This window comes from Aythya fuligula, chromosome 2, assembly GCF_009819795.1.
Source record: "Aythya fuligula isolate bAytFul2 chromosome 2, bAytFul2.pri, whole genome shotgun sequence".
Classification (NCBI taxonomy): domain Eukaryota; kingdom Metazoa; phylum Chordata; class Aves; order Anseriformes; family Anatidae; genus Aythya; species Aythya fuligula.
The window spans coordinates 85,791,297-85,914,730 of NC_045560.1; the positions used below are offsets into that span (position 1 = coordinate 85,791,297).

Genomic DNA, 123,434 nt, shown 5'->3' on the forward strand with positions numbered 1-123,434 from the left:
ATCATGCGTTTCCTCAAGTCATATGTTGCAAGTCTTTGGTCACCCATATCTCTAACTGTTGTCATATGCAGCTAGCTATGTTATGATATAATAAATGCTATGCCTAGGGTTACTGAAGGGGCTGGACACCTTTCATCTTTGTCATCACTTGACAGGGCCAGATTACAACTGAGGTAGTTGTTTATTGTATCTACAACATATAACAGGGAAATGGCCTTTGTAGTCCTGTCTTGGCCCCTCTTCCAAAGCCAGCTATGTCTCAGCTCCAGTCAAAAACAGGATAAGAAGTTTGACTTCTTGAAATGGTGGCTGAGGAAAGATAGCTACCTCCACCAAGTGTGTGTGAGCACCCTAATCTTATATGGCATTTTCCTCTAAAGATGCCTTGTGCTGTAAGAGGACTGAAGAGGACTATAAGGATGTTACGAGGCTGTGCAGGGACAAAATTAGAAAGGCCAAAGCTCATCTGGAGCTCAATCTGGCTACTGCCATTAAAGACAACAAAAAATATTTTTACAAATACGTCAATGCAAAATGGAGGACTAAGGAGAATCTCTATCCTTTACTGGATGCAGGGGGAAACCTTGTTACAAAAGATGAGGAAAAGGTGGAGGTACTTAATGCCTTCTTTGCCTCAGTCTTCAGCACCAAAACCAGTTGCTCTCTGGATACCCAGTACCCTGAGCTGGCGGAAGGGGATGGGGAGCAGAATGTGGCCCTCACTATCCACGAAGAAATGGTTGGTGACCTGGTACAGCACTTGGATGTATGCAAGTCGATGGGGCCAGATGGGATCTACCCGAGGGTACTGAGAGAACTGGCAGAGGAGCTGGCCAAGCCACTAACCATCATTTATCAGCAGTCCTGGCTATCGGGGGAGGTCCCAGTTGACTGGTGGCTAGCAAACGTGACGCCCATCTACAAGAAGGGCCGGAGGGCAGACCTGGGAAACTATAGGCCTGTCAGTTTGACCTCAGTGCCAGGGAAGCTCATGGAGCAGATTATCTTGAGATCATCACATGGCATTTGCAGGGCAAGCAGGCGATCAGGCCCAGTCAGCATGCGTTTATGAAAGGCAGGTCCTGCTTGACAAACCTGATCTCCTTCTATGACAAAGTGACATGCTTGGTGGATGAGGGAAAGGCTGTGGATGTGGTCTACCTTGACTTCAGAAAGGCTTTTGACACCGTCTCCCACAGCATTCTCCTCAAGAAACTGGCTGCTCTTGGCTTGGACTGGTGTACGCTTCGTTGGGTTAGAAACTGGCTGGATAGCCGGGCCCAAAGAGTCGTGGTGAATGGAGTCAAGTCCAGTTGGAGGCCAGTCACTAGTGGCAATCCCCAGGGCTCAGTGCTGGGGCCGGTCTTCTTTAATATCTTCACTGATGATCTGGACAAGGGCATTGAGTGCCCCCTCAGTAAGTTCGCAGATGACACCAAGTTAGGTGCGTGTGTCGGTCTGCTTGAGGGTAGGAAGGCTCTGCAGGAGGATCTGGATAGGCTGCACCAATGGGCTGAGGTCAATTGCATGAAGTTCAACAAGGCCAAGAGCAGGGTTCTGCACCTGGGGCACAATAACCCCAAGCAGAGCTACAGGCTGGGAGAGGATTGGTTGGAAAGCTGCCAGGCAGAGAAGGACCTGGGAGTATTGGTTGATAGTCGGCTGAATATGAGCCAGCAGTGTGCTCAGGTGGCCAAGAAGGCCAACAGCATCCTGGCTTGTATAAGAAGCAGTGTGAGCAGCAGGGCTAGGGAAGTGATCGTCCCCCTGTACTCGGCTCTGGTGAGGCCGCACCTCGAGTACTGTGTTCAGTTTTGGGCCCCTCACTACAAGAAGGACATCGAGGTGCTTGAGCGAGTCCAGAGAAGGGCGGCAAAGCTGGTGAGGGGTCTGGAGAACAAGTCCTACGAGGAGCGGCTGAGGGAGCTGGGCTTGTTCAGCCTGGAGAAAAGGAGGCTCAGGGGCAACCTTATCGCTCTCTACAGGTACCTTAAAGGAGGCTGTAGCGAGGTGGGGATTGGTCTGTTCTCCCACGTGCCTGGTGACAGGACGAGGGGGAATGGGCTAAAGTTGTGCCAGGGGAGTTTTAGGTTGGAAGTTAGGAAGAACTTCTTTACCGAAAGGGTTGTTAGACATTGGAACGGGCTGCCCAGAGAAGTGGTGGAGTCACTGTCCCTGGAGGTCTTTAAAAGACGTTTAGATGGAGAGCTTAGGGATATGGTTTAGTGGGGACTGTTAGTGTTAGGTCAGAGGTTGGACTTGATGATCTTGAGGTCTCTTCCAACCTAGACAATTCTGTGATTCTGTGATTCTGTAAGGTCAGTACAACATTCAATCTTGGTTTGGAGGCTAACATGAAAGAAGAATGCAAAGTGGCCTTCTTGGCAGAGATTTGCAATGATTGCAGTCAAATACTTTGGCACAAGTTGTTCAGGAGTTTCTCTGGTGGAGAATGGCCAGAGGGTTTTCTAATAGGGAGAAGCTTGTATCTTCTGTTTTCCTCCAGATGCTTCTTTTCTTTTTTCCACGCAAGAACAATCTGACCTCTGATTTCTTGAAAAGGTCAACACTGGATTTGAAATGTCCAAACCCTTTCATCTTAGACCCATCTTCCAGAGAGGAGAAACTCCTCATAGAAAGCTGACTTTTAGCTAAACCTCAGAGAAAACTCTAGCTGACTGCAAGAAAATTAGGATTTCACTAATAACTCTGTTTCAGAATCTCTGATCCTTCCAGCATAATAACCTATAAAATTTGGTCTGACAGGAGGCAAAACCTTTAATGGCATTAAGCATATTAGACTCATTCAAAAGCAAAAGTAATACTGTGATTAGTGTATATTGTATGCATTAAGACCGTAATGAATAAGAATACAATCTGTTGCCAGAAGCAGCTGGTAACTTGTCTCATGCTGTAGAGTCATCATTCCAAATTATTCACTGAATGGTAGAACACTTTAAAATATGCTGGTATTGTTTTGGATGAGAAATTACACAGAAATAAGATTCTGATAGTAAAGATAAAGATAACAGTTAACAGTACATAGATACTGAATGCACATATAGATTCCCTTATCTTTCCACTGCATCTTTCCCTCCTATATACCATGCATCCTTCATTTATACTATCTAGTAAGAAACTATTAAAACCATGCTCAGTCAGCCAAAGAAAATGCTCACAGATTATTTTAAATAAATAAGCATTCAGCAGAACTCAGCTTTAATGGTGCAAGAAGCATTTTTTCAGAGCTAAAGAGCAACATGGGGATTGTATATCTTTTATACAAAATATGCCATACAGTTTCTTGGTGTTCCACTTCATAGAAATTTTGAATAAGTTGTTCTTTTTGAGAAAACCAAAATATTGCAAAATAGTTTACTTTTTAATTAAGTTAAGGCAAATACAAATATGTCATCTTTATGCATTCTGTGGGTACATGTTATTTCTGCTATAAATAAAACAGGCCCAAATCCTGAAAAGACACATGCACATCTCAACTAAACCTACAAAAATTTTAAGGGGCTGTTGCCATAAGATTCATTTGCAATTCATCTACATCTTGCCGTTTTGTTCTTCGTCTGTATGATACTTATAGAGCCATAGAATCACAGAATGGTTTGGGTTGGAAGGGACCTTAAAGATCACCCAGTTCCAACCCCCTGACATGGGTCAGGACACCTCCCACCAGACCAGGTTGCCCAAAGCCCCATCCAGCCTGGCCTTGAGCACTTCCAGAGATGGGGCATCCACAGCTTCTCCGGGCAACCTGTTCTAGTGCCTCACCACCCTCATCTTGAATAACTTCCTCCTTATATCTAAGCTAAAACTGCCCTCTTTTAGTTTAAAACCTTCACCTGTTGTCCTTCTAAATACTCCCTTCTAAAGAGTCCCTCCCCATCTTTCTTGTAGGCCTCTTTTAAATATTTAGAGACTACTGTAAGCAGTCTGTAAGCTCCCTGGAGCTTTCTCTAGGCTCAATAACCCAAACTTTCTCAGCTTTTCTTCACAGAAGAGATTTTCCACCTCTTCTGTGTTTCCCCTCCAGGACATTGCTCGAGTGATACATTGCAACACTACAGTCAGCTGAGCACTGATCAGAAAGCTGCACATGGGTTAGATGATTCAAAAAAATCTGGAGTCTTTGGCTGGGTATTCCTTACCAAATGTGAAATTTGCTCTTACCTTCTTATATCATGTTACCATAACTCAAGGATGTTGATAAGAGGAGTCTGGTATTAAGCAGTATATTCTCTGATACATATGTTCCAAGTGAGCTTAGATTGGCTGGTAAAGACCACTTTGAAACTGATTTAAAATGAGTATAAAGGGTTCTCTAGAGGTCTCACAGAATAAGTAAAAATTAGATTTCCCATTAGAAGTCGTGGCTATCACATTGCACATTGAATGCATCCGTGAACAGTTTATTGGAAGTGGGGGCAGGCTGACTTTTAAATTTTTCATGCTTATAAATAAGTAACAAAAGGGAAAATTTAGCATGTATTTCAGATGAGCTAACATTTTTTGTTATAAATCTTGTTTTCTCCTTATTACAACTTTGTGAATCTTAAGCTGTTTGGGCTTGAGTTCTCTCACCTATGTGCTTGCTTCAATCAACGTTTATCTTTTTCAATTTTTAACTAGTGCAATAGAGTCTTTTCTGTGACATGTGCCAAAATACAATCTCCCCCATGCTGAAAATAATAAGAAAAAGAAGAAGAAGAAAAAGAAAGAGAAAAAAAAAAAAAAAAAAAAAACTTTATAAATATTTCTATGAAAAGCTTTAGTACTTCTGCAGATGAAGAAGTTACTACATATGTAACAGGGAGGCTCTTTTGGCTCTTGATATTTCCTAATTACATTCAAATAATAATCCTTTGTAAATGAGAAATCAAAAGTTCAAATACACTTAAAAAGCTTCAAAACTCTCTAAAGATGTGGCCTTCACAATATACATGTAGCCCACCCCTTCACCATTTTACTTATCAAGCAAACAGCATGCGCTCTGTGAACCACAGAGTGGGTCTGAATGTATCTCACTTCAGTGCTGGGCTGCAGGGACTTTTCCTGCTGATCCTTCTCCCATCTGACAAAAGAGAAGGGCTCTCTTTGAGTTTCCCAGTGCTTCCTCTGATGGCAAAGAGCATGGGGCGACAGGGGGAGAGGCAGACTCCTCCTCTGCTGGTCCTTCTTATAATGGGAGTCCTAGAAATGGAGAGGTGCAGAACATGTGTGTACATGTAGTGACAGAAGGGTCTTTGCATTTCTCTGCAACCATATGGCAATGCCACTAGCCAAATATATTTTTGGTTTGGTTTGGTTTTGTTCGGTTGCTTTTTTTTTGTTTTTTTAGGGGGGGAAGGGGGCGAGGAAGGCAAGTTCATATGCAAGCATCCCTTTTAACAAAGAGATGGAGGACTGTGCTGTGGCTCCTCAGGCCCCAGCCAGCTGATGACTCATGCTTTAAGGAGGGCTGAATTCTTTTTAAGTATTTCCCACTAAATTCTAAGGGAAGAAGTCTAATTACACTTTATGCTTTAGCGCACTTAGAAGAACAGCATGATTTGGAAATGGCTCTTTTCATAGAATGGCTTTGTAGAGCACATTTGAAAGTGACTGCTTCCCTAAATGCAAATGTATGAATTCCTCTAATTATGTAACTGGGGGAAAAGAGGCTTTTTTTAGACTGCCAATATCTGAAGAAACCATGAAAGGACAGGACAGCTTCTCTCATCATTCCTTTTTAGTGTGTTTTCTATTCTAGTTCTAAATAGTAATAACCAGTGAGACTTCCAGCACTTTCTTTTGTTATTTAGTAATTAGATGTCACTCTTAAAAACACTTTTTTATTATTTTTATTTATTTATTTGTTTGTTTGTTTTAATTTTAAGTTTCAGCTTGTTAATCCCAATTACACAACACTGTCACACTGATGTCAGGGAGCTCCTAATCACAGTCACATGGAGTTCAGAGAAGTAGAAGGAATGTGTCTGGGATTTCCTATTACAAGTCTTAACTTGTCTTTATCCTGGCAGGTAAATAACATCCCTGTAGTAAGTACAACATCTGATTGCATGAAAAAGCAGTCATAGAAAGTATATTTTTAGTTTCTTTTAATGCAATTTCACAGCAGGAAAGTGGAAAAACAAGCATCCAAGCTGCATCTGAGCTCCTTTATAATGTGATTTAGAGGCTAAAACAGCTTCTCACCCTCACCGCTTAGAGGTGGGAGCATCCTCAGGACTGAATCCACACACACCTCTGCTAGGTTTTCCAGGGGTGGGGGGGCAGGTTCCACTAAAACATCGATTTAGCATTTTCAAGGGGAAAGATTTAGCTGCATTCAGTTTGCCCCCCACTTATCTCACTGACCGTTCTGTTGACAGTATCAGGCAGAAAAAAGATGGTCTGCCAGTTTTGCTAGCTGCAGGAGCAGATATGGTCCGTCAGTATTAGAACTCATACTCAACGTATACCCAGTACATGCGTGTCAGAAGGAGATGTATCTGTTCTTTCCATGATTTGTACTAGAGAGGAAGCCCTGGTCTCTTGGCAAGTTCCCAAAATGGCTGCAGTGGGAAGATCAGGTACAGAAGGGGCCTGAACAGCCCCTAAAGAAGCTCTCAGTCCTGTTCCTACTTCCTCATCTTCCAGCTGCTTCTCTTCTTCCTGTCACATTCTTCACTGTCATCTATACAACAGAACTATAAGCATTCATCAAGATTTTCTCAGCTAGAAACAAAGTCTCTCCAGGTGCCCCTGTTAACCTTCTCTTGATTCTGCTACTTCATTACTTTGTAAGCAATAGGACAGAAGGCAGAATAGTGAGGGGTTTGCTCTGCATCTTACCAGACCTGTGCTTCCATGGTAGATGGGATAGGATTTGTTGTGAGGATTTCTCTTCATATAAGAGGTCACCTGGTAAAGCAATTGGCTTGGATAGAGGAAAATGATGTCTACATCACTGTGTATAGACTAAGATTTTATTTTTTTTTCAAGACCACCCTGAGCAGATGAACTGACAGTGTAGCAGCACTGGGAGCACTGGGGAATACTGGTGAGTCCCAGAGGAGCTGTGGCATGGGCAGTGCTGAGGCAGACGCAACTCCACCCCCCAGACCAGCACTGGTGTCATGGTTAGGTTCAGAGCAGAGCAGAAGCTCATCCAGAGACTGCTGTGACTCCACCAACTTCTACTTAGAATAAATTATTAAAAAAAAAAAAAGACTTAGTGGCTTGGTAGGAAACCTTTTTTTGTTCTACAGCAGCACCCTTCAACTATTAAATTTTAATCTCAATTTACAACTCAGTAGATGTGCCCATACTTACCAAGAAAGGTGTATTTATAACATGGATAGGTATACCCTGCTTTGCTGCAGCAGTAGGTTGAGAGATTGTTGCTCTGACTCTGTATCCTGACTTTAGCTTATTCTTTTCCTCTCCCTGCCAGTTAACTGGACACAATATGCTATATTGCATATGTTCCAATTCACAAGACTTTGATTCTTTCTTGCTGTTCTGTCAATTACAACCATATGAACATGGTGAGTACAAATGTGAACTCTGAAGGACTTGCCTCTAAGAGAACATCCCCCTTTGGTGGCAGAGTGCTAGAACAGATAAGGCACTTAGAAAAAGACCATTTCGCTCTGATGAACCCTGATTTCAATGGTGATAGGAGTATTAGCAGGTTAGGTTGCAGCTGAGTAGAGGGCACGTTTATTAGCAGTGTAGGAGGAGGTTCGAAACCAGGTCTACAGGATTGCATCTGTTTTCATATGAACAAGTAGAATGTTTGTTGCTAGAATAATCCTTTGGGCAATAATTAAAATAATATTACTGTTTTGTGAACTCACGCTGTTTTACTCACTTGGACTTACCTTGGTGTTCCCAATATCTATTTTAAAATTGTGCACAGATTTCCATGTAGCTGTAACAACATGTTCCTTACGCTGATAATAATTTAGGGAAAAGCACTATTAGGACAGTAAAGGCATTGTATTAAAGTCTTTGTTCTCAAAATGATTCCTCTATTAAAATAAGATTTAAATTAACATTTATAAATACAAAATAGGAACAATTCAGTTCACAAATAACTTCACAAGCAGCTGAACTCCAAATATAGTCAGAAATGATGAATATTTCAGAAATAATTACATGCTTGTTTGAGAAAAAAAAAACACTAGATAATATAACTGTGATGAACTCTCCTTTTCTGGGGAATGGAAGAGAAGCTTCCAACACATTTCCACAAGTGAATAGATTTCTTACTAACATTGGGACAGTTTCTGTCCTATATATTCTTCAGAACCATCTACAATATTGTATGGATTTGACACATAATTAGTCCTTCTTGTTATAGGGTCTTGAAGTCTCTAGGTAGGGTCAAACAACTACAACTGCATTCTTGGAGCAATGAATGCTATCAGACAGCAGGTGCTCCATGCAGGTCTGCACAAACAGAAGATACCACAGGGAGCTGCCTTTCAGTTCTCCTTGTGGTAACTTCCTACTCTTTTCTTATTCATTTAAATGAGTGAAGATACTACTGAGGAACGGGAAGGTGGTAAAAAAATATCTTAGTAAATAGACCACCTTTGAAGAAAAAGATACAAAATCAGTTCAGTCAAAACGAACATAGTGTAAATCTAAACCGGTGTAAATCTAGTGAAAGTCTTCACTGCCAAATATTGGAACTTGCCATCTTGAGGTGTTAAAAACATTGTTCACACCAGGATGGCCTTAATACAGACAGTAAAAGACGTAAGATCTGCCACTGATTGGTTCAGACGCTAAGTTGTTTTTCTTGCAGGGAAATTAAGGTGTACTGACCCACAGTTTCTTTCCCTCAGAAAAATAAGTTGCTCACTGGCCTATCTTAAACAACTCAAATTAACACTTGTAGTAGATCCCAGCATGGCTCTAGAAACAAAGCTTTTGAAGTTCTGAATCATGAACCATATTAGCTTAAATAAGTGAGGCTGTCACAGCTCCATCTCCCCAGGTCCACCAGTAGCAGGGCTGAGCATTTATTCCCTGGAGGTACACATTCATACATGCAAATAGTACAAGCATCCATATACATATGTGGCCCCAGACCTGCCTCCACGATGGATCTGCCTGATCCTGACTGTGACCTACAAACTGAGGTCCTGTCTTGACTTTGGGCCCACCACATCGCCGTCAGCTTGCCTGATGATCTGGAGTCTTGGTTGGACCTGGCTCGTTAGCTCGTCTCTGCTGGAGATGATCACTGGGCTTTCTTTGGGACTTGCTTTCACCACCCTGCTTGCCTGCCTCTGATGTGGAGGGATAGGCCCTGGCTGGTGAGGCCCCTGACATGTTACCACACTCAGTTCCCCAGCCCCTGGAGAGCAGCCAGCCATTGCTGCTCCCCGACACTCTGGGTCATCCTGCAGACTGAGGAGGGCTACTGCCTACAGAAGAATGGGTTTCATATGGGATACTTGTTATGGGATATTTAGGGGAGAAGGTAAAGATGGGGAAAGGAGAGGAACCAGGTGGTTTGGGGAGAAACAAGTATGGGAAAATAGAAGGAAAGGGGATAAAATATACCAGTCATGTGATCAGGTAAGCTTGCCTGACTGATACCTGAATGTGATGACTGCAGTCTGTCCTGTCTTACTACAGCATGTGTGTGTGTGTGTGTGTTTGTCACCATAGCAGCCTCCAATCTATAGGGTTGGGCCAGGACTGCCCCAGGACTCAAGGCATGCTGGATTTAGCAGTCTTCTGAAAGCAAGGATGGCATGCCCAGAACACCCTGTTTTGGTGGCTAGGTATCAGGCTCAAAAAAATTATTTCATTGCAGTTTTCATGGAAACCTGGACTGTCCTTGATGACTTGTTCTATCTTTTTGTCTCCCCAGATCTAATACAAATAAATCAATCAGTAAACAAGCGGCATGCAAAAGAAAGTGGTGAGTAGGTACATTTTTCCATTTATTACTAGTAGAATTGATGGGACCAAAGATTCTGGGAAGTACTGTGTATTTGCAAAGAAATTGTGCAAAGGCTTTGGGTTTCAAGAGACAGAAGAAACAGTTTCAAGAGACAGAAGAGACAGTATTAATAGTGGAAAATGATCCATACAGACACTGCTTTTGACGTATTTTACTGAAGACAGAGGAAGCTATTAAGGGAAAGAATTGCATAAAAACTGCAGACAGATAATTGATACTGTTTGTGAGCTTGAAATCCTTGCTCTCTTTATCTGCATACCTGAAGTCAAAATACTGATCTAAAGCACATTTCTGTTTCAATGAAAAAGTCTTTGACCTATGTTGAGTCATGTTAAAAACAGTGAACTTCTGCACACACTGAATATTTTGTTTGTTTTTCACAGAGAGACTTAAGGGACACATGAACACCTTTTGTGCTGTAGTTACTTCTGCATTTTAAGACACTCAAATAATAATGTTTTGTATGAAATAGCCCCTGATTACTTTGATTTATCACTGGTATTTTATAGCAAGAAATACTTCCATTTCATCCAGGATGGACCTTAATCAGCCCTGTTTCTGCTATTCCAAAGTCTCAGATAGCCAAGAAGAAGAAAGTATTGAGGTGTAATTGTTGAGAATAGGAGGTGAAATGTGTCAGCAACATGCCAACATTACCTTACTTCATAGCAACATAAACCCCTACATGGAAGACTACCACACATATCATCTAAACACACACACCCTACAATCCTTAATCAAGCAAAAATTACTACTGAAGATGATTGAGCTAGCTCAGGATTTAATGTACTCCATTGACTCACGTTCTTTAGTTTCAAAAAGCTTAATTCCCTGTGAAAAAAAAAAAAAAAAAAAAAAAAATCATTATTCATCATGACATTCAAGCACACCACAATTTTCTTTCATTCTGGATAAATAAGCTATAGAAATGAGGAGATTTAGTGGAAAGGGAAAAATTTTTGCATGCTATTTTAGTCATTCAGATTTCTAACATTACGACTTGGTTTCAGTTTTTATTTTACTCGTATTTGAACAGGTCACAAAGAATAAACAACAATTGCATTTGGTTGTGAAAATAAATATGTGCATTTGTCAACACAGGGTTTTGTTTTTTCATCAGGACAAGGATGTCGTTTTAGAAAGCTCCCAGGCTTCTGTTGCAATAAAATTTCTATCTGTCTTCCCAAAGGAAGATATGTGCACACTTGAAGAGAAACATAGATTTAGAGTATGATATAACCAAGTAAAGGGGAAATAACTAAATGAAATTTACTAAATGTTAATAATAGCTCTTTCTCCATCTCTTCCTCGGTGTTAAAAGATGATACTACTGACAAAAACTGTAGATTTGCTGAAGCAAATGAAGGTTTGGGAGAGAGATGTGGGAAAAGAAAATGAACAGGAAGAAAAATATGGGAGAAAAAATGTTATCTTCCATATGTTCTTCCATGCAAAGAACTTCTATAAATTCTTAAGATATGTAAGGTACCATCACTTTGAGTCTTTTGGTGGCAATGTAGCAGGCTGGAAAGGATGTAGAGAAAGAGGTCTCTTCTCCCCTGTGTGGTAGTTATGCCCACCCATCAATATAATTATGGAGAAAATAATTACAGCAATAATAGCTGTAAAGCAGGAAGAATGGCTTTATATCTGCCAGTTTCCTTCATGAAGAATTTCACATTGTATAGAATTAAAAAGTCTTGTTAGTATCATGTTTACATGTTGAAAGATCCCTGTGATGGTGCAGGCATCACTAGTGCATCTAACTTGTTGTTCAGACTCTGCACATGTGTCCAGACATTTGAGATACACTTTTGAATGCCCTTCCTTTGGAACAGGAACGTGAAAAGTTCTCCTTGTTACTTTCTCCCATGTGTACTTCCTCCACATGCACTACTCCCTCCCTTGTGTCTTGTTTGAGGTCCCCATCCTTGAGTATAGTTCAAGATTTCCTCACTATACTGCCGCATCTATACACAGGGATTTTCTCTTTATTGTCAGGTGGTTGCCATCTTCTACTAGTAGATTTTCACCTTCATCAAATGATGCACCATGATCAAAGAAACCAAAGCTTGAAGACAGTCAACCCTGCAGTACAGTGAGGCAGCTGCAAAAGAAACACTTTTGCAGAAAAGACCTGGTGGTCCTGGTGGACAGGTTGAGCACAAGTTAGTTAGCAGCACACCCTTTCAGCAAAGAAGGCCAATCACAGCCTGGATTGTATTAGCAAAAAATGTAACCAGCAGGCCCAAGGAAGTGATTCTTCCCTTCTACTCAGCATTTGTGAGATCACATCTGAAATGTTTCCTCTTATTTTAAGCTCTACATTACATGAAAGGTATGGACATAGTTCAAAATAACTGAAGGCCATGAACATGGTGAAGCAGCTGGAGAGCATGACATACGAATAGTTGAGATAACCTGGCCTGTTCAGGCTTAAAAAGAGAAAGTTAAAGAGAGACCTTATTGTTGTCTATAACTACTTGATCACGGGATAAAAAGAAGACAGATGTAGAATCTTCTTGAAGGTGTACACTAACAAGATGAGAGGCAACAAACACAAGCTGGAACATGAAAAATTCAAGTTAGATGAGTTTTTTTTATTATTATTTTATTTTTTAACCATAAGAGTGGCCAATTGCAGGAACGGGTTGCTCAGCAAGGTTGTGAAATCTCCATCCTTGGAGATTTTCAAGACTTGACTAGACAAGTCCCTAAGCAGCCTGAAAAAATGAGGCCTGCTTTGAGCCAGGCATTGGACTAGGTGACTTTTGGAGATCCCTTTCAACTTACCTCACTTGACTCAAGGTTCTGCTGTGCTAGATGTGCTTTCTCTTACCCAAGTCCCTCTAGATCTAAAGGATTGAGAAGGAGGCAACATTGCCCTCTCCCTTGACCCAGGGTCAATCTTGACCTGCTCCTGTCTTCTCTGGCTCTGTGGCTGGTGCCCAAATGGATTAGAAACACAGTAGGTTGAAATGACTGGAAAATTTCAAACAGAAGCCTAAGAAACAGCAAAAATTGAAATGACATAGAGACCATCTTGCTTATTCAGTGAATATTTTTATTCATGCTTAGCTCTTACAGACTCCACAGTATTTGCAAAGGTATCACTTAAAACACCAGCTCCTGTCTCTGTGAACAACAGTAGGGCATGCTGCTTTTACTTACAAAAATATTTCCAGCTCTGGGAGGAAAGTGTGTTGTGATTTGGGTCAGGGGTATGATTAAGAAGAAAGATACCAAAAGTGGAGGTGCAGTTCAGGAACACCAGCCATTACGTACTAATTTCCCCCAAATGTTTAGTAAGGAATGGAGTCAAGGATCTGAATTTGTTTACCTCAGCCCCGGATAACTATGTGTATCACCTACATGCAGCCTAGAAGAGATACACAGACCACTTCAGTTTACCTGGCACAGAGACAAATAGGTTGCCGCTGCTGTATGTACTGCCAGAGAAGGAACAACCATCTCCCTTTTACCTAATAATTAAAACCTGACACCAGGATTTAGGCCTGTCTCACCCACCCTCACAGTGACTTTCTAATCGCTTGTCTACAGAGTTTTCTGAGATCATCATGGGAAGATATATTTTTCTAAGTGCCTTCTTACTGCCTCTGTTAATAAATCATTCTCTGTTCCCAAAATCTACATGACCCAGCTCTTGTTCTTTTTGCAAAATGAATGTACTTAATCGTTTCCACAACTTCCTGTACAATCTTCTATTCATTTTTTATTAGTTTCCTTTTTTCATTTTCCATCTGCTTTAGCAGTGCTTTGTAATGCTATTACTTACAACTTTCTCCTTTACAGACATTTTAATACATATTTGGAACTTAAAATAATTCAATTTATGAGAGTATGAGTGAAAGTTTTCCAGTCTCCTCCTATGACTAACATCAAAACTGTAGCTATAACATGATTTACAATTTGGGTGCAATTTAGAGGACATATTGCTTGTAATATTTCATTTCAGCAAGCAATATTTTACACAGAACTGAAATAAATTATTAGTACTTTTTAATGAAGTTAATTCATAATAAAATGAATTTGAATAAAAATCCCCAAATTGTCACTAAATCTTTCTGCTACTGTGACTGCATTATAAAATACATGTTAATTGAATGCTCATGAAAGACCATGAAAAGATAAACTATCAGACTGTCCCCTTGTATTCCTTCCCCAGGTGGATAAAGTGCATTGCCAGGAATCAATGCACCTTTTCACTGTTCCACTGCAAAGTTAGACAAGCCATTCAGGTGAAGAAAGAAAAATAACATTCTGTTTACATACATATTGAGTTTCCTGCCTTTATACTAAACTGTGAAGAATGTCCACTAAAAAGAAGATACAGAACTATAGCAACATCCTCTCGTTCTTAATATTAACTGAGTTTAATATTGCAGCTGGGAAGTGAAAAAAACATAATCTCATTTTTCATTTGAAGAATCAGATTTTTCAGTCAAAGGTTGTTTTCATCATTCTGCAGTGACTGAGGTTGTGTCAGTCAGAAAGTGTAAGAAAAGGGAATGGAACACTTTGCTTGGCTGAAAAGCCCTTTCTCGACTCCAAATGTACCTAGTTTTACAGATGATTTTGCCTTGCTGATAGTTTTTTAATTCTAATCGCAAACATGGCCTGGATGTATGTTAATGGTATAAATTAAAAGCACAGCTATTTAGGAAATTGTAGTCTTTTAAAAGATCACAATCCAAAGGAATAACAATCTATATTAAAAATTAGCATCAAATTGATATTAAAACTAAGTAATCAAAACACAGAATTCAGACTTTTGATTGGGTCCATTCCTTTGTGTTGCCATGCTTTAAAACACTTGCTGAGCCAAAAACAGGATTTAAATGCTTCAGTATCCAAGTTGTTAGGATACTAACTTGGGAGAAGGAATGGAAAAACAGAAGCATGATTTTAAATTATCAGATAACACACCATCAGAAGAACAAAACAGAACATTTCAGTTCAGTAGAGTGCACATTCAATTGCAATGTCAATTACGAAGCCTTCAGATTGACAGTAGTGGAATCTGAAAACAAACAAAGCATTGGATTTCGAGTCATAAGTTTAATTTCTCCCCTGTGCACATCCACCACATTCCCTGTTGTGGTCTGTAATTTGGGAATGCCTCATTATTTTCTTCCCCTAAAGTCAACACCTAACATTTCTGTGAATCAACAGAGCTATCACAATGCTGCATGTAAACTCTACTGACCCTGTGAGTACATTGACAATTCATCCCCCCAAAAAACTCATCCCAAACAAGGGGAGAGAAGAAAAGCCCATGTTACTATACAAGCTACTTTGTAAATCAATTTCGAGAAATGGTAGAAGATGATGTCTTCCTGTCATATATGATATGAACTCTATTGTAAGATATCTGACAGGAAAAGATTATGGAGGAGATACAGGAGAGAATTCATCTGTCCTAGAGCTGGAGAAGTCTGATCATCAATAATTACACCTCATACACAGTTAATAGATTTCTCTGCACATAAGCTAAACTGATTGTATGATTAATGTATGTAGTGATCGTGTGTTGGTAGACTTGTCTATGCCACAGCTTCTGTTAGAAGACTTTTACTGTTCTCCATGGAAGACATGAAACTATCACCTCTTTGAAGCAGCTAAAAGGAAAATTCCCTCTCTGGACAGAAGCTAAGTGGCAAAGTGGCTTGCAAACCAAGAAACTTAAAACTTACATAAGGTATCAAGAAAGCACTGCGAAAGGAACAAGGTGATTGTGGTGGAGGTGAATGCACAAAGACAGCCACATGTGGTGGATGTTCAACAGTTTCCCAAACACAATGGTAGTGTTAAGTAATCTTCATGGTGGTAGGTGAAGCATGCCTGCTGCTGGCCTAAAGCAGAAAATGGGTTCTGAAATGGCCAGAACTTTATGAGCCCTTTTTAATACTGGCACACAACCTCAGAAATTACTGACCAGGGAAAAGATTTTTTTAAACCATCCTTTAAAAAGGTTTTTATAGCTTTATAACAATCACCACTTTGCTACTAATAATGAAGTAAAAGCCTCCATTGTAGAACACTTTAACAGGACACTCAAAAACAAGATGTGGAGATGTTTTAGAGCACACAATCCTTTTTGCTACACTGATATATTATCACAATTTATAAAGAGTTTATAACCACAGAACTATCACAGCCACAGAGTCTGTTGAAGTGAAACCTTTAAAACTGGGGGGAGGGGAGGAACTGACATTAAAATTTACAATTAAAATTTTAAATTAAATGTAAATTACGGAATCTGCACCTTTCCTAAAAATAATGGAGACAATGTAAGTGTGTCTGGAAGAAAAGAGAGATTTGATAAAGGTTATAAAGCATTCATGGATGAAATTTTCAAAGTAGCTAAAATTGTGAAAAGGGAGAGATACCCATGTGCTGCTCAATAGACCAAAGTCACAAAGGAATCAAAGAACCATTGTACCTATAGAACCTCTAAAAGTGAATCTGGATAAGGGCAGAGTCTACAAAATTGAGAAAATCATTACTACAAAAGGGACAAGAAGGAAAAAGTAGGTGCTGAGGATATGCTATGATTCACCCCCAGACATTCAACAGCTACACAGAAGCCTCCCAACACCAGGACATCTAATGATCAGGCTGGCGTGACGGAAAAATAAAGATGGTGGACAGTTGTTTCTACCTCTCAATACTCAGCAACACCAATGCCAGAATTTTCCCAGAGAACACAATCCTAGACCTCGCTGTACATCTGGAGAGGCCCACAGAGCTCACTGAGTGGTAGGTGGGGCTAAAGGAAATATAGTACCTATACACCTGGAATAACACCACTGATATCATGAAATAGCTCTCCCGTGGAGTAAACACAGAAGTGTACTTCGTGGAAAGAAAAAAAGAAATCACGTTTTGGCAGACATCATCAGGGGGTTTATCTTGTTCTACATCCACATGTATCTTGTAGAGTACCAGCGTGCTGGGGACTTTTTGGTTGCATTATCGCACCGTGTTCCAACCAGCAGTACTAACAATGAGATCATTTCTGCCATGGATAAGCTGTGACAGCAAAGTGCCCACACATTAGCACAATGTTGAAATGAAGACTGACCAGAACAAGTACATCTTATTTTACTTTGGAAAGGCAATGTAAAGTATCATCTGCAGCCCTGCAAGTTCCCGATATTTCAATAAACACCACAAACACAGTAGAAATACCTTGTTACTAGGACTCAGCCTTGCAAATGAATTACACAGGCCAGGCTAGCAGTGGTCTCCTGGGTTTTCAGGGCATTGCTATTATGTACGCCACAGGCATAGGATGTGTATTTGGTAGCCTGCCATTTATTCTGTGCATGCAGGAGGTACATTACATATACTCTAGCTGCAGACAGGGTGTATCATTTTCACAAAGGGGACTGGAAATTTTTTAAGTCACATGTTGAAAGCACCACTCAAAACATTGAAAAAAAAAAAAAAAAAGCATTTGGACACATTTCCAGACCATGCTGTTAACACCATCAAATCAGGAAGAGCTTGTGGCCTGTTTATATTTGAAGAAAAAGATTTAATGAGAGAGACAGACAGAGAGAAATTTGTCAAACCTTCACAGAGATGGCCTGTGCCAGCCCTTCAAAAGGGAAAGGACAGGAAGAACCAGGTAACCACCTGTCTGGGAAAGAAAGGAAGAAAGGAAGGAAGGAAGGAAGGAAGGAAGGAAGGAAGGAAGGAAGGAAGGAAGGAAGGAAGGAAGGAAGGAAGGAAGGAAGGAAGGAAGGAAGGAAGGAAGGAAGGAAGGAAGGAAGGAAGGAAGGAAAGAAAAGAAAGAAGGAAGGAAAGAAGGAAAGAAGGAAAGAAGGAAGGAAAGAAGGAAGGAAAGAAGGAAAGAAAGAAGGAAAGAAAGAAGGAAAGAAGGAAAGAAGGAAAGAAGGAAAGAAAGAAAGAAAGAAAGAAAGAAAGAAAGAAAGAAAGAAAGAAAGAAAGAAAGAAAGAAAGAAAGAAAGAAAGAAAGAAAGAAAGAAAGAAAGAAAGAACAGAAACAAAGAAAGAAAAGAAAGACATAGGCCAAATTGTGCAAAAGGAACTGAAAGCCGAGAAAAATGGGGCCTGCTCTGCCACTAGAGAAGGAGCTATATTTTAACAGGGTTGGCTTGTGTTTACAGCTGCTCAAAAGAATTTACCAAATCCAAGCTGGATTTGTCTGAAGTGCCCCCAGCACAGACGGGCATTGATAAAATCTTCTTTACTGAGGTGCCTGCTCTTTCCACTGTTGGGCCCTGCAACTGTGGACTTTGCCACGGCTGGGAATGGGGAAGGCTCCAGTGATCTGAACAACTCTTCAATGCCTTTGCTGCAAAACTGTGACTGCCAATGGGTCCACCCTCAGCACCAGCGAGGCCCTAGGCCTTGCTGCCCTCTGTTTACCATCAGTTAGGTTGGGAAACCGACTTATTAAGCAGAGCAGCTGCTGCTGCCCCTCCTGCACACTACTTGTGTCGCTGGACACTTACAGCAGCGACACTGCCCACACATTTCTCCATGGGGCTGCTCTGGAAAGTCCCAGCAGGGAGCAGAAAGCAGAAAGCGGTTTAGGCATCTCTGGTGGCCCAGAGCAGGAGGACCGAATGCCTGGGACCGCCCCACAGCAACCTGTTCTTTCAAGACACGATTTTGTTGAACAGTGCAGATGTAGAAATTAAGCTGATGCACAGCAAAGACAGCATTTGTTTGATGAGCTCCCTGGCAACAGGGGCCTGCAGGCCGCTTATTGCCCATGTCTTGCTGTTTGTGAGGAGTGTGTGGATGGCACACAGTGCTTTTGGGACAGGCTGAGCCTTTATACATGGACCAGTGCTTAATACCTGGTTGACCAGGAGGTCATGAAAGCATTCAACATAACAGGCAGGCAGCCGTGTCAGCAACCAGGAAAATTTGTTTCTGGGACAGCTGCCCAAGCTTGTTGTTATTGTGTTCATGGATAATGATTCTTTTAGCAGCAATTATGCTTAGAAGCCTTTCAACTTTAAACACTAAGATATAAATTTTATGGCTCTATATGTGGATGATGAACAAAACCTAATGAAACCACTGCAGCTTGATTTTTAAGATCAGCTGCTGTGTAAGAAAACACCTGCAGCTTGTACAGAGGATCAGCAGCCATATCAAAGATCACATACACTGTCAACTAATGGGGAAGAGTTCATCCATGTCTATACCCAGTTTGTCTTTGACCTGTCTCCAGATCAGGAACGTACTGATCACTATTAATTGACTAAAATAGCACACATTAGAGCAAAAATACACTTTGCAGGGCCTTTGACCACCACTGTTAATATGATCCTGAACAGCATATTTTAAATGTGGTGGAAATAAGCCAGAGAAGATATTTAACTTTTTGACTAAAAGTGAGGACACACAGCTCTCCTGTATCGCTTGTCGTTTTGTTGTTTTTGTTGTTTTGTTTTTCAGCGGGCACCTATGCCAGAGAAACATTTCTAGGCACATACCCAACTGACTGATGATGGCACAGCCCTGAGTGCACTCACAGACCAACAGCTCTCAGAGGGACAGGTCACTCTTCAGAAGAGGATGATACATCGTGGACCTAAGCTTGCCCAGACAGAAAGGCAGGATGTTGATCTGGGTCCTTCCTATTTAGCAATGAATGCGGGTGGCTTTTTTCAATATGCAAATGGCCAGCTGCACTGGTGGAAAAACATCTAGTCCTTAGCCTAAAAGCCACTGGAAGCATTTAAGCTGCCAACCAGGTATACATATAGTGCCTAAGTAGCGCCTAAGTAGCAATTTCAGGTCCTTCTAAAATGAAGTGCACCAGGGACACATCTGCCTGACTAAGGACACAACATGGAGCTTATCACAGGTGTTCTCAAATACTACAAAATGTTTTGTGCTGAGGGCCAAGAACAACTCTTTTTGTCCTTGCAAAGTTAATATTCTGGACAATGTAGAAGATTATAAATTCCTGTAATAGTAAGAGCTTTTTTTATTTTCATTTCTTTCACCAGTTTAGTTGAATCATCAGCCACAAGCATGTTTACTTTTCTAGGAGGAACTAATCTCTTATCCCAGAACCACAGAGTAACAGAAGTTGGAAGGGACCTCTGGATATTGTTTAGTCCAGCCTGCCCTGATCAGCCCCCAGGGTCAACTACAGCAGGTTGCTAAGAACTTTGTCCAGATAGATTTTGAATAGCCCTACAGATGGAAACTCCACAACCTTTCAGGGGAACCTGTTTTAGTTTTTGTCCACCCTCCCTGGGGAATAAAATAAAATAAAATAAAATAAAATAAAATAAAATAAAATAAAATAAAATAAAATAAAATAAAATAAAATAAAATAAAATAAAATAAAATAAAATAAAATAAAATAAAATAAAATAAAATAAAATAAGGTTTAAATGGAATTTAAATTGATTTTTTTTTTTTGTATTTCACTATGTGTCCACCATTACCTCTTGTGATTTTTCCCATAGTTGCTGTGACTTGTCAGAATAGCACAGAAGAGGGATGTTCCTAACAGTAGTTAACTGACCAGTGGTTCAAAACTGGCTGTTTAAATGTTTATGTCAGAGAGCATCTCCACCTCTTCCGGAAGGGCCTTGCTTCTGTCATGCCCTTCTCTTTGTTCTGGCAACGGAGCACGGCTCTGCCATGATCTTTTCAGGTACATCATTGTCTGGATTTATCTTGTAGATCAAGATGAGGCCCCTTAGCATCTCAGAATTGGTGTTTGCTGCTTGTTGCAATTACAGTATTGCCTTCAACTTTTGTACACACTGCAGGTAGCCATAGGATTTGGATCCTGACAATGCAAATTCAGTAATGTGCTCACTTGTCAGGTTGCCTAAATAGTCACTGAGCAGGGATGTTCCAGTCCCCTGAACAACTCATGAAATCTGAGTATGTGTTGTGATTAAGTCAATGGTATTATAGGGCACATAAGAGACCATAAAGCTTCAGGTATACATATGCAGTGGTGAAGCAAGCTATAAAATGTTAGTGCTGTGTTCCAGTATCACACCTCCTTTGGTGTGCTTCCATGAGACAGTGGCCACATGCCCATTGACAGAAACACGGGGACACATCACAAGTCAGGAAAAAGAGGTAGCCATACAACTCCTCTGCTTCTCTCACATTAGTAGTGTTGGGAGCATTTGCTGAGACCAGTGCAGAGTAGGACATCAGGCTGTCAGAGCTCTCAGTTTTGGGAAGTCCAAGACAATATTGTTTTGTTATTGAAGTAATAACAATTAGTAAAGCCACAGTAATGTATCTTTTCATCGGCTCTGTAATACAGGCAAAAGGCATTTGTCCTGCTGCCCAAAAGCACACCTGTGGCAATCAGCAGTGCTTGCTCCTACAGCAGCTCACTCTTACCCCCACACAGATCCGATGCAAAAGATCTCTTCGGATGGTCTACCTTTTGTTGTGTTGTGTAGTCAAGGGTGGCCCCCATCAGGGGGTGTCACTCATTTCCATGGCATCATTTGAGACAATTGTGGGAAAAGCACCCGTTAAATTCCAAAGCTGTCAGCACCTGGCTGTTGACTACATAGCCATCCAAGACATTAGGCAACCACTTTATATTTTCTTCTTTGTAATGTATGATGGATTTTAGTATTTTGGCCATGTACATAAGTCACTGAATGGAAAGTGTGGAATATTTCTTTCTCCTCTGATGACCTCTGGATGGAAGAGCATTACTCTCTTAAGTTTGAGGAGCATAAACCAGTGTGTGGACATGCATTACAAGCCACTGTGGTACACTGTGGTACACTGAGAGGCAGTGTACCACTTCCCCTTTTCACTCTTTCTGATAGAAGATGTGACAGATCAGTACCACAATCTCTTTCCTCTGTGATCCACAAGCCCCCCTCAAAATTTTGACATCTTGTTAGCAATAACAACTCAGCTTTTTACAGGTCAGACATATCCTCCTGATTATCTGCATGCCATTCCAAGATTTGATCAGGGACCTGAGAGCACTATTAGGCCATAATCACCACAGCTTCATCTGGGGCCTCCACTCACACCTGTGGCTCAGGATCTCCATTTAAGCTCAGGACTGGGAGATCAGTCCCTGCCTGAGCTATGTGGTGGATTTGCCTGTCCCAAGTCCTATTCCTGGAATGTTGTTTGGATTTCCTGGCTTGATCTTGGACCTGTCTTGTTGCCTTCCCTCTGCCTGCTGGTCACAGCACAGCCAGTGCCTGTTGAGGTCAATGGGTCTGAAGATCACTAATTTCTTGATGGACAATAGTTTCTGGTTAGGTCCACTACACTTACCTTAACCTGTATACAAAGCATGAAAGAGAAATATATATATATACTATATATATATATATAAAAAAAAAAAAAGAAAAGCTAAGGCTAATTGTCAACCACAACAAAGCTCCACTACTTATGGTACGTAGCATGATAGATGTTGCTTGGAATTGGTGAGGCACAAGGCACACAAGTATTTTTAGCCACTCTGCAATGAAATAATCTATGGAACAAGTATGATTTGTGGCTGTTGGAGAATCATGATTTCAGGGGATTTCCATTAAAATAAAACCAAGAAAGGACTTCACATGCCATCCTGAAACAGTGTGAAGATCGATACCCTATAAAAAACAAGCTTGGAGGCAAGGATCAGAGGCAAGTGTGAAAGCTGTCATAATTTGCATTTAATGACTTTGGGATAGCAATTTAGGAAAAGATTGTGGGAATATGGGAGCCTGCTAACTGATACAATTTTAAGTCATATTGGGTGTAATGACAGCTAACATGATGTCCAAGGTTTAGGTAAGACTAAAATCACTTTCTGTACAGGCTCTTTGATAGCAATATACACACTTACCAGTCACCTGAAATGAGAGAGGCCACAGTAACCTTGCTGAATACATTTCACCTCAAATTTTATTTTGAAATCTCACTATGACCTTTTAGTGTCAGTCTTAGACTTCAGGAACACAAACTGAACACGAGCATGCAGAGGCCAACATCATGTGCTCAAAAGGGATCCATACAGCAGTCCACTTGCACATTTTTATCACCATCTTTCATAGCATGGAAGATGATCATCACCATATTCTCATTCCTGTAGCCTATCAAAATTTTCACCTCTTACTGGCAATAACTCAGTACTTCCTTCAAGTCAAAAGTTTTCTCTCTAGCTGCTTTGTGCCATTCCAAGAACTCTTTTTTCTCTTTCACTTTTTCTCTTCAGGCATTGATCAGTGGGCTCTTGCTTCTTGACCCAAATGCCATCCTGAAACCCTAACCCTATAATAATGCAAAACAAAGAAATGGGTCCTGGGATATTAGAGATTGTCATCTGACAATGTTGAGAGCCCAAAGCCATTTTTCCCTGCACACATCATCTGGATATATACGAACGCATAGCAGATTCTCAAACAATAGAATATCTCTTAGCATGGTTTTCCAATTCATGGAGCACCCCCATTGGTGTGAAACTTTGTTAAAAGTTTAAATTTCAAAACTTCTACATCTTTCAGTTCTGTCACTGCTTAGGGCTCTGTGAGACTACCATCAAAACTGAGATTACTGTCTCTGATACTTAGATTACATAGTACTGTTTCTTGACAGTAATCTTATAACTGAGGATAGACTGTGCAGCATCCCCATCTGCTTCTAGAACAGCAGTAGTCAAAAAAAAAAAAAAAAGTGGATTAAAAAAAAATGTTTACTGACCCATTTTAAAAATGTCCCTGCATTCAGATTGCTTAAATTGATTGTGGGGGAATATAACAAATCATGCATGCTGACAGCTTCAGGTCAGAACTGCTCAGAAATTCCAGGTTCAAAAAAATCGCATAAGCAGTTGGATATTTTATATATTACCCACCCACCCACCCACCATCACTTCATAAGTATTGTGAAACAATACCTGACCGAAATTACCAAATCTGTATTTGTCTATATGTTCTCTAACCATAATAACCGTAACTGTAATAATAATTATAATAAACAACAATTGTGGTGTTTTTTATGAGTTTCTTAATTATGGCAAGAATACAGATGACTTCCTTTTTGTCTATAACTATACCTCTAGTGGAACAACAAGAGGTGGGAAGGATCCATCAACCCATGTTGTGAGAATGTCCTCATCAGAAGGGTACTTCTCTCCATGTAAGGGGAGGGGGCTGGATCAAGCATCTGGTGAGGCTGCTGCAGCTCACTGTTTGATTCTGCAAATCCTGAGCCCTACCCTGCAAGAGGATCTGAGAAATGTCTGTCTTGTACTAGTGATGCAAACCTCCACACACAGCATGTGAGAATCATATGCAGACGTCTGAGCCTAGTTGGCAGAGCAAAGGTGGTGAAGGGCAGCAGGTGTCTGAGGGACATGCAGGAGGAAGGAGCAGGTGAAAACAGGTGAGGCTGCTGCCCAAGGCTGCTTTGAGACTATGCTGAAACTGTAGGTTGTGTCTGCACGGGGTTTTGAGAAGAGAGAGAGGGACGGAGATTTGCCACGTTAGTTCTTCCACTGAGTTGGGGTACGTCTATAAATCAGCCACAGAAGTTGCTTCAATGAGCATGGTGGTGAAACTTTGTTCTATGGCCAAGATACAAAACACTCGTTTTGGTGTTTTAGTGTTTATGTGCTCTAGTGAGGAAGGAGATTGCTGGAGTGCACAAACATGGGTAGCTTTGTGAGTCTGGATAGGAAGACAGGTGCCTGAGCATGTTTCTAGCCACTGCATTATTGTTTCTCAGGAGACAGCACTCCAGTCTGTGAAGTATCTGGTTCCTATTCAGCCCAAATCCCTGGCAGCTGCTGCATCATCTGCTGTAGTTGCCAAGGGAGACTGTGATTTGAGGAGATGGTAGCTCTCCACCATCTCCGAAGGCCTGTGCTGTGTTTCAGCACAGGTTGCCCATTCTCACCAAGCATCTGATGTTAGAAAGGGTCCATGTTCCTCCACCCCCCATCCCTCCCCCCCCAAAAAAAAAAGTGTAGAAACTTCACTTACACTCCATGCAGTTCTATTGCAGCCCACAGTTCACTGATGGCTGGGGCAGCAACAGCAGTGGTTATCTCCAGCATCATCTTTCCTAAGAGTTTTGTCAGCTGGGATACTATATCTGGAAGACGTTTCATATTCATACTGCCCCATCGCATATGCTTAGGAAGATTCATCTGATGCTACATGTACCTTCACCCCCCACATACACACACTCCTTGTCCACCTTCCCACACAGGGCCACCAAAATTGGGGCCTTCATTTCTCCATGATACCAGGTGGCTCTGAGCCGTTTCTCTTATCAAAAGCTCAACAACACAGCCACTTCTGGCAATAGAGCTTTAACAACAAGATGCTAGGGGTGCTTTCTCATGATGCGTTGGTCTATGTGGGTGCACAAGACCAAATGGAAAAGATCTGGAGGACTGAACCAAAAGGAGTGTGCCACGGTAGCATGACCTTTTTTATCTTGGACACTAGGAACTTTCCGTGGCTCAAACTGTGCCTGGGGACGTTTGTAGGTGCAGTTTAATTCACTAATACAGTCATAGCCTAAGTGCCTGTACCCCAGACTTACATTTAAATTCCCAGCAGGGATCAGTACAGGGACATCAGCAGTTTAGAGAAGGAAATGCACAGCGAAGTCTTCAAGGTTCTGAATGATACTTCTTCAGAAGACCAGAGACCGGTTTAAATGTGGGGATTGTTTGTGAAAATGGCCATCATTTGCTTCCTGTTTTTTAACCAGCTTTAAAACTTTAAGACAGTCTTTCCTTCAAACCTGTGCCAACTTCATTTGTATCCATATGGCTGTCTCATACTCCATTTATCCAATATAGACACCTAAAAAGGATCCTGAAGGCAAAAGAGCAGAATAATGTTAGCTGTTAGGTGCTAACACACACCCCACTGCACAATCCTACCATCTTGCCCCTGAGTCGTGCCAATCAGCTCTCAGCTTCTTTCCAGTTTATGTAGCTTTTTCAGACAAAACTATTCTCCTTAAATTTTTGGTTGTTTACTTCTCTCAAACAGGCATGTTTTAGCAAGTAAGATATGTAAAACTGTCTTCAAAACTGATAAGTTCTGCCCTAAATACGGACTCGACCTTTTGATGATGCTAGATTTGCCACAAAATTACCTTGTTCTAATTCAGTGAATTTTGACCACAACTCTTTAGAAGCAGAAAACTGTCAGTGAGTGCTTCTCCTTCCCTTGTATTTCAAGCTTGCCTCTTTTGAGAAGAGGTTATATGTACTTGTTTGTGAAATCTTTTCCATGAGGCTCCAGGTTGGAGGTCATTGTCTGAAGCCCAGTCCTAACTGCTTGAAAATTGAAGTATTAATTTTCCATTCTCTAGAGCCTCACAGACAGCAACTGGATCATGAAAAAAACAACTGTTGCTTCTTACTTAATTTTCCAGGCATACGTATCACCCACAAGGAAGCTTGGGGCTAAGTGCTGTGAGACTAAGTTATTTTTCTTACTTCTAGGACATATAAACAAATCCACTGTGATTTATTCCTACTGACAAACTAAATGAAATAGATAGGGAATTTCCATCTATGAGGTACTAAAAAGTGCAGGAGCAAGGCACCAATGTGTGAATAATAAAAATGATCTATCAAGGTAGACTGTGTGATGTAAAGGCAATTTGTTATTCAGTACAGTTAAAAAATCCAAATATTTGCTTTCATATTTTTTCCCAGATACCTTTGCAGGGTAAAAGATTCAAAAATCAACAAAGAAATTGGTCTTTATCTTGATTATCAACTTTATTATAATCCATTATCAATGGATTCTGTTCTGCTGAACAATCCCATTCTTAGCTCAAAAATAAGGTTTACTTTCTTAAGAGAGTTTGCTAGCAAGATGGCATTGAACAATTTCTTGCCTAGTTCATCACTGTCAATATACTGTATTTCCTCCGGTATTCTATGTCTGTTCATATTTTTCATCTCTATTATTGCCTTCTCTTTCTTCTGTGTATAGATGCTTTGAAAAATCCTCAAGCCTTGGACTACACTTTCAATCCTGGCATCTATGTGTTTTTACCATTAGTTTAAAATTAAAAATATTTGCTAAGGTTTATTTGTTTCTTCATCTTTCCTGTTTATATGCAAATCCATTACAAAGTGTGATTCTTTTTGGAATACATTTCAACTTTTTGCCAGGTGTATTTAGTAACTTTTACCCCTTTAAACATCCATTTTTCCTTTTCTATCAGAATCTAGCTGACATGTTCACCGAAAAAAGTTGTCTTCTCAACCTTTTCCATGAGAAGGTGGTGACAGAGCAAAGGCACACAGCTAAAGAATTTGGAACTATGAACTTAACTGTTGTCTCAAAGGGTGCTTCCAGTCAACCCACCCATCCACAGATTGTTTAGATGACACCAGAAGACACTAGAGATAATGCTACATGTAATGAAGGGTATGTAGAGTTTGACTATAGAAACTGGATGTGTGTTACATGCTGGCACAAAGAGCCATTTGGGCATGGGCCTACCACTGATCTGTTATCTTTAATCCCTTTTATTTCTTCCTCTAACTATGTTACATCCACTAATACCAGACTGCAATTCCAAATTTTCTGAGCCTGTCTGTGATGCTTAACTCTTAGTCTGACTGCACTCCTGTTATAGATGACAAGAGGAGAGATTTCCAGGAGGCATAACTCAGACATCCAGACTAGGAACAATGAATTGCAGAGAAAAGATTGAAAATCGAAACACTTGTGCAAAATCAAAAACTACACCAAAATCACCAAACTACAAAATGCATAATGAATTTTTCATCTCTTTAGACCCTTCTGCACTCAAAGTGATGGGTTTGTGTGTGTGTGTGTGAAGCTTTGAATACTGTTAAGGAGATCAGAGGCCTGAAACACAAAATCCTAATGCTTCACATTCACATTGGCTGGCTGGATTTTGTGGGCCATGGCAATTCCCTTACTCCCCAAGTCCTAATGCTTCACATTCACAATTGGTTGGCTGGATTTTGTGGACCACAGCAACTCCCTTATTCGCCTCCCTCTTCCCCCCTTAAAGGACAAGAGAGTTCTATCTCCAGTAGAGCTTGTGGGGTAAGTATCACTGCTGCTCATCTCCTCCTCAGTCACTGGTTGCAGTGCTAGTGAATTCACATGTACTGACTACCTGTTGTAAACCAGAGTGTGTAGAGCCCTGACCCAACTGTAGGTGCTGCACAGCACCTATGTGACTGCACCACCCAAGGAGCAGCAGGAGTTCAAGCCCTATCACAACAGGGCATAAATACCAGTCTCACCCTATGCCCCATGTCCATACAAACAGCAGCAGGGCTCAGGACAGTTTTACAGTTCTTTTTACCTTGAAGGCAAGGGGCGCTGAGAGAATGTGTGTGCATTTGTGCATCATGTGCTCAGACAATTGAATCTTTACACTGCCATAAATTATCATTCTTTGTGTTACAGAGCATTTTAGTTGTACCAATGTATAACTGCTGTCACTTTAAACTCCTTGTTTTGTCTTAATGAGATGTTCAAAAGAGGTACTGACTATACTGCAATGACAGATACCCAGGCAGACTATGGCATGTAGGTATTTCCATCAAACAGAAATTTCAGGCTGTTAGATTGGTTACATTCCAACAAGTTAAAAAAAAAAAAAAAAAAAAAAAGGAAAAGGAAAAAAATTTTGTTCTCTCTGTTCTAACAGAAAGAGGTTGTTTTTGTACAGACAGCACAGCTGGAAGGCAACATATTCCACCCTGCCAAGGGATACCATCATCAGCATCATCTTATACAACAGGAAACACCATGCTGGCTGGGGTTATTACAAGAACAAAATATCCTACTACCTGGTAACTCCTTACTTGTAAGGCATTGTTTTAACTAACACCTACCTGTAGCTGGAGTCGCAAGCATTCACTAGAGACACTGCTGTTGAGGAAGAGGCGCAGTTCAGGGCTTGACGAGGACTCCAGGTAAGTAGACAACCTATGAGTGGGAAAGAGTTTTCGGTCAGCAAGGGGACTGCATGTGTCAGGCCTCACTTAAATCACAGTTATAAAACAGTTCAGAGCTTATTTGATAGGATATTGAGGGAGTTTGCTGGAAGAAATGTCCGTCAGGATGCATAATCAGTAAATCCCTGGATAAACTACTAATTCCCAAGGCTTACATGTGGCTAGTTCTGTAGATTCAGTTTTTATGATTTTTTTCTTTTTTTTTTTTTGTCTGAATGTATATATGAACAACAAAAAATGCAGCATTACATTAAAATCTCTCTTAGTAATAAATACACAAATGTAAGCTTAACTCTGATTAATACCACTCTTCAGCTTGTCATAACAAATGAAACTGTTAGGTCACATGCAGTCACAGGAGTTGAAAATTAGTCATGGAAGTTGAAAATTAGTTGTGGATATGTAGATGTCTGGCACTTATGCTAGTGAGTAACTGAAGTAACTGAATGCTTCTTTATGTTGCTCCTAGTCATCTTTCCTCACTAAAGAGTAAAAAGAAGAGGTTGTTGTGGTCCTTAACAAGTAGAACATTTTGTTTTAATATTGAATAATACAGTTTTTCATTATTCTGCTATTTTAAATGTTTATTAATTCACAGTTTTTCATTTCCCTCTGAATTAAAAAGGAATCTCTCAACTGACCATTAAAAACTTATTTTCTTGCCAGTTTATTATATATAATCTCTTCCATCTATGTCATCTTCATAACTAACAGCATACATTTGGAATCCCTAAGGACATTTAGGGAGAGTGTCGGAGTAGACACTGTTTAGCATTGTCCTAGAAATGAACCATAGCTTTTGCATCAGACGTACAGAATAATTCATCCCTTGCGGATAAATAATAAAGACAGATAGGCAAAGTCAATTTCTGAGCATTTCTGTTTGTGAGCTGAACAGTTGGACTACTTCAACCTAATAAAGTCATAGCTTAATAAAGTCATACCAGCTGTAGTAACTTATTTGAGAGATACACAGAACAACAAATGGAACAGTAATGGAAACATACTCTACATTTGAACTCCTCCACTTTGAACTGCTATAAGCACAAAAGTTCATTTCTATTTTGCATTCACATAAAACTTCAAGTTTAACCTGGGGTCTAGTTCCAATTCACTACAGGTATTTTTACCAGCATTGCAGACAGTGTGCGAAGTATTAATGTTGTAATTTCCCATCTTATTTCCCTAAATCCAACTGCAAATTATCTGTATGTATTCAATTTTAGGAGGGGAAAAAAGGTGATTTCTCTTTTGCTTCCTGATGGATTGCCTTCATGATAGCAAATGCAATTGGGCTCTATTTTAATGCAGCTGTATTAACTATCAAGACTAAAGACATTTCCTCTTTGTCCTCCCTAAGGTCAGCAGTTTAAGAATCTCCATTTTATAAGCAGCATTTATCAAGCTGATCATTTATAGACAGACAAACACTTGGTAGAGGAAACAGAGGAAGGAGAGAGTTTTGTACTGCCAAATTGCAGTCAGCTATGTACAAGGTTCTGGCTGTATGCACAGAAGAGAGCAGTGTGCACGGCACTGTTTCAGATGTACATCAGCATATGTGGAGGTGACAGACAAATCAGAAATCATGTTCTTTTCCCTACCCAACTCTATAAAATTTCCAGCTGCTGTCCAGCAACATCCTAGTCTGTTTGCAGGTTAATCAGAGGGTTACAGTAGCTGCCGGCAGGGGACAGAGGAAGTCAATGGGTGTATTTTGGGATGACATGGACACTGCTCAATTCCTCATATATAGAGAGAAAGAAACAGTCTGGAAAATCACATCAGAGAATTGCCACACCACACACACTCTGCAGTCTGCCTTCTGCAGGTGATTAGTGTGACACCACTCTCTGCCCCTAGGTCAGATATCACTGACACCAGCATTTTGTAGGTCATTCTATGTGGAGTCCTCCTCCAGGAAGTCCTCCTGGGACATGCTCTATTAAAGAGTCATGTGAAAGAGAAAAATAGAAGACTGGACCCTGGTAGTTACACCTAAGTGTGCCAGGAGCAGCGGTCATCCTACGGCAATACTTCCCAGCTCGAGGTTACAGAAATTATAACCTGGCAAAAGGGCAGCAGATTGGCTTTGAAGTCTGCTGTAATCTGTAAAATAATTACAAATTGTTATGCAGGCTACAGTTACAGTAGTTAAGACTGAGACCTTTGCTATGATTAGGAGACAAAATAATTTGTGTTCAAGCATTTCCTTTTTGAAGCACCATAGACACTCTAATTAGGTGCTGAAATAACAAAAATGTCAGCAAAGCTTCAGTGTTAGCTAGAGTAGCAAGCAGAGCAAGAAGCAGGTGTGACTAGCAGAGCAAGCAATGAAGCAAAACAGGAGCTAAACAAAGAGAGCAGAAGCTGCTCACAGCACAGTCTCCATAGCAGATCTTCAAGCCATGACTGTAAATCTGTAAACATAATTGTTGCACAAAGAACATCCTTCCCTTCATTTTGAACTGGATTCCTACTAGCTTTAGTAGTTTAGGCCTCTAGTTTTTGTACTGCAGGGCACTGAACAGTCAATCCCTATCCATTTTTCCTTGTTACTCAGGTAACACAAGGAAAAACAGACAGGGATTGACCCTTGTTATATCCCCCCAGCTTGCATGGTAGGTGAATACATTTGTATTAAGAAATAATGATTTTTTTTCCTAAAAAAAAAATCACATTTGATGTGCTTTTTAGACAGTTACTGAGCACTGAACCAATATCTTCATGCATAATCCCACCATTTTATCCTTGAGTTGCACTGATCAGCTCTGAGCCCATCATTTTACAATTAAGCTATGTATATCTTTCCCTATGCACATCAGTTTACGCCTACCTCTATTGAATTTCATCTGTATAAGTTTATTACAAAACAGAGTGGCTTGGAAATGTCTTTCAATTCTTCACAGCATGCTCTAAAATTTGCTATTATGAATACTGTTATGAATTTACTATCTGCAATTTTCTTACTTTGTTGCTCCTCTCCTTTTCTGGTGAGCAGCACAAGTCTTCACAGATCCACTGGTGCTCTCTCTCTCTCTTTTGCCAGCCCTAATGATTTACATTCTATTTCTTACCTTTTTAACCAACTATGTATTGTTGCATAGGCCTTCCGTCTTACTTCACAACTAGCTAGTTTTCTTTTAAGGTTTGTTGAGGGACTTTCTGCAAAGATACTGATCTGTTCCACATGTTTGATGCTCTGGAAGGACCACATCCACCTGGACATACAGCTCCTGGCTGATGACAGGCCTTATATGCTGAAGACTACTCCAACACAAACAACAAACCACTTAAGAAGCACCAACAGCAGAATCAGATGCAAAAGAAAACAGAGAACTGCAGGCTGTTGCAAAGTGAGGTAAACAAATGTTTAGCATGCAATACATGTTATCCTTATGTGGCATGTGAATAGGTATGTGCAAAATTTGTAGGGCATACTGAGACAAGGAGTTCTCTAAGTTCATATTATGCTATATGAACAAAGTTCGTCATTCATAGTGGGGAGCACTGGGGATAGACCCAAATTATTGTGACACAAGCCAGTCTTTGGTAAATGGTCAGGGATCACTCTGTAGTGTGATGCAATAACTCTACATATGTGTGCATACACATAGAATTATAACAACATGTAAGTATGCCCAATATGTACTTTAAATATTACTTTTTGAAAGAAATATCTAATCACTTGATAGTTATTACTTATTAATTGATCAATAAGTAATAGTGTAATATTAGTAAATATTTGTGTATTAAATTATTCATTAAAAAAAATAATTGAAAAAATAATCTGTCAGGAACCTCCATACCTTCTTGTATCCAGCTTTCACACCATACAGAAACTGTCAAGACTCATACTGTCATATAAAGATTGCAGATGCCAATGCAGAAAGGATACTTGGAACCAAAGAGCAGCTTCTCATCAGGTATGAATGAATTTAGAAAACCCAGGAATTTAATTTCTGTTTTTATCCTTCTCAATCCAACTGCTTCAAAGTTCCCAATTTTTTGAGTTCATGGCAGCCACTGTTGCCACTGTGAGGAGTGTGATAAAGAAAACAGAAAAGAAAAACTTTTCATTTGTCGTGGATTACCCAGATCCTCACATATTTTATAACAAACAAAATGACAGAAACAACAACAAAAAAAGATTCTTTTTTTCTTTCTTCTTGAAAGAAAAACAGTGCGTTGAAAGAAACTTAGAAACTTTTTTTAAAAAAAAAAAAACAATGTAATTCAAGTTATGTGGTTGTTCCAAACAAGAGTTTGGAAGCAAATTCTCCTCCAACTTACATTTTGCAAACTACATTTTAGGTCTGCTTTCCCAAAGTATAGCAATATGCTGTATGTAATTGCATAAGACTGACAGATGCTGTATAGAAACAGACCAGGCAAGATTTAAAATAGATCCTTGAGAATATGTGAGGAGGGAAATACCATATTGTCACAAATACTGAGTCAATACTCCTCAGAGTCAGAAATGTAAAATAAATTATAAAAAAAAAAAAAAAAAAAGAGAGAGAGAGAGAGAAACTTGGCCTTTGTTCTCAGCATATTATTGCAACAGAAGATCTGTAGCCTTGCTAGCAAAGGGCTTTGTGTAAGATTTTTCATTTCTCTTTCTCTCTTTTTTGAAAGGCTGAAGAAAATTTTGGAAAAACTTTTTGTCACTATCACTGCTATGAAAAAGCAGCAAGTAAGCTTTGTCTTCAGCTTCAACATGATCAGTGTGTATCATAGTACACTAAGACAGAACAAAACTGTTCTGGTTTTATAACCACAGAGCCAGTGTTGTGTTAAATTTTCTTTCTACAGACAGTTCTGGGAATTGGGATACTTTGCTTGGGTATGCCTACATAAATTGCTGGTGTGATAAAGCATTAGAGGAAAAAAGAAAAAAAAAAAAAAAAAGAATAAAATCATAAAATCTGTCAGCAGAGGTATTCCCAGTAGATAGGAAATTGCTCTGATCATCCATCATCTCAGTGGTGGGTCTGAGTTTGATGACCTGTACTCAAGAAAGAAGAATCTTACAAGGTATATGGAGAAGGCCTACCTGAGAGATGAAAGAGTGGGGAGTCTGTTTTAAGAGAAATTCTGGGAAAACGTTTGCTGTTTGTTTCCAAGCAATCTTCCTCTAAAAGGCAAAAATTATTCAATGCATGTTTACCTATACATATAATAGCAGATATGCGAGTTAACATCAGAGAAGAAAATGAACAGTTATGTATGAGGACAAATGACTATTAATGAGCCATGAATAAATAACCATTTGAAATGAGAAGAGGATATCTAGACCATTAAGGCAATCATGTTCCGAAATTGGCTTTTGAGAAGAAGAGTAGGATCAAAAACCTCAAACAGTTTAAAAATGGATCTTAGTAAGTTCATGCTTGCTATACATTTGGGCAATGAGACATTACGAGCACTATGACACCATGGTATCAAAAGCAGTAAGGCAAGAAGCCTCCCTCAGTAGATAGATAGATAGATGATGAATTATTCAGCCTATACTGAAGGAGGATGGGCTGAACTAAAAGCAAGTCAGGGTGTTTATATAGTATAAGTACAGGAAGTACCTCTACAACCCAAGAACTATGCTATTTGCTTCTTAAAGAGTTCATGCTATGTGTGGCATTTTTTGCAGGCTGGCATCGTGGCCATTAAACTGACAAGGTCAGTTCACTGCGATAGAAGTAGTGCAGCACCCAACATGTGATGATGCTAGCAGCCAACAAGACACCATCCTTAGGGACTACTGGTTTTTTTATGCATAACTCTTGGGAGGAACAACAGATCTGAAGAAAGATAACCAAATCCCAACTTACTGACTGAAACAAATCTAGATGATCTGGAATTAAATTATTAATAGCTTGACCACATAGCTCTGTAATACAATATTGCCATTGGCCATAAGCTTTGTATCAAGTTTAAAAGGCAGCAGGCACCCCCTCAAAAAGAATATACATGTCAGCTACGATTTAAATTCTAGGCCAGAGGTATGAGTGATAACAGTTCATCACACACTAACCTAATATGTAATAAGTAATCAGGGAAAAAAAAAATCCTTACTGATATTAGCAGAAATAATTACCACAGTGTGTGTGCTCTCCTATTTCCTTTAAATCTGACTCTGAATGGCACCGATAATATTTAATTAGCTTCTTGTTTTATCAATTATTGTTCCTTTCAGAAAGAAAGTGCATTTTTCAACCATTCAAAACCTGTATGTGTTCTGGCTAGCTAAATACATTATGAGCAGTTAAAGCTGACCTTTCGGTACATTCTCTCAGCTAAGTCAAATTTAAAACATGCATTTTCCACTTGTTAGAAGGAAACCTTTTGTTTAGCCTAAACCTCAAAAATATTATGGGCTGGTTCCCTCCCCCGCCTCTTTTCCCTGAAATTCTTTTGATGACTACATATTGTCCAAACTAATAATCTTGCTTGTTTGGCTGCTCTTTTGGCTTATCTGACACTGCAGTAGAGGTTCTTATCAATGACAGAGAGCTGCTTCTTTTCTGACCCTGTTTAAGCTCTTCACTTCATACCATGGCTTGGGGGGGAGAATTCTACCCATTAATGATGCAAATGAAATATTTCAATCATATCACAGATGTAACAAGCTGTCTTCAGAAACAGCCTGGATTTCAAAAAAATAAAAACCCATCTTTTTTTTTTTTTGTCTAAAATAACTATATGAGGATATGAAAAAAAAAAAAATCACAGAAGTGCATAAAATGGGATACAACAGTCACCATATCTCAGAACATTTGAGACATATAGCAGATTCATACACAAAAAGGTAATCTCAAGTAGAAATCCAGAGACAATCTCCCAGGCTTTTCATAATTAAGTGAAGTATTTTAGCAAGAAATAGGGTGATTATTCCTGATTACCTAGGCTGTTTCCTTACTTTCACAATTTGGGAAAAACTTTCAAGAATGGCTGTAAGAGAAAACAAGGCTATTTAAAATGTCAGTCTACAACGCAGCAAACGCTCCTACTAAGAGAATTAGTTATGATGAGAGAATCAAACTTTAAACCAATAACTCATTTATAAATAGTAGTATTAGGAAACTAATGGCAAATTATATTAATAAATATTAAAAACGTTGATGAGGTAGGATGCTTAAGTTCCTTGAAAGCCCTTGCAAGAGAAACTGAAATACCAAAGCACAAACAGCTTTCTTCTGTTCATCTTGCACAGTGGTCCTGTTTTAACAGGAGAGTCTTCCTCACTTCCCTTGATCTGCTGTGAGTGTCTGATGGGAAGTAGGAATAGCTTCCCCCACAAATCTTTCCAGTCTGCTGCGATGGAGCAAAACAAAATCTGTACCTACTTTTATTATAAACAAAATGCAGCATTGTTTTTAGGGGAGCAGGAGGGACAAAAATGTAAAAGTAATTTCTGTTTTATATATCCTTGTGTAATATTTCATGAAGGTATGAGGCCAGCCAAACTGGACAGAAGAACAGGATTATAGGGTAGCTCAGACCAGCAGGGACATTGGAAGGTCACCTAATACAACCTGCTCTGAGCAGGGTCAGCTAGGCAGCAGACCACATTACTTAAGGCTTTATCCATCCTGGTCTTGAAAACTCCTAACAATGGCGACTGTGCAAGCTCTCTGGGCACCCTGATCAATTGTCAGCTGTCCTCATGGTTAATAAGCTTCTCCTTACACCCAGCCAGAACCTCCCACATTTCAATTTATACCTGTTGTCTGTTATCCCACTAGCCACAGCTGTAAAGAGCCTGGTTCCCCCTCCTTGATGGGTCCCAGCAGCTGCTGTGAGGTGGTCATATCACAGGAGATGCATGAGGAGCTGGGATCGAGGGCAGGAGACAGAAACAACACAGCCAGAAGAGACACAAACTCATTAGTTCTGTCGATCATGAAACAGCCTGCTTCTATTGGGTTTTGTTTTCTTCAGATACAAAATTCGATCAAATTATGTAAGATTTGTATTTGTAGTAGCCCTTTGAGCATATTGCTTCTGCATGGATATTATGATTATAGATCTATTCATTGTTCTCCTCTTTATAGTTAAAAATGGAGCATGAAGCGAGCAGGTCTGCTTGAACAATTTTATTCTGCATTGTTCAACTGAATCCAAAGGTGACTTTTTCAGAATGATAACTGCTTTTCGGTTTGAGAACAAAAGTAACTTTTGCAAACTGAAAAGAATTAGAAAAAAAAAAAAAAAAAAGTGAAAATGGCTTCAATTGTTTCCGCTGAATGGATATACAGTAGTTATTCCTGGTAAATTACAATCCTGTGCATGGACATTTTTACTTTCTGGGACTCCCTGAGGTGAGCTGTATTTTTTTAAGGCTATCATCTCAAATAGCGAACAACTTAATTAGCAGCAGGATTTACGTTCCAAGAATACACAGAATGTACCTGCAGCAACAAAGGAGACAAATTTAATCAAAATGTTCTCTGCTTACAAATCTCGATATGTCACACATGAAAAACTGTGGTTCAGTGGGATGCAAGATTGATGAATGTGTCTAGAAGACCATATTTTTAGCTGGGTTTCCTAAGAAAATAAAGCTTATGCAATTCCATTTTCCGGCCATCCATCTACACATCTTCTATTACAAGATTTGACTCTGTTGGCCGGCTTTAATCAGGCTTGAAAGGGGTGAATATCACAAAGATGACTAAGTTACACAAACGTTAGCAGTTTGGTATAAGACAATGAATCACAGCAGTGTACTTGAGGGAAAAATGCAGAATTCAGTTCCTGCACACTCCATTTGTCAACCACTGAAGATGCAGGCATTCAATTCTTCAACAGTATTGCCCTCTCAGATTTTTATAAGCATTTGTTAGTTAAATACTTTGTTATTTTACGCTTCTCAAGACATTTTATGAACATTAAATCCTGCATTATATTAAAACTCTTGGGAGTGATTTCTTAGCTGCTGTAACTCAGCTAATGCCACAGGAGTATTCTGATATATGCTAACAGAGGAAGTATCCTCACAGGAAGTAAAGTGCTACTGAATTGCAGATAAGGACACAAGAACTGGGGTGATACGTTCATTATACAGTCTATGCAACCTGTCTTCTTTCCATACAGGAGCATACTGAATGCTTTTATGAAGAAGTAATAAAAGGCAACCGGATTCCACCTCCCAAAGTTAATGTGTAAGTGAAATAATTTCTAATCCTCACATGTGAAATCATAGGATTTTCATGAAGGAAGGTGGTTAGGGTTAGACATAAAGTACAAGGATGTGTGTACTTCCAGTACATACCGTGTAGTGCAAACTGCATACACACTGAGGTCAAATTTAAATAAAAAGTCTTCTTTAAAAGCATAACTGGGAGATCCCAAGACAAGTTACCGCAGCTGTCAGGCTGCCCTAACCTGTGCCCAACCAGAACCTCCAAACTGGAGGGCAGAAATTCAGTGTGATTAAAATAATCAGTAGAGTTTTGAATTAACAAGGCACAAATTACATGCAAATGACAAAATAGGCTTCTACACACTGAAGAAGGCTTGAATTCAGATATATAAATACATAAGCCTTATTAATATTTACCACAGAAGCCATTGGCCTGAATCCCATGCACAGATAGGAGCAAAGCAATACTAGAAATCGCATCAGCCACACCACAGAAAGGTGATAGTGACTGGCAAAGGTACATCAGAGCAGTGGTGAGTTGTAAGAAATACAACAGTAACTGGAGGCTCTAGTACCGCAGTATTACATGGCAGATGGCTAAGTGATACAAGCGAGCACAATGGACCAAAAAAAAATTAAGGCCCCATAAATGTCTGCAAATTAACTCTTGTTTTATTCTTCCTCTTTTTCCTCACCTGCCACGAGTCCCTCTGATCTTTCCCTCCATTCCTCCATCTCCAGTGCCCATGTGCCCATGTGTCCAAGAGCCTACTCTTCATTTTTTCCTCACTCTAAAGCCCATTACCTCTCTCCAGAATTCTGTGCAGCTGGAGAAGCCATGTCACCAGCCCCTTTTAATGCAATTTTCTTTAATTTCATCTTTTTATGCCTTTTACCAGATCCTTTTTATTGCAGAAACCCTTTTTCTCTTCTGTCCCTTTCCTTCTCAACTCAAACCACTTGCAGCTTATCTGGAGACTGCTTACCTCACCCTCAGGCCAGCCAAAGCTCTGGAAATGGCTGCCTGCCTCTGAGGGGAAGGAAAACCAATGTAGCAGGAGAGAGATCCCTCCATCTGGAGCACACAGCTGCCCCTTGCAAACCAGCAGCTCAGGCGGATGCATCCAGAGGCGTTATCTTGCATTTAATAGCCCTGAACGGTTTTTCTCCTCTTGGTATTTGTCCAACTGCTTTTCAAGCTCAAATAAGATTTCACATATAAAATCTTCTGGGAAGAAATTCTGCAGCTTAACCAGGAGTTACAAAAATTGTTCCATTTCTTTGCTTTTAAACTGCACCTACATGCTTTGCTTGGTGCTGTTTAACTGTTATTAGAAGAGACTGGCAACTATTCCCTAGCTATTTTAGACCCTTGTCATATCCACATTTACTTACCGCTTACTAAAGGTGAAAAATCCTAACGCGTGTATTTCGTGTAGTCTTAAACATATATTAACTTCATGGTTTTCAATCTAAACAGGAGACTACTCTCAGCCTCTCCAAATCCTGCCATACTTTGAATAGATGGCTCTGAATAGAAGCATGGATGTAATGACTGACAGTTATATGGAAGAAACTTATGTGGAAAGACAGATATACGGACTGGGCTGCATCACTGGAAGCTTTTTAAAAATGTATGTTGAATTCCTGGTAAGAAATACAATACCAAACCAGAAATCTATAATACTGGGTGAAGCTCCAGCATGAAAGTTTTGGCATACAACAAAAGTTTAATGCACACCAGTGGCAAACCATTAATTTTTCTTACAGCACACTAATTATACAGCAGAGAAAATAGTTGGAGAGAGAAACAGGCTCTCAGAAAGATCTCCTTCCATAAGAAAACTCAAGACTCATCTGCTATTGTCAAGCAAATGCTTACGTTTGAGAGTGAAAGACAAGAGGCTCTGTAAAACCACACATTTTTCATGGGGTTAATATAAACACAAGACAGAGAAAGTTTCAGATGCTCTCACAGTCTAAGCTGGAGGCAGTACCCCAGCAAAAAGGTACAAGATGACAAACATGCTAGCACACATCTCTAGTAACCTCTTGGGATGGGTGAGAAGGCAGATGAGAAAAAAAAATGGCCAAGAAGTGCTTGGGGTGGAGGTGATGGGGAGCCAATTGGAATAACTAACCTTGGGGCAAGAAAAGAGAACCTTGTGAACAGCGCAGCTGTGTTTAGAAGTTTCCTAATGGAACATAAGATCCTATTAAATACAAGGTCTCCTGATTTGGCCTGTTTTACTTGCAATTTCTATTTCTCTTTAAAAGCACAGAATTAACTCTGTTACCATCAGCTTAAGATTTCCTGAACACAGCATGGACTACAAAGAACTGAATGAAATCCTAGCTTGCACAGGCCTTTACTCTATATTAGAAACCATGTTCCTATTTATTACTCCCATGCACACTTAGTGAACACAAATTCATTCATCATGATTGCTGATATATTATTGACTACATATTTCAATCTAACTACTCTTTAACCTTTAGAAAATAATGTTAGCAGTAACCTGAACATTGAACCAAAGCTGGGTAACACAGGAAACATCCCTACCTGTTTATGAAGCACACAGACTCCCCAGTCTGGATGATGCTAGGAGCTATTTCCAAGAGTCTCTTTTACATCAGTGCTGAGTATATTCTATTTTCAGCAGACAACTTAAACTTGGAGAAGAAAAAAAAAAAAAAAAAAAAAAAAAAAGAAAGAAAAAAAAAAAGAAAACAGCCATTTTGGGCTAGCTAGAGAAAACCTGTCAGTGTCACAGCTCCGTTCCCATGAGCACACAGTAATAAAAAATTATCTCCTCTGCATGCTAAAACAATTAGGAACTCATGCACCTGAGCTGGATTTGCGTAGTTAGGGGACTGAGAGATCCCTAAGAAGGAAACAACATTTTATCATCAGGAAGAATTAAACGTTGTGTTAGTGGTGTAACAGCGCACTGCAAATCAAGTATATGGTTTCCCAGGCACAATTTTGATAGAGAAAAAAAAAAAAAAAAAAAAAAAAAAAAAATCCCTTGTCCAGTGATCCATTACTTATTAGGAATAAAATGTTCTGAGTATAATCCATATGATAAAATCAAATTATATTTGAAGCTACCCTGTGCCTCAGGAAAGATTTTTTAGTCAAGACAGCACCACCTCTAAACCAGAAACGGGTGAGCTGAGCAGTTTATTTCACGGTGGGACATAAGAATGGTGCAAGAGCGCACCCTCTCTGCAGCCAGAGTAAATTGAATTTAGCAAACTGCATTTACCTTATTAACAGCAGAAAATCTTGTAATACCCTGTAAGGAGATAACTAAAAATAATCCCACACTTGAGTCAATTTAAAGTCTTATTGCTGGATGAGCAACATTCAATTCCAAGACTCCGTGGGGACTTTCACATAAAATAAAATTGCTAAAAAGCTCTGCAAAAAATGCACAGGAAAAAAGCTCTCCCTCCCCCAGATTCAATATTTACCTAGAAGAAAATGAGGACAAGCAAATTGTGAAGTAGCTACTGACAGAAATCTGCTTAAACAATGCTGAAAAAATCAATTCATGTTCAGTGCAATCCTTTTCATAAAGCATCCTTGGAAAAATCCCGCTGATCTCTTTCTACCTCCTGTGCATCAGAAGGGTCTCAAACTTGAATGTATAATGAAATGCATATTTTGTCTTGGTAATTCAAATGACATTCATGCCTAGAGGATTACCGTCCTCACAGTCTCAGGTGTCTTCCCAGCCTCCCTCCCCCATGGTTCTCTCTCTTCTCAGAAGTTCATATGAGCCAGAAAGAACAGGTTTTCGGTTCTTACCAAAGACAGATTAAGGGCAGCAGCAGAACAGAGAAGATAGCTGTGAGATGGATGAACAGGTGAATCACTATGAAAAGTTTATTCACTTTTTCCTTCTTTGGGGTTTGGCTGACACGACTGCTTATACCCTTGCATACTCCTGGCAGCATACTACATCTTAGGGTATGGGTATTTACAAGTACTCCAAGCAAATTTTTACAAGCAATCTGAATTTTTAAATTTAAGATTTACAAGTAGATTTTACAAAATTAAGACTTACAAGTAAATTTTACTTTTTTTTTTTTTTTTTTTTTTTTGTAAATTTTACAAACAAATTCTGTAAATTTTACAAGCAATTTACAAGTACTTAGGGTATGGGTATATACAAGTACTCCAAGCAAATAGCAATCTTAGCACTGCTCCGAGAAATGCAGCGACACACTTGAATGTCTAAACAGTTCCATAACGTGTGATGAAGGCACACATGGACTCCCCAACAACCAGCTGTTCCGATCACATCGGAGATGGAGATATGTCTGAGGAAAGTTCCACCTACAGCTTGTGCCTTAGTGAAACATGCTCTGATGATCAAGGGACACCTTGTGGTCACAGCATGACCACGCAGCAGACTTTTATCATGACCTAGTGTGCCACGTTTGCCTGAATTACAGCTGCATAGGCAGCGTTTGACCCAACATCCTGTCTACTGAAGGTAGAAGGGGGACTATGTCTCAGTATGGGGACTGAGACATAGCCCCATGAACGTTAACAAATTAGATCTAGATATCAAAGGAACTTCAGATATCAAACAGACATATAACTTCTAGATATCAAAGGAACTTTAAAAAATCATCTGTCCTGGAAGCCTAAGAAAAAAATCCCAATACAAAACATATTTTAGAGAAAGCTACATCAGATACTTGAAAGGACTGAAAGCAGGAAACTAAGAAGGATAAAGATTCAAGTCAGGCCTGTCATTAAGTCCTGTATCTTGACTCTTTCTGGATGATGTGCAACAACCACCTAAAATTCTGTTGTATAAAGCCACATTATATTGCTATGCTATATTCTAAGGATACACTCATGGCAGATTTTTAAGCATGGAATTCATTAATTTGTTAAATTGCTTTTAACTAAGTTAAAGCAAATAAATTAAAACATTGAAGAAGAAAAAATACTTTCAGGTCAGTAAGACTTGACTGTACAGGAAGGGACATTGAAGGGGGAGTTGGGAAGGAGGTGAAGAAATGTATTTCATTTAGACCCAAGAATAGTAGTAGATCTCTCCTTCCTTTTGCAAAGACCCTACGTGTTGATGAAGAGCCATCAATGACAAGGCAGGGTCTTGGATGCCAGGCTAGGTCAAAGGGTGTCATAAAAGCCCCATCCCAATTTATCCACTGACACGCTCAGAGATATTGCAGGGGTCTGTGATGTGGCATGCTTTTTTCTTCCAGATATAACAAAAGCATTTCACAGGAAACCCAGAGTAAAACAATATGCATTTCTCCACCAAAATTGCGTAAGAGCTGGCTATCTCAGTCATTTCCATCTTCCCCAACACATCCAGTCAGATCTTTTACTTGTAATCTATAAATCTGAAATGACAGCCAGCTGGTATGTTCAGCATCCCCAGGAGGTAAGGCACTCCTGCAAAGCCAGAGATCAAGTTTGTCAATACAAGAGCCGTACAAACAGATGCAACATGCTGGGTGATGGTATCTGTCATCCCTTGTGCTTCACATTATTTTGACATATTATAAAAGTCAAATTGAGCTTTGATGAATCTCCTGATGACGTAGATCACCAAGTGACAGAAGATTCAAATAAACCTGTTTGTGTCTGCAGTTCCTGCCATAACCGAATACAGAAACAAGATTATCCTTTTCTTTATGTCCACTTTCTTCCCCAAAATGAGAGAAGCCACAGGAAATTTCAACAGCAAAGCTGTGGTCTTGTGCTAAAAGAAACACTAATTGTACTACAGTTCATTTGATGTGTCTTTGGTTCATACTTACTTTCTCTGAGACAGATTGGTGAATTATGTCATTTTCAACTCATATTCCCAGGTGTTTCTCCTCTATAATTTCTAACTCATAAGTCTTCGCTGTTTCAAAGTAGCTATAAATTCTTAATTTCTAACCTGTTTTATCCCATCTCTCATACTCACTACAATAATAATAAAATAATAATAATCTAACTCTATGCATTGGCCATGCTTCACATATTTGTCACACCCATAAATCTAGTCAGTGCATGACAATTCTTATACCATGATTATTAGCAAATAAGGTCAAAAATAATCTGGTTCCAAAGTTAATTTTCAACTAACTGCACCAACCAGGCCCAAAAATTTGCACTCAGCGCCATCTATTGATGCCTTCCTGGTAAAGTAGAAGGTAACACCCTAGCTAACTCTGTGGTACTAAACCATGTTTTACTGAACTGTTTGGTTTTTGTTGTTTTGTTTGTTTATTTTAATGCAGCAACACTGTGTTAGGCATTACAAAACATTTGATAAACCAGTGTTAAATTTCGACTTAGTTTCTAACTAACCATATTCTGCTTTTCCATAGAAAGATTTATAAAGATGAAATACTGAGACAAGTTGCCTGAATAATGACTTTGAGGTACTAATATCTTCGAGATACTGGTTCTTCTCCATATATCACACTAGCACTGCAGGCTTTTCTTGGTGGTAGTTTAAGTTCTTATTAGTAGATTTGCAGCTTGGCAAGTAATAATTCCCATTATGCCAGGATAATTATTTTATATATCAAGATAGAATCACCGAACTCTTAGATTTTACTTCCTTTTCCTTTGTGGAAATTTTCTTTCCTCTATACCCACTCCCTCTCATTCCTATGTTGCAAAATAAGGTACAACTCTGACCTAGACAGATATGATCTATATGATCTGGAGTCACTCAGGTAAAACTTGGGGTAACTGCAGCTTTCAAGTCTTACCTATAGAAAGCCTTTTCATGATGCTGTCAGTTCTATCAGTGCTGTTTTACTACTCTTAAGGCATGCAGCACTGTTAGTGTAAATAATCCGTGTAATACCCAAACTGCAGAATTAAGGCAAATAAGCAGATTTTCATTATCAAAGGCTTCCATGATGAATCTACACAACTCTCACCAGAAATATTTCAGTGTATTTTGATGATGTCCTACACAAACCATATCTTCTGCACTTGTGGATTGTGTAAACATCTCAAATAAAAATTGAAATCAAAGACAAAATATGTTTATCAATAATATCACAATAAAGACAATAAAAAAAGAGTTTAGTCAGGAAGATTTATTGATTTACATCTTGATCAGTAATCTATGTGGGGGCTGTGCGTTTCCAGGGATTATGGATTTCAGAAGACAGCACATACTTACCTGTTTCAGCCTACTAGTCCTAACATTTGCAGAGGTATTTTATCAAGTGCAGGACAAAGAAAAAAACAAACAAACGAAACTATAATTGACTCCATTAAAACTGAAGCTAAAAAGTTAAATAAATAGAAAAAAAAAAAGTTGTTTCTTTTTTGTAATATCATAGAAAAATTCAGATTAGGAGGAACCCTATTGAGGTCACGTGGCCCAACCTGCAGGTCCAGCAGGGCTAACTTTGAAGTTAGATTAGGTTGCATGAAGCCCTGAGAGAACAAAGGTCACTGGACATTCTCTCCCAAGATCATATACTGAGTGGTACTCAAGCTATCTGTTCTCACCAGAACAGGTAACTCTTGACATGGGTGAGGTGAGATCTCACCTACTCATCTTGGCACTCAAAATTAGCCAGGTATGTCCAACTGGACTAGTGAAGAAGGTGAACATAGCCCATCAGAAGATTCAGCTTCTCCTCTGTGGAAAGAAGGAACATGAAGAGAGGAATCTTCCTGCAAAGATCAACACAAAAAAAAGACATCCCTCAAGTGGATCAGTGCCATAGTTTTTATTGATAGGAAGCAGTTATTCTGACACAGAGGTTACAGGCTTCCACTTTAAATACAGGATTTTCTGTGTGAGGCTGAAAGCTGTGGTGTCGCTTGATTTAGGTTTAAAAATAAGTCAGTGAAGCATTTATTTGAAACATGTTTCTTACTGAGCCAGTAAATCAACTTTGTGTTCAATCAACTCTTGTAAGTAACTTAAACAATAAACAACTTGCTGCACAGCAAAGAATTCAGAGCAGGAAAACGTGTCATAGCAACAGGGCAGGAAAAAGTAGGTAGGAGGAGATGCTCTTTATGCCCATAATCCCAGCATAAGAGATAGGAAGACAAAGGCTATTAACAATACCACCTGAGAAAGTTTTCCAGATCTCAAGCATAAAGACATTTATATCCACAATATGAGAATGCACCTGTGCTATTTCCTGAAGAATAAAATCCCTCCATTCATAATTTCTATGTTCACACAACAACTGCTTGATAAAAAAAGCAAGCAGGAGAATCCCTACTTGATTTAATGATAAAAGGCTGCTCTCCCACAGGCAACGCTGTCTCAGAACTTTTATGGTAGTGTAATACTTAGAAATGTCAACAGAGGTGTAGGAAGCAATTTTGCATATTTCAGGTACAAAGATGTTTCACAAAAGACATCCTTATCCTTTCACTGAAATACAGCTGTAGCCTGTGACCATTATTTTATTTATTTATTTATTTATTTATTTTTACCAATTATAACAAAAACACTGCCACTATTCTACTAAGAATCCATAGTTAAGAACATTTTGTCTAATAGATCTCTTGCAGACGAGCTGTTCATAGGTATCCTTAAGTGATCTCCTACTACCAGGAGTAAATGATAGACTTCTGCAATCCAAGGAGGCAAGGCGCCTCCAGGATTGAAACCTCCATGTGGTCTGTTGGAAGTTAAAATAAACAAGTTAATATTGCAGTTGAAAAGAAAGCTGAATGCCATCTGAAGATTTGTGGGAAGGTCTTCTGGCTGTGAACTTGAGGTTCAATAAATAGACTACCGTCGTTCTTCTACCATTGTTTACTTCAATTTACCCATAACAGACAATCTGAATAGCAGGGTTTATTTACATACCAACATGAGTTTTTATTCTAGTTTTCACTCACCACCATTCAAAGCAGCTTACGTGCAGAAGCACAATACATCAGCCACCTAAATTGATGTTTCTCATGTCTCTTAATTGAAGAATTCAGGACATAAGTTTTAGTCCAGATGTTACTGAAATTTATAAGGACACTGTCAGCAGTAGCCAGACAATAGGCTTGTTGTGTTTAAGAGCTCAAAAGTTGTTTGACACAGATATGTCAAATGTGTGTGGGGAGTGTAAATCGGCTGACCATTCACAACTTTGTGTTAAAGTTGTATTCACAACTTTAGCGCTTGTTTTTTCCCCACAACTGAGGAAAAGATCACATTGCTTGAAGGTTTCAACACTGCTTGTTGGCCGACCGGTGCTGTGCCACTTTCTCTTCCTGTGCTCAAGAAGCTGTCCAAAGTTGTTCTGTGGAAAAAAAAAAAAAAAAAAAAGGAAAAAAAAAAGAGCTTATGAACAAGCAACATAGCACCAAGTCATACCTGTATCTTACCCTGCCTCCGTGCATAGGTGGATGCAGGAGTGAATTACAGAAGTCCAATGCAACACCAGCACTGACATCTCTTGAAAATGGCAACAGATAATAACTAAGTTTTATCGTTTTATCTAAAACATACCCTGTGGATCCCGTTCGTCCACTCATTTTGCAAGTCTCTTCCTTCCACATCTAAGGACCAAGGCTAATTTTGCCCATCAGCACAGTACAAAACCAGTCAGCAGAGGTTCGAGGGTTCAAGGTAGCATGGTGAGACTCCCAGAGTATTAACAGGAGTAGATATTAACAGGAGTAGACTAACAAGGATAAAAGTGGGACAGAACAAGCGGGAAGAATAAAGCAAAGTCATAAAGCAAATGAGTTCCATAACTAATGTTATTGCTATTATCTCACCTGCACTAAAATCTGTGTGTCTGCAGAGATAAATCTGTGTGTCTGTTGATCCCTCTATCAGCCATGCCCCACTTGCTAACTGACCTGAACAGAAGAATGCATGCTTATAGGTTAGCCTTCTGTCCCCTTCCCCCACACACACCTTATTCTCCATTGGATACTGTGACCACATATCACAGACTTCTCTGGTTCTGAATCATTAGCCCCTCATTACTACCATTAGTATCATTTAAATACAGTTCAGTTACCTTTTCTTGGAGTTCAGAGTTACGTAAGTCCCTTCCAAAGACTCGATTTCTGAAATTCTGAAGTTGAATCAGTTATTGAAATTCAGAGGGTTAATAAAAAACAAAAGACGAGATGCATCCAATCTTTGAAGTGGCTAAAAACTTAAAAACTGGACAAAGGTTTTGAAAGGAATTTAGAAATTACAGGGAGGAATTAAAAATTACATGGAAAGTTAACGTATTTCAAGGGATCAGTTAGTCAATCTCCTCTTTTAAGAACATGGTTGGGGACTACCTCCAGCTCCTTTGAACTCTCATATTATCAGGGGACCAAATCCACAACCATGAAACCAACAGCCATATTCATTGCTCGCTTTATGAATACAAAGTACAGTAAGCAAAGGGTGTCCATCTGCCTTCCAAGCTCATTCTGAAGATGTTTGGCATTTACACTGAAGCTGATGTTCAACGCACCTGTCAAACAATGGGATAAGGTCAAATATTACTTCATCCATTATATTTCTCATAAAAATGTACAGAAAAGTGACTGGTCTCCAAAGTTTATTAAAAATCAAAGAATAGAAAACTTTACATAAAAATATGTCAATTTTAGCTTCCACATAGTTGTCCACACAAAAAATTTAAACATGATTTTTTTAAACCTGTAGCACATAACCACAGTGATAGCCAGGCCAATTTATTTGGTTCACCATGACTTAAGTGTTACATGATACCACTTTTCAAATGAATTTCGCTTTAAAATGGACGCTAGTATAAGACACCAACTAAAGCCTTTGAAGGCTCTTTAATGTAGTTATGCTCAATATTGCTAGTGTGTGAAGACTAAGCAGTACAGGCTCATGTAACAGCCCTTAGATATTATTTATGAATCAGCTCACAATTTTTATTTTTATTTAAAATTGTGATGAATCTGAGCATTAAGACAAACTTTTTGCAAACAGATATGCACTACTCTACTTTGGAATGTTGCCCTCTCTCCCCTCAAAGACCTGTTTTGTTCAACAGATTCAGTAATAACATGAACTACTTCTGCTTCAAAGGCATACAGCGTATTAAAAAGCTTCATGCTTGACACCTCATTTTAATAGTCAGATATCAGTTTTAAAACCACCTGTATCTGTACACAGTATAGATGTCCTGTTAACAAGACTCTTCAGCTTTCTCTGCTAACGGATTTATAGAACTGATCTGTAGTTTTCTGTATAGTTTAAGAACTTTCATTAAAAAAATGGGAAGTCAGAGGGCGTGAGATGTGACCTACTCCCAGGACAACTGTGGTGCTTTAAAAACTCAGGGTTAGGCAGGATGTACATTTTTTCAAAAAGTTAAAGACAGTGTTTGTCATGGCAATACACACTTGCATAGTATACCTGTATGCATCTGTAAATTAAGTGCCAGCCACTCATACTGTGTACAACACTGGGCTGTGCTCTCCTGCAATACATTAAAAGATACTTCTCATAACGCTTAGAGCAGCTGAAGTACTTTTTATATATTTGCTCTTAACAGAACTAATGCATACTGCTATACAGATTCCTTAATGGAATCAACATATTTCCTTTCTCCACATTCCTTAAGCCGGGTACCTCTGTTTAATAACGTTGTTTGAACCCAAACATTAACAGGTTACATTACTAAAATGCATCAAAGCGTGTAGTTCACAGCTTTTTAATTTCACATCAGGACTTGAACCAACCTTCCCCCCCTTCCCCAAAAGTTTTCTTTCTGGTACTAAGAACGCTGGATTTGTTGTCTAGTAAAAGGAATAAAATTAAAACTCATTGGTCAGAGCAAGACAACTGATAGAGGCCAGACAATGAGCTAAAAAACATAGGGTCGAAATGCTTTGGAGCGTAATACCTTCTTAAAACCATAAGCCAAATCGCACTTTCATTGTGAATCGAGAAGCCTCAAATATTACAAAATGTCATGTTTGTAACACTGCTCAGACAACCTGCCAAAACTATGAACCCAACTTAGATAATGCAACCTGGGAAAGGATCTGTAAATTAAAAAACCTCTTCCCCTTAAATATAACTTATGTGACAATATGAAATTAAATTAAAAATTCCAAGTTATTGCACAAATTATACCTCCAATATTTACAGAGCAAAAAATTCTGAACTTTGAAACAAACAGGAGAGCAGCAAATTTATTTTTATGAATTCCCAACTTGATTTGCTGCAAAGAAAAAAAAAAAATCCAAGGGGCTGAAGTTTCCTTCACTTCCAAAATAAAAGAAAACAGAACCCACAAAGGAACAGATGTAGCCACAGCAAAAAAAGCCACAGCATTTGTAAATGTCCTTGCAGTTCCATTGTCAGAGCTGCTTCGGCACTGTATGAACCATTGTGGGAAGGCAGAAAAACAAACTTCCACATTTAATAAGGCTTCACAGATAAGCACAACTACTTCTTGAAGATGGACTGAACCACCACACAAAGAAACATGCAAAGAAGTCAGCTGCAGATATTTGGCAACACCAATAAAACGATGTGCTGGACGCTGGTCTCCATCCCCCAAGTCGAGTGGCACTCGCTCAGTTTGTCTGAACAGGGAAGGTCATTTTGGCATCTGCCATTATCTGCTCAGACTAATAGGCAAACTGTCTCTGTGTTTTTTTCTTCTCCATATATTACGATTGTATTGGTGGTGTCCTCTGTTACCAACTGGTTGCCTCATGCCTCCATTGCTGACTGGGCTGTAGCTGTTGCCTTGATTATGAGTTCCTTTCATAGAAAACTTCATTCCACTGTGCTGCTAAAAAAAAAAAAAAAAAAAAGATTCACTCAGTTTAGACATATAAACAAACGAAACAAACATATATCAGTAGTATTTCCTCAACATATATCAGTTATTCCCACTGAATGTTGCTTGACACAACTGATCTTTCCATGCTTGTCTATTCTTAGCTACTCAAGTCCAATGGCACTAACAGTTTAAGTGTTTTCTGAAGTAAATGTCCTGCAAATGAAGATGTATATTTAAAAGCATCCTCAAAAGTATTTTATCTCAGTATTAAATATGCTTACTATGCATCACCCTTATAAAAACAAAGGCCTTCCATATTAAACACTAATTGTAACAGTCATGTCTATTTTAAAGATCCTTAGCAAGAGCATGACCAAGTGAAAAATCCAATAAGACTTTCAGGAACATTATCATTAAGGAATGCAGGAACATGATCATATGAGCTGATGCAGACAAAGGACAAGTTCATTCTGCCAGTAATCTTACTGAGCTACAGGTAAATTAGCTATAGCTTGTAAACATCTGGGCCTATTCTGACAAATCTTACCGGTCTGATCCATACACTACACCCAGACCAAGGCAAAACAATGATCATCAGTATAGCATGACACTTTTTCTTTGGGAGAATGTGGGAAATTGGGAGAAAACTAGCTTGGAACAACAACTGCTGAAAATGTTTAATAGCATACATCTACCAAACCATAAGGTACTACGGTTGTCCCTGTCACTTAGCACCACAGTAAGTTGTGTTAGTATTTGTGTACTTAAGATAGGTACAAGAGTTTCAAAAGATGAAATTGAAACAGACTTTCCAAACACTTGCAACTTCAATGCAAGCAACTTTTTCTGATGCCTGAAGGAAATAAAGACAATTGACTACTTTTAACAAAAGCTAATAAACCACTTCAGGTAGACAAAATGGTGTAACAGGGACACCACAAAGCTAACACGAGGGAACTGCTCAAAATACTAAGTATACTTTATTAACTCACATTTCCAAACTAGTCTGGAGTAGAAAGAGAAATTATGAAAACAACAAACCATCATTAAAACTATTTAAGGGATAGTGCCATGCACGGCTTTTTACTGTCAAAGCATAGCTAGAAGAGACACTGAGCATCCAGAAAAAAAGCCAGTGAAGACTAGTATTGGGAAATAACTGCAGTTAACTGCAGGGCAATAAAAAAACTAACTTTTTTCATTTGTAGGAAGTGCCCTGTGGTGACCTACCTTATCAGCCTCCAATATGCAACTTCTAAATCTCCCAAGACAGACATGCTAAGTGCTTTCCTCAGGCTAGCAACGGTAAAATAATCAAGGATGAAAAGGAAAAGAGATTAAAGAGGAGAATCCTTCATTCTCAGGAGGCAAAATTACTCCAAACTTATTTATTGAAGTATGTTGCCAAAATACCTACCAAAAGCTATTTATCAAAGTCAGCAAAAAGAGACTAAAAAAAAATATTTTATTTTTGGCAAGTGGTCCTTCAAGCTAACACCATTTTTCACATTCTTGTGCAGCGAAATTTTCTAATTCAATGTGTACATCTATCAATTATATAAGCAGACAGTCAAGCACCTACAAATAAGTATCAAGTAATTCACTATGATTAAATGAGGCCAAATACTAAAAATGATCCTACTACAGTCAAAACACTAAGAACAGCCAGTACTCATCAGTTATTCTTGACTATACGATGAAAAAGAGACATAACTTTAGCTTTGCTATTGTAAAACCAGTATAAAACTGAGTAAAGCAGATACAGAACCTAAGCAAGCCTATCATCTTCAGCTGGAAATGAACAAACTGGCACCTTAATCCTCAATTTGAGTGTTCAGCAAAAAAAATTACTGGGGTGTCTTGGCAGACAATGCTTCACTCAAATCACATCAGCCAACCACCACTGCAAATACGATGATTAATCCCTATCTGCCTGTATCCTAAAAAGAAGTTATATCCTTGGTTTGTTCAAGAGGTAATCAAATTTCCAAATAATTGCTACTAAGCTAGCCAGAAAGCCATCTCTAGCTTTTCATAGAACACTTCAAGCGTCTTTTTAAGAGCAGAATCTCAGTGTTTAATGGCTCCATCAGTTGGTGCTTAAGAAAGAGACGTAAGAGGTCCCTGAGCCAACTGAGTACAAAGGTGATAAATTTATACCTAGTAGGTCTCGACTAGCTATTGTTCATTATTTTTTTTCCTCATTTGCAAAAGCATAATGTGCATTGTCTTTAATTTGAACCTATTAGCTAGTGATCTTTCAGCTCCTGAAGTAATTCATTTCTTGTCATTATATTTTTTTTTCCATGCTGCTGATGATTAGAGAGATCTTGACCACGTACCTCCTCATTCTCTTCACCAGGCTGAATCATTCATTTTGTAGAGAACCTATTCCATATTTGATCACCCTTGACGTCCCTTCCCTATTCTTCTCCCATTTGTATTATAGCTTTCTTCCAGTGTGAGAGGCAAAGTTGTACTCATTATTCATAATGTGGGGATGCACGTGAGTTTTGCTGTGATGTTTTCATTCCCATTCTTTATTCCTAACAATGCCTAAAATCTGGTTTGACACTCAATTCTCAGTAGGAAATCATGAAAGCATTATCAAAGCAGTTTTCTGCAAAAACGACAAGATCTCATCTTTGCAACAAACTATCAGCCCAGGGCATACCACCCTTTACAAAGAGTTAAAACATTTCTCTCTCTTTCCTGATGGACCCCTTTGAAAGGTCTCAACTCTTCTCGGTTGGCCCTGCAGGAGTTGAACTCCACCTGCAAGCTTTGCCACACATTATTCATTGCCTATTAGATGTTAGACAACATAAGACCCAACACAAACAATGAACTCCATTTACTATGAAAACCTGATCTTATTTAGATTATAAAATATAAGACATAAAAGATAAGTTAAACTTATCTAACTAGTTAATTGTTTACAAGAGGACATGCTTCTTTAACTACTCCAGAATCTTCGGTAAAGGAAGTTTAATGTCTTGTGGAAATTCCAAGAGACTGTCTAATCTTATCCACACATTTCTTGATATCCACATGATTAAGACTCCCATAATCACTGAGACATGGCATGTCTAATCACATGATAGCTAAAAAGAGATCCAATAACCAAAACAATAGCCCTGTATCCATGATCTGACAGACAAATATTTACATGTCTTTAGTTTAGATGTTTTGACTTCTTTAGATCTATTTCCCTTGACAGAACATATGACCACTGATTCAACAACTGATAGATTTTGTTTGTTTTTGACAAGCATGCTCTGAACTTGATCTTCTACAAATAAAAGCTGCTAGATGTAGAGGAAAACTTAAGAAACTTGAGTCTAAAACAAGCTGGAGAAAAACCTGTAACAAGTTAAAAAAAAAAAGTTTTCCAGATGTTTTAACAGAAATTTAAGATAACTGTGTTCCTAGCCTTTACTCCAAAGGACAGAAAACCAGGGGAAATTGAAAAGCCAGGTAATTTTTTGCTAAATAAACTAAACTTTTCATCTTAAATACTGGCAAATTTACTACATGAAACTGATGACAGTCAAAGACTCAATATTCAGTCAGAATTTCTAGCCAGAAGTAAGTCACCTACACTTCAAAAACACGAACTACATAATTAACAAAGCTGCAGTCTGAACAGTTTCTAAACCTTTTTTTTTTTGTCTGTTATCTCTAAAATAAGGAGAAAAGGGAGAGAAAGCAATGGAAATGATGTATCAATACTCTTAACTTCAGAAGAAATGACATTATGCATACAGCACTAAATTTGTAAATAAGAGAAAGTTTAGAAAATAAGAAAATAAGTTCAGAAAACCTATTACTATTACATTGTTAATGCTACGAGATTAATGGCCATAATTGAATCTAGTCTGCAGTCGATAGGAATTGTGATCATTCAACTTGCGTATTTCAAAACCGTTTAACACAAAATATTAGTGTGGTATGCCACAGAATTTTAATGCACCCTTAACATTTTAAGTAATGCACCCTTAACATTTTAAGTATTCCCTTAAATACCTAACTATACATCCTCAAAATGTTCAAAGTTCTTTTCAATTTCTCACAGTGTTTCCAAACTTTATTTCAGGCCTATAGCAAAACCCACAACCCTTATTTTGAGGATCTACATCCACTTTCCCATAGCATCTGGAAACACGCTAAAAAGCATTATGATAAAATGTAACAGATGAAATTTAACTCTTATTCTTTATAGAAAACACTGTTTTACAGAGAAACAATCTAACTGATATTTTAACCATTAAAACCCTACTGGATAAACCAAGTACTAGGCAGTGGTTCATTGACCTCATTACTTTTAAACTAAAAAGGTCACACAATGAGCATACTTGTACCAGCTCTTTGAGCACACTCTCCATCTGCTAAGATTTATGTGGTTTATATTTTTTCAGCTGAAATACAGCAAAAAAAAAAAAATCTAAACAACTTGTGTGAGAATTGTAATCTGTGCAAATAAGGGCCAAAGCACTCAAATATCAGAGATGCTTCCCCTCCTTCTTGACCCTCCCCCCCCGTTGTTTGGGCCTCCTGGCCAATTTCATCGACATCTGACAAGATCATGAGTCCTAGACAAATTTTTACAAAGCAAGCAAAATCTCATTTCTCTTCCTATTAAAGAAAACAGCATTTATACAACCAGTTCAGAGCAGCAGAAAAAAACTGACATGGAGACTAGAAAGAAGCTCAAACAATAAAAGTTTAATTCTCTCTTATCTCCTAACACCAGAGAACCAAAAGACTCAAAGCCACAAGGGAACAGTTTATATCAGACCTTCATGCTTTATCCTACTTTGTGCATTTGCTCTGCCAGTAGCCTGTAAAAACAAAGGGAAGCTTTCGGTTCTCCTTCCCTTTTAACTTGTTAGGCAACTAATACTCTGGGTAGGTCAAAGATAACCTGGTATTTGAGAGATCAGAAGGCATATTTCCCTGAGTGACTAAGTAAGAGAGTATAGAGCGAAGTTGAATCTGACACACAAAATACAAATACTCTTTGATCTTTTCATGTCAAGTTTCAAAAATTGGAGATGAATCAAAACAAAACTACCAGAAGACAGAATTCATACTCCAAGTTTGATACTATTGTGAGATGTCCTGTGTGTTTTTAAGTATTCTTCTTCCCAAGTAAAAGCTGAGAAATCTCACTAAGATCTGTCTTTAAGGTCTAAAATTGCCAGTATTAAGCTAGAAAATCTATTTCAGCAAAAAGGCCCAAAGCACTCTCCAAATGATGAGTTCGTGCCAATATGGCAAATAGGAAAAGTAGAGGAAACTTATATGCAGTGATTACAGTGACATTGGAAGAGAAAGGCATGCTAGGCAAACAAAAACCAGGTAATACTTCTATATCATCTTACAGATTCTTTTGGTGGTTGTTTTGTCTGTCTAAATTTATGGAGAACTCCTGTTCCTAGAAACTGCTATTTACCCTGTGTCAAGCATTTGGGAAGCAGCTGCCACTACAGTGGTGAGACTTTCGGTCATATAAGCACGGAGGTTGGAAAGAACCTCTGGAGACCATATAATCCAACTTCTGCTATAAGAAACAGTCTTACAGTAGGTCATCCAGGATCCAGTTGCCTAAACCAGTTTCCATACATGGAAGGATACGACCACATAAGGACTACCCATGTAAATACATGACAGTCTCAGTTAAAATATTTTGAACTGCCTCTGAAACTATCATAATTGCCAAACAACGTAACCCCATCAACAATTGTTCTAGATAAGAGCAAGCTCTGAAGCAAAGCATTTTAGTCAGTGAAGTGCCTGTAAGGCTATTAGTGCTCTTTTACATTGCTTTATATGGCCAAAAAAAATAAAAAATAAAAAATAAAAACAAATACATTCTTGTAGAAGTAATTTAGATTGTGGTATTTTAGCACCAGCATTAAGATTTCATTTCCTAGTTGTTCTCTGTCCTCCACAAGTGAGCTAGCAAATGCTAGCTCAATGCTAGAATAAATAGTGCTCTTGGACAGAACAGACACACTGGAAGCCATCGCAGCAGAAGGTGTTCATTACTTTTGGATATATATATATATTATTTTTTTTTTTTTTTTTTAAGATATGTGTACTTTTGAATCAGAAGACCACTCTTTGGGGGGCGGAAATTGAACTTGAAAAGTTAAGAAGTTCTGAACAACTACGTTTCTTCTGTCTTCATTAGTGACTTTTCAAGTGACCAGCAGCAATCCAAGAAGAATGAACTGCACAGAGCTTGTCATCCCAACATGACATTTCTCCTAATGTGAAGTCACCAATTTTTCTCCCCTCCATTTACCTGGACATGCACACCAATACCTTATCTTTCGCTGATCCCAGTGGACAACTAGTTAAGATGAGACTATTAAAAGTGATATACTAGTATACTATATATACAGTATACTGCCTCTCCAGTAACATCAACTGCCAAGAGGAAAGCTATCAATCTAATGGAATTCTATCATGCTCCAGAGAGGTGCAGATGAAAAGCATACATTCATAGTATTCTGTGTAGAATGATTTCAGTTCCCACTTCTGACTGGGCTGGTCACAAACCATCTAAAAACAACACTTCTACTACATAATACAAGCTTTCACTAAATTCAGTGCAGAAAAAAAAAAAAAAATCATCCCATCACTGTAGGTAGCAAGAAAATCCTGATTTAGCATGAATCCAAAGGGCACATCCTTGTCAAGCAAAAGTCACAGAAAGTTTCCCAGTTTTAAACATATACACATTGTACATGCTAGTAAAGGACAGCCAAGTAACAGAAAGCCAAATAAAATGCTGTAAAACAGTTGTTTTCCAAGATTCCACATTGCAACTACGGTCCAAAATTCATTCAACACATTGCCTCTTCACAACCAAGTCAACTCAATGCCAATTTGTTTTGTACCAACAACTGCATGCTTAAAAACTGGATCGTGTTCTGATGTAATTTTGATGAAGTTAAGCTCCAAGATACCTCTTCAGAGAAAGAGTTGTTCAGGAAAGAACGAACTAGACTAAGCTTGTATCTTATGTGAAGTTTAGCATAAAACTAGAGAACTATTTTAAACTTCAGAAATTTCAGATTGTACACTCATGTGAATACTTGATTGCAGACGCTAAAATAGCAAAATATGGTTCTATTGGCTTCTCACTAATACAAAAGCAAGTCCTGTTAAAGTAAGCTGTTCCTGCCTAGGTAAGACTCAGCCATCAGAAAGGAAAGGTAAAGGGAGAAAAATGGAGAAAAATCAGATTTATCATTTGGAAGATTAAAACAAAAGGCATGCCTTAAGATACAAATGGCAGCTTGCTAGACGATTGAGGATTGCTGAGGGAATAGCCGGGGACAGCATGTGATGAACTGTTTTCAAAGACTGTGCCCCTTCTATATTAACCTGCCTGCAAGGAACCAGTGGAACACAAGCAGTATGCACTGCAGTGTGACACTAACCTGGCCTAAATGAAAGAAGGGGATGAAAAAGATTTTTGTAGAGTGCCTAATAGGAAAATGCTTGCGTAGCAGCTATGAAGAATACGGATACTGAACTATATAATATGCCATAACTTGATGCTATTACTGAACACTGAAAAAGCTGTTCAGATGAAATTTCTCATTCATCTGAAGTTCCAATTTTTTCAGCACTGGGTTTAAAAAAAAAAGGGGGGGGGGAACCTATATAAAGTAGCAGTTGCCTTTTCTAGAAATAAAAATCAAACTCACAATCTGAATGAGAAGTATACCCTTAAATCCCAGGCTCCAGGTGTTTTGACCAGCACCACAGAGTCCAGTTAGAAGTCAGCAACTAGTGGTACATCCCAGTTGTTGATACCAGGGCCAATACTAATTAACAACTTCATTAGTGACCTCAATAATGTGACAGTAACCACCAGCAATTGGAAGGAGTGGCTGACACATAAGAGTGCTGTCGTAAGAAGGGAACTTGCCAGGCTAGAGAAATGGGTTGACAGGAATCTTATGAACTGTAAGTGAAATATTAAACTCTGTCCCCAGGAAGGAATAATTTCATGCACCAGTACACCAGCTGGAAAGCAGCTTGACGTGAAAAGACCAGGGATTCCCAGTAGACATGTTGAACATGAGCCAGCAACATATCCTTGCATCAAGAAAGGTCAACAGCACCCCAGGCTGCATTAGGAAGAGTATGACTGCAAGGCAGAGGTAGGTGATCCTTCCCTTCTACTCTGCATTGGTGAGACCACACCTGGAATGCTCTGTACAGGTCTGGGTTCCCCAGTATAACATAGATGTGGACATACTGAAGTGAGTTCAGTCGAAGTCCATGAAGATAAGACACTGAAACATTTGTAATACGTGGAAAGGAAAAAAGAGCTGGGTTATTTAGCCTCAGGAAGAGCTCAGGGCAGGAGGGATCTTACAGATGAGCCTAAACAGCTAATGAGGGGCTGTAAAGTAGATGAAGCAACACTGCTCTCAGCAGGAGTGCCCAGTAAAAAGTACAAGGAACAGTGGGCTTGAGCAGAAACACAGGACATACCACATAAATTTAAGATTAAACTTGTTAAATGCAAGCATGATCAAACACTGGAACAAGTTGCCTGGAGGGGAGGACCCAAGGAGTTGCCTGTGGAGTCCTCATCCTTGGAGATATTCAAAACCTGACTGAACAACGCCTTAAGCAGCCTGCTCTTTGATCAGGAGTATTGGTCTAGAGGACTTCAACGTCCCTTTCAGCCTCAACTATTCTGTTATTTCTCAAATATTTGAGAGATCTCAAAACTGAAACAGATACATCTTGTGTCACGTCCCCTCCCTAAAAGTGCTTGAGGCCCGGCTGGATGGGGCTTTGGGCAACCTTATCTAGTAGAAGGTGTCCCTGCCCATGGCAGATGGATTAGAACTAAATGATCTTTAAGGTCCCTTCCAATTCAAACCATTCTATGACTATGACCAAAACGTCAAGGCAGTTGTGAATCAGATCAAAAAACAAGGTTATTAAATTAAAAATGTCTTGGTCCTACAATCTCACAAACTGCAGCAGGAGGATTGAGAGATCATGCAAAGACCTGATCAAAACTCATGTCTAAAAGTAACTCATTTCCTTATCACAGACAATGTACTACCCACAGCTTGCATTAAAAGGCCATGAGGCACCTGTGACTAGTAGTTTTAATAATCAAAAATGAGAGAGTACTTTCCCATAGACAAAAGCACCAAGACTGTCAGGAAAAATTGAGGACTTTTCTTATCTTTGCACTATAATGGATGTGTTAGCTACAACACTAGTTAGATAGCACACAGTATCTCTGCACATTTAAACACATTTAATATTTGGGTAGAATTCTTGGACACATGCCTACTTTTTTTTTGTTGTTTTCCCCTTAAAACATATTACAAAAAGTTACAGGTACAGTCAGATCTGTTCTAGCCATTCAAAATCAAGGCCACTAACCACACCTAGACAAGTCAGAAATATTTCTTCAGATTCAAACACTAGCTTACAGATGTACCACCTATGAGAAGCTTCTGTTTTAAAAACAGGAGGTTAAACAGCCTAGAGATCTGTATATCCCTCTAGTTTAGGCACCATGAGTCTCAAACACAACTTAAAGAGAGAGATCTAACACTCCAATCAACATTCCTAGGTGTCAGTGAGCTGTGGAAGGGCTCCAAAAATCTCAAACACAAACATTTCCCACCCAGCCTTCTTCCCGCGCTTCTGACATGGCTGATAAGTTTTATGGTTACAAGAGATTTAGCACATGCTATATGAAGAGTATCTTCAGAGGTTTTTAGACTGTCAGCACAGCACAAATGATCTACACTTCTGACTGGATCACTTCCTCAAGAAAAAGTTGCTCCATTTCGTTGGCTCATACCTGATTACTGGCGGCCATTATCAAGGTTCTCGTAGGCGCAGATTGGGGTTTACCACTTGGCATAGGCAATACGGGTGGTAAACTGGCCATAAGTTGAGTCGGTGCTTGCAGACTGAACTGGTAAACATTAGGAGCTGTGCAAGGTGGTGTATCAGAATCCTTTTGGCAGAGAAAAAGGGGAAAAGAAAAGCAACTTTACAGAAAGTACAGCATATACAGACTATGCATGTGAAAATGCAGCCAAATATCAACTCATGTGAATACTGTAAAGTTTAAGATTTTTTTTCAGTGGTAAAAAATAAAATACAAGCCAGCACTATGTTTATTTTACACATCTAGCAAAAGTTTAATTGAGCCTGCATCAAGGAGACAATGTCAACAGGTCTATCACAATCATAGATCAGTTCCAGTCAGCTCGAACTAAAGCCAAATAAAATCTCTTCAACCAAATTAGAATTAAAAGGTGGGAACTAAGTCAGGAGAAAAATGTAATAAGAACAGTGACACTGGTAGTGGTATGATGACTACAATTTCAGCTGTCATGACAGAACGAGTCCTCTGAACAGCGTTCTGAGTTGTACTTATCCATACAGCAAATTACTCACTGTAATTGTTATAGCCTCCCATTCTACCCAGCAACAGCAAAGTTAAGGCTCCACCTACCAAGAAACAAGGAAATGATGGTCTGCTGGTCAAGACTAGTATGTAAGCACCAGTTACCCACTCAACTGCTAGTTAGGACTTCTGTTCTCATCACTTTTCTTTCAAAGTCTGCATAACTGGGGGGGAGGTAAGGACTACAAGACTGATGTAGGATTATGGAAAGAAATATTATAATGGAAACTTATTACTGATTTTCTTAATCAACTTCCTGCCTGCCTGGCCAACAGCAACTACACGTGCTTCGTATGCAGAGTCATGCTGATGTTAACATTATGTGTCTGGAGCGCTCAACACCCATAAGCGAGGAGCTAAGCACAAATCTCGGAGTTTTCATATTTCAGTAGTTCCTGTAAACACCAAACTGACCGTCTCAATTCTTACGTGACCAATTATGTCTTAAATTGAGAAACTTGAAGACTACAGCCTTTTAATACAACTCTGAACACAGACCACGTAAAGATGTTTTTAAACCTTAACACAGTTGTAATAAAAAGGTACATTTCCCTACCTTTTACTGCTGCTTTTTACTTTCTTCCCTCCTTAACTCCAAAGTATTCTGAGCTTGAAAATAATGAAAAGACTCACCTCTTAACAAGAGACACTTGACTCATTAGCAGTTTAGGAGTTACCAAATTAAAAGACATTATTGGCTCTGAACATCAAGGATGATGAACTGATCATCAATTTGATGTTAAGTGATTACTGAAATGTTCTACTTCTGTTCCTCCAACAATTGATTGCTTGGAAGCAAGAAGTCTTCACTTAAAACCAAGCAAACATTAAATAGATGTCCATTACTAATACTTGCCCTCCTATGGCTTTGCAGATGAGATTCTTTAGTTAAGAGAACAGACTGTCTAGGAAAACATTTTAAACAACATGAACAAAAAAATATTTTAATGTTCTTTCTTGGGGAAAAACACAAGATCATTTAAGACACACTGATTTTTGTGAATACTAAGCAGTTGAAACAACAAATTACTAGAAAGCAAAATTTATATCCTAACTGAATTCCCACAATAAAAACAGCCCCTGGTAGTAGTATCAGCTATTAGAACAATCACTTCTTCATTGGTCCATATAAAGCTGTGCTGTCTAAAAACTTAAGCTGTAGAAAGAAAGGCAGAAAGGATCTCTCTCCCAAGCGCAACTGGTGGTAAAAGCCACTGCATGACTTTGTGAAGTGCTTTGATATTTGCGACATGAATGCATTGAAAAGACAGACCATACAGGTAATAAGAATCTGGGCAGAAACTTAATTCTTATTTAAGAGAACAGATGTTGCCTGCTGTGAACATATTGAATGGTAAACTACATCCTCTCGCAGTATTCAGAAAATTTAGCTTAGTTGTACATGCAAAGCAAAGTGTCTGTAAGAGCTGGCAATATTTTGCCCTCATCCTACAGAAGATTAACTAAGGTCTCTACAAAGAAGTTTATCATGTAATTAGTTAAGAATGTTTTCAGAATTAGGTACAGGGACAAAACCTTAAGATTTCTACACTGATTTTTTTTTTTTATACCTTACTTGCCAGGAAGTTATTAAAAAGTTTACAAAATGAGGGAAAAGAGGGATAGTCATGTTTGATTAAGTTCTGAGAACATGCATAGTAGCCACTAATGAACAAATAAGGGGGAGGGGAAAGGGATCTTATTGTCTGTCCAAGTCAATGCATTAGCTTCTATGACGCAACCTTTGCAAAACTGACCAAGCAGCAGTTTCACTCTCTCCAAAGAGCCTCCTCTATCTTTCGCTTAGATGCCATTAGGCCCTTGGAAGAATCACAAAGAAATCTTTTAAATGGGAAATATCCCATATGGGCAGATTTCTGTCCAGCAAGAAGTTCTCCAGCATGGAAGTAGCAACAGATAAGAGTCACACAGTTTAACTGGGACTACATAAGCTTTGGTACAAGGCAGCTTGTGTTGCTTTCTTATCGTTTTGTAACAGGTATATTTTTCTGCCTAAGTGTTGTTTACTGAGACATATCCCATTCACCTAGACTATATTCCTATTTTAGGTCATCTTAGATAGCTAAAAGAATTACTACAGGAATCCAAGAGGCCAACTTACCAGCATCAAAATCCTTTTCTAAAGTAGAGTGTTACCTTTCTTCCTCAAAGACTAACCTTCATGATCAAAACTGATTTTCACATTCATCACCAACACTAAGGGATCAGTGGTCTTCTGGACAGAACTCTTCAGTGTAATGCACAATCCCAAAGCATTATGCAAGCTCAGAAACCTAGAAATAAACACTCAACAATTCAGATTCACTTTGGGAAGACAAGAGCTCTGAACCTTGCCAGCATAATGGCTACAGAGATGACACTAAAAATATGGATGTAAAATAAAGGGATAAGCTCCCTCTATATTGCTTTTACCAAATTATATAGGGATGAAGCTACAATGGCTGTACTAAGAGTCCAGATAAGTTCTTGATCTCCTGAATATTACTACGAATGCCAATCAGATCCCCTCATCCTGTAAAGAAAATACCTAAAAAGATGCTTCTGGAAACACAAAATGCCAGGGAAGTCTCTGGAACTTCAGTGGGATGTTTTCATTAAAAAAAAAAAAAAAAAAAAAAAAAAAAAAAAAAAAAAAAAACTCTGCAAATAAATTTCATCTTCTTAAGAACACAGTATCCAGAAGGAAGATTTCTACTATTCATAGTCTTGATTAATGAGGACTCTTCAATTTACCTCACTGTTGGTAAAAAGATAAAGTATAGAAGAGTCCTGGAATTGAAGAGTCTTGGAATTGCAAATGTTACTGATGAACTCACATTTAAACACAACTTGCTCGAGTAACACAATCCCCAGCTTTTTGTCTAGACAGAACCTGTGATATGTGAAGCTTTTGGCTTACTTGTAGAATCTGAAGAATTTTCTGGTTGTCTTCAATTTAGATTGGGCTTTGAGCAGCATGGTCTAGTGGAAGGTCTCCCTGCCCATGGCAGGGTAGGTAAAACTTGATGATCTTTAAGGTCATTTTCTATCCAAAGCATTCTATGACTCTAAGGAACATACCAAAGATGAAGAACTGAAGCAAACTTACAAAGCAAAAAATGCAAGCTTCTTTTCCTGACAACAGGAGAGAACGATTTTTCCTGACAACAGGAGAGAATGCAGCTCCCCTTTTAATGGCCCAGGACTTCATTAGCACGAGAATATTTACTTTCCAGAAGTCCCTTACTAACTAGGTCTTGCCATAAGAGCTTATTTAAATTCTGTTTATAGCTCAAGGCTTAAGATACGAGGTAAAGTTTATATTTTATATCCATCCATCAGCGTAATAGTTTTTCCTCTAATTTCACGTGCATTAAATTATACTCAAAAATATCATTTCCATGATTCTAAGCACATGAAAAAGTAAAGCTTTCTGCTTTGTTTCATGATACAGTCTGTCAACTCAAACTTCCCAACAGCTACTATTTTAGAAACTTCAGATTTCCAAGATTTCTTTAAAGTTGCCATGGCCAAACAAGATTTGTGTGGGGGGTTGTTTTTGTTTGTTTTTTAATTGCCCAGAGTTAGAAGTCTGTAGCTATCCTAGAAGTCAACATTCAGAAATCAAAAGCGTAACAGACGAATGCAAGTTTCTTGCTACTGTGAGAGATTCGGGTCGTCCCCTCTACACATCTGAGAACGAACTACAAAGAGCTTGGCAAAGATGTTTTTATGGCTCCCACTCTCCAACCTTCTCCCAGTAGTTAAATTTCTTTTCTTTCCCACAACATTCAGGAGCTGGAAGCTATGAGAACAATTGCCAGTTCAGTAAAAATTGATCCATCTTTGAAAATAAAGGAACTGAAAGTGAGAGAATAGTTTACACTATACAGATTTTTCCACATGCTCCTCTCAATGTGCAGTTTTAACAGTACAGCTGAAGTGATTTAATAGGTAACTGCTGTCATTCTTACTTCTTTCACCTCTTCTTTTGTCATTGCTTTCTCCATTGTATCTGCATTAGTATCTGACATTATGAGCCAATTCAGAGGTGAGCCTCTGAAATAGCAATCTCCTTTTTTCAAGCTTTACCTTCTGAATCATTTCACCAGAAGGTTAGGTGAACACCAGTGGAAGAAAATAGGAGCAGCTACTGAAAGGGATCAGTCCTAGCAAGAACATCTCATTGCTGAGCCACTCTGCTAATTAAACACTACACTCCTTAGAGCAGAAAGTAACACCAGAAAAATTCAGACATTTCACATAAGTTCAGGCAACAGAAGCAAAACCTCAATGCACACTCTTTGCTTGAATGGTTTTAGCCCAGCATACTTAACTCTGCTTGACAAACCCACATACTTCCACTAAGGTGATTTCATGGATTTTACACCCCCATCCCATTTCTTTCACGCCAGCTTGCGCCATTTCCCTTTTTGGTAGGTGGAGCCATAACTTTAGTAAACTGGTATAATAAAGTAGAATGGAGATTAACAAAATTTCTATGTCTACAGCAGGTCACAGGAGAGTGAATTTGCATCAATGAAGTCACACCATTTCCATTTGCCAGCCTATAAACAGTACAAAGCAGCCTCCAGTAAGATGCAATCAGTCGATTTTTCTGCCTTCAATTATACTGCACTGCAGAAGCAAAATACTTTGGTCATGCTAACAAGAGTGGAAAAAAGTGAAAGAATAAATATACAACACAAGCAAACTGAAAAATATGCATCCTCCAAAACCATTAGTGTTTGTTTTACAGACAGACAACTAAGAAGTTAAGCTAATTAGCATCTTGAAGATTAAATACAAGCACAGTGCCCCTTTAACCTCACCACATTATCTTCTGCCAGGTCTGACTGTCAACTTACTCCTTGTTTTTATCAATATTTGCTGTATTTCAAATAAACCATCTTAAACACAATATCCCAGAAACACTTTCTTTAAAGCTTCCTTTATTGCCCCTAATACTTCCATTTCACAGGCTTTCAGTTGGTCTGTACTGTTCGGAGTACAGTAATATTTCACATTTTGCACGTTTTTCAAGCTAGGCATTAAGTTATAAGACTTGTTAATGCAAGTTGAACATAGCATATTAAAATACAAATATTCAATTTAGGTTTTCTTCCATCCTAAATGGCTTTGGCACCTTTTTCAGGTGAACTAATATTAGAATATGGCAAGAATACAATTAGCCCATGGCATCAAAAAGTAGTCTGAGGGTTGGTTGTTTTTTGTTTTTTGTTTTTTTTTTTGGTTTTTTTTTTTTGGTTTTTTTTTTTTTAATTAATGAAGTTATGCACTTCCCTTTCCTTACATCATAGCAGTAAAATCCAATTTTACTTGCCGATTCACACATTCCCTCTGCACCCTGTGTTGCTTAGAGTAAATTAAATAACTTTATAATTGTGTTCAAAACTGTGTCTCCTACAGCATTGCACAAGTTTAGTCTTACTACGTATATCCATTTGAAGTAAAGGCTGTTTAAGCAACTGAGACAGAAGAACTGAAGGAGAGCACCAGACAGTATAAAACAGCACATAAGACTATGGATTAAGAAAACCAAAACAAGGTATGGGACAATATGATGAAAAGGGAAAATAAACAGGCAAGAGCAACACTGGAAAATTTTTTTCCTCTCTGATCTAGAAGCTAGCAGAAGCCTGCACAGCAAAAACAGGGAAAAGAGTAGTTTTAAGGGATTTAGGAGGGAAGGGGGGCAGACACTGTTGAAGGTTGCTTTATTTGGAAACTAAAATCTTTCTTGAAAGACTGAAGATTGAGTTGCCTACTTCTTAAGAGGTCTTGCCACCATTTATTTGTTCAGGAAGGAGAAAGGACAGTAAGATAAGACATGCATTCTACCACAGGATGGTCAACTACGCATACACATTTGAATGGTTGTTTCAGTTAGGGTATGAGAATATTCACAGAAGAAGAAAGGTACAATAAATATGTTTGTGCAGCTCCTGCTCTTAGACTGAGAACTTTTTTAGGCCACCCCCTCCTGCCCACACATTTTGAATTGGAACTCTACAAATTTAATCCTAGCTGTTAAACAGATTTTCCAAGGCTCCAAGAAGAGCTGTCACAGTAGCTGTTTTGAAGTGTCATCAGTGTCTATCCCTCTCCTGCAGATAAGCACATACCTTACACCTGCAAAATTAATCCCTTTCAAAAAGCAAGATTTATCAGGACAGAATGTCATGTTTTTTCCCCACCTCTGTCTGAAGAGTGAAAGACAACAGCTCCTGTCAATAAGCTGAAATTCACAGCCCTTGACTAATAGAAGAAAGAGGAAATGGTGATGCTTCATTAAACAAAAAAAGCCACGAACACTGCACAGCAAGTGACTGCTCCAAAGTCAGCGTGCATCTTGTATGCACTGAGCGGAATGAGAGCAGTAACGAGTATCAGTCTTATCAGTCATTTACATACTATTCTCAGAACTGTATCTGATCAGTACTGAATACTTAATACTTGAAGACAGTGAAAAGACACGCTCCACAAAACAGTTAAGGAATTGGTTGGCATATCCCCTGCCAGGGGCAGAACACTGGGCAGATCAAGCAGTGACGATCTGACAGAATGTTATTATAAAGCCTGAACAGCAACTGTTAAAGCTAACATTTCAGGAACAGTATGAAAGAACATACGTAAAAGCTCAGAAAGTTAAACAGACTACACAGGTACCTTGTTCACTGGAACTTCCACTATCTTGGCATGATTGGATGGTCTTGAGAAGTCCAAATTCTTCATGAAAGAATCTTGTCTAGAAGCCCAAAAGGTACCACCAGAAACACTCTGTGGTAAGGTTGTGAGATTTCTGGGATCCAAACTTCTAACCAAACTTTGAGATTGTACTGGACTGAATCTGAGGTTGGGTGTCCATTAGACATCAAGAACAGCTTTAAAACTTTCCTGTGATCAGTTACATCAGTTACTGATGTGCAGTTACCACTGTTGCATTAAATGCTAAGCTTTATTTGGCACAACAGCATCAAAACTGCAGAGCATATTTAACACCAGGTTATATCAGCCTAAAATGAGACTGGAGAAACATACCTCTATTTTTACTTGGCAGAGACATGTTGATCAGGCAGACATTCTCCAGCATAACTCTAGAATTTCCCTCAGCTAATAAAAGGAGGCTCTCCACAACGCTGACCTGGATTTCCAGTCGCAGTTTCAGAGTGCACATCCAGAACAAAAAAAGTTCCCAGGAAAAAGTAAACTTCATTTTCAAGAAGAATTTGGTTACTGTTGAGGTTCTCAGACCAATATCTGCAACTAGCTAGAACTGGCAGAGAGGCAAACACAAACATAGCTCACTTCATCAGGTTTCAGGTTCCCATAGCAGTCACTAACTCAGTAAGAAAGTTAAAGTAAGACTTCCTGATGCCAGATGCTTATTTTATATTGCGGAGCAGATTGACTTGTGCTCCCATAGAGAAGAGGCTCACACTTTATGCTGTCTTTAATGGCAAAGATATTTATAAAGCATCTTCAAAAGGAAAATCTATGTACAACCAGCAGAATTATTCACTTCAACATTGGTTGGGAATGTGTAGTATTTTGAAACTTACCTGTGGGCAAGAGTAAGAGTGGAATACATGCTGCCTTTTTACCAGGGCAGCCTATTGCATTTTAAATACCTGCACAGCAGAATCCTTCATTCAGGAAAAGACATACTGCACAGATCAGTTTGATAATTGAGAGAAGCCAAAAAAAACGTGCAGCTGAATATGTTCTGATAACCAGATTCTTTGTGTTCATAGGTTCATTGCCAGTGTTCCTCATTTTGCTCCTGCTCAGTTTGTTAATATTTACACTGTACACAGAGCTGAGATAATAGAATGGGAACTTCTGTACTATTTTTCACTGAAGTATATTAGGAGTGTCAGTGAGATTTAGAGGTCTGTATTGACATGTGTAGTATGACAAATCCATAAACTGAACAGCTATCTCTGATAGCAAGAGGGATATCAGAAGTCATATTTCACTACTAAGCAGACTTGCATCTGAAATTCACTACACCTTATGAAAGCTTTTTCTTTAAATGACAGATTTCACTGTTTGCTAGGACTTTTATGAAAGACAAAGCAACTAGAATTTCATCAGCCAGACATTGCTAGCCTAAGGCATTTTTTAAGTAGCTTTTTCTTCCTTAGAAAATCCATAAAAGATTACTTTTGGAAAAAAAAAAATATATGGTTTAGTCTCATTAGGTCCTGTTCTGAGTTTTGGGCCTTGTAGACTAGCAAGCTAGTCCTGGACCTGCAGAGATAAAAGGAATCATCCTTCTGAATTTGAGAGAGGAAATGCATATACATCTACAATATACACAAAGAGAAAGCTGTCCTTGAAGGAGGCAGTTCTCACATTTCTCAATGGTACATAAGCTCTTATCTGAGAGAGGTTATTATCAGTATGGTTCTATCAGAATGGTTCCTGAAGGAAGGAAAACAGAAGGAACAGAAAGAAGCCTGGGTAGTAGCTTTAAGCTTTTATATCCCTACACTTGATGAGTACGTACAAAATTTGAGGCTAATTTCTAAATGTTAACTCTGATCTACACTAATCCACCCTCTAGAAAAAAAACTGCTCCTTTTTATTAGCCTAATATTGTTCTGCTGCTGAAACAAATCTATAACCCATGTTATCTCAAGTGCCCATAAGACACCAGAAGCTCTGACTATTCAGCTGCTGAGCTGTATTTATGGAGTAAGGCAAAGTCTGTAATGCTGCCAAAACTTCAGTGAAGCAAATCCTTAAATGCCATACACCATATGGTAATACAATCAATATCTGTAGATAACATGAGCTACAGTTTTTAATAAAAAATTCTAGGGTCTCTACTAGCAATACCACATGATTTGATAACCTTTGAATACTTGACATACACTACCAATACCTGTTCCAGGACATATTGATGAGTATATGCAAGGTCTCTAGACTTACGGTCAGCGTATAGAGGAAAGTGATAGCTGCAGAACACAACTGCCTCTGTGCTAGAGTGGATGGCTGGAGTATTTGACTTTCATTAGAAGATGAAATACGGAGAGAGGCAATCTTACCCAGTAACGCCACAAATAGCCAAGTTTACTTCCTCTTCCTCAACACACAAAAGGAGTTGACCTCTATAATATTGTCAGACAGGTCCCAGCAAGATCAAGGTGCAGCTGGTCACTATAACCAATCAACTCTCACAGTAGAGAACAAAGCAAATAGACTTAAGTCCTTCTAATTTGATGTCTAGTCTCTTATAGTTGATAAACATTAAGTTAGCCTGCAGTCATGCAAAATACATCTCCAGAAACCACTTCTTGAGGCAGACTGTACTTAAGGGAATAACAACATCATAGGGATGGTTATCTTGCTACTGAAATAAAATCTTAATTTTGGGGAAGAGATTAAAATGTCAGTCTAGTATCTCCTTATCTCCTGCACTTGGTTTACAATCTGCATCTTCTCAGACTTCAACATCAAACTTAAAAGTATTTAACTTTAAATGAATACAGAAACATCCCTGAAGAACAATTCTCCACAAGATCAGATCTAACACCACACATACCTTTAACAGTGATGCACAATATTCCCTCATTCTGAAACTAGTACCAAAATTCACTGCATCATACCTATTTACAGCACACACCAGAAGTCTTAGCACAAATGTTATTTTCACACATGCTAGATGTTTCTTTGCTGGAACTTGGGCATAGAACTATACCAGATCACTCAACAGAGCCTCCTCAACTCCAGCAGAACAGGTTTCTCTTCCTGAATTAGGTACCGTTTAGAACTGCTCAACCAGAACTCGTTCATCCTCACATACTTGAGTAGGACAGACTCATCAGTTACTTGTCAGAAACCTGCCATTCCACTGCAAACTAAGATAATATGCTGGTAGTCTAAAGGTCATAATACTAATAAATGACCAGGGCTTAAAATAGGAACTGTCACAAGCACACAAACATAAGACTATTTTTCTAAAAAGAGTTGCACTTACATTTACTTCTGGTACACCTAAAGGGAAAGTCTTAACTGTTCACTCCCCCCTAGTTAGGTTTAGAGTGCAAAATATTAAGCAAATATTTGCATTTTCTCATAAAACTTATCTTACAGCAGTATCTTCTTCACTGACATACTCAAACCAGGAGCATGGCTAACACTATCACTGCCCAGCATCATCCTGTTGTTTTTTTCTTTTTTTTTTTCTTTTTTTCTTTTTTTCTTTTTTTTCCCCCCCCATTTTGTCAGATTCTGCAGCTTATGCATTTACCATATTTACTGGAGATAGAAAAGACAATTCAACACAGAAAGTTCAGGAATGTTAAGGAATTACAGAAAATAACCAGAATATACAGTGAATGCATTTGTCCCTCAGAAGTTTCTTCACTGAATACAGTTCCCAACTTGTAATTCCACGTTTGACCAGTTTTTGAAATCAGTCAAAAAAAAAAAGTACTTGGACCTCTCTTGGCATCATCTACAGTTACTGCTGTACTTAACTGTCTATCACGTCTTCTTCCAATCAACACCTGTACCTAACACAAAGTCATCCAGTTGATTTATGAGTACCTCGTGCAATGCACGTTTGCACTTTATAATCTCTACAGCCCAACTTTGTTGATTTAAATCCATACAAAAGAAAACACCCGACAGCCTTAAGACTCTAGGAACATACCTAGACTACTGTCCATCTTCTCTTTCAGAAAATTATTATAAGCCTAGCAGTCACTTAAACTGCACGTTCCAACAAGGAAGCTGGTATCAAAACTTTCCATACTAGGGCCTCCTACTACTAAAGCATGAACTGAATGCTTGACTGAAAACACTATGGAATATTATTCACCTTCGCAGCAAGATATGGCGGTCATATGTTCAATCTGAGGTGTGGGAAGAAAGGACTGGAAATTGTTAATGAGATTTTTCTTGATAGGAAGATTTATGAAGAGATTATTATTCCGCTTAATTAGCTACTGTGAACCTGGTGATTTATATCTTATTACATCTAAGTACTACCACAAAGGGTACCGAAGGTTTAGGATGGAATTAAGACATTTCATTTAATGAAAAATATTTCATTTCAGTAATTTTTCTGAGCAGAGGAAGTTATTAATTTGCTACAGTAGCTTAGGGACAGTATCATTAACTGTTGTTGTTTTAGTTGAGGTTTTGAATGGCATGATAATATCTGCTTAATAGTTTAACAAATTAAAAAAAAACTTACAATGTCACTGCCAGAGAGCGATGATACAGAAGACGCAGATGAGCCAGAGGATAACTGTTGTGTATTAGCTAGCGACAAAGCCAAGCGTTGGTTGTAAGATGGTTCAGAGTCTCTGTTCTGTTGCTGTTCTCCATTGCATGGAGCTATCTGGTCTCTTATTTTCAACCTATTATCTGTTGACAGAAAACATAAGCATCAATCAAAACCACAGAATACAACATATGAACCCTGAAGTCTAAACTTCCATTTAACAAGCCAACAAACTGAAGAACAGCCTCAGAAAATGTCTTGGATTAGAAAGTTACAAATCCCTTTTATTTTTTCCTTACATACCTGAAATAGCAATTAATTTCTAGGCATGGGTATTTTGAATTGCACCAAATGCAAGAAAAAATGATTTAGTTGGTTTCAAAGATTTCTGCTATACCTACCAAGTTCAGGTGATAAATTAATTTTGCTCCCCCACTTCTTTTTAATCCAGGCCCTGTAGTCAATCACTTCTTGGGTCACTTTGATGATTCTACCTAATGTGCTAAAAAAATTTTTAAATTAAGTATTAAAGACTGTTGGTTACATACTTGCAAGCATTTCAAAAAGCAATAAAATTACATTAAATCAGTTTAAGATATTCCTAACCAAAGAATTTTTGAAGTTTCATTTTCTTAGATCACCATTTGGGCCTCTGAAGAATCACACTTTTAAACGAGAATATTATTCATCTTCCACCCTACTAACATGCAAGCACTGAAACAGGTACAATTTTTACTCTTTCTAAATGGAAAGCATCTTAATTATCAAGAATATACATGCAGATAATAGTGTATTTGATAAAAGCAATTTACATGTTCTTGCATTTCTCCAAACAAGAAGTATTTTATCACTGAATCTCAATTGGATGTTTTTGGATACACTGAAGACACTGATATCCCAGCCCCCTCAAATGATCATCACACTGAATAGAAAGACTCTCAGTAGTCCTTCTGTACAGATTTACAAGACATCTTCAAAGATCCACACAATTATAAAGGAAGTACCATGGATCGTGAGGTAGTGGAAACAAGACACTGGCTCCAAAACCCAAATAAGTTAGAATTTAAGGAAATTCTCAAAGGTACCTGGTTCGGAGAAAAAGCTGACCTGGTCCTATTACCCTTTTAACTTGTGACCATTTGTCAACAAGTACAGAGCAGTATTTTACAATATATTTTCTCAACTTTCAGATACATGAACTGTACATCATTTTGAGGAGGATCTGTGTCCTGGTTTAAGGATTTAACTTCCAAGCTTTCCTTTCAATGGTGGCTGGCAGCTGAAATAATTTATGAACTCCATGATCAAGATCCATGAAGGACTGACTAGCATACAAAAGGAAGCTGTGAAAAGTTACCATCTTGAAGAGAGGTAAAAGGTATTTTAATTCTAAAAATCTTCAACAGTTGTAATAAAGCTTATTCTTCATTTCACATCATAAAGGTACACTGGAATTTTCGTATGAGGTGTGTAACGGGGGGCATGCATAGTCTAAATGCATTTACACTACCTTTACTAGGTCATTTTAGAGTAACTCTAAAAAGGAAGAGTAGTTCTCCTTCTGGATTAGGGATTATAAATTCATTGCAAGACCAAATACTACCTGTTCCACATTTAGACTTCCAACTTTGAAGACATCAGTACTGAAATAGGCAGCCCTGCCCTTTAAGCAAACATTGGACCAAACGACATTATCTAAGTTGTAACTCCAATAGGTGAAGGCAATCCTCATGGACAGAATGAGTATCACCTACCGTTCTCCTATGTAACGCAGATAAATGAAACGATGCATGCTGTAAAACCATCTTGAATTTTACATGCAGAATTAAATGCTTTGACATGATTGTCACCATTGGGAATTATTTGGAAACTACAGCTCATTAGTTAAGTAGAGCACGTTAAAAAAGGAACAGAACAAAACAGTAGTGTTTTGTCAACGTACAATCCCACAACATAATAGCATTTTAAATACTTAAAGCAATTCTGGTTTCTTAGTCCCAAAAAGTACGTTAAACCAGAGGAGTAATTTTGAAGAACTGAAGACAAGGACAACCCACACTACAAAGAATCAGCTGTGGCCCTGAAGCTGCAGTTCCCCAGACAAACTCAAACATACAAATGCTGGGTAGCTCTTTAGCACTAGGACAAAGGAGGAAATCTCACGCTGTTTCATCTGAGCATGCCTTCAAGCAGACTTAAGCTTTTTCTGAGCTTTTACTCCAGGATGGCCCATACGTTTCACAGCTATTACCAGCAGTGGTCTTCAAAACAGAAAAATGATAATGGACCTAATAACACTCTTATGGAAAAGGAGTTTGTCACGCCTGAAACATCTTGGAGTACATTCCACCTAGTAGTTTAGTAGTCATGCTTTCATATACTAGAAAGTAAGTAACAGAAGATGGCATTTTTATTTATTTATTTTAATCTGTGGAAGACTGCTATACGAAAAATGCCTGGTATCACAGGTATAAAAGGTGAAACTAGGGCTACGCCAAGAACTGTGGCAGAGCCTGGGAATTTCTTTTCTCACTAGCTCCTTTTGCAGAGGACAGAGCTTGAAGCCCCAAACTCTAATTTTTTGGAAGCAAGTCAGAAAAATAGTAAATTTACTTATTTATCAAGAATTTGAAGGCTGATCCATACTACATTACTCGCACACTAAAACTAAGTGTTATGACACATCAGAAACTAAAAGCTGATTAAGTCTACACTGCCATATACCTAATACAGCAGCAAAAAAATGAAAAAGCAGGTGTGATAAGAACAGATACTTTTCCCTTTCATTACATATAGGACTCAAGCACATGTATATAAGTGTGTAAAAACTGTGCTTTTATCTGATTTCAACACTGCAAATGCTTAGGAACAAAGAGTACCTATTGACCTACCCAGCCTCTAGTACAGAGTAAATTCCACGCTCCTTTTTGCCTGAGGCCAGAGTGAGACATTCCCACAACTATACAAAGATGTTTGTTTAGAAAAGGGGGAAAAACGCCAAGTTAGCTGGTTGGACAGCTCTCCCATGAAAGATGCCCCTTTACGCTTTTTCCCTGATTATCATCAAATAGTAAGAACAATGACAAGCTATTTGCATACCCAGTTTATTTTAAGAGCCTAGAATCTCCACTTTTCCACACCACACAGCTTTGTCACGCTAATGCTGATTCAACTGTAAGCCCTGAGTTCACAAGGACACTTTCTAGCTGTCACTAAGGCACAACCATGATGCAAATCGATCTTAAGATCCCTCTTTAAAGGCTCAGGTTGCTGATGCAAGTTTCAATGAGATCCAGTATCTAATGCTCCAGCCAAGCTCTACATGAAGAAGTCCCTCAGTAGGAACAAAACATTGCCTGTGAAAGACGAGTCAAAATAACTTTTCAGTAGGCCTTAACTTCGGAAACATCTCCTTGATACTAAAAGGGTAACAATCTAAAGCAGACTAATAAGCTTCTGAGAAAGACCTGCTTGAGCAGAAGGATAAGAAAAAGCTAAAGCATTTAGCCAGACAAATACTCCGCATAGGAAAAGCTGATATTGCTGATACCTCAAGAGACAGCATGCATTCTAGGGATGGCCACCACCCAGCATTCATGACATGAAGCAGAGGAAGAACTGTTTCAGATAGAAAACATTCAGATACAACTATCAGCAGATCTAGTAGATAAATTTAATGTTCCCTTTGACAGTACCGGGAGCTATCTTGGCCAACCAGGAGCAAACCTAACACACAGGCCTGTCAGCAGTTAGTGGACCAAGAACAAACCAAACAGCTTTCAAGCACAAAGCTAGAAAAAACACTTTATTCATGGCACGAGACTATTGTTGTTAAGATTGTCACCTACAAAAGACAATTCCGGACACAGAGCAGCAAAACCTTGCCAAGGCTTCCTGCAACTCTGTCCCATTGGCTTAATAGTCCCTTTCCCTCATCCACCACTCATACGGCTCCAGTATGGCAGAACTGGTTAGGAATCTAGAATCCTAGAAACTGAAGAAAGGTTTCAAAAGTCTTAGTTATTATACTGAAAGGCCACATCACAGCAGAACCTGACTTCCATTTAAAGTTCTATTAGAATTAAAGCCCTATTAAAATTAAATTTGGCCAGGGACATCAAAGGCCACAATAAATGCTTCTATAGGTACATCAGCATTACAAGGAAGACGAGGGAATTTGTAGGCCCTCTCCAGAAGGAAAGAGGAGACCTCATTACCTAGTGTATGTAGAAGGCTGAGGTACTCAATGATTTGTTTGCCTTAGTCTTCACCAGCAAAAGCTCTAGCCACATAGCCCAGGCCCCAGAAGGCAAAGTTAGGGACTGGGAGGATGAAGGACCACCCTGTGTAGGAAGAGACCAGGTTCAAAACCACCTAAGGAACCTAAAGATGCACAAGTCCACGGGACATCATGAGATACATTCATGGGTCCAGAGGGAACTGGCAGATGAAGTTGCTAAGCCACTATCCATCACAGGTGAGAAGTTGTGGCAATCTGAAGAACCCACTGACTCAAAAAGGAGAAACACAGCCCTCGTTTTTTAAAAAAGGAAACAAGGAAGACCCTGGGAAATATAGACCAGTCAGTCTTACATCTGTGCCCAGCAAGATCATGTAGCAGATCCTCCTAGAAACTATGCTAAGGTGCACAGAAAATAAGGAGGTGATTGGTAACAGCTAACATGGCTTCTCTAAGGGCAGATTGTGCTTGTCTGATTTGGTGGACTTCTATGATGAGGTCATAGCATTAGTGGATAGGGGAAGAGCAGCTGACATCTACCTGGAATTACATTTGACACTGTCCCACATGATATCTTCATCTCTAAATTGAAGAGACATGGGTTTGGTAGATGGATCACCCAGTGGGTAAGGAATTGGCTGAATGGTCACACTCAAAGTCACAGCTCAATGTCCATGTAGAGATCAGTAATGAGTGGTGTTCCTCAGGGTCAGTATTGAGAGCTGCACTGTTTAACAACTTTGTCAGCAACACAGACAGTTGGATCCTCATCATGTTTGACAGTGACACCAAGTTGTGTGGTGTGGTTGACATGCTGGAGGAAAGGGATGCCATACAGAGGGACCTTAACAAGTCTGAGGTGGACCCGCGCAAACCTCATGAGGTTCAACAAGGTCAAGCACAAGGTTCTGTTCTTAAGCCAGGTGAACCCCAAGCAAAAATAAAGAATGGAGAGAAAATGGATTAAGAGCAGCCCCAAGGAGAAGGATCTGGAGGTACTGGTTGACGAGAAGCTCAACAAGAGCTAGTAACGCGGCTTCTAACCCAGAAAGCCAACTGCATCCTGAGCTATGTCAATAGAAACACAGCCAGCAAGCTGAGGGAAGTGATTTTGCTGTGCTCTCATGAAACTCAACTTTGAGTATTGCATTCAGCTCCGTGGCCCTCAGCACAAGAAGGACATGGACCTATTAGAAAAAGTCCAAAGCAGGGCCACAAAGATGATCAGTGGGATGGAGCACCCCTCCTATGAAGAGGGGCGGAGGGAGTTGGAGTTGTTCGGCCTGGAGAAGAGAAGGCTGTGGGGAGACCTAGCAGCAGCCTGCTAGTACCTAAAGGGGGCCTACAAGAAAACTGGGGAAGGACTCTTAAGACAAAGAATATTGGTTTTAAACCAGAAAAGGGTAGATTTAAATTAGGTATTAGGTTTAAACTAGATATTAGGAAAAAAATTTTCCCATAACGGTGGTGAGGCGTTGGCACAGGCTGCCCAGAGAAGCTGTGGATGCCCCATCCCTGGAGGTGTTGAAGGCCAGGCTGGATGGGGCTTTGGACAACCTGGTCTGGTGGGAGGTGTCCCTGCCCATGGCAAGGGGCTGGAACTGGGTGATCTTTAAGGCCCCTTCCAACCCAAACCGTTCAGTGATTCCTCATTTCATGTGACATCTGCTCCCAAATATGGAGGCATATGGCTATGCTGCTGTTTAGAGATGCAGTCTGAGCACCCATTTATACCTCAACCATATGACAAGCTAGTATGTAAGCCAATATCTGATCTGCAGACATGTTATAACTGCAAGGATGAATTCATGTCACATCCAGATATTTATTTCCAGCATAATTCATGGCTATCAAACAGAATATCACTCTCTTCCATCTTATCCCAAAGAAATTCCTCCTGCTTCTCTTGCTTCTGATCTGCTCATCAAGTAGCCACAATGCAAACTGGATCAGCTTCTTGAGATGATAGAAATGCTGATGTATTTGTTTTCATTCAGACCAGGGTTCATCTGACTTACCTTCTGACTGCAGGATCACTGGATCTAATTCGAGGCAAAAGTCAGGAATATGTAGATTGAGAAGGAAGAAGTTGAGTTCATAACAGGATATAGTCCATGTGTGTGTGCGTGTCTGTGTTATACCTTGTCTAGCCTATTTCCTACTAGGAAAACCTCTTCTTACAAGATGATGGGAATCAGTTTGGTCTAAAAATCTTCTGTCTAAAAATCTTCTGAACTACTGACCTCTCCCTGAGGCATTCTAGTAAAATAACGTGTGAAGATGACTAGGGACAAAAAAGCGTTAAGGTAATTCCTGTGGCTTTGAATCACTACCTTCAGGACTCAGCTGATTAGTGTTTCCATTCAGTGTAGAGCCAAAACACAATGAGAAGGTCAGACAAATGATAGCTTTCATCTCCCAGGACACTTCAAATATTGTATTTGGAAGCACGAGTAGGACAACTGAGAGAGTAATTTGAATTCGCCCATAGTGTTCTGAGGGTTATGTTAGTATAGAACAGACAAGAATAAGACCTATCCTGAAGGATATAAAATCTTTTTTTTTTTCTTTTTTGAAATAGAGAATAATAGAAGCAGCAGTTGACTAAAAAGCCTTAAATTACCTTAGGCCTGTGCTCCTTTGAGTTGGACTGACCCTGAAAAAGGGCAGTAATGATCACTATGAAACATTTGAAAGCTACTGAGATGGTCATCTCCAAAACAGGACTGCATACACGAGATGTACATAGAAATTTTCCCTGGAAAGAGCTGAAATGAATTGAAACCCACCAGGCAGTCTAAGAACAGTTCTTCGTGATTAAGGGAAAGATAGCCCCAATTATGACAGCACTGAAGAAGTCAGCCTGTGCATTTAGTATCTTGCAAGTTCCTACCCTTTCAAGTGCTCATTTGGTATTTATTGATTCTTTTAGTAAAATGTCACATAGCTATCACTGCTCTTAAAGAAATTCCCCTGCTTACAGTTTAACCTGCCACTAACAAGCCTAGAAAAAGGAGAAAATGGATCATAATAAAGGGCTCCTGCAGGGCTAGGGCTTTAGGTCAGGCCACTGGAAAAAGTCTTTATACCAAGCCTGGACAATTCTGCCTAACAGGTAGAAGAAGGATCTGAAAAACACCTGGGTTGCCCAGACACATTCAGTTTAACTAAAAACTGAAACTGAACATGTTGTAGAAACTCAACAGCACTCCAAGCTTGGTACTAAACAGCACATCATCCACCTACAGGTCCCGGTGCTGGGGAAACTACTTGAAACCAGGACTTCATTGAGAGCTGCTCCTCTTATGGCACCATTCCTTCTGATAAAATGGCAAGTCATGCATGTGACAAGCTCTGAGACAGGTATCACAAGCACAGACAGCCCAAACTAGCAGAAAAACAGGTCAGATGTACAGCACATGCTGAAACACAGCTGCTGAGACTTCTCAAGTCTGAAACTGTGACAGAATTCAAACATTTTTCTAAATACAGGAAGTATACATGTTGAAGACATCTGAGACTTGCATTAAATGCACTTACAAACATACTTTCTGATATCTAATATAAATACAGGCACCGCGTAAGAGAACAACCACATCCTTTGAAGAACCATAGAGAAGTTAATGAAGACCAGGGCCCAAGACAAGCGAAACTTCAGATATCCCTAGATCTACCTATACTTACATAACTATTTGTACTGAAGGTTAGGATTAAATATCACATGGTAGAGCAGATACATGAATGAAAAGGCATGTCAAACATGTTCTATTTGTTTTCTTTCTCCCTCTCCTTCATCAAAAAAAAAAAAAACAAAAAAAACAATGTTAGCAAAGGTGAAAGCTTGAGAGCTGAGAACACAATAAGCTGTACAGTGTTTTTAAGACATGAAACTGTGCTAAAAATGGCACATCTAGAAGTATTCTTTTAATGGCAGTTCTAACGTTATGGCCAAACTGAATTGATTCTAACAGCTTAGCTACATGTCAAGCCTTTTAGAACAGTTTATGGGAACACATATTAAAGAATAAGGTAAGTTTCTAGTCTTGTCTAGTTTTATCTATAAAACTTGGTTCACACCCATTTCTCCACCATAGGACAAACAGAAATCATACCAAATGTTAAAACCAGCAGCCCTTCCTTTGAAATATTTTAGACAGAGTGTTTGTAGAAAGACCAATTATCCTTTGGGTCCCTTTCACACCAGGAGAACCACACACTAGAATCATCCTGTTTTGTCATGCTGTCTTTATTTCAGGGCTGCACATGAAGGTATTTCGCTCATAGCACTGGGCCAGCCTAAATTTCTGGGCAGATGTCAATACAGCTGCAGTTAAATATTAAATAGCAATATACCTTTTATTGATTAGACCCAAACAATTCCTAAATAATTACACAAACAAACAATATTCAAAAAGTGAACTAATTACCTCTCAGAATCTCTATTTGGATATGATCTTGCAAGTGGTGATACTGCATGGCTAAGAACAATGTAGGCATAATCAAAAACTTGTTTCACTTGCATGGCACCGTAAGAGCTTCTGCCAACGTCGTTTCCTGAAATAATGTGACAGTGATCAGATCATTTTTAATAAATATCAGTAACCGAAAGTTATTAGCACTTAGAGCTCAGAAGCCTTAACAATACAACTTAACTCTATTTAAACTGGTCAGCCCCCTCTATTCATATCAGGAACAACTAAGTTGTGCCAATCTAAATAAGGGAAACTAGCCTTAAGAATGATGCTCAACATCATGCATTCAATACAGCATTTGTAAAAATGTACCAGAGCCTGAAAGACAAAAAAAGGTAACTATAAAAAAAAAGCTTTAAGCTGATCTCTAACAGGGAACGTACCAAGGTCAAAGCATGTCTCACTTACCAGTAGAGTTTTTGCAGACCAAATTCAGCTTAGAATTCCACTTGTGCAACCACCTTATTCTTCATGTGGCCAGGTATATTTATACCAACCCTACTTAAGCTTTCCAAAGCTACAGCTGAATAAAATACAGATTGCTTATCTCCACAGGATAAACCAGTTTCTCAAAATCTTTATCATCCAGGATTTCCAGAATTTTGTACAGTATTGTTTTTGATCAAGTTAGTGGTACTTTTTGACTGCCCCTCTTTAAACAGGGGTGACTTTTATAGCAGAATTCCTTCCAAACCTCCACCACCACTCGAGAAGAACTGCAGAAGTTAAGATGATGCTAAAGCTGCTTTATCAGTGATATTGCACAGGCAGCAGTTTACTGTTTGATGCCTAGAAAGATCTTACCAGTACTAGCAAGAAATCATTTGGGATTTTTTTTGTAGATATATTTGGCACCAGACACCAAAGCTTCACTGTCACCACTCAATTTAAGGAACACTTAAAAACAACTTCCTCCAAATTGCATGTGCAAAACACAGATTAGATCTTGAGTGGGTAGAAAGCTGCTTACAGTAAAAGGTTCCCTCCTTCAGAATGATACTTGAAATGCTGTGAGAACACTGGAAATGGATGAACCGCTAAAAGTAGTTATTTTAAGCTTGCAAATCAAATCAGGGCCCACAAACAAGTTATAATGAAAAATCCTCTTTTAAAATTGATAGGTAAAGGATTGAGTCTATCCTTTGGAGACTGAATTTGACATTAGAGGAACCCTTCGCTCACTGAAATATTTTGTCCAGCAATCCATTATAGATAAATATGCCAACATCTGCCACCCAGGGTGAAAAGCAGCCTTGGCTTTACTACTTGACAACACATATTAGCCCTTCAAGATTCTCCAACAATGACACCACTTAAATAGGAAAGGGTAATCAATGAAAATAGATGTGGAATATAAAAGCATTTGGGGAAGACAGAGTTTCTTCAATAACATATATTGTTAAGTAGAAGTTGATCAAGAAAAGACTTCATGTTTACTGAAGTAACTGAGTATCTCACTCTGAATGTACTGTCACAGTATCCAGCAGCTGCTAGACTCAAAGTTACAGATGCCTCTTTAAATGGCATATTTACAACTGGACAAGCAGAAGCCAATGTAGGCCTTGGAAAGTGGATCTCTGAAGAACTACACTGTAGTTCAGTGTTTCACTGCAAAGTAGGCATCAGAGACTTTCCCAAAGTACTTTGTCTAAAGACAGCTAAACAGAGACAAGGGAAGTTCAGTGGTCAAGAAACCAAAATACGAACGTATTAATACAACTAGAAAAACATATGAATTCAGTACAAGATTTCCAGGGAAAGAACTGTCCTGCAACAATACCACCTTCCACTTCCACACACAAAAGGTACATACAAAATAGAACTAAGTTGAAAAGCAATAAACAGAAACAATATTTACAAGTGGCTAAACACACGCAATTGCACCTACCCCTCAATTTACATAACAGGAATTGAGAATGTACTGTTAAATTGCATTAGTGTAGTCTAACATAGTGCTAAGGCAACTACATTTGATGTGCATCATTAAAGGAGCTACACTAAAATGAAGACACTACTGCTACTTATTATTGGTTACTCCTTTTGACAATTATCACTTCTTCTCTTTTGCCAGCAAATCAGAAACCATTCCTCATCCACTTACAGCAAACTCAGGCAGTTTAGTTTAAACCACCAAGCTGTGTATGAATCTTGATTGAAGCAGATGGGAGTAAAGGCAGGATAGCTCATGCCAAAGCATGCACAGGTTCTTGGATTGCCTCATTCTCCACCTGTAATTAGTTCATTAAGAAGTCTGAATAAGAAGTTTTATTCAGTTATAGTCCGTAGGACTTCTGACTTGCACTGCAGCTGAAAAGCAGATATGGAAGCCAAAGCTACGCACGCTACTATGAACAGTAGCGGTCAAGCCTGCATAGCAGGTGACCCTACTCAATCCAGAGAGCAACATATTAGAGAAGCCGGAAGATCATGCATTTAGCAGTTCTGAATTCTAAAAAATAAAATAAAAGAAGAAGATTCTTTAGGGAATAGGTTTTCTCTGTGAGATTGTTCTCATTAACACATCACCTTTACATACCTAGGCAGCCTTTCAACACAATCTAGACCGAACAATTAAAGCACATACTCAAATGCTTTCACTCTTAAAAAGCCAGCCTTCAACTCTGATATAAACATCAGTGGATATCAATGGTGTATAATTCCACATATAACTCAATCCTTATTCTTTTGTGTAAAGCACAGCTTCATCCCTGAAGGAGCAGGTCTGAGACTTCCATCAGTAGCTATCAGTATTACCACTATCAAGTAGCCTTCCATTACCTGAAACAGTTTTAAGGACATAGTCTGGAAAGTCAAAGGTAAGACCATGAGCTAGGACTGAAGCAAATTTTTTTGTGTTAAGCTCTTACCTACTATACACCTTTTTGCAACATTCATGAAGAGGTTGTTTCAGCTGCTAACCTCAAGGTATTTGCATTTTTTTTTTTTTTTTTTTTTTATAAATGTATGCACTTTACACACACACGCATATATTCACAGGTTCTAATGACAAATAACAGATATTGAAAAGCTGTGATGAATGTCTTTGGGCAATCGCTAAGGCTAGAAAAGAATCCCAACTGTTGTTGCTATCCCAAAGCCAGTTACTTCCTGCCTTTGTGGCCTATCAAAATGCAGAAGCAAGCAACATGAAGCACAATTGGTCCTGTAAACAGTCCCTTCAAGAAAACCATATAAAAATTAACGTTTAGAACTTTACTATAAGCACTAGTAAATTCACCACCCTTCTCTTGAAGAGAACAGCAGAGGAAGCTCATAGTTAGACAATGACAGCTACACTTGTTGCTGCCAATCTGAACCAAGATCAAAATCACTTCTGTCGTGAGCATCAAAAATGGGACTGAAGAACCTTGACGTTCCCTTCAGATAAAATCACAAACTAATAAGCTTCTCTAATAACTTGCTGAATAAATTCAAATATTGTTTTAAAACCACAGATGAAAGATTTGAGCTACAACCAGAGTCCTATATTCCAGGACAGGATATGGGTGGATCAATTCCATACATACGAACCTCTTCTAGGATGATAGCACCTACTCTGCTCCAACATGTTCCCATGAGCAGACTTCCTGAGTGCCTGACTCTGCAATTCTCCTAAAAGGATGCTTTTACTTTTTACACAAAGGATGACTGTTTCCAGAAACTATAACAGTAGCAGTTAAAAGATGTTTACACAAACTCCTTTCCTTGGAGAAGAGGGAGATATTTTCATCTCATTGCCCTGCCCTAGGACACTCCTAACTCGAGATGAAGAGCCTTGAGGTATTTAAGAAGATCAGATAGAAACTATCACTAAATTGCATCACAGGATAGATAATTCTGGCATCTCAAATCCAAGTTTCAACAGACTTCCCACTTCAAGTGTTGACTCTCAATGTCTTTCTTGGTGTCTCTTTGATCTCAAATCAAAGAAATTATAATCCTCTAGTGCCCAATAAAGTCTTGAGGCTCTCCAAGAAAACTCTGTAGCACCCAGGAGAATCTTTTCTGAGTTAAACCCACTACAACCAAAACTGATGTCTGTTCCTTCTAGATTTAGAACAGGATTTCCTAAGCAGGAAGAACCAAACTATGACATCTTTTATCTGTTAGCCAGACATCAGTTTACGCTAAACGAAAAACAATTCCGCAGACTTAAATGAATTGATCTCACTGAACTTTATCCCGTCGCTCCCTACAGCTATGCTACCTTTCACCACCCTACTGCACAACTCATGCCTACACCCATAAGAGGGCCTTTTAAACTGCTTAGATAATCTAAATAAATTGAAAGGGTTTTTTTGCATCCCTGTATTTTGTCTGACTTCTGGATTAAGAAGTCACCTTGCAAGGTCTTCTTGCAAAGCTTAACCAGAACTTTACAGAAAGCTACAATCAAGCTGCAAAAGGACTCCCCAAAAAGATTAAGAACTAGTGGATGAAGTGTATAAACAGATTTTGGGGAAAACTCCACAGCAGCTTATGTTAACCTAGATCAAGGAACAGCTATGTCCTCCCTTTCTCAAGATATTTGTTCCTTTGTCCTTTTCAGTGGCAACAGCAAACATCACAGAGTTAGCCACTGAGCAGATCTGAGCACAAACTAACCAAGCAGAGGTGATGACCTGTCAGCTGGGCAAGGACCTGAACCCTTGGGAAAGTATTTTGTACTGAAACAAGCAGTAACAAGACTAAAATAAAGTCTACATGTTATCTACATTACCTTACACTCAATAGGTACTTTGAGACACTCTAAGAATAAGTAAATACACCTAGATCAAAAGGGGCTGTATTCATGAGATCCGATTCGAAGTGCTACCCTACACGTTCTGTAAAGCTTTCCTCCTAATTCCATCAGGCAAGTTCTGCAGCTCTATGGTAGCTACCAAAAAATATCTGACCACTGTGTCCCAAAGGGAACATTTATTTCAAGTCATCCACTTCAATTTACCTTGCCAAAACACTGTCTCCTGGAAAAGCAACATTATCTCAGCCTACAGAATCTCATTTAAAACATAGTTCTTACCAGCTCTTTGAGAGCATACAACTATGGATCTTCCTTACAAATCACAGTTCTCTTCCTTTAGTCTTCAGCCAGTAAGACAGAACAGAACTGGAAGTCCAGGTAAGGGTTTTGGTTCTAAAGCAACGTAGTCATGCTGCCACCAAAACTGATTTTCAGGCAAGTGCACAGCTACTGCATGACAACTCAGCGTGATACAGATATTCTCCAAATATCACTTATGCCTGGCCAAGTGCAAGAGTCATGATGGACACAAATCAAAGCTACATACCCATCAGATGTAGCTAGAAAAACGAGTATCTTAGCACACAGCCTGTTCTAGAGAAGCATGAACATTCAGTACATGAGTATTTAGGAAGGAGCCAAACTTCAGCTCCTGATCCATGGTATTTGCTTTAAAAGTGCTATACATAAGCAGTCTACCCACAAAACATGACAGTCTGGAGCTTGAGTGCCAATTACATCCCAAAAATACTAAAGCTGAAGTCCAAATTAACCAGAACTTGATTTTGTTAAAAAGCTGTTCTGGAATTCCAGCCACTTAGGCCAGTCTCATAAGAATGCAAACTGAGCACTACTAGTTGGCAATTTACAGGAACTTAACCAAAATTAATCTTTATTACTCTGAACATTCCTGAACCAAAAGCAAGACTTCAGGAAAAAAGTATTTTAAATTACTTTCAAATGTACATGCAACCAAACCTGACATTCTCTGAAGGTCCCTGTGCAATGCAAAAGCCAGTTTTGCAAACCAGACTCTCCACACCAACATAATACTCCAGCCATTCCCTTGCTATGCATTTATGGCCATGTGCCCGTGTTTCTGTGTGGTCTCCAGTGTACTGCCCTGCAGGGTAGGTACTTCATCTACTGCATTTCATTTCCATGTGGTACAATATATCTGTAGCATAGCACCATAGACTGCAGCAGGAAAAGCTACACCTTCCTTTCTCATTCTTTTGTAGCAAAGAATGGGGAATTGTTCCTTCCAACAACTCCCCTTCCAGGATTTCCTGGACCTCTTTCCTTCATTACCCCTCAGCACTGTTAGAGAACCTTATTATAAGCTCAACACATTTCTGAATCTCCTATGCATTATTTATCTGCACTGTTTGTGTGCAATCCAGCTTACTCAGGCTAGCAATCTTTACAAAATTCAGTTCCTTATCCCTTGGCTCACCTCCACAGCTGTACCTCACCAGCAGGAAGTCTTTTCTCCAAGCAGATTTAACACATTTAACAGACTTTAGGAACTCTAAAATAAGTTTGAGAGTACGAGTTGAGCCAGAGCTCCAGAACAGAGCAAGAATTGCAGTCTTACCAGGCAGGAGAGGATCTTCAATACATAGCATGGATGGTCTGTATCCATTAGTCATGACTTTCATGATTTCTTCTTTGGCAATATAGGCACCTCCATTTTTTATTCTAATACCAGTTTTCAAGTAGTTAAAATTCCTTCCGTAGAGTTCAAAGAATTCTATCAGAAGCATTCCAAGGTTTTCATCAGCTCTTCTGGCATCAATTCTTGGATGCAGCTATGACAGAACAGTTACTAATTATTAAAAATAGATGCTTGTCAGACCATAGCAGTACAACAAAAAGCTCTCATTTAAACATCCAAGTATAATCTCTTTACCCCAGTCTGAATTAAGTCACGTACTTACACTACTTCCATGTAACCAAAAGGGGGCAGCACTTCAGCAGCATATAGAGGCCAAAAAATTCTTTCTTACCTCCTCCAACTTTTTATGGATTAGTGAATTCTTGTTTCTAAGCCAAAAGCAATAAAGCACTACATGCCACATTAAGGCTTAGTAACAGAGTAATAGCTGTTTTTTTGTTTTTTTTTTTTTTTTTAAAAAGAAAAATCCACCAGGCTTAATGCTTTCAGAAGCATAAGAAACATCTACCCCAACTGAACCGGGGTTCTTTTCTCAGTCTTCATATTATATGTTATATATAATCTGTAGTCATATTTCATTTAATCACTAGCAGCAGTGATACACAGGTTTTTCCATTATCAGAGGTGTTGAGACATTAACATTGTACTTCATACTCCCACAAAGCTTACTGTAACAAAAATTTATTGGAAGTAGTAACAGCTCATTAATGATCTCATGAGTAATTACCTCAAATACTTGCTCATTTTAAGCATGTTAAAGCTTAACTAATGAACATAATTAGAAAACGACCATTTAATTTCTTAATTTTAACAAGCATCATAATCAGCTACTATCCACACTCAGTAGCAGTAGCCTAAGGAAGTAACAGAAACTGTGTCCTACCAGATTTAGCATCAGTAAAATCATTCAGGGTTAGGACTGGAATAGACATGGGAAAGCACCGTAACCCTCATGACATGACCTGTTATAGAAAGTAATGCACCACCTCTATGCTGTTAACAAGTCTCCTGCTGCTGTCTTAATTCACACAGTGAACAGATCTTACGTTTGAGAGGTAGTCTGTAAGAGCTGTCAATGATACACCTAGAATCATAGCAAAATAAGGCCGTGCATTGCTATGGGATTGTAAAGAAACAGCATTTTCCATAACAGGGCCTAGTGACAGAAACAGAAATATTTTAAAGAACATAAGCAAATAAGAAACCGACTTACCTGCAGGAAACTAATTGCCATTAAAATTAGGCTGTAAGAGCTAATTCCACCAGTAAAAACTTCATTCAAGTCCCTCTGAAGTAGGAACTGTTTTAATACTAAAATCAAATAAGGCAGCAACGAGTATTTCTGCAAAGCAAAATAATTCTTATCAGAGATAACGTCAAAATTCCAAACCAAAATACTAAACAATCTCAACATAAGATTAATCTAATACAAAAATGTTTTATAGCACGCTACTGAACAACATTTCCTCAGGAAGAAAAAAAAAAAAAAAAAACAGGCTTTTTTTATTCTAGAAACTGAGACAAATGGTGAAACTCATACTTGATCAAGTAACCTACACAAATTTAATTCCCTCATCTCCTCCCCAACAGGAAGACTTTTACATCTTCATTGAAAGCAAGTGTCATTCAGTCAGTGCATTTCATCTAAACACTGCTTTTACTGCAGAGCATAAAAGTAAACTTGGTTTAAAGTACTTAGGTGCAGAATTGTTCTTAGACATTGCTTAATAAGGCAACTTCCACAAGCAAGCACTATTAAAATTCAGTGTAAGTAAAACTTGGACAACCTTGCTTTAGAAGCACAGTTTAGTACCCATCTCCAGATGGAAATACAATTGCGCAAATCCTTTCAATACACACGTTTATGAACAAACACCTAGCATTCCACTATTAGCAAACTACGTAACCACATTCAGCTTCAGTGTTTACAGTTTCTAGTTCACAAAGCTCAAGCTTTTAAAAAAATCTTAACATCTTTCTACCAAGTAAGGCAACACTGAACAGATACCAGCAGAAAATAAATTAAAACATTCATGTTTAATTAGTATTAATGAAAATAGTCTTCAACAGTAAGTTTTCAAAAGTCTTAAGCCATACCAAAAAAGGTTAGCTAAGCATCTAGCGTATCCTTGGTAAGTAGTATAACATTCATTGTATTGTTGATACCTTCATGTATTCCTTGATAAATCGAGCTGCCTTCACACCAGTTTCTACATTAAAACTGATGTCTACTTTCACTTCTGTCTCCTGGTCAGTAAGTTTTATTATTGGTACCTGAAAAGGTTAAAACAAGGTTTTCTGAGACCCCAAAAACACAACACCAGTGCTCCTCTCCAGCTATTTCACACACATGCATACTATCAGTCCAAATGAATGACTAGGGAGACAAGAAAAGGTGTTTTTGAGAAAGGGTAACAATCCTAACTTGGCTGACAAGTGAACAATTTTTAGATTTTTAGTGAGGTGATTAAAATATTGGCGTGTACGATCACATTAATTTACGACCACTCATGTACATTCCCATAGCTGTTAGCTATCTGCCTCCATAGCTGCAATATCAGTGTTGTAAGAACGGCATTCATCTGACCCAGCAGTGCACCATTCAGCTTGCTAAACCAACAGAAGACTTAGCCTAGCAGAAAAAAATAAAGAGCTGCCTGTTGGCTTTATCAAGCTGAACTGGTTCACTGCAGAGTCAAATGAAAGCCAGAATGGATAAAAGCAAAGCAGGAATAGCAGTACTTCCTCTCCTGGCAGTAATAAATCATTACAGAACTACAGAATATGCAGTTCAGTCTCACACCACCACCTTGAACACATTATCCAAAAAAATGATATTACAAGCATGTTATCTCACAATCATAACCTAAACTTCAGCTCATACATTTATTCTGAATTGAGCTTCTTGCATGTATTTTTCATCTGAAATGGAAAGCAAAAAAAAAAAAAAAAAAAAAGCAGAATTACAGCATCATTTTCTACTAACAGCAAAGGGAATAAAAGAAGAGGCTGGTAAAATTAGTATACATATTGCCTTTCTCCTTTGCTACCTGGTACTAATACTGAAAATCCCACTCACGTAAACCAGAGATTACCAGAACTCCTGCTATGTATTGCTATTCCAGCAGAAGCTGTAGGAATCTTCTGGTCCTAAAAGTCACTATTTTCAGAAAACACAGAAGGTAACAGCCTACTAAGAGAAGTCTGCAATATTCTGCTTAGTCTCCTGGAGAAAACAACCCTGGTTTGGTAAAGCAAAATTCTTACGTGAAGTTTTCAGCACATTCAATGTTTGATCCACTGTGCTCACAAGACAGATGCAAGAAATACTACATATCAAGCAACGCAACAACTCCAGCTACCAGTCCCTGGCTAAACACAAGTCCGCTTGAAATTCAGTGGAAAAACATGATATAGTTAAACTGTCTTATATTTTGCAAATACCGGCTCTCCTTGACAATATGAAATCATTCTGTATTGACAATGTGCATAAAAATGGCCTTCCAACAAATACAGTGTACAATTAAGGTTCTCTGTGTCAAAACTTCTCTATGCTATTGCTAAAAACATGCACGTTCTACTAAAATCTTGCCCAGACAGAGCAAAACAAGATAACATCATTGTGCTTAAGACATCAATTGCTTCATGAATTAATTTTAATAATATTCATTTATCATGTCGTATCATATTAAGTAGTCTAAAATTTTTTCTGTTCAGTATTCCAATGATTGTTACTTACCGTAGCTTTATCAAGTACTTTAATGGAATATGGCTCAGCCACGTTGTGTTTTCTTAGTGCTTGCTCCAGCAGCTGTAAAGGAGGGCGTTCCCATTTCCCAAAAACAACTAAATCAATATCACTAGACAAAAAGAACACAGCATGAAATCCACTGAGTCTTAGACGAGGTAGTCCATAAAGAAAATTGCCATTCTACATGTCACAAGCCCTCTCAGGTAAACATCTTTCAACTTTTAGCAATCCAGGTTTCAAAGAAGCTTGCTTTATCAATGTTAGAGACAGGCTAGGCTGCTTTAGGACCCAAATTCAGTATTCTAGTTCCTTACTTCCAGTCCTCTGATGAGTTCTTTAGATGACTCCTCACTTTTTTCTTCCTTGCTCCCCCATTCTGACTGCCACAGCCCAGTCCTGTCCCTCACCTATCCACGTTGGTAGGTTTGTTAATATTACAAATAAGTTTGTTTCGTTTTTTAAATCAGTAATTGTTTTTCCACAGAAATTCCCAGTGCTTATTGAAAAGGTAAAGATGATAGTCTTTAAGACACAGCTACACAGATTTTCCCCTGAAGACTTTGTAACCAGAGTATCTATCAAACTTTAAGTGACATAAAACACTGAATTAAGACACAACAAGAGTTGGGAAAACCCTGCTGTGATGACCCCACCAATTTTGCACAGTAACTGTGACACACAGATGTAACAAAACACATATTTTACATAGAGTAAAACTGGCAAGTTTAGTACTTGCTATCTTGAAAACACAGCCCAGAGGAAGAAACAGTGCTTCACCAAAGCACTGATAAGTACCTAGTGCTGGCACTGATATACCAAATATTAATCAAATCTAAGTCAAATAGCTCTTCCCTTGGTCACACAGGACACAAAATAAGAATTTTGCTGGAAGTTTGACAGGTTTACAAGTTACAGTCTAAACTCCCCTTTGAGTTTTACCATTAAACTGAAAGACAAGCTTTATCTAAAAGTAAATCATTACTTACCTAGTTGGAAGATAAAGCCCTGTACTAAAGCTGCCAAATATCTGGACCTGAAAAAAAAAATGAAATCACTTATGAATGCTCACTTTTGAGATTTGTCAAGATTTTTCTGGACCTGTTAAAGATACAGCCCAATAAAAGAAGTTACTGGGCTTACGTGTCAGTATACAGACTTTGCTGTATACTGTTAAGCTTGTACAAATATACCTTCTCTTAAAGGTTCAACTTTATGGGAAATTGTATTTTTACAACATGAAATGACTACCAAGCCTGAAAGCCAGACAGCATAAACTTTTGAAAAGTCCTTGTACCTATTTATTTCATTCTACGGAAGTATAAACTGCTATAGATTTCCTTCCTCTGCCCTCTTTCCTCACAGGGCTACTTTACTCATTTTTTGTTTGTTTAAAGGATTTCTTTTTCCAATTCTTATGTTTAACAAGCACAACTAAATATTAAATTCATAAGACACAAAAGTACTCCAGATTTTACTGTAGGGATGACTGAAATTGTACTAGATGTTCAGGGGAGAGAGGCATGCACCAAGAGATTATGCTGAAGAGACATTCACAGTCCAGATCAGATACTTTCACTATACGTCCACCCTAGAAAACTGAGATTTTCTTCTCTCTCATTTACAGCACAATTTGCAAGTTTACTTCTTTGAAGCAACCCATAAAAAAGCTGGGCCATTTCAGTAACTATTACCGTTCCCATGGTCGAGAAAAATCTTATTGCTAAGAAAAATTGGAGGTGAAGATGAAGATGGGCTTTACAGTGTATTTAGCTCAACACTGTGCCCATAACCTTCAGTTCTGGTTATTAAAGGCTATGAAATCACAACGGTCTGAAACTTTTTTATGCTTGTTAATAACAACCCTGCTATCTGTAATTAGAAGGGTAAGGAGATACGAGCAGAGTAACAGAGATACAGTTTGCATTAAGTTCTTTTTGGATGTTTTTTTGTTTGGAGGAAGTTTGCTCTTTGGATAATAAACAGTTTGAAAACAAAACAATTTTGGTTAGAAGATACTTCAAAAAGTAAAGCCCAATCTTCCCACTAAAGCTGAACTAAGGTAATTCAAAAAATGTCAAATTTGCAAAGTATGCAAAAAAAATGAAGTTTGGTTTTGAAAATGTTCTTTTATGAAGTATTTGTATTTACAAATATCCACGCGGTCAGGATCCACTGTAGAAGTGGATACATAGTCAGGCTCATTTTGATATTCAATTATATTTTTTTCATTTCTTAAGTAAGAGCTATCAGTAGCCTTCGCTAGCCTCATATCTATCTAGGTTTTAAGTTTCCTCCACTTTTTAAAATAAAATTCTGAAAAGTTGTGATATTTATTCAAGTCAATCACCTTAAAACTTATCTGTTCACTTCTCAAAAACAAAAGATAGCTTCATGAATTGAGCTCTACAATCTACTGGAGAAGCAAAACAGTACTTGAGTTACACTCACATCAGCTGTAGGCCAGAGATCTTTGATGACCGTTTCTATTCTTTTCACCACTTCTCTTCTCATAGCTGCTTCTTCTGGACGAGGGGACATGAAGTCATAGAAGTCAATTATTTCTTCGTGTAGTCTAAAAGAGAAAGTAACATCAATTATGATGATGATTTAACTATTACAATAATTTCACACACCCTGAATAAGGCCATAGGTTTTGTTTAATATCACTTAACCAAAACCAGCAGTGCTTTCAGAGAGGTGAGCACCACAGAAGTTAGATTTTGGGTGGCAAAGCCAGACAGTTTGGGGTCTAGGATCAGCAGAGAGGCAAGGGCCTCAAGACGTACTCATACTTTATTTCCATGGCAGCACCTCACAGTAATCTCAGCAATGTCTACACATCAACTCCCACCACATTACCTAACTGCTAAAGATGTCAAATAACAGGACACAAACGCTGGTAGACGTTTGCTAACCTTCCTATGTGCTCAACAGTGAAGTTACAGGCCACTGGCATTGAGTTTTTGCAGAGGGCTATTAAAAGGGCCATTTGATTATTCCTTGATACAAAAACATACACTTGCACAAATGGGTATTTCCTTAACAATTCAAGTCCTTTACAAGCCATCTGTTCATACAGGAGATGACCTTTCAACTGAACTACTCAAAGTAAGGACTGTAACATTTTCTCCAGTGTAAAATACGTTAATACCACCATTGGGTGAGGAGTTCTCACACAGCATCTTTCTATACCTGTTAAGTGCTTTCGTTTCCCATCTTCCTGATATTACAGGGTACTCACTGACAATGTGAATGAAGATGAATTTAAGTTTTCAGATGAACATAAATGCTTGTTTACAATGGAAAACCACCAAGCCACGCCAGACAAAAAATACAGTTTCTTGAAACAGGACAATAACTGCTGCTGTGGTATTTTAGCAAAGATCTTTTTGATGTTGATATATAGTCAATACACTTAGCCTTCCAAAATGAAAATTTTGTAAGTCTAACAGAACTCTAAACTACTTTTATATTTTCCTGAGACTGTTTTGCAAAACATTTTACCAGAGAATTCCTTCCCTATCAGATATCCTTCGACAGATCATATTCAGAAGGCACTGCCCACTTCTTAAGTGTCTGGATTCCTTTCTATACACAAAGATTTCAGCAGCAAAACATAAAGACACTACTTTTAGAGAGTATATATTTAGAATTACCATGTGCCTTTCCAATTATCTTAAGCTGCTGATCCACAGTTGAACACATAACTGCTGTGTAGTTACACAGCAGGCAGACCAAACTTTTCAATTTGTGGATTGAGGTAATTGACTTCAGAGCAAGACAGGAGGTACAAACCAACATGCTCCTATATTATTCTTAGTTTGTTTCTAGAAAGGTTAAAAAAAAAAAAAAAAAAAAAAAAGGAAATGAAGCAATGAAACCTAACTAAAGACTTCCCATTGTCCTGTCTGTAAAAACCAGCATTAGGCAGATACAGGGTGAAAGCAAGAGAAGACAAAGCAGTTATCCAACTCTCTTGCAGCAATTCTTCCAAGTCTACAGTAATTCTGACATACTTTTGGGGCGGATACCAAACATGATGTGTATTAGTTCAAAAGACTTTTCTTCCACTAATTTTTCCATGTCTTTTTACTTCATTTATGCTTTTGTCATTCATGACATTCTATGACAACTTAAATATGCATCAGAGTAAGGAAGTGTTTTATTTTAAACTCCTGCCTGTGAATGAGTCTACTTGATGCTCTTTTTCTAGGAAAAAATAATAATAATAATAATTACTGGCAGCTCATCTCCAAACAATGTTTTGCAGACTCTGCATTGACGCTCACCGGTCTCTATCCACCAGTTTCCTTCCCCCCTCGAGCTAACCACCCTCATCTGCTTCTCTCCCCTGACACAGGAGCAGGTCCAAAGTTTGATCAGTGCTGACTTTCTTCAGCTTGTTTTCAGTTGCACCACACTTTTGGCAGGTGACCAGAAAAAGCACACAGTCAATATGTAATTACACCACTTAGCCCATGACACACCTGCTATTTATTTTTTATTGTTCATTCCTACTGCTACTAATTGCTATTTGAGGAGCAGAGCATATAGCTACTCTTTAAAAGAAAGCATTTTGAAGGAGCACTGAGATGTTTTCTGAACAATTGCCACCAATTGCCCACCCACTTGGCATGTATAGCCTGAGTTATTTTTCTTCAGATTTTTGTCTCCATGTTTACTAGCATTTAATTTTACATGTATTTGCAGTTTTGTAACCTACTGAATAATGAACTCTCATTACAACTGTCTGCAATCAGCCCTGGCTTTCTTTTTCTCTTGGTGTTCTGTCCTTTTCCCATTCACTTCTTCCCTCCAGGTATTTATGAATATATTGTGCAGCCACATCTTGAGTAATTCCACCAGTACCCTTCTTTATTACAATGTAAATCATTTATTCTTTCCCTTTGTTACTTCTAAGCAGTTGGTAAACCCATAAGCACAGCAAGCCTATGACTTTTTAAAAAGCCTTCAAAAAAGAATCTCAGAAACATTTCTCTCTCTCTCTCTATGTATATATATACATATCCTACAGATCTTTATTATCACAATGACCACGTTGATAAGGGTTAACATAAAAAGTAGCTCTGATATACACATTAGGATACCAGCCAGGTTCAACCACTCCTGACATCCAGGCATCCTGCAAAAAGCTGTGTTTGCAGTTGCCATTCAGTATTAGGAAAGGAGAAGGCAAAGCAAGCACTCACGCACTCTCCCACTGCAGTGTCCCAGTGAGCCTCTGCTCAGAGCAGTAAGTGTGGCAATCCTTAACCATATTATCAACAACTCAACATTTCCTTCCCTGATCTAGTTTTTAACAAGTCAGCTCCACATCTCCACTCTTGCCCTGCCAAGAAAGCACTTAATGCTTCAGTTTGCACAGGACAACACCACGGGAGTTAGATAATCAAAGCTGTTTGCAAGTTGAAACTAGATGCTGTGGTTTAACGGGGAAGTTCCTCTCAAATTCCTGAGCACATGCCATCAGACGCGGCTGTATACAAGTCATCGTCCTCCGGATTTAAACATTCCTTACTGAAATTCAACATGACAATTCCTCAACAAAGTCAAAGTCAAAGAAAGTGCAGATGAGAACTTCAAGTCCCCCTCTGGCAAAAACAAAAATAAAAAAATAGCAATGCAATTAGATCATTTAGGGTTTAGAGCATGATCTGACTTTCCCTTGGTGCCCTTTCACATCTCTAATCCTGGTATAAGCCCTGGCCACTCCAGCAAGTTCCTTGGTTTTGATGCATATGGTTTCCAGTTTTTAATGCACTTCACAAAACAGAAGATTTGAGAACTGATTCAACAGACTTATTTTGTTCACCCCCCTTTCTACTTTCCTTATTAACAGTTTCTATTTCTCAGAAAACATCATCAAAACTCTTTGGTAAGAATCAATGCTATCGTCAGAGTCAGCCTAAGACAATACTTGATCTTAATGCAGCATTTTCAAGTATTTAACCTCCTGGCCATTTCTTTTAGCTTCTTTCTAAAGAAACTTCTCAAAAATGATATTAAAGAAAAAAAACCTGAGTATTATTACTGTTGATAATTTCTAAGCCTCTTTGCTCAGATGAGATTACTGGAATGCTAGTCACATAAAAAGTAGCTCTGATATACACAGCCAGATGCTGTATGCTGCTCAGGACTAATCCCAGAGTAACTTCTATATTAGCTGCAGGAATGATTTGGTGTCTAAAAACAGGCTACAACATGACATTCACCCAGCCAATATATGGATAGTTTCCAGTTAAGTATTTTGCTCTTGTAGCCTCTCTGATCTTCAGAAGCACTTGTCACTTTCTTGGTCAAGACTGCAACGATATCTTCATCATAAAGAACAATCTCAATTTGCAGCACAGGAGGTACTAGCAAGCAAAAAAAATTTTTTTTTTAATAGAGCTTCCTTTAACATATAGCACAAGCTTCTTAAACAACTTAGGCTATAAGAGCATCCTATTATATACCTACTTTCTTGGTTTAAGACTCCTACTATACTGCTCTCTTAAAGCTGGGCATTTTAATTGACTTCTTAAAAAGGCAGTTTCACTATATTAAAATATTGGAAATTATATTTGTTGGTGAAGTGTAACTATACTGCTAATGGAGGGTGGAAGAGATTAGAAATGCAGAGATGCAGAAGAAGGGCTACTTGCACTTAAACACTATTTATCTTGCTAATTTTAACACCCTGGAGGAACCAACCATCACGCTAAGCACAGTAAGCATCTGCTGCTTGCAGGCTGAACTATGCAACACAATAAACACCTTCGCTTACCAAAAAATTATCCCTTTTACTGTTTTAGGAAAGGCAGAGATACACTTCTGGGCTTCAGGTTAAAATAAGACCAAGGAGATAAGTCCTTAATCTTTTGTCATGTTTTTCTTTACAGGCAGGTTTCTAAGAGAGATCATGTACTTTACTCATTACTTACTGTGTCTGCATGTACTATTTTATACATAGCTCGTTTGTTACCTCAAGGGCTGCCTTCAGTGTATTGACATGACTTCTCAAACTGCATCAGCAAACTAGAAAGTGAATGAAAAGCAACAGAGTGTTTGTTCCCTCCAGGAAGCATACTGTTTGTCTTCAATATCATGTCTGCGCTATTAAGCTCACCAATTTATTCTTGGACAGAAACATGACTGCATCATTTACATGGAACTGGTATTATTTCTTAAAATATATTCATTACTACATGAATATTTTTCTAATTAAGAAAAGTATTTTCTAATAACTTGGCTAATTTTCACATTAGCCAAGCATCCCTGTTAAAGAATAGACGCCTCAGTTACAACACGTGTTTAATACCAGCACGGAGCAGGAAAGGCAGCATTTTGAGAGCTTTGTTGAAATAAAGGTTACAAACAATAAGCTAAGTTCTCAGTGGAGTATGAACTCTGAAACGTGCCTGAAGACTTGGCCATCTCAAGCTTAAATGGTAAAGTCCCAGCAGCCATTGTGTGTATTTCTCAAGTCTGTTGAAACATTTTACCTTCACCTACTACTACAGCAAAGCACAACTTTATTATCAAGAAAATGTAAGTGAAATCTCAAAGCTACAACAACAAAATGCATTCAACAGCTAACACCAGTGTTACAGACAAACTGAGGAACAGCTAAATGAAACAAATGAATGTGCACAACTGAAGCAATAGTATATTCCGAGATGCAGACTTCTACCAATATAATTTAAAATGAATACAACTACAGAAGTAGCAAAACTAGAACCATGACCCAGAAGAGGCCATCAGCTCCTAGTTCTTCTCCTCCTACCCCACTTAACACCCACCAGGCACCTGCACTTCTGTGTACAACTAGTGCTCAGGGAACAGCACCCTGTGCCCTATGCAGTATTCTAGGCTTGCAGAGCAGAAAACACAGCGCTGCACTCATATATGATATTGCTGCAAAGCAGTCTCACATGACACAGGACGTCAGACAGCAATTACTTTTGTCACTGTAATTGTACGGAAGGCAGCAAACTCTGGACAGCAGTGGTAAAATCTCAGCCTAAGAGAACTTCAGGGAGAACGGAAGAAAAGAACTTTTGTTCTCATCCACTGAGTGCAGAGGGCAGTCTTTAAGATTTATTGTACCTCTTCCACAAGTGGTCTTATCTCTAACCTTTCTTTGCCCCAAGTCAGATCCAGTCCTAATTTCAGATCAAGCTTGTGGTCAACTGAACTTTACATTTTAGGAGCACTCACAAAACTAAATTCCCTTTCCACTGCAAATGGATCGATTTATGCCACAAGTTTCCAGACTTAGAATTTGTTTGTATTTTGGAAGAGAAAACCAATCAAAACTAATCTGCTTTTTAAAGTCCATCAATAAAATGAAACCCAACCAATTAGCTTCTTAATGACCTTAAAAAAGCTGCATTATACTAAAATCCAGAAAAGAAACTGATATATTAGTATTATCTCCAAGCTGATACATGACAAAACAGATCTGCTATGCAAGCTTCTGAACAGCTGTACGTGGCTCCTGACAGGCTGCTCGTCTTCGCCACACCACCAAGAAAACATCACATTATTATTTTGTTGCATCAATGAAGGAGGATACCATATGTTAAACCTTGGAACTGGATCAGCAAGCTCTCTATGCCAATAAATAGAACCGCTAAACACTGAAATTCCTGTCTTAATGCTATTCTTTTCCAAATGCCCAAAGATAGCAAGCGATTAACATCCCAGACAAGTCAGAAAGTTTGCAACGACAGAAACATCAGTGACAGAAACCGTGCCTGTGCAGCAGCCATGCATCACATCACAGTAGCCACTGCAAATTTTCAGAGAAGCAACTCAATTTAATCTTGAGCAGCAAGCACACAGCCAAATTCAAAAAGCATCAATCTGAACATCAACAGCGAACCCTACACATCGAGTCTCTCTGAAGGGCAACAAAAGGTTTTTTTGGATTTAAGTATTGCTGCAGTTTGCTACATAGAAGAAGCAGCTTCTTAATTTAAGAATTTTAACCAAAAGAGGCAGTTTAAAAGAATATCAAAGATATAATACTACCTGCTTAGCAGAAGTATGCATCACTAATCAGATTTTAGGGAAAAAAGATCTTCCGCTACCTTGTCGTAGGATTCCATTAGAAGATGTCTTCAAAAACCCAAAGTCATGTGCAAAGCAGGAAAAGAGGATTTGGAAGATTAAGGATATTAAAAAGGATCACGAGAAAAAACATAACAAGATACAAACCTAAGCTTAGGAAAGGATAAATTAGCTCACGAGCCAAAAAAAATGCTTCTGTTAAATGAATTAATTGATCAGAACAGAGAAGGTTAAATGATCACAATGCAAGACAAGCTAACTTCCTCTCTCTCCATCAGAGAGGTTTCCCTAATCCCTACTTTACAGTGAGAACTTGCCCCAAATTGACTTCTTAGTTGGAAATACTTCACAGCAAAATCTATTCCTGGCAATTCGGTATTCACCAAAAGTAACGTTCAGTTCTGCATTTGTATTATAGGAACATTAAGAAGCAATCTTTTTTTTTTTTTTTTAATTAAAACAATTAGGTTTGACATTCACTATAGTCCAACTAGTCAAAGACAAAAATCAGTGCAACCCATGAACAGTTATGGCTATGTCCAGATGTAAACACAGCTTTCTCAGATGGAAGCAGTGTCTCAAAGAAAACCACTGGGAATTATTTGCCCGAATCAGTGAACCACAAAGGAAATCCTATTATCTACTTTCCAGCATCTGATAAATCCACATCCTTACAAAAACTTACAAAGGAAGTAAGCTGACATAAAATTGGAAGTGAAGACCTTCTAGTAGAGAAAGAACCGTTTCTAAATGGAAAACAAGCTGCTGAAACTTAGTTTTTCTATTGAAGGAAGGTCACAAGTGAAGCCCCAACGAGTCCTGTACTATTCAACATCCTCTGAGCAATCTGAAAAATGGACAAATAGTAAAGCAAAAAAACCTGAGGCAGCAAGGTTATCAGGAACAAGCTAGCTGAAGAACTGCAGGTGGACGGTAAAAGACTGCACAATGAATAATTATCAGGCAGAACTTGAGATACAGCCTTCTCACAATCATCTTGGTTGTGCTTTATACTTAGCCTGTCTCTACAAGGATACAACGAGGGGCTCTGCGCTGACTCTCAACACTGAGAATCAAGATCTAGAAGTAAGAACTCTGCAAAAGTCTGTTCAATACTCAGTAGCCAAAGAGAACAGGAAAGTCCAGTGCTGGAAAACAGAACAAGGTAGAAAGCTCCTGGATGCAGGAATACAGTGACAGTATTGCATACAAGCCTGGTTTGTTCAAGTTCCAGAGATAGAGCAGAACCGTCAAGCATGCAGAGATGATAAACATTTAGAGGCAAGGAACAACTTCAGCAGAAGCGATTAAATAGAGTGAAAGAAAAGTTTTATCAAGCCCGATACAAAAGGCACACATTGCCTGGATAACACAGGCATGGCTGGCAGTAATTACACCTCTAATGATAGACTCAGGACAAAAAATAATGGTTCTTTACACAATGCTTAACTTATCTGAGGAACACCATGCCACGGGATGCTGTTCAGCCCAAAAGCTCAATTCATTTTGAGCAGGTACAAATTCATAGTTAAATCCACAATAAGCATGATGCACCCTCTGCAGCCCTGTCAGCCCAAGAGCCCCATATCACTGAAATCAGGGCTTTCTCCAGGAAATACCACCACAGGCCCATGTTGATAGGTTCTTCTCCCAGCATTTGGCATTGACCTCCAATGGTCTCACCTAGTGCAGCTGTTTATACCCTTGGTGCCAGTTACCTCTACTGCCAAAAACCTAGCAACCGGGAAAATCACCATGAGGCTGACACCAAGATTAAACTGCTCCAAGCAGGTCTTACTTTCCTTTGAACAGACACAAGCATCTCTTAAGCAAACCTACCTTACATTACACCACTGTAGAGCATCACTTGTGATCTGTATCTCCACTATGTTCTACCTCAAGTCTACTGCTGCCGTAATTTTCCTCTCGTTCTGTTACCGAAAGCAGTGGTCTAACGATGCTAGGCATCCACCCTGAAAGGAAAGCTTTTCAGTTTCACCGACTTTGCTTAGTGGTTTGCAAAAAGAGAACTGCACGCTTTGACAATCCATCCAGCAGCTACCCTTGAACTCTGCTGCATACCAACCTCCAGTTGTATAAGGAAGAGTGAGAATACCACGTCTGGGAATCCCATAAGGCCCTTACGAATGCTGGATGCTCCAGCGCAGACAGCAAAAGCTTCAGTTTCCAAAGTTTACATTTCAGCCAAAATACAAGAGAACGTAAATTTGCAAGAAAGACTGTCCATATGGCATCCCTACACATTAACTTGCAGCGTCCAGCTCTAACAGCAAAGTAAAAGGCAAGAGTTGACAAATACACAATTGGAGCTCTGCTAAGCCCTGAAAAAGCATCTTCAACAGTCAATCTGCACAGCACAAAATCCAGCTGGATTTCTCTTGGTCAAGTTCAGCAATAGATCATAAAAGCAAAGTAAGCAAGAAAGGCAGAAATGCTTCGGCACAGGTGAAGAAAAAACCTAATGTAAGTTTGATATACAATGTGACCACCACATCCCAGTAGCTACAGACATGAATTTCAGGACATCACTTTTGGCAGACAGTATCCTTCAGCTGCTGAAAAGGGAAACAAGTGGTCAGGGGAAGCATCTTCATAACCTTACTCTGTGCATAAGAACTCCTCCTAGGCATAAGCCTCTGCCAGCTTGCGTCCTCCTTCAGGCGGATCACACGTGGAGGTGTCTGCACTGGCGAGCTCCAACAGAACAGTTGCGTCTCTCTCTAACGAGACAAAGACAACTGGTATGGGGGTGAAGTGGATGCAGTTTTGCAAGCTGCCAGCTGCTATGCATGGCTATCACCACACTCAGAGCACCATTTCAACACATCATCGGGCTTCTGGTACCCACACTGGCCCTCAACAAGCCAGGCCTGCTGTTTCTGCACAGCACTGCAGCGTACCAAGTAGATATGCCAGGTATTGCAGCACTAATCTTATTCAATGTCTACAATTAATCTGAATATTTTGAATTAAGTTTCAAGCAGAACAGGCTTATACAGTTAAATATGTCAATTCCTTATTCACTTGGTTAGATTCATATTAAAAAGAATTAAATCAACTATGACTTTATACTACTCACAAGCCATTAGCTACATCTTAGCATCTTAGGAGAAATTGCCATATTCCTGTTTACACAGGCAGTGCAAACGTAGCAGCAGAGTGCTTAAGAAGTTCACAATAGCTTAATTTCACATTCTGAAATAAACTTTCAGCACCCTCATGCTCTCTGAATGCTAAGATATATTTATATTATACGAAACATATTTAAAACATGTTTCAAATGTTTTAAATACATACTTTATAGAAACAGAAGCTATTACTTTGATGTACAAAGAAAGCCGACTAAGACTGTAGATCTAATTTAAAGCCACTTAAGATGTACTTCAGACTAGCAAGGAATCACCTGTTGTTCTGAAAAGTCACAGAAGTTTGAGCTAATCTAGTCACATAACAAGACGCTTGTCTGCTCACATCTGAAATCAATCATTTTGTCTTCCCTTCTCTGCTGCACTCCTAATCTAAACCCAGGCACTTTGGAATTTACCCTGGTGCTAAATTAATCACTCCACTGAAGCAGTGGAACAAATAAAGCTCATTCTCCTCACCATCTTCCAAACATCTGGGAACAGACATACAGGTCAACAGAGGGCAAGCTAAAGCACAGCTTTAGGATGAAATCTAATCAACCACGGCTATTCTCACACTTTTGTTTTATGAGAGAGTATTTCCTTTACAGCACAACCATTGGCATGCTACTGTCAAGAGGTGGTGAAAGCAATAGATGAGTCCTCTAGAGAAAAAGGAATACTGTACATAAAATAAAGCAAATCAGAGCCTTTTACAGCACTCTGCATTGCCAAAAATCACTATACTTACCATCACTGAGCCTCAGAATATGATCCCTTTGAAAAAAATGGCGATGCCATGCACTGTGACAGACCATCTCCAGCTCTGAAGGAGAAACTGGAGAAAGCACAGAACTACCTCAAAGCACACAAGTATTTCACCAGAAGTCCTACTGCATATCCTGGAAGAGCACAAGCAGGGCCTACCCATTCCTTGCCTCTTACCAAAAGAGGCTACAGAACACCACGAGCTTATTGTTTTTTCTACAACACCTAAATGACATTCTGCAAAGAACAATATACACAGCAAACCACGCTTTACATCATTACCAGGTAACATTCATGCCTATAAGGAGTATAACAGCATCTATGATCAAGTCCTTTTTCGCTCCTACCTATGCCTAATGCAGCCTGCAACTGAAGATTGTAGGGATTCCTTTTTGTCTAGACAGTTTCCCACAACACTTGGACACACAGAAGATACTCTGCCAACAGACCACCACAGCTAGAGAAGTGATGCTTCAGAGCTGAGCTGACAACTGCAAGTAATGCTGGGCAACAAATAAGGAAAAATGATCCAGAAGCAACTGCTGTAAGGATCTGTTCCCACACCAATCTTCCCAGTGCATTATTATTTGAACAGCTAAACTATATATATTTGAACATACACGCCACCAGCCTGGCTTTGGGAAAATGAAATTAAACCCACCAGCAGCCAGGAATTACTGCAGAAACTAGACACCTAAAACCACTCTATCAGTGACGATATGTTTGTATTATTTCCATCATGAGTACTTCATGAAAAAAAATCCAACACCAAACAAAAAATTGCTCCAGAAAACACGTTTGTCCAAGATTCACCCTTAGTAGCAGAACTGAAAGTTTAAGGCAAGAACTGTTTCTTAGATAAGCCTGTCATCTCAACTTCCATGCTGTCCTCCAGGACTAGCTCCCTGTTGCTCTGTGAAAAGCTTCCACATAGCTTTGTGAAGCTTAATGATTTGACAAATTAATAGTGAGACCACAAAGAACCATGGGATCACACGCTGCAGTTATCTGCCCTAGCGACCCTGTCCTAGCATCAGGTCTCTGTGCAATAGCACGGATTCTGGACAGAAGATCAGGAAACAGCTCCCACTTTCAAAAGATACTTAGCCAACAACTTGGCATCAACTCCTCAGCTAAAGAGCAACCTGTATTACGCAACTGAATAGTGCAAATGAAGCTTGGCTAAACAACTTCATTGTATGTGGATTCTCTCCGAACTTCCCTAGTATAAGTGGTGTAACCTTCATTAAGGGAAAGCCAGCAGAAAACAAAAGGGCAGAAGACAAAAGACAAGAAGGGTATGTGGGTAGCAAAGGTGGTGCTGCCTATAGCAGCAAGAGAACAGAACTTGCAGCATCTGGCTTTGATTCTCAGCTTCACCACTGCCCTGCTTGATGACCTCAGGCAACTCTGTTACCTGTCTGCCCGTAACCCTGCCTCAGTGGCACTGACTTGTCTTACACTGATTAAGATGTTAAGCAAGCATTCTGCTGCGTATCTGTGGGAATAAAGCAAAGAAACTTTGACTGTTTTTGAGATGCTATTAGAATTTTAAACACGCATCTGAGCTTCCTGCCAGCAATTTTCATTTACAGCATCACTTTGGGAATAAAAAGAGTAGTCGAATCTTGACCTCCAGCAGGAGAGGCTACGGTTTGCAAAAACAGAACTCTAAATACATGTATTTAATACTTCCGAATAACTTCAGTGCACCCAATGCCTGTTACTACCACCCAAAAGAGAAAAGAAAAACTCTGTTCTTCAGTCAAATTGCTCAATTTCTCCAGCTCTGGAAGTGCACCCTGTTATCTATTTCCTTCCACAGATACGTAGCGCCTTTACTCCCACTTGCATCCAAGAGCTTTGGAGTTTAGTAGTTCCAAGAGAATATTTTCAAAATGACATCAGAAATCTTCTACAGTCCATCAGTGCAGCTAGCACTTTTTCTGTGACTAGGATAACCTTAAAATTAGAAAGCAATGTTATCCCTTGCTGACTGAAATTTGACAGCTGAAAGACAAGTCTCACAGAGCACCCCAGAGGTGCTTTCTTCAACCTCTAGTCCCTCCTAAATACTTCCACAGCAGGCTGAATCAACTCCCCAGCTATCCATTCATACGGGAAAGCGATGGTCCTGGAAGAGGATAACCTTTATAAAAAGGTGTTCTCACTCTTCAGGAAGGGAAGATTTCAGTTTAGACATCAGCTGGCTGGGTCTACTTTAGAGGCAGCACGCTTCCTTCAAAAACGTTACAGGGTCACACTGACTTTTGCCATTTATTTCATCCAGAGCTGGGCATTTCCCTTACAGTGGATGTCCTTAACACTTTTCCAAGCTGCCCATCTGTTCCAGCCTGATCAGAGGCATTTAAAAATTGCTGCAAAGGCTTCCTTTGAGGTCCTGTGAACTGACTGACGCCTTCCACTTCACCCTGTTAAGCTGAATCGACCCCTAGGAGGTCAGAAAAGCTTCCCCTGCCCATCTACGCTTGAATCCTTGCAGGAGGCACTCAACAGCGGCCTGACACCTTCACTCCTCAACTTCCCCCAAGGCAAGGCCTAACCCGCTGTGCCTCTGCTCCAGCACAGGAGCCACCCAGAGGCGATTTAAGCACGGAGCCCGTTTCCTGTCCCCCCACCCCTAAGCCCCGGTGCCACAAACCGGCCCGGGAGGAGCCCGTGCCACCGCTGCCCACCCTCCCCGCAGGGGCTGCTCACCCCTGCACGCCCGGGCTGTATTTCCTCGTCTTCCAGGGCGTGCCGGGGCTCTGCAGCGCCGGCTGGGGCGGCTGCCGCTGCTGGTGCGGGGAGGTGTTGGCGGCGACGCCGCGGCTGCCGGAGAGCAGGTAATTCATGCCATAGGTGCTGGCTTTATTCTCCCGTTTCCTCCGGCCCGGGTGGTACTGGTGCTGCTGGGGGGAGGCCGGCGGCGGGTGGTGGGGCCCGCGGGCGAGGTGCGGGGGGGGAGGCGGGTGGTGCCCGTTCACACTGTTCGCTTTCTCGCTCTCGTGGAAGTTAAAAAACTCCCCGGGCCCGGCCCCGCTGCCCAGCAGCCCGGGAGGAGCCACGGCCGCCCGGGGGCCGCAGGAGGAAGAGGAGGAGCCGCCGCCTCCGCCGCAGGAGCCCGAGGAGGAGGAGAAGCCGGGGCTCTCGGTGCCGGACTCCACCGACGAGCACGACGACGACGACGACGACACCGACGGCGACTTCTGCAGCCGCCGCCCTCCCTCCCCGCCGCCACCGCCACCGCTGGCTGGGGCTGGGGCTTGGGGGGGGGCAACGGCGGTGCCGGCGGGCAGCAGCCCGGCCAGCAGGGCCGGCGGCGACGGCGAGGGCGAAGGCGGCGAGGGCGAGGAGCAGCAGCCGGGGCCGGGCGCCCCGAGCCGGGCGCAGCCGTGGCCGCGGGGCGCAGGGGGCGAGGAGGAGGCGGCGGCGTTGCTGGCGGCGTTGCTGGCGGCGTTGCTGGCGGCGGCCGGGTCCAGCGCCGGGGAGTTGAGGCAGAGGTAGTGCGGGAAGCCGGCGCCGCCGCGGCCCCCCACGCCCTGCGAGGTCTCCCAGATCTGCATCCAGAGCGCATTCGCGGGGCCTTTCTGCTCGGGCTGGATCCAGGCCACGCGGGGATCCATCCACGCGCTCCGCCCGCAGCGCAGCTCAGCGCCGGGCCGCGCCCGCTGCCGCTGCCTCCAGCCGGGCCGCGGGCACGGGCATGGGGCCGGGCACGGGGACGCGGACGGGCAGGGGCAGGGGCAGGGGCAGGGCACGGCGGGCCCGGCGCTGCCCGCAGCGCTCCCCTCGCCGAGCCAATGTGGCGGCCCCCGAGGCAGAGCCAGGCGGCGCAGCGCGCATGCGCCGCCCCGTTTAAACCGGCACCCCCCTGCCCGTCCCCTTGGCCCCGCCGCCCCGGCAACCGCGCGTGCGCGCCGCCGGTGAAGGGGGGGGGGGGGGGGGTGCGGGAAGGACGTTGCGATGCTTTACACACACCCCCCTCCCTCTCACTGCGCATGCGCGGCCGGGAAGGGGCTTCGGAAGGGTTCGGAAAAGATCGGGAGAGGAGGGGAGGGGAGGGGGGAGTCCGAGCCTGCCGCGCCTGCGCAGAGCGGCGCTGCCCCGGGCGGGGGGCGCTGTGCTGTGAGGGGGTGGTCTAATGTCAGTGCCTCAGGCGGCTCCCTTCCCTTAAACTGCAGGGAAAGGGTGCTGCACGGAGCCTCCTTATTAGTTATCTTATTTTTTTTTGAAGTCAAGCAGCAGGCCGTTCGCTTCTTTTCCTGTAGAAGCAGACCTGCCGTCAGGAGTAACAGACTCACCGCACGTAAAAGCTCGCGGTGGACTAACCGCAGCCCGGGCACGGGGAAGGACCGTTGGTCCTGTCACACAAAGCACCTTCACCGCGCTGCCCGTCAACCCGGGACACAGACCTACAGCACGGAGTTCAGCTGCTCGAGCCCTTGGTTGTACAGTTCATCTCCCCAGAGGGTTTTGGATAACTTTAATTTAACCTGGAGACACACAAACAGGGCTGTCACCTCTGTTCCCATATGTGTGCCATGAGAAGTCAACCACAAAATTACACTCTTTTATCCCCATATCCCCAAATACCTTGAATCCTTGCCTCCAAGATGGCCCAGATTTAGTGAGAGGACCTGGGAATCAGCAGCATCTCCACACACCTCAGCCTGTGCTTACTTTGTAGATCCACTCTGAAATACCCAGAGCCAGGACACCACAGAGCCCAGACCTTGACCCCTTTTAGCCATGTACTGACTTGTCACACCGTAGGTAAAGATCACAACTTCAAGCTGCCCTGTTAAAAATCTTAATGAAGAAATATTGTTCAGTGTTAAAAACAAGCAACGACAACAAAAAAGCACCAAATGGAGGCAATTCCAAGCTCTGCTGTTTCGTGATCTGATTATTTTATTTTATTTTATTTTATTTTATTTTATTTTATTTTATTTTATTTTATTTTATTTTATTTTATTCTTCCCTGCCCTGCCGATATCCTTAAAAACACAGCACCTGATTTCCCACCTTGCTAAAATTATCTCCACCTTCATTTTGAGGCTTAACTGGCAGAGACCTGGCTGGCTTGAAGAAGCAATAACTCAAAAGCAGCTTTTGACTGAGGAGAAACACATTATTCTAGGGACTCTCACCAGTCCCCATACTGTTTTGGAAGGACCAGGCTGTTCCCTGAAGTAGCCACCATCTTCTCAGAAGGGTTTGCTTCTCACTGGTTTTAACTGCATTCCTCTATTCAGAATTTCTGATGGTACAATGGTGTTTTGTCAGTTCTTTCTATGCCAGCAAATGTCATGTGTAATAGTGGGCATGGGGTAGAAGTTTGGGGCACAACCTACTCAAGGTTCATGACCTACTCAACATTTTAAGAATATGAAGAAGAAAGAAGTCTCCTCTGATAAATCTGTAAGCAGTGGTTTATTAACACCCCAGTCCGCTGATATATCTCAAGATGATTGAAGGTTGCAGAAGGTCAGTGAAATATCTCTGCAGAAAAGGAGGAGACATTTACATGCTTTCTTTTGTAAGTGTGTAATATGAAACAACAGCAGCCAATTGCTTCTCATGTCACAAGGACAAGGAAAATTATCATCTTCTACCTACTCATCAGCTCTTACTTTCCTCTGTTTCTAGACTCTCCATTAAGAAATCTGAATTTTTGATTCAGTTGTTTAAAGTTATCTTGCATCCATAACATAATCTTGCATATAACAGACCAAGCACTCACATAAATACAGTAACCTGTTATTACGGCAGTAGGAAGAAATTAATGTCTTGCTTTCTGTGTTCCTTCTGATCAGAAAAGGGAGAGATGTCCCATTCTTTTCCCATTTGGGGACACTGGGACATGATTTTGGAGACAAATATAAGTGAATGCAATTGATCAAGGTATTTAATGAATATAACTATATTGTTAATATCTAAATATACAAGGCAGTTGCACTCTGGAAAACAATCTTCTCATGATATTATGGCCTACAATACATTTACTACTTCATATTAGCATACAATTTTTCTTTAATAATTTAACACTCATCAGTCAAAGTAATTGTTCTTGTTAAAATTCTGTTTAGAGAGATTCCATCAAAATCAGAGCTTGGAAGATAATTTGTTCATGAATCCATTGCTAGATATTGCAGTTCAAGGTCCTCCTTTGGACCTGGACCTGTGGAAGAAACAGTGTCACTCTAAAAGAATTTAAGAAATCTGTTGACTTACAAAATACCTGGAAGTCCATGGAATAGGAAAGAAAAGGAGGGAAGGAAGTGACGGGGAAAAAACGCATACTAGTTTAGTGGTTGGATCAAAAAGATTTCCAAGACTATATGTAAAACAGATAATCAAGGAAAGCATGTTTCACATCTTGTCTCCTTAAAATGAGACATTCCCTGTAAAGGTGGTGAGAATTTCCTTTGCAAGGACTGATTTTTATAAAAAGCCTTATTGATTTTAATTCAGTTGTCTTTTACTGAATGAAAATATACACTGAAGGTAAGACTCCCAGAAAGTATGAAAGTCAAATGTAGTTTTGATTGTCAAAAATTTTGCTTTTTTTTTTTTTTTTTGAAAGATCTTCCTTCCCACTGATGAACTTGTAAGGACCTGGATAATGAGAATGAGATTATGATCCTAATCTGAGGAGGCAGAATGCCTTGCCTGCTGTGGGGAAAAGCACATGCTTGATTCATACTATTAATGTCATATTAAAATGCCTCACACCAGCACTGCCTGTCTTCATGCCAGTACCACAATGCTCCCATATCTGCTCTTTTCAGTGACTTCTGTTTCTTTAAGGTAGAATTTGAAGGCAGTAGTCAAAGTGATACAACTAATGACTAAAACTGTGGTTTCACTACTTCTGAGGCCATTTAATTAATCTGTTATAAAGTGTTTCAATCTGGCTGTTTTTCACAGGAAACACAACCACACAGCTCCCTTCTGGATGAAGCTTGTATTTTGGTTTCAACTTCAGCCAAACACATCTTTGATTTGGCAACAGTGACAGTGCTGGAGTCTTTGGTAACCTTGTGGTTGATGACCTTGATGTCCTGATGACCACAATTCCAATTCTGTGAATAGTTCATATGATTTAGTAAATAATGGCAGCTGAGTTGGCTACCTAAATGGAATATGCAAGGCAGTGTTGCCCAATGCTCGCTATTAATCTGTTTTTAAACAAACACTCTGAACTCATTAATACAGAGATAAGTAGGCAATGTCTCATACCTTTAACATGGCTCAGTTTACACCCCTGGAAATGATGAGATGAAAATGCAACATACCCTTATGATGCAACCTTAATTCCCTTCTCTGAAGTTGGCAGTTGCCACAGGTGTGATTCTCTCAGGGCAATGCAGCGGTTGAGAGGTGACCGACAGGTTCTCCGGCAGTTCACGTTCTCCAGCACCACTCCAGGATGTTGTCCCATATGACCTTCATTCTGGCCATCCACAGTCTCTGCAAGCCTCTGACGCATCGCCTCCTTCACACTCACCGGCTCTGCTCCTCTTCCATAGTCTTTGCAGTCCACAGAAGACATGGAGAAGACACAGGGACAGGCTCAGCAGTATTTCTGATCAGACCTGTATCTACTGAAGACAGAGATAGTAAAGAAAAGAGCAAACTATTTTTTGTAGCTGGATGGAAGCACAAGAGAAAGGTTGTCTAGCCAAGGAGGTGCATCTCTAACCCTTGACCCTCAGAGTGCGCTAGTCACCAGGAGACAGGGGAGGAGGTAAAGGAGAGATAGTTTCATTAGCTGCACTCCTGACACTTTTATTTTTTCAGTAAATACATTCCTGGACATGAGAGGGGCAATACAGTTTTCATCTCTCAAGCTGAGAGGATCAAACTGGGGAGGTGAATATAAAGGCAGAACTGGAGTTTCTGGTTCTTACGTGGCATGGTTTGGGGCATTCTTGCAATCTGTCCTCCAGAAACCCAGGCTTTTACCTTTTTCAAAATGTCCTTTTCTGTTTCCCATTAGAGAAGGTCTGGAACACTGAACAGGCTAAAATCGTGTCATCTTTTCCTCCTTAAATCTTCCACTTTGCTCAGTCCTCCTTCCCTTGGCTCAGTGTCCATTTCTGATGAACGCTGAGCTTGCGCCAAGTTTGGGGTTTTGAGGCATATTCAGCAGCGAATTAAACTGCAGAGGCTGAAACAGCTGTCAGCCACGAGCCGGCTCTTCTTCCCACTCCATCTTCCCCCAGTCTTACAAAGGATGCCACCCCTGTGTCAGAGAAGCTGAACAGATGATAAATCAACTGCTGAACAGCTGCAGCTTCTAGCCAGGCGTGTTCATACGCATTGAAAGCCTCTTCTAGCTGCCTATATGAAATAGCTGGGTGGTGAATGGAGAAAGCGTGGGAGGCAGTTCACAAGTCACTCAATTACACTTGCAGTCAGAGTGGCAATTTGAGAGAGAGGGGTTGCATGGACAGCCAGGTGTGATTCTTGCCCCACCACCAGTGTTTAATGCTGAATGTGTGTCAATGCTTCTTGCTGGAGCTCTCTGCCTTGGAGAGCTTTTGTCGTATGTACATCGTATGGATTTGCAGTACTAGAGCAGAAGTGAGATAAACGTGTAACTGATATACCCGCATTGTATTTCCCTTAATACGTTTGGGGCTTTAATGGGGATTACTTTCAAAAGGTTGCTTTATTATGAAGATTTGTCTTGGTTTATTACACAGCAATTATATTCTTAACACTATTATTTTTTACATTTTTTTATGACAAAAATATTTAACTGTTCTGCTTTAAGGATGGTCTATGCAACTTTGTAAATTGTTCTTATGCTCTATTTCATCTCTCTTCCTTGTCTAGAGGACAACTTCCTTTATTCAAAGCCTTATTTAGACATGGAAATTAAATTCTGGTAACAAGCACAGAAGACCATTCTATGCATATTTTTAGATGTAAAAAATATCTATGAGAGAAATCATAAACAGGGGAAGTTTGTGTTAAATGTCTGTAAAGCTCTTGGAAGTATTTTTTCTAAGTGGGATCTGAATAGTTGTAAGAAATCAGGTGCTCTGCCTTCATGTCCTGATAATGGAGAAGTTGCTTTTGTAAGAAGGATAACTTGCCATTGAAGGACAGGTCGACAGAACACTTTAAGGAGACTCTATTGGCAGTTCATGACAGCGAATTCCTGGAACTGATCAGGATTCCTCTCTTACTCTTGTTTGCAGTCAAGGAGGTCCCAGGATCATTATTAAGTTGTCATTCTCCAGGTTGTTGTTTAGAAGACAGCTGAGGGCTGTGTGAATCCTGGCGAGTGCAAGGGGTCCCAATTCAGAATGTGGCTGCACATGCTCTGAAATGGAAGGAAAAAGCAGATCTGGCTAGACCTTCTGCTGGGAAAAGAATCTGTAAGTAATGCATTCCTCCGAGGAACAATATTACAATAATAAAAAAAAAAATGCTTACTTTCACATCTGTTCATTTTGATATGTTTCTGCTGAGGAAAGATACTATTAAAAAAAAAAAAAAAAAAAAAAAAAAAAAGACAGGATAAAAAATTGCAAAGAGGTACTGGAAAATTTATGAGAGAACTGATATAAAATGTGCTTAGTGAGGATATGTCCTTGAGCTCTCATCTGCCATGTTCACATGGCACCCAATAGGGCACCAGCTGCTTCAACACGAAACACGGAAGAATCATTTATGCGTAGGAGAATGACTATGGATAGAGTTAAAAAAGTTACATTGGGTGTCAGCAAAGACTATCATGGTGAAGGAAGAAGCTCAGTCTTATTAGCTCCTAAGCTAGATCAAAGCCATATTTGATCTTGTACAGATTTCTGCAAGCTAATTGATCTTGTGTGGACAGCTGCCTAATTATCTTTCTTTGGTTTATCCTGCCCACTAGTCCTCATCTATAGGCAGCACATGCACATACGTATATATTTTTGTTCTGCACTCTATTGCAATGCACTTCCCCCTGCCTAAGTATTTCTATGTCCTGTATCTCCACCTTCAAAGCTATTACCTTTAACTGTTCTTGGGCCACAACTAAATCACTATGACATCTCGGGAAGATCTCTAGAAGAGAAACAGCTTGATGCCTGTATGAAAGTGCTGACCTGAGCCATATTAACATTGGCCCATGGATAAGTGAGCTGAAAAGTGCAGAAGATCAAAGGAGAGCAATTTTTTTTTTTGCCAGGGTTTTTAGATAACATTAATTTGGAGCAGGTGTAGGATAGATTAGATGGGGACTGATGGGAAGGAATAACATGGTTTAGCAGGTCCTTTAGAATGAGGATAAGAACAAGGATGGGAAAGTGTGAGTCACTAAGAGAACATTTATTTTGATGTGGAGGAAGATGTGGACTAGGAAGGAGGATAACAAAGGAGATGGAGTGGTCAGATGGAGGTGTTGGCCAAGGGGCACGAAAACCCACAGTTCTGACTCATCTGTCAGTATACACCTTTGCCATTTCGTCTTTGAAGGAGCTAAAGTCAAGGCCAGGGGTCGACAGGACAGCACTCAGATGTCTCTCTCACAAACTTTCTAGTAGTACTCAAGCTTTCTAGCACCAAAACCTCCTTGCTCAATAACAGAACCAGGTAGCCCCTTTACAGCTTCCTCTACTTCCCCTGAGACACAGTAAACTGCCTCACCATCATTCTTTTCAGTGGATGGACAGACTCTGGCCAGAGATCAGATAGGACTTTTCCAGGGCTTCTCCAGTTTGTCCATACCATTTCATCTAGGTGCCTTACACCCATGCAGAGGAACAAACATGCCGTAGGGATCCTGAAGGCTGAAGGCAACCAAGACACACCAGAACACCCCAAGGCCCTGTTATGTCGGCAGCGCCTCTGTCTCATGTCTGTAGGTATCAGCAATGAACAGGATAGTTATCTTCAATGGCAATCTCCCCTCCACAGCCACATGAATTAAATTAAGGAGTGTGTTCACCAGTCAGTGTCCAATCTCAGCAAGCACCAGTTCCACAACAAGTCTATGACTCCAAGCTCCTGGACTGGTAAGCACTGTATGGACAAGTAGTCATTTACTGTGCCAAGACCAGAAAAGGCATGAGGAAGGGGGACTGAAATGTCAGCTGAGGATTTGTGGTTGCTTGTGATGACTGCTTAGGTTGAGCTGGGAGAATAGTTCTTGTCACTCCAGGTAGGTCAGGGGCCTATGCAAGGAGAGGCTGCCATTCCTGCTGCCACAAGCCAAGGTGAAGCACCCTGTAACTTCATGAAGGGGCAGCTTCATTCATTTTCCATGCTTCAAAAACACCATAGGCTCAAAGCATCCAGAAGGATGGAAACAGCCACAGATTCCTCCTGTGAGGTCACGAGGAGGCCTCAGAGGCCAGCGATACTCTCTGGTAAGACCTGGTGTACAGCCAGTTCACTGATGGTTCCCAGCTGAATGAAAGGCCTGAGCATTCCTGATGTTCTCCACAGCTGAGCGAAAGGTCCCTGCAGCCATGAGCCTGCCTTCAAAGAGCCTGGCCTCCACTACTACAACTCTAAGTAGAAGTTGTTTATTTGTTTATCATAGCTGCTACTGCATGAATCTACCAACAGGATACTCTTTTCTGACAGAAAATGGTGTGGTACTGACTGAAACCATGGGGCAGGTAAATTGGGCATTCATTCTGCTCTCAGAAACAGAACTTGCTCAGCAGTCTTTTCCTTTTGCTGTGGTGGCAAGGTGCATGGAGCTCCTTCTCACATCTGGAAACAGCAAGTTCATCTGGAGACAAGACAGGTGTGCTCATTCATGGCTGTAGGGCTGGCTGGTGGAACTAGGCTGTAGCTGTTTCCTCATTCAGAGCTGCCTGGTGATACCCATGAAGTTGATCCCAGGTAGTTCGTCCTGAGATGGCGGTAGATAAGGTTCCTGATAAATATTTTTGTTAGACAGCAGCTGGGTGGACGTGCTCTCTTGGCCATGGAGTTAGGTGACAGACATTAACACAGTGTAAACTTTGAGCTTCTGAGGATTGTGCAAAATTCTTAGAACTCAGTTAAGCCATGTGGCTGCCAGTGCTGAGGGTTGAGATCTGAGTCTTGCATGGTGGGAGAAAACACTAGAACAAAATGCATTGAATGAACAACTCTTGTGTGGTCTTTGGCTCTTATTTTCTCAGTTCATCTACCATGAATTAGGATGAATGTAATCAGACTGGCAATGCAGACAACTCCACAGATGTGATTCTGAGCATAAAGCCATTCTACTGCCCTTTCCAGCTGCACATGTATAAATATCACATCCTGCTTGAAAAGTGCTTCTCTGACAACTTTTTTGCCACTTTTTTAAAACACTTATGTTTATTCCTTCCCTTTTTGGTGGTCTAGGTCATGCTGTCCAGAGGCCGCCCTTTCTGATATTAGTGTTCTTATGGGATGTTGTGTCGAGGACTCAGCCAATTCCTACATGATATAGTCATCTTCCTCTAGCACCTTGCTTGTAAAGTTAGGTCAGTCCCTCTCCACCTCCAATAGGATTGTCACCTGACATTGATCATCCTGTGACTCACCTATGAGAACAACACATAGTACCAATCTATACCCCATACTACCTGTTGGGATGTTTCAAGAGTGTCATTGCAGAAATCCATGCCTGAGTCTTGGCCGTGAAGTGCAGACCACTTCAGAGTCATCCCTTCTAGAAGTGGAGAGAGCAAGAATGATCAAAGAAGCTGTGTCTAGAGCTGCTGTCCCGAGGATTTGGAAGATGCCCCTTTCATCTTTTGCCCTGTATTTCTTCCTTTCTACATCTCTGTGACAAGGAAAATCCTTCCCCTGTCTTGAGTGCAAAGTATTTATTGTTCAGAACTTGGTTATGGTGTGTAATGCACACCCAGCCTGGCCATAAGAGTTCTATTATTTGGTGCTTGCCTGGAGATGATCATTACCAGTAGTGGTTCTGGCACAGGGCTAGAGGACAGGGCAGATGTAGTTTTCCAGGCACTTTGGCCATGTTTGTGCTATCTATGGGATAGGCAGCTCTGCCTCAGCTTTCCACGTAGCTGCTAAGAACAATTTATTGAAGTTTGTACCGTATGACGTTGTAGTTTGCTGTACCCAATTCAAACTTTCTCATTCATTTTGAGCTCTCCCATCTGGGCCACGTGGAACCCAGCAAGAATTACGGGCAAAATGTTTTAATCTCACAGAAATTACTTCTTTGGTTATCTGCGAGGAAGGAGAAATGATCTGTGATGTCTCAGGGCAGATCTCATCAGTCACGCAGGAAAGTTTCAAATCGGATCTGTTAGAACAGAGTATTTACAGTATACATTAGGACAGATGAAACCTCTTCTAGAATAAAGTAGAGCTCTGGCTGAGTGCCCAGCCTTGTTGCCAAACAGCTGGCCTTGCTGTTGGAGCAGAAAGTAGAAAATGTACATTTCCCTGGAGGAATCTGTATGAAGGTTAACAGAGGTTAGAGACTTGTTCCCACAAACCAAAACTACCTCGAAACCTCACTCATATCCTTTCCAAATGCTTGTTGGAGAGCCTTTAAGAACACTGGTTTATTTAAAATCAAAGCCCATTCAAAGGCTGCCATTCAAAATGACCATAGAGGCATGCTTCCCTAGGCTGAAAAATACGGTGCTATGGAAATCAGTCTCTATGTACAATGGGAGCTGTGCTATATATTTAGTATTTTTCCCCTACATTTTATGCTACATTCATATACTTTAGAATATGTTAAAGTTCCCAATCGCTAATAAATGTAAGCCCAAAATCTACTTCTGATAAGCACCAGCAATTTTTTTTATTTTTTTTTTCTTTAAGGTAAAACTTCGCTTTAGTTATGTTCTAGGTAGGGACTAATAACGAGAAAGCATTTGGGTGATATACAGAGATTTGCTTTCCCCAGCTGGCCACACTCTCACTTTCCTTTCTGGATGCTTGGAAGGCCATTTCGCTCAGCCTGCACGTGCACGGGCCAGTCTGCATCATAGTTATTTTTACATATGATTACTTCAATTCTGGGAAGTAGATGGAGAAGCTAAATTCCTTTTGTGAACATCAGACAATAATTCTGTTTGTGCAAAAGGTTGTAAATAGTTTTTGTGTTTATGTCACTGTTTCAGATCATGAAGGGAAATATGTTTTTACTAAACAGAATAAACTTGGGGCAAAAATATTTTACAAAAGTTAGGTTTCTTTAGTCAAGAAACAGAAGGAATATTGAAGATGACTAAGCACAATTAACGATTTTCAAGTATCTGGTATCCAATAATCCTTCCTGTGATCAGTTCATTAGGTAGTCCATAAATTGGCTATATATTTCTTAAACTGCAGAACAATCTTATATGAGCAAAATGCTAAATATATATATATATTAATGAAGCTGTTTCGAGAAAATCTGAATAGAATAGACTAAAAATACCAGGCCTCTCGGTTTTGTATGCCCATGTACCAGTTGCTGAGGAGAGCAAGGATACAGAGCCAGTTACCTGGTGCCATCCATTTTCTAAGCACAGTTACTGTGTGTCTGTAGCTTCATGTGTGTGGCTGTGAGCAAGGGCTGTGCCAGCAACTGGAGCAGGGCTGAAAACTCAGGGGCTGGTATATCCAGGTGCCACCAACTGGGCAGACTGGGATCCAGGGGCAGCTGCTGGACAAGCTGAGTGCCTGAGGCCAGCTGCTGGGAAGACCCACCTTGCACATACGGGTTTATGTATTTCCCACTAACATACCTTCATCCTGATCGGAGTGAGTGGGGGAACAGGATGAGGCTGTTGGTGCTGTTTGTGTTTGCAGGTGAGCTGAGTGTGTCTGTTTATGCTGATTTGTGTGGCCAGCCACGCATGTATGTGTTGTAGATGGCTGTTTGTGTGTGTGCCTATCAGGAACACAGGCTCAGCCCTGATACTTTCTGGCCCTGAGGACATGGAGCTGTGGCAGCCTTGCCTCTGTTGGGTAATGCATTTGGCAACTCCCAACACCTCAAACTCTGTTATGCTTGTTCCTGGTCTTACATCTGTGGATATTTCGGCAGAAACTGAATCCCTACCACTACTGAGAATAATTTAGCTTGTCACCTTTGCAACTGTCTTCAACTACTACATGGCCTCCTCTCCACTGGGCTAAATAAGACCAGCTTCCTCAAGTTCTTCTGATGGTACATGTGCTCCTGACCTCTGACCACCATGGTTGCCTTCTGCAGGACCTTCTCCAGCATCTCAGCGTCCTCTTGGACTGTGTGGTTTGCAGGAGGAGAGGACAAATGAACACACTATTTCAGACTTGGCCGCACACGTGCTGAACAGAGGCAAATGATAACTTTCGTCATACTTTCATATACACACGGCCCACAGCCTGAAGCATGGCTTGTCCTGCTCATAACAAGAGCACGCTGCTGGTGCCTGCTGTAAACCCTAGCTCCATTCCAGCAGGCCTTCTGCTCACCTGGTCTGTCCTGATGCCTGTGGTTATTCTGTCCCAACCCCATGCAGAACTGTGTGTTTCTCCTTACTGGACTGCATGAGGTTTCTGCTTCCCAGTCCTCAGGTTTCTCAAGATCCCTCTGAATTGGGGCACTGCTATTCATCTTTTCAGCCACTCCCTCAAAGTTTGAGTCGCCTACCAATTTGCTGGGAGGCGCGCTTCATTTCACCATCCAGGTTGCTACTGAAGATACCGAACAACGTGGGAATGAGCCTTAAGGCTGAAGTGCCACACTCCTCACCACGCAGCAGCTGGATATTGCGCTGATCACTCAGCTCAATCCGCTGGACCTGGCCAGCCAGCCACTTCCATGCACCTGACAGAACTCACTGCTTGAGCAAATAGCTTCCAAGCAGGAATGGTGGGGAAGGTGGCAACCTCCTAAGAGTCAGTTTGCCATCACTTGATGCTGATAGCTCAAGAAACTTATATGAGCAGCATTAAAGCCTTTTTTGCTTCCTGGTCAACTCCAGCAATATGGAGCTCAAGGTACTAGTTTTTTTCCAAGCTCACTGTTTGCAGTTCCAGGCATACATTAGCTGATTTGCACTTCCTTGTGGGACTGTGCCACAGAATGATCTAGAGGCTCAAACAGAGGTACCTGCAGAGCCTTGAGGGGAAAATGGGAATATGTGAGGATATAAGACTCAGAAACGTAGAATCATTAAGGTTGGAAAAGACCTCCAAGACCATCTGGTCCAACCATCACCCTACCACCAATGTCACCCACTAAACCATGTCCCTCAGCACCACGTCCAACCTTTCCTTGAACATCCCCAGGGATGGTGATTTCACCACCTCCCTAGACAATCAGTTACAGTGCCTGACAGCTCTTTCTGAGAATGACTACTGTAGGATGGTGCTGAAATGCTGTATGTGGCAGAGACAATTGTCTCTGGCTTTCATCATCTGGACTGAAAACACAGTTCCACCTAACAGCCCTCCCTTGTATCTCCTCCAAGCCACCTAAGGAAAAGGACTCCACAGACCAGAAGTGTTAACACACTTTATTAAGCTTTCTTTACACCGTATTCTCTGCAAAATTAAGAACAAAAGTTTAGCATACTTTGTTGCTCTACACATTATAAAATAAATAAATGAATAACTGCCAAAGACCTCCACTGATGACTTTTGGAGGCTTGTTCTGAGGTGCCTTCTTGTCTGTTTGTGGTCCACAGCTGGGAGAAATGTAACTTGGAACTAGAGAAGGGGACTGTCCTTGTAGTTGCTACTGTGACTTGCACTTTCTGCTCTAAGAACTGCTTACTGGGAAAGGGCAGCTGTAGTGCTATAGGCACCCAGTAAACCCACATCTGCGTAGTGCCACAATAAGAATTTAAGTGCTTGGATTTCATCAAAGTTAAATAACGCAGCTCATTTTTCTAGTTAGCTTAGCACACCACATAACAGAAGACGACATTACTTAATTAAAAAATAAAGCAGAGTTGGTTATCTGCAGCATTACTTGGAAATTTTCATTTTATCTGTAAAAGGAATTGGAGCATTCAAGAACATTAGCAGGAGTGATGTTACGATATGAGGACTGACATTTACCTACGCAGTATCGTCAGCTTTCAGAAATACAAACAATGTGCATGCTTGGTGATCTGAGATTTAGCTCCAGTAGCAGATGGGATTACATTTGCAGAGGACTTGCATACATTGTCTACACTGAACTGAAATTGAAAGCTACTGTGATGGCAATTCATCTAGCATAAAGAATTAGGAAACAAAGTATAATTGCTTGACTTCTGTTGACTTTTGCTAGTAACCCTTTTAAAAGTAGTAAAAACAACATAAATCAGTTGGAATTTGAAAAAAGTCTACCTTGCAAAATATTGTGTAACAGTTTCAGTTTAAGAAAGCCACTTAAAGCAATCGACAAAAGACCTCTGCCTACAAGTGCAATGCAATTATTTTATTTCACAATTTAAAAAAAATAAAATTTGCATAAACTTGTCTCAGCAGGAGTAAGTAACTATGAGAAAAAAGCGATAGCAAAAGGAATAATGTTCTATAAAAAGCTTATATATTGGAGTAAGTTATGGCATAACTGAAGAGACTGAAGGGCATAAAGAAAAAAAGTTACTTCTGAAGGGGATTTTAAAGACTACAATAAATCAAAGTAAAGAGTTACAGGGAAAAACATACAAAGGAAAGAAATTGGAGGAGGAAATTTCCACTAACAATAGCTATGTGGTATCTAATGAGGAGACCTGATCTCAGTGAGAGAAAGAAAGAAGTGGGAGCTGTAAGAACATATCAGTTTAAAGGCAAAGTAAGGTTCTATTCAAATCAAGTTTTATTAGAATATGGACAGATCATTAAAAATATCAAGAAAGTAAACTTACAAAACAAGTGAGTTAAAATAATCCACATATAAAACTACCTCAGTGGAATTACCTGGCTAAAGATAGAAAGCTCAGTTTTACAAGCAGGTTATTTCCCTCTGAGATGTGGGTGAACTACTGGGGTACTGCACCCCATACTGATCACTGCAACTGAACAAATGCAACTCCTCAGAGCTGTGTTGGAGGTCTTCTACCCCGGCAAGTCAATGGTATCCCTTCCCAGAAACACCTCAAGAGAGATTTAAGTGCATCTTCTTGGAAGCATTATTGAGAATGTAACAGAACAAGGAAGTTGTGCTCAGTTTAACAAGGCAGCCTCTGTTAAGAAGGGCTGTTGCCATATGCTCCATGACACTTTCTTCCTTGCCATTTTAAGCCAGTGATCTAAAAATGATGTCCATAATGTTACAGGAATACTTTTTAGGAACACTTAGTGAAAGTTTAACTATTATGGCAGAAAAACCTTACCTAGTTTATCTACATCCAGAGACATTTCAAGGAGACTTTTGAGTATCTGTAGAAGATGACCTACATGTAGGTATTTATGTAATCAAACGTTACCTCAATTGATGAGCTAGATCATCACATGCTAAATCAGTCATTATACACAACAAAACAAGATATTGGTTTTGCTTGCAATGCCAACATTAAATTAAACAAGAGATCTACAAGACTTTTTCAGAAGCTCAACAAGATCAAGTAGAAGTTGAGCCACCGTTAGGTGCAAACCTTGTTATAGTCTCATCCCTTCCATTATCTTCCAACAGAAATTTCCATAATTGCTTGCTCGTGCATGTGCACAGAAGTGCTAATGTTGGTCCAAATGAAGAGTTCACTCTGAACTAGCAGCAGAAGAATCTGAAAATGTAGCTTCTGCTTCTGTTATTCTTTAATCTATGTATATGCAAGCACAGAACATCTCAGTTACTTACTTTGTTTTACATACAAATGTATCACTAGACAACCTATCCTGTAACTTCTATTTTATTTTTTTTGAGTGCATCTATTCAAGGTCACATATGTACCTAGGATATTTTAATACAGCCTTACTATCACAGTCCTCAAGACCTCACTTGGGATAATGAAAGACCTGGTACAAAAACCTTTAGCCAATCTCCACAAGTTATAACAATGACTGCTAACAGGAGAAAGTA

At 39.8% G+C, this 123,434-nt stretch overlaps 1 protein-coding gene across 1 annotated transcript; it reads right to left on the reverse strand.

The window, feature by feature from the left end:
* Positions 1–50,312: 50,312 nt before the first annotated feature.
* TENT4A (terminal nucleotidyltransferase 4A) lies at positions 50,313–108,099 on the reverse strand. The gene is made up of 12 exons (XM_032182863.1): positions 107,192–108,099; positions 93,933–94,056; positions 92,471–92,517; positions 91,473–91,593; positions 89,900–90,007; positions 88,947–89,075; positions 87,653–87,866; positions 81,267–81,393; positions 73,001–73,101; positions 72,570–72,742; positions 60,725–60,883; positions 50,313–50,871 (listed from the first exon to the last, which is right to left on the reverse strand). The coding sequence occupies exons 1-12, from the start codon at positions 108,097–108,099 to the stop codon at positions 50,692–50,694; spliced, it is 2,391 nt and encodes a 796-aa protein (XP_032038754.1). The 3' UTR covers positions 50,313–50,691.
* Positions 108,100–123,434: the final 15,335 nt, after the last annotated feature.

Excerpts from the sequence above, each read along its gene's own strand:
- TENT4A (XM_032182863.1), bottom strand. The coding sequence starts at position 108,099 with ATGGATCCCCGCGTGGCCTGGATCCAGCCCGAGCAGAAAGGCCCCGCG. Across the intron at positions 87,867-88,946 it reads TGGCAATTAGTTTCCTGCAG|CTGCATCCAAGAATTGATGC; the intron begins GTAAGTCGGTTT and ends GTTCTGTCATAG. Across the intron at positions 50,872-60,724 it reads TAATGGCCGCCAGTAATCAG|CAGCACAGTGGAATGAAGTT; the intron begins GTATGAGCCAAC and ends TTTTTTTTTTAG.